The sequence below is a fragment of the Polyodon spathula genome, chromosome 1, assembly GCF_017654505.1.
Source record: "Polyodon spathula isolate WHYD16114869_AA chromosome 1, ASM1765450v1, whole genome shotgun sequence".
In the NCBI taxonomy this organism is placed as follows: Eukaryota; Metazoa; Chordata; class Actinopteri; order Acipenseriformes; family Polyodontidae; genus Polyodon; species Polyodon spathula.
Genome location: NC_054534.1, coordinates 81,075,479 through 81,219,657, shown reverse-complemented (window position 1 = coordinate 81,219,657; position 144,179 = coordinate 81,075,479). Strand labels below are relative to the sequence as shown.

Sequence of the window (144,179 nt, the reverse complement as noted above, 5' to 3'; positions counted from 1 at the left end):
GTGTTTCTTCAGATTAGATAATGGTAAAGTGTCTTTTAAAGTACCTAGGTAATGGCAATATAGTATATAGGTACCAAACCTAACTAAAATATTTGAATCAAATGTTTTAATATAACTATGGCAAATAGAGCTGAATGCTCCAGTGTATTTGTATAATCAATGCAGCTCTGCTATGCACTATTGCATTTGTACACCAGTCAGCCTATGTTGTTAACCAAATACATGCCTCACTTTTTTGCATAACTGGATGCATATGCTTTCAAATACTATATGCCAACCATGGTATTAGTGTATTCTAATTTTTAAACAAAAGTTGAGTATATATTTTCTTAGATAAAGAATGTTATTTTTTCTCAGAAGCATATTATATTTGATGTTCATAGCAGAATTAATTATAGACCAGAAACAATTGGTTTTGACTTATTTTGGAAACAATGCGGCACAGGTCAGCTTCCTTATTACACAGCTGTGAACACACACATACATTTTTGTTAATACGAATTTCAAGAGACCAGCAATTTTATTTAGTAATTTGTAAAGTATTATGAATGTAAAAGTACTGCACAATTTATTGAATACAGTTACATTAACTTTTAAAAAGTATAATTTGCAAGTGAACTGCACTTGAAACCTACACATTCCATTCTGATTATGGGCATTTTTAAACCACAAAAGCAAGGTGTCTTCAACATCTGGTATTGAGCAAATTGGAAATGCAGCCACAGCTTGCTGTTCAAAGACCTGTATTATTGTACCCAAGTTTTTCAGGGTGGTTGACAGTGTTTGTGGGAATATTGAATTCTGCATGTTTTTTGCGCTTCATGGAAATGACACATCAATTGCCCCCAAACCACACCCAAGCTAAATGTACACTTTATGGGGGCATTTTCATCATATTTACAGGGTAATAAGCCTGATTTTCATCATATTTACAGGGTAATATAAGCCTGCACGCTATGTGTTGGTGACACTGACCTTTGAGCTACATGGCTGCCATTTTGAGGACTATATATTTCTGGTATTGACCAGTAAAAAATAACCTGTTCACAAACATAACTTCTGGGCATCAATGATACATGTTTAACAAATTAGATTCATGATGTACCTTCCTCACCCTGTTCTTCTGGTCAACTAATACATTTGTTTTATGAAGGGTGCTTTTTGGTAAACTAATCTACTCATTATTAGAACAGTTATTGTAATGGTAGCAAGTTTATACAATTGGAGCGAATTAAAGTTATTAGGTATACAAATCTTCAACTAAATTACCTCATTAATGCTATGGATCATTGTTATCTGCACTGGTGGCAAGAGATGTGTTGAAGGAGGCACAGTTTGTGCAGTTGAGCAGACAGGCATAAGTATAGCAAGGAAACAAAAAACCGAAAACATTGCAGTTCATATTGGGCTTTTAGATGTACGTGTTTTGACTCTGAAAAAGAACAAAGGCCTATGACAACCTAAAACTGAATAAACTCCAGTGACACTTGCATACAAACACCCAAAAATATGTAGAGAAGCCAGTGGAGTTTTCTGTGGAGTAAAATGTTCAACATCTTAGATCAATGTTTCTTGTTCTACATAACCCTATTGCTGATGTTACGGAACCACATCATGAGCAGCGGTGTAGTCCTAAATCTGGAAGTACAGGAATGCTGGGGAGCGCGGTGATCATGCCGGTGCGGTGTCAAATGAAATCTGGTCACCCCAAGGAACAGGCTCGTGGTTGTTGAGCCAGTTGTTAAGCAAAGGACACATTGAAGTTCCTTGCATATTCAAATGAGGCGGGGCATTATTGGGTTTCATTTAATTACTCTGACAATGATTCTTATGAAAGGACGTTCCTAATATAGGATAATTGAAATGTTTTACCGGTTTTATATCTCTGAAATTCTCCAATGACTATCCTGGAAATCGCTAAATTTGTAGCTAGTTGCTTTTGACAAGAAATCTCATCAAGTCAGCCCTTAAAGTCACTAGATTTGGCAAGAAATTTGCTAAATGACAACACTGCTTGAAGGCATAGAAAAAAGATTTGATTTAACAACGGCTTATTATTGCCTTGACACAACAAGGATAAGAGATCACGTCAGTGGTGCCCAGGCACTCAAATTAGAGCAGTTGTGTGCCATTTAAGTATTTTCATAACACGTTGGTAAAGATTTAATTAATTGAAGTTAATTCTGAAGTCAAGGATCTGCCTATAGAAAACAGTACCGGAGGATTTGCTGTGCATGATTATATGATCACTAACCTACATGTTAGATACCAGTTTTATAGTAGTTAAGGAACACAATATGGTAATGTACAAATGTACAATGAAAATACGATGTGTTTGAAGCAACCTGCGTATCCTGTATCAATTCTTATTTAACTCTAAGCTCATGCATGGTGGTAGAATCCATTGATCATAAATATTGTCATTGTAGAGCTGACAATAGATGTCACTACCATTGTAACAAGAGTAATGATTGTATATAGTTTTGTGACGATGTAAAAAAAAAAAAAAAAAAAGGTAATCTGGTGTACATTAATTTGTTTGTACATTGATATAAAAACATTTTTAAAAAAGAGTGAATAGGGAGGGTGGCAAAAATCCTTGCGTCAGCCCTGGTCAAAGGTTTTGTGGAGTGAAGAAACAAAAATCGAGCTGTTTGGTAACGCCGATTGTCAAACATTTGGAGAAAGTCTGGTGAGGCGTTGTCACAAAGATGGCCGGAGTGGGGGACGTCAGACCAGAAACAGGAACCAGGAAATAACCAGAGAGAGAGGTGGAGTTTGGTGGAGCTGAGCGAATGGTTTTGCCCAGCATTTAAATGAATGAACAGACAGTAAATAAAAGGTTTGTAACATAACAAAAACACAGGACACAGCACATTCGCCAAAACTAGAGACAAACAAAACTGGTGGTGGGGCGGGGGGGGAGTGATTCCAGGAGGCATTCACCCTCTGCTGGTGGAAAGGGACCCAGCAGGCTTTCACCCTCTGCTGGTGGACGGGAACCCAGCAGGCATTCACCCTCTGCTGGTGGACGGGAACCCAGCAGGCATTCACCCTCTGCTGGTGGACGGGGACCCAGCAGGCATTCACCCTCTGCTGGTGGACGGGGACCCAGCAGGCATTCACCCTCTGCTGGTGGACGGGGACCCAGCAGGCATTCACCCTCTGCTGGTGGACGGGGACCCAGCAGGCATTCACCCTCTGCTGGTGGACGGGGACCCAGCAGGCATTCACCCTCTGCTGGTGGACGGGGACCCAGCAGGCATTCACCCTCTGCTGGTGGACGGGGACCCAGCAGGCATTCACCCTCTGCTGGTGGACGGGGACCCAGCAGGCATTCACCCTCTGCTGGTGGACGGGGACCCAGCAGGCATTCACCCTCTGCTGGTGGACGGGGACCCAGCAGGCATTCACCCTCTGCTGGTGGACGAGGACCCAGCAGGCATTCACCCTCTGCTGGTGGACGGGGACCCAGCAGGCATTCACCCTCTGCTGGTGGACGGGGACCCAGCAGGCATTCACCCTCTGCTGGTGGACGGGGACCCAGCAGGCATTCACCCTCTGCTGGTGGAGGCAGAGGCAGCTCCTGCTGCTCTGCTCCGGGCGGTGGAGGTGGCGGAGGCAGAGGCAGCTCCTGCTGCTCTGCTCCTGCCGGTGGATGCGGTGGAGGCAGAAACAGCTCCTGCTGCTCTGCTCCTGCCAGTGGTGGAGGCATGTGGTCTCCTGCCAGTGAAGTGGCAGAGGCTGAGGCAGCTCCTGCTGCTCTGCTCCTGCCGATGGAGGTGGCGCAGGCGTGTAGTCTCCTGGCAGTGGAGGTGGGAGTGGCGTGTAGTCTCCTGGCGAAAGAGGTAGGAGCGACATGTAGTCTACCCTTATTGCAGGGACTGGTGCAGCTCTCCCTCACTTGTAGGGGTCACAAAGACGGTCAGAGTGGGGGACGTCAGACCAGAAACGGGAAATATACAGAGAGAGGTGGAGTTTGGTGGAGCTGAGTGAATGGTTTCGCCCAGCATTTAATGAATGATCAGACAGTAAATAAAAGGTTTGTAACAAAACAAAAATACAGGACACGGCACATTCGCCAAAACAAAAGAGACAAACAAAACTGACTATACAGACAAAATACGGTGAGCTTCTATTTTTCTTAATACGATTACAATTATTTCCATCTCCAATCCCATTCTCCACTCACGGAACACACAACCCCGAGTGGGTGAAAACATGCAGCTTTTATGCAGCTGTACCAAGACTTGATTGCTAATCAATCATTCAATTGGAGTCGTGGTACAACTGCTAGTGAATTTATAAAGTGCATGTGGCAGAGCAGAGCTTTGCATTTTATAAATTGGCAGTTATGAGGTTAAACTCCCCTACTTGCCTAGGTTTATTGTGTTCAGGTGGCTGGGGTTGATTGGAGTAATTAACAATCAATCAGCACTCAGCTACCTGACATAAAAGGAGGCCTCAGCTTCCCATTAGAGAGCAGGGAGCTGAGGAAGCAAGCTGGTGTTTGTGCTTGTTTTTTTTGTGTTTTTTTTGATCCAGTGAAGGCATCGCCCAGCCTGGAAACCTTTTTTTTTGTAAGTTTTGCTTTGTGTTTAAATATCTTTGTTTTCGCCATTGTGCACTTTTATTTTGTGTTTTTGTAATAAAAGTATTATTTTTTTGAACTGCAGTCTGTCTCTGGGCCTCTATCCACTCGCCAGCCTGTCACAGAGCAATTCCCCGTGCTCACATATTACGTTTTACTTGCACGTGAAGTGCTGTGCAATCCTCGTGACAAAATACAAATATACATTTTAAACACTCGTGTTACACAGACCCGTTTATATCTCATGTACCAATGACTATACACCAACATTAACACACAACACAAAATACACACAGGGGCGGACACTTTGCCACAGGCGTACAAAGAAAAGAACACCATACCTTCTGTGAAGCATGGCGTGGTAATATCCTTCTATGGGACTGTTTTTCCTCTAATAACACAGGAAAGTTAGTTCCAATACATGGCAAAATGGATTCCGTAGCACACCAAAAGATATTGGTCAATCATTTGAAACCCTCCTTTACAAAACTTGGTTTAAAGTGTAACTGGATGTTGCTACAAAATAACACTCCAAAGCACACATCAAAATCTGCTTCAAAATGATAAAGAAGAGTAAAATCAAGGTTCTGGAATGGCCTAGTCAAAGTCCCGATCTAAACCGATTAAGAATCTGTGGTATGAGTTGAAGAAAGCTGTGCACAAGAGAAGCCCTTGGAGTTTGAATGAACTTCAACAATTTTGTGTTGAAGAATGGTCAAAGAACACTAAAGAACCATGTCAAAAGCTCACTGACAAATATCCTAATCATTTAAAAGAGGTTATTATTACTAAAGGTGCCTCAACTAGCTTGTCAGGGTATGAATTTTTGCAAAAAATTGCTGAAATAAATAATTGTAGCTGAAATTTCTTGTAACTTTGTTTCCTCAGTCATAAAAGCAAAAATTGCTATAAAACAAGTATCTGAGAAGTTTCTAGAAATTATAACATTTCCATTGGGATATGTAAACTTCTGACTACAACTGTATAAACTATGTATACTTTGCTCAGTGATGCTCGTGTAGACAAGGTTGGTCGCACAATCAAAAATATTTTAGACTTGACCGTTAATTATATGCATCAGATTTCTCTTACATTGTTTTAAAAACACTTTATTAAAACAAAACATGAAACAAACAACACGTTTCGACAGAGTGTGTTTTCATCAGGTGTTCAATTCCGGTGTTCAATTCTCTGGATTTAGACTTTAAAGTCTATGGAACCACATGGACTTAATGGAATATTGGATCTCAATCTATATCTTTAAATATTGGATAATTCATTTGTATGAGAACTTGAATTTTAAGTTGTCCAGGGTTGAAAATCATGTTCCAATCTTTAGTATTGAATAACTGTTTCAGTTAACTATGTAATCTGATCTGTAATGTATAGTAGAATATATGGTTGTATTTTAGAGTGTTTTAATATATTTGTGTTTGAGTTTAACTATAGTATAATTACACTATGTATGGATTAAGAATTGATTTTAACCATTTTCAGTTAATGAATGCTATAGGTGAAAATTGTCATCTACAACTCTAAACATATATGGCCATTCTTCAATTAATCATTAACTACTGTGTTGATTGGTGTCCTTTTATATATGATGAGTGTGTTTTCTAATTGACAGTCACTGCACACGATGGAGACATACTGTCAAAACGTTATGTTTGTTTCATGTTTTGTTTTAATAAATAAAGTTTTTAAAACACAAAAGTTTTTAAATGTAAGAATCTGATGCATATCATTAATTATTAGTGGTCTAACAGAAGAGATTTGAGTGCGCGACCAACCTTGTCTCTATGGGTGTTATCAAGCAAAGTATGGTTTATAGGTTATTGCTGTTAACTATTTTTTAACTCTGCAGAGACATTAATATATAAAGTGCCTTTTTGGAATAATGCCTATAAACAACGTCACCCCTACTTTTTATATTTTTACATGTCCGTCCACAATACAGAATTACAAGGACAAAGAATAGTGTTCTCCTCCTAATTACATTACATTATAGCTGCAGTTTTAAGCAGAACAGGAACTGAAATTACAAAAAAAAAAACACTTCTAAACCAACACAGCACCCAAGCTATGGCTGTCACGGTACCTTCTCTGTCTTTCACAGTTCCGGCTGGGCAACTCTCCCCTCTTCTGCACATTCCTACACACACTATCCAGACAAATATTCCCTGGTCTCCTTTTATAGGGTATGGCCAGGGGTTAATTGACAAGCAATCAACCAATTACCCGCTGGCCACATTCCACACTTTTCTAGTTAGGCCTTGGATTCCAACCCCCAGCCCTGTCATATCTAGTAAAAACTTACACATCAACAAACTATTAATTTACAAATAAACAACAGACACAGAACAAACACACTATTCAAGCAACAGCCTATATAATAAACTTTTTCTTTCACTATTCCCCTAACATAATTGGAGGGGGGGATGGTATAAAACAAATACAGTTAATATTAATTTCAAAGATTGTATAAAATATAAAATGAAAAGAATGAACACGGTACAGTAAAATAAACATTACATGGGCTGTTTATACATCCAAATAAATATGTTTCTAAAGTTTTGACTATCAAAAAGATAATTACTTGCATGTATCAGATGTTTTTGTTGTCTTGAAATATAAATAAAAACATTTTGCTTGGCAAAAAAATAAAAAATAAAACACACACCTCTGTGCTGCTGATTTGGCTATGTGGGTCTGTAAGAGACTCGCATTCTGATCAAAACCACCATCTTCAAAGCAAACAGTGCGTCAATCAAGCTATGTAAGTAAATAGACACATGTCTGTCAGATTTGTAAAGGGCTTGATTGTCTCTATACAAAGCGTTGGTGCGGTTTAATGACAGATTGTCGTAGTTTCACAGCTAAGAAGAGCCAGATAGCTTGGAATCAAACATGGCCGATGGCAGTGTAAGCATGGGTATAGTAACTTAGAGAATACATTATACAGACTTCTGAATGCTGAGTTTATTAAACAGTAGCAAGGCAGACATGGAGTAAGTAAAACAAAAACACTGCACAGGTATGAACGGCTACTAACTGTTAATGGGCTGTCTGCATTAACAACTCTCGCTTTCCAGAAGTCAGTGAACCCCGATACCTCCTCCTCAAAGGGTTAGATTAGCATGTATGTAACAGACCTACTTAAAAAGCCAAGTGGCTTTCAGAATTTCAACACAATTATAATCAAGTTCAATCAACAGATCAATTATTGCACAGTCCCAGACTAAATTAGCAAACAGGCTTCAATACATTAAACCACCACAAAAAACAATAAACATAAGCCAATATGAATTACAAATAAATACAATCACACACAAACAGTTATAAAGGCATTATAAAGAATTCGGTGCAATTAGTAGTGTGTATGTATTATAACTCTAAAATCAGTCAATCCAGATTAATTAGAGAGAGAGAGAGAGAGAGAGAGAGAGAGAGAGAGAGAGAGAGAGAGAGAGAGAGAGAGAGAGAGAGAGAGAGACTGACCGACTTAACTTCAGCTACTGCAGTGTCTGTAAAAAGCTACAGGTTTGAATGAACAAAGCACACACCCAATTAAAATTACAGTGCAATCGTTTAGATGATTAAGTCCATCACATGTATGTCATTCTGTGCCCCTTGTGGATATTAATTCTACATACATTTAAAGGTACAAAATACAATACATAATATATATCCCAAATAATAAAGTACTATAATAATAATAATAATAATAATAATAATAATAATAATAATAATAATAATAATAATAATAATAATAGATGTGGGTGTCCTGCCTCTGCGGTGATAACATACACCCAGTAAGCATAATATATGTGTCTTGCACATGGAGTTAGTGATGAGAAATATGTATTCCCAAGTTATTATAGGTGGAATTTGCTGCCTGATCTGATTGAGCTCAGTCGATTGAATAGGACGTTATCAAGCAAAAAACATCCCATAGGAATGGGCAGTAGGTACCTACTACCTTAATAGGCCTGGATCAAGCGCTTTAATGGATGTTGAATGTAGTAGCCGCTAGAGGGCGCTAGAAAGTGGTGTTGAAATAATAGCAGAATAATTTAAGTAATTAGGTAATTAGGTTTAGGGCTTGAGATTAGGTTTAAGGGAAGAGATTAGGTTAGTTGCTGACATTAGGTTTAGGTGTATGGAGTATATTTAGGGTTAGTAGTCTAGTGGGTACCTACTGGCCCATTCATATTGGCTGATTTTTGCTTGATAACATCCCATTCAATCGACTGATCTCAATTAGATCGGCTGAATTTGCACACACACACACAAACACACACACACACACACACACGCACACGCATACACACAAACGCACACACACACACACACACACACACACACACACACACACACACACACACACACACACACACACACACACACACACACACACACACACACACACACACACACATATAGTAGCAATCTTAGTTAACGCAGGCAGGCGCATCACACAGGGCGAGGCAATCCACACACAGGTGGAGGGCAGGCGCGAACCCGGTGGGAAGCAAAACCCCGGGAACTCCTCGCCCTGTGTGATGCACTTGCCTACATTAACTGAGATTGCTACATTGGGTACCCCAGCACACACTTGTTGGACTGTAGCCTGGTGAGCAAGTCCGGGGCAGACTTGAGGCTGGCAGGGGAGAGTGTAACGTGCACTGGGGGAGGCAGCATCAGGGCTGGTAAGTGACATAATCACACACAGACATAAGGCTGATATACGCCCCTGCAATGGAGCCGCCTCTTTTGTACAGCAGTATCACCGCTATGCTTTAGTGTGAGAGGTCCCAAGTTTGCGCCCACCCTTTGCCTGTGTGTGGATTGTCTCGCTCTATGTGATGTGCCTGTTGACCTAGTTTGCTACAATGTGTGTATATATATATATATATATATATATATATATATATATATATATATATATATATATATATATATATATATATATATAACCACTTTAATAGAGGGGGAGTGTAATTTTTAGCCTACTTAAAATAAAAACTGAGGACTAATTGAACGTAGTCTATAATGATACCTGGGGAGAGGACATTGTGCTGGGGTACATGCTATAGCGAATTTTGTCTGAAAGATAGTAAACTCAAATGTTTAACGTGTTATTCTGCATTGCCTTAGTTATAGTTATTCTGAGAAGGCATCACATTTCCAGAGGGAGCATGTGTCCCGCTGTTCTGGAGTTGAAGCTGTACTGTTGCCCCGAGGGTTGAAAAAGTGACAAACATTTGGCAATATTTTTTTGCACTCTTGAGGTCATTTATTCAACTCAAAAGGAATAATTTAAACTCATTTAAAATATGTGATGCTGTGGCTGGTCCACCCTTTTGTTTATTGTTGAGAGAGTCAGCGGGCACAAGACCGTTTTTGGGTTACAGCACAAATTACTTTTGCTCATGTGACCCTACATTAGCTAACTGGGATTCATATGTTTCAATGTATAATATGTCATATATTATGCATTGTAATAAAAATTCTTAGTTTTAATATCCATAAAATAATGATTTTAATATATTATAAGGGGTGGGTGGGTAGTTATTAAGGGAATACATTTTAGTTCTATTTATTATGTTAACAATAGTTTTGGTATTTGGTATCTGGTATATTTATAATATAGTAAAAACATGTTAATTATGGGATTTTGGTTCATATGAACTGATGTAGTAATCTTATTGTATGTATTGGTTGTACACTATATATTTTGGTTTTTTATGAGTCCATGCACAACCGATGTAAATTAGCTTATAAGTCTGGGTACAATACATCTTAAAAATGTTAAAAAGTGCACATGGTCCCTGACAAATAAAGAAGATGATTTCTAAAGTATGCTGTAATAAACTAGTGCTAAGGCCACCACCACTATTTTTAAAAGGGTGTTTTCTGATATGCTACCGATCAATGCAGTACAGTACAGACATGTCTTTAACAACACGAGAAGACAGTAATGCTAATAATAAGAATACTACTACTACTACTACTACTACTAATAAATAATAATAATAATAATAATAATAATAATAATAATAATAATAATAATAATAAGTAGGTATTAAACAGATATATTCACATATCCTTAGAATTAATTCAGGATTTGTCACCTCTTTTTAACAAAAAATGATATAATTAGTCTAGATGTCAGGCACATTAAAACGGTTGTGTTCTACCTTAAGTAACTTCGAATTCGTGTTCACAGTATCTGAAGGGCGGGATGCCTTTCTGTTCAAAATAATTCATTTTCTAATTTCAATAGCCTAACTATTTGTTTGATATGTGTTTGAATTGCTAGTACAATGAAAAGTAGTAGCAAATTATTATTATTATTATTATTATTATTATTATTATTATTATTATTATTATTATGCTCTTCAAATAAAAAAAAACAAAAAGCTTTTAATATCGCACATTGTAAAGAGGGTTTTGAGCCTAAGAAAATATTCAGTGTATTCATTTTGCAAATCTGAATAGTGGCCCAGTCAAAATATATTTTGTTAAGTTATTCCATATGCAGAGGTAAATAGGACAACTTCAACAAAGGAAAACTAAATACAATGACTCTACATTTTAAACTAGGCCTACTCCTTTCGTTTGTTTTACTCCTTCCAGAAAATTCGATTTTGCCTTCAAAATAGAGCTCAGTGAGTGTTCGATGTTAAAAATACACATTTGGTATTTGATATCATAACAGTTTATAATGGTTAGCTTTAATAGCAGAATCTTTAAAAAGGAATAGCAAATCAAATACATTAATTACCAGTAATACAGAAGAGTTTAATAGGGGTATAATTATATTCACATTGTAATTTGATAGGACAGGACAATTATTTTTTAAAAGCATTTGATTTGAATTATAGTTTTTGTTAATAATTAAGTACAGCCTAAACCCTGTATTTCAAGATCATATGTATATATGCATATGACCCTTTTTGATAAATCATTGATAATTAATAGCTATTTAACTAATTGTATCAAATGTTGTATCAGATGGATGATAGTGGCATTCATTTAGGATATACAAACACACACACACACACACACACACACACATATATATATATAGTCCCTTTCATGAGATTTACGGTATTTACTTGCACTTTAAATTTTGTAATTTGCACTACAAGCAATCCAACCTGTTAAAAAACAAACAAAAATCATACGTATAAACTTCAGTTTTCAGAAGTTAAGTAGTGACGTCAAAAGGTGATAATGAAAAGATTTCACGCATTCTAAATACAGTTGAGTTCGAGGGACATAATCCCTGATATATGCACTTGGAATATTTGTAATCGCATCACAAAAACAAATAAAACACGATCACTCCATCAGCTATTCACAAAATGTCGTGTAAAGTAAATTTCAACCTCTTTAATAAGATGTCAATTGAGGAATAGCTAAATCAAAACAAGCCGAAAAATGCGAGCACCTGTGAAATGTGTACAGTCGCTGTAAGCAGTACAGAGAGAAGTAGCCTACTGTCGGACAAACCGAACCGCTTTCTTCATCAAGCTCTTCCGAAGGTCACTCTGCTTCTGCTGTGGCTAGGCAACTTTCCCGGAAGCATTTTTAACAACTGCTCGATATCAGTCAAATAAAAGAATACAGTTTTAAAAACGCTGTTTTGTACACATTTTATGAGAAGATCGTTGTTATGGAAGACTATATGCTTAATTTTGCTATAACACTGAAGTATATAAGAAAGAAGACCAGATATTATACGACCCAATACGAAAGAAGGACCAGATATTATACGGTATATAATATATATATATATAGAATATATATATATATATATATATATATATATATATATATATATATACACCTATAAATAACCTTTCTATAAAATACCTCCAATGTTTTGATTCAAACACAGGCTATCCAGTGAGTAAAGATATGCACACCCGTCGACCGTTTGGGCACTGGCGATATATATATTATATATATATAGATATATATATATATATCATATATATATATATATATATATCTTATATATAATACCAATTGCCGTGACTTTTTCACATGTCAAAACAGTGCGTTAAACGCATTGCGAAAATCTTATACTATCCTTACGATGGAAAAAAGACTAACAAAAATATTCCTTGTCTTATCCGATACTAGAAGTCTTACCATTACCTTATTAGTATTATTATTATTATTATATATATTATAATAATAATAATAATAATAATAATAATAATAATAATGTTCTCGAAAATATTTGAATGCCCTTGAGTGTATTGAATATACTTAAAGGTATCTGTCGCTTTAAAATTTGCGATAGTGTGGGAGTGTGGGAGTGACCTTTCTAGCAACAGGTAAAGAAGACCTCAGGTTTCTCCACGCCTCACTATTACAAAAATATCTGTATTTCAATGGGCTGAATATAAAGATACAACTGGTACAGTGCACACATCCACTTCCACTGGTCCTCGGCTCCTGCACAGACTGCTTTGCATGCACGAAATTGTCTTCAGAGAATAACAGCGAGCAAGAGTATTTCCCTTCGGAATATTTGTTTCTACTTGCTGCGCGGATTGCTAAAAGCCGACTTGTTAGGTAACTCAATGCCTTATTTCACCTAACTATATATGCACTGTGACATAACCTATATTTAACGACAGAAAGAATGACGCTGTCGTATTGTATGAACTGTTGAAGATTGACACTGTTATTTATATTAATGTTTATATAAGGTTGTGTTGACTTTGATAGTTCTCGATACAGTCGCATTTTCAGTATACACTAAGACACTGAACCCCATATGCTTGTGTGCACCTTGTGTTTGGAGTCAATCATCGCTGACACATGACTGCAGAAAGGCAACATTCTTTTTCCAAGGCACCTTCCGTGGGATCCAGACATCACCAGACCATTGCTAATAGCAATATGCCTATTGTAAAAGTGGAGAGAGACGCCTTGACCGATGTCTCCATTACCACGCCACACACTGACACCGAAGATCTTCCAAGGGGCCGGAGAAGAAAAAGACCATTCCAGAGGGGCAAACCCCCATACAGCTACATTGCCCTCATTTCCATGGCGATTGCCAACTCCCATGAAAGGAAATTAACTCTGGGCGGCATCTACAGGTTTATCATGGAAAAGTTTCCCTTTTACAGGGATAACTCCAAAAAGTGGCAGAATTCAATTCGACACAACCTCACTCTAAACGACTGCTTCATTAAGATACCCCGGGAACCCGGGCGCCCTGGGAAGGGCAACTACTGGGCCCTAGACCCCAATGCTGAAGATATGTTCGACAGCGGCAGCTTCCTGAGACGAAGGAAGAGGTTTAAACGATGTGACCTTAGTACATATTCAGCCTATGTACAGGAATCGCCTGTCTTTGCGCCCATGCAAATGTCCAGATCCGGCTATGCCAATTCAATGTACCCGAACGTGACTGTGAACCCCTCTTACAGCCAACAGATTGCACCTCACTCATCGGTTTACTACCCTACGTCTTCCCCTAGCTTTAGCTCCAGCCAGGCTAGAGTGTTTAGCATCAATACCATCATAGGACATCACGGTGGTCTAACCTCTGGGGCAGACTTAATCCAACAACCCAACAGGAGCTTCAGTCCCGACCTGGCATCAGCTGGCAGCTCGTGTAACCTTGGAGGGGCTGGCTACCAAGCCCAGTCTTGTGGGGGGTCCGTGCTTTCTAGGTCCAACCCAATGTCTTACTCATACTCTGTGCCAAATGGGCACCTGTCTATGAACCAAAGTTCATACTCCCAGGGGAACAGTCAGATTTATGGAACATCTGCCCGTCTGGGAATTCCCAATTCTCCTTCAATGACAAATGACACTATGGACATCTATGGAAGGATGTCCCCTGGTCAGTACACAACGTTAACACAATATAATAGTAGCAGCCAAATCCCGAGTACGAATGCGTATCTTAGACATGCAACGTACTCCGGCAATATGGAAAGGTTTGTGTCCGCAATTTAACACGTCTTTTTGGACTATTTAATTACTTACTATTTGGAGAGCTTGTTTTGTTTTGTCCGGTTTTTTTCCAGATGACTTGGTTACGGTTGCTACAAAAATTGATTAACTTACTTAAAATGCCTTTACATTACATTTTGAATTGAGCTCTTTAATAGTTAGTTATACAGTATGTTTCAGAATTAATTCATATAGGTTTCCTTCATGCGTTCTATGGAGCACAATCATAACAAAAGCTAATCATTAGTAAGGGTTTCAAATAATTCATATTTGGAAATCTCCTCACCATATAACTATTGAGGACCTAGTGGTTATATTTGGAACCTTTTTAAAAATGTCTCTTTGGCCTGAAACAAAATAAGTATATACTCTTGCAGTTTGTATTGTTAACTAGTGGAAATATATCAAGTATATTAAAAACCATATCGACAACACTGGAATTATATAAAGTGTATTGAAACTTCATTATTTCCATTAAAAAAAGAAAAAAGTCATTTGGGTGTAATTTTGAGTGCAGTTTGTTCTTAAGTAGATATCTTTCAATGTTGTTATATAATGTTTATTGACATGTAAATACTGTAGTAAAAATAGAATAAAATGTTTTTTTTTTTCTTATTATTTTGATTATATTGATATGTTGACTCAATGCTTGTATTACACCCCCCCCCCCCCCCCAAAAAAAAAAATTGTGTACAACTTTATTTTCCCCTTTCTTTCCCGTTTTGATAATTAGTATCACATGTTACAGTAAGTTTTGTGCAACAGGTCTAACTGGTTTAGGTGTTCTAATAAACAAAACTGTTAAACCTCACCACTCTCTGGGAACTGGTTTTATTCATTCTTCAGATTATGCAATTTTGTTGTCAGTTCATTTTCAGATCTATCGATAATCTGACAATTTAATCTTAAATCCACCCACACATTCCATGTAAATAATGCATGGATTCAAAAGAACAATAAGACCTAGAAAAAATAAATCCATTGTGTGGTAATTGCATAGTCTTTTAAATATATAAAAAAACACTATTAAACAAAATCTTATATTTTCAATAGTGCGTTCAATAATTATAAATAATTAAACGACATTTTAATTTAGTAAGGTTTTTAGCTTGTTTTTTTTTTTTTTTTTTTTTTTTACTTGAACCAATAGAGAGGAATTAAAACAAAGAAGAAAAAGGTATTAAAATCAAACTGGCGCCTAATTTGGATTTCCATTCCACAGCAAGCAATTGCTATGTAAACAAAAGGCTTGCAAGCAACATATATTTATTTATATTAAACTTTACATGTTCTTTACATTTGGTATCTACTGAAACTTAAAACAATGGGACCAAAGCAATCAAGTCTTGGACAGTGGCTTTGAAATGTATAATTTGGTTATAATGCAGATCTATTAAAATGCTTTAATTACGTTTGCTTCAAAGCATAAACTATTGGCATTTTTTTTTTTCAGATAGGGAATTCAAAATGTCGCTTATAAACTAAAGATGTAAAAAAAAAAAAAAAAAAACAATTACACAGCCGGGTAAAAACAATTGTATCATAATGTAATTTTAACTTAAAGTGCTAGGTTTTATCTGTGTTTTTAGCGCATGTAGGCCTATAGGCTACTAGCCAACATATATGGTGCTAAATCGTTCTAATCAGTCGAATAGCCTGACTTTTAAACTTTATTTCAGATAAATTGTTTTATTCTGAATTTGAAACAATCAAAACTATTTAGCATATAAAGCATTACCTTAAAAAGTTAGCCTGAACTAATATATATATATATATATATATATATATATATATATATATATATATATATATATATATATATATATATATATATATATAAGATTCATATTATACTAGAGTCGTACTAAATACTAAGCAATAGCACATATTACACTTTTTTTAAGAGGTTAATGCTCTTGTGTATTGCAGGATTCCACAAATTGAAAAATATCGCATCAATAATATTCCATTAGCACTGATAACGAGTCACGTTTAATGGCCACGGAATACCCGCTCACAGAGACTCCTCGACAAGACTATTTGTCAAAGATCTTAACGACAACCCGGATAATAAAGCCTGTGCAAATATCAAGTGGTCTTAATTGTAATCACTCATTGGAATCCGGCTTTTTTTTTTTTTTTAAGACGCAGCTCTTTAAAAGTTATTTCATGCTCTGTGCGAGGCTTTTGTCTCCTTTTCTTCCCCATCTTTGTCACTTCATTCACCTGAAGTACGTCTGGAGCCATAGCATTTCATAACGTCTGCTACAACAGGGCTATCATGCAAACAACCGCTGCATGTCTACTTAGGGAAAAGCTGCCGCTATATCTGCTCTAATAAAGCAACCAAAAGTACTCGGCTTCGGAATCCGACATTTACTCTTAAAAACATTTGCCATTTGCAGCGTTATTTGCGTTATTAAATCACATAACCAAAATAGGGTACTCCCATAATGTAATGCCTTGTCAACTTTAATGTATTGTATTGTTTTGTATTTGGTATTATACTGTTATTGTTATAGTATGCAAAAAAAAAAACTGACATAATTTTGAAACCAAAGATTTAAACTTGGTTTGTTTTAATTGTCGGGAATAGAAGCACAAACAATGTTAACACAATAAACAATACTTATTTTGATTCAGACCTTTAATTCTTAAATATTAAACCTTCTAAACGAGTAATCATGTTCATTTGCCAAGAGGCAAACTGTGTTATTTTTATTCTTGAGAAAACTTCATTTTGAGCCTGTGCTTACAGACAGAAATTACAACAGTGTGATTTGCGATTATTGAATATAAACACGGATACGGATAGAGAACGGTGACTATTCTTACTAATAATACCCTATACTTACAAACTGATTCTACAAGCTTTTGCAGATAACGATAATACCAGATATCTACCAAGATTAGAGAAAAGCCATCACAGACAATGAGATGAAAACCAAACATCACTAATGTCGATAGTTCGAACACCGCACTTTAAGTTGATTTTACGGGGTTTCTTTTTTTTAACACTAACATTTTAAAGTAGTTTTCATCCATGCGTTTTTGTGAACTTTCCAATATGCATTTTGAGTTGGCTACAATGCTCGGATTCTTTATTTATTTTACCTTTTTTTGTACACTTTAAAAACAAATGTTTATGAATGAAATATGAATCTTGAGGGAATATTTTAAACACACTTTAGTTTTTATTTGAATTTTTTATACTGTAGCCTAGAAGTACAACGAAACAAGCATTGTCACAATACACACTGTAGTGAGTACTAAAATGGGTTCATAATTTGCTGCTGAAGGTTTAATTAGTAAACGCTTGATGTATAGGCGTAGAGGGAAGGAACAGACAACCTCTTTATATTTATTCCTGTGAAGCAGGAATGATACATCATTAAATTATGTATGATACATGCTTTTATTAATCAGAATTATTTTTTTGTAATGGACTTTCAGTTCAAAATATCCTATACTTTAATTCAAAATTGAGTCTAAAAAGTTATCCAATCATTATATTTCACTGTAAATGTTTAATAATTAAACATAAACAAAAGTGTTAAACACATTTTTATATTTTTGAATATATTTCTAGTTTTACATTATAATTTTTACGTTGTGAATCTATGCATATTCTCAAACAGTTCAATCGGTTGCACAAGATGTATGTTTAATTCTTAAACCTTTAGTTTTACAGTATTGTTGTACTGCACATGGTAATCAAGTCAATTATCAACAATACAGGAGAATCGTAGCCTATAAAGTACCATTTGTTTTCCTTACAGTAAAATATGTTTAGTCTATTTAAAGTAGGCTTACCTATTTATGGATTCCCTAATGATACTTATTGGAAAAAGCTGGCCATGACCTCTTCACCTAATAGTTTTGACTGTGACATTCTAATACAACACAGCTCAAAGCGTATTCTAAGATCATCTCTCTATACTGACCATGTTTTATATTGCATGCCTTGAGTTTCCTTAATTGCGTCTTTTTAAATGTTGTTTCACGTTAAATATTCTTTCAATATATGATGAAATATATCTTATGTAGTGAATAAGATATATTTGATAATATATTGTACTATGTACCGTCCATCACAAGACTGGTTGCATACGTTGTATGGCAATCCAAATGGTCATTTAGAGATATCTCGAAATACATTTCAATATATCTTAAATATAATTGCAGATATCTCAAACTGACTCGATTTCAAGATATCTCGAATTGAATTTGAGATATCTCAAATTGATTTCCTATCTGTCCAGGTTGAGATTTCTGCCTGTCCAGTTTGAAATGAGTTTGACATATCTTGAAATCGAGTTAGTTTGAGATATCTGCAGTTCAATTTAAGATGTCTTGAAATGAATTTCGCGATATCTCTAAATGACCATTTGGCTTGGCATATACGTTGCACCTCCCTGGTGTAACAGAATCTCAATATATACACCATGCAGTTTCGTCTTGACGCATTAGTTTCATCGTGCATGGCTGCCAACAGTGCCCCTATTACCATTATTGAAAGTGGTGTGGAAGGTTATGGTATGTAGGCTATTTCTATTTTCTGTCCAACCCCTCAATTAAAAAAAAAAAAAAAAAAAAAAAACGTTTTATTGTGGCCATTGTAGGTTTGTAGTCAATGTACAAAACGGAAAGTAATTATAAGTTAAACCTGTAAGTATTTTATAAAGGAGAAGAATCATATATTTCGTGTGAAAGCTCCGGGGGTATAATAAAGAACCATTTATATCCCTAGAAACCTATGATTCAATCATTTTTAATGTATTTCTTTTTATTAAGTAGGAGTGCATCTTGCAAAGAGCCCTCAGCCTCAGGAAACCTTTCAATTTATTATTCATTAATCAAATAACAGCATATTAAATGCACATCTTTCAAATGACGTTCATGCCATGCACTCTATCAATGTCGAAAAATCCAGTCAAGACAAGAAAGCAACAAAACCTGTGAATAGAAAAAAGCTTCGATGCAGTTTTAAACAGGCTATGATAGACACTTAATTAATCCTACAGCCACAAACTCTGGAATATAAAAAGAACATAATGTACTTAATGGTACTTCCACACCAGTAGAGGCTCCTTAGAGGAGGCAAAATAAATATATCATATAAGTATCTATCTTAATATTTATTTATTTTTCACTACCATATAAACATTACCATTTAATACTATATGAAACAAAACTAAATACTCAACAGTTCTTGTTCAATTGTATATTAGTGAAGATTTTTGTACATAAAGGTCGTCATGATTTCATATATTTTTACTTTCATAGGTGTCATTGTCCATCAAATCAGCAATATGGACGGTCACTCTTGAAATCAGGACTTAAAGGATGTGTTGCAGTAAGAATACCTCTGTTATGAAAGGGGAACACAATTAAAAGGCTATGGAACAACGGTTAACAATGCTTTGGACTGTTGATGGATGGACAACAACACCTTAAGGATATTATCTTCAAGTCTTTGTTAGACAGCTTTTTATGTGTTCCAGTGGGTTTGTCAATTACAGATGATGTTTCTTTGTACTTGTTGATTATGCTTCGGATACTACACCTTCAAAATCAAGTGAGTAAATTGCTGATGCTCATAATGCATCACAGTAGGAAAATGCACAAGAGTGGCATGTAGCTTCCTTGTCTAAATTTTTGATCTCTGATAAATTGTAGTTCCTAGTTTAATTAAAAAATAAAGGAATAATTTATTAGGTAGAAAGAAAGAAATTATTTTTAAAAATGCACAGAGCAATACATATATTTATAAATAAATACTTTTAAATAAATAAATGTAGAAATTAATGTTTATATTATAAATGTATAAATAAATTAATAAATAGCGAGCCAGAAAAATATGTCGTATAAATTGATTTGGCTGATGCTTTTATCCAGAGCAACTGACATTTGTCTACCTGTATAAAAAGCATGTTTAAAAATAAATAAATAAATACAAGCTATACAATAAGACATTAGTGCTTCTTCACTTGCAGCATATGTGAAGTAGTGGTTTAAGCATGTGCTCTTAACTGGAAAGCTATGAGTTCAACCCCAGGTGGGGGACACACTGCTGCTTTAACTTGATTGGTCCAGTAAAAAACCCAACTGAATAAATAAGTAATTGTATGTAAAAAAAAAAAAAAAAATGTCACAATTGTAAATTAGCCTGGATAAGGGTGTCTGCTAAGAAATAAAATAATAATTTTAAGGCTTGGTTGGTAGTTGGATGGGAGACTGCCTAACTTGCCTGGCAATACCAGGTACTTTAAACTTTTCTTTGGAGTTTTACTCAGTGGTGTAGTCGAGGATATATGCAGGTAAACGGTGTTTACCCACTTCTCATATAAGGGAAACAGAGTTTACTCACTTCTACTCTCCTGTAATGTGCAAATCCTGTGTGAAAGACATATTTTAACTGCGAACGTCTGTGTTGTGTTCAGAGAATATGAGCGGAGCAAAGCGGTGACAATTCCGCTCACCGCACATAATCAATGTTGCCAACGTAGCGATTTTGTCGCTAAATCTAGTGACTTTTGTACTGAAGCTCTGAAGGAACAAAACAACACTCATACCAGACCAGCAATGGAATTACAGCGTGATCCCTTTATTGAAATACTAATGCTGGTACTGTATCTCAAACAATATTGCAAACATGAAAACAGTTCAATCTTTTAAAGTTATTCCACTAACCTAATTACATTATCAAACCATGACTCCTTAATATTTCCTTCTGCTGTGTTTTTGAAGTAGCTCAATTCCGTGGGAAAACTGCAGACCTGGCAACTCTGCTGCTGATCCACAGTGAGGCAACCAGACCTATAGTGCCGGAGGACAACACAGATCTGGCGGCTCCACTGTAGAATCACAGGCGCCCTATCAACCACAGGGGTCGTTGGTGCACAGTGAACCGTTGATTCTCCTGCTGACCTAAGCCCTCCCTACCCGGGCGGCGCTCAGCCAATTGTGCGCCGGCCCCTAGGAACCCCGGTCATGGTCAGCTGTGACATACAGTAGCCTGGATTCGAACCTGAGATCTTCAGGCTATAGGGCGCATCCGGCACTCCACGTGGAGCCCAGTATTTTTTTAAAGCCATAGACAAGTTGAACAGGCTCTGTGCACAAGATGGCGTCAGTGGGGTTCTGGTTTAACTTAGACTGGCATACTTACTTCCTGTTTAATACTTGCTGATGGTGATCATAGTTCGTTTTTGGTATACTCGTGTTTGTTGAAGACTATTTTGTTATTATTCTATTATATATTTTTTTATTCATACAATAAGTACCACAGGTACAAAACTGAAATCTGTGAAATATCAGAAACGAGATGGAAGCACCTCAGAGCATTGCTGTGTCGCTTTTAGTTCAACGTCGTCGCGACACAACTCGAGTGTAAGCTCTCACTCTTTTCCTGTAAATGAAGAACTTAAAAAGAAGTGGCTCAACAGTATCCGCCAAGCGCAATTTACAGCACTATATATTCAGTAACAAAAACGATGTTAAAATAACATTAAATTTGCAGTTCAAAATCACAAGTCGGGAAATGGGACGTTAAGGCATGCAACCTTAACTCACCCCTATAATGCCTATACACCACATCAGATATGATGTCATACATGATATCAGTAATGACTTCATTAATGACGAATCACATGACAAATGCTCCACCATGACTGCCCAGAAGGACATTACCTGGGTGTGTTTGTTGGTCTGCAGAATATTGTGCCGTCTGCTGTTCTTAGGAACTCACATGGCAATAACAAGACAAAACAATAAAGTTTGGTCCTCATTCTCCATGGCACTGTTCTAGAAAAAAGTATCCTTTTACTGTGCAAGTACATATTGAAATGCATTTTTGAATCCAATGGTCTTTGATAAATGTGGCAATGCCATATTGTAGTTCAGTATTTGCATAATGACAAGTGCACCTAGTTTTGCATTGGAAGTAAGCAGTATTTATGCAACACCTATATCACGTCTATAGACAATAGTTGAAAGAGTGGCCCGCGTGACAGTGAGAGCAATGAAAGTGTCTTGTTCTGTCTATGATTGTGTCTATGTTGGCAGAGTGATTTTCATACGAAGCATGATAGCTACAGTCCAGCACAGACAAATTATTTTTCTAGTGTAATGTTCTTCTGGGCAGTCTTGGTAGAGCACTTGTCCTGTGATTAGATATGCCAATATTCATGTCATTGCTAATGTCATTACTGATGTAATGTATGACATCACATCTGATGTGACGTATAGGCAAATAGGGGTGAGTTAAGGTTGCATGCCTTAAGGTCCCATTTCCCAACTTTTGTGATTTTGAACTGCAACCATAACATTATTTTAACAAAGTTTTTGTTACTGACTCTCTCTCTCTCTCTCTCTCTCTCTCTCTCTCTCTCTCTCTCTCTCTCTCTCTCTCTCTCTCTATATCTATATATATATATATATATATATATATATTACCTGAATTTACTACAGTATCAATATACAATAAGTATCTATACATGTGGAAGGAAATATGTTGTACAGCAACTGATGATGTGAAGACCACACAAAAAAAGGCAACCAGCCTGGTATAATGCAGGTGAAACCGGACTGTTCTAAGAGATCTATGTAAAACACTGCAACCCAACACATTTTTTTGTTTTGGACATAAAATGTGAGATCAGCTATGAAATGTGTCAACTGACTTATTACAGTCTTTATATAAAAAAAAAAAATGTCCCTATGCACATGACTTTATTAAACACTACAGCAGCACTATGAGACCAGCTTTGTTTTGTATGCAACATTTTGTCACTGCAAAAACATGCTAGTTATCATCTATTAGTGAAACATATATAATACTTCATACAGCATACCACGTATACAGTATCCTGAACATGAGACATAATAGTATAAATATTACAACTGAGTGCAAATGTTAAACTTATTTAAGCATTTGAACACAAAGGCGCGCTATTAGAATATGGACCCGTTAAAAAATAAAACGTTTTTTGTCTGATTTTATGAAGAACTAATTTGTGTTGCTAAGCGTTTAACTCAGTCTGAGTAAATCGGTTTTCTCAGAAAACATGAGTGGTCTTGTTCGGGTTCTTTCGGTTTATTCCAAGTGGACCCTGTAGTCTACTTCCAGTTGAGGAGTAAATAGCAACTCGTTACAGTACCGTATTTAATTTAAATATTTTATTGACATGCAGCTGTTCGTACTGTTTTGTGAAAGGTGTGTCTTCGGTAACTTAAAAATAAATAAATAAATAAATAAATAAATAAATAAAGTCTGAATGCATATTTGTGCAGCCAGCTCAATTTCGATATGTTAGGCTGTATAACCATGCTGTTTGTTGCGTTCATAAAGTTTATTCCACGTATTGTCAGGCGACTTGTTGCTGGTGATCGCTCAAATAAGTCTGCATCCATATGTTTTATTTTTACAACTTGTGAATGATACAATAGCGTAGCCTTGTTTGCTATATTACACTATGTAACACAATTTTTGTTCCTGGGTAGTAAGTGTTATTTCCTAATTGCTTATGCCTCAAAAGTATAGAAAATGGCTATTATTCCCCACAGACTTTGCTTTTGTGACCAGGACAGTGATATTTCAAAATAACACTATTTCCAATGGGAAAACGGGCAAATGTGTGTCTTTTCGTTCACATAAAGTCAGAAAAAAACAACATATGAATCCAAATTAACATGTATTTATACTAAAGTAATAAAAAATGACTACAAAAGATTTAGAAGTGAGTAGTTTTTCGAGATTTACGATTATACTGTAAATACAGAAAAACTGTAAATAAGATATTTGATAATTATCAAATATCTTATTTACAGTTTTTCTGTATTTACAGTATAATCGTAAATCTCGAAAAACTACTCACTGCTCACAAAAGCAAAGTTTGTGGGGAATAATAGCCATGTTCTATACTTTTGAGGCATAAGCAATTAGGAAATAACATTTACTACCCAGGAACAAAAAAAACTTTTTTTTTTTTTTTTTTTTTTGTTACACAGTGTAATCATAAGTACAGATAAATACGTTGGTCCTGACTACAGTATTTGCCATAAACGATACTGTCTGTACAGTACAGTGTTTCAAATGGTTAGAAATAAACAAAAATGACTTATTTGCAAGTTCTTCTGGCTTTTGTGGTTGTCTGGGTGTTTTCGATTTTTTTTTAAGGCTAATGTTATGTAAATAATCGTTTTGGGCCTATTGGAAATGTTTCGTTATTATATAATATTGCTGCTCAGGCGCTTAGTCGGTCAGCCTAAGTGTACATGTAGGTTTAAAATACATGCACATTCTATCACTGACAGTTTTTCTTATTTATTTACTTACTCTGTACTGTACAATATAACGCTTTGTTACGCTTGTGATGTGAAAATCTTGAAATGTTAGCTACGATCAGCCATTCGGTGTGCATTCTGGGAGCAGTAGTTCAAACTGGATAACCCCTTCTAATAAAAAACTAAAAAAAAAAAAAAAAAAAAAAAATTCTAACGATAAACGCTCTCCCGGAACCAAATTTACACGAAAAAACACTTTTTATATGAAAGCGCTGTAGCTCAAAAACTGTTAGAAAGAATAACACAAAACTTGTAGAAATAAATCACCCTACTTATCAGACTTGAATCCAAAACGGCAGGCAGATTGACTGAACTTAACCCCACGTTTGGAGCTACACAATACAGGGGCTTTTAATGGAAAGAACATTGCAGCCATAACAAAGGGCTTTTGTCCGAAACGCAATGAAATATATTTTCCAGTCGTTTAAACTTTTTATGTACATCCAAAAACACCTTTTAATTTTTTCGTCCTTTCTTAGTTGAAATGCTGATATGCTTGCATTCTTTATTATTATTATTATTATTATTATTATTTATTATTATTATTATTATTATTATTATTATTATTATTAGCAGTAGTAGTAGTAGTAGTATTTTTCATTGCTACCTTAATGTATTGGTCACCACTGGTTTAAAGACAGATACTCCCAGTTGACCAAAAGGGGATTACTTTATTGTACTCTTGTTCACAAAATGGATCTCAATACTTCTTGTATTGGCCACCACTGCATTAAAGTGTCGGTGTTCAGAAACTGTGTGTGACCTAATTCCAATAGTTAATACAAGTATGTAAATCGTATTGCCTCATTGTCTATTGTGAAACATGTAAGGTGCCTCTATTCATCAAAGTGTTGGCGTTCAGATTATTTTTAGAAATGTTTTCCAAAACTTTTTGCTTACATTTTTTCTTAACTGGCGAATTTTAAAGTTTTATTTTCATTCCAACAGCCTTTTCTGTCAGATTTTCCACCTGTTTTATGCATAAATTAAGGATGTTTACAACCCAATTTGAATGAAGGTTGTCCGAGTTGGTGATGCTATTTCAGTAACATGGCATGAAAGGGCAGGCTACATGTAGCACACAGATCTAGAAGGGCGAGGGTGAAAGCTGCACCAAGACAACACGATAGGTTACGGATGTAACCACGGTTGCCTGAAAGAGAAGATGACCACCAAATCATATTTTGGGGATATGCCTGTTTGTCAGGTATTTAATGAGCATTTTATAGCAAAGCTGCCGACAGACCCCTCCGTGGAGTAACGTCCCCGGTCCCGCTTCCCGAGGTAATAAATATTCACTGAACTGATACTTCAGTCTCATTCGCTTGAACCTGCGAATGTGAGTGATGTGACTTCGCAAAGTTGGCGGTCATCTTCTCTTTCAGGGACCCGGGTTACATTGTCTTTAAGATAAAATCAATAACAAACGTGCAGCCCCTCTCTAACACACACACAGTAATCTTGTCATTTTGCACATAAACTCCTTCCAAGGCTGTTAAGACCATTGCTAAGGAAATAGAAACACCTTTCTAGCCTGTAGCACCGTTCTGTGATCATAACATCACAAGCAGTAGGGAGCCTGGGAATCAAAATGTGTAGACGGGAAGCAAAGACAGATTTCTGATCACTGAGGAAAGTGGAAATGACACCAAAAAAAAAAAAAGCCAACAACAACATGGAGAGTACACTAAAAGTACCTGCGATGGTGAAGTTAGCTTTATACAGTCGACCGAGAGAGAAACAAACAGGCTACATACATCCTGCCAGCACTGCAAAGCGACAATATAAATAAACTGCATTCAACCGGTAACTGCCACTAATTTATACCAGTATGTTTTTAGTTTTTTTCCAACGGCTAAAATTAGAACCTGAATTAATTCAAAACTCTGTCACAATGCAACAGCGGTATTTTTCCAAAATGAGTAGGTAGTCGATATTCGTTATTAAAAAAAAAGGGGGTGGGGGGCAAATTAAACAACACGGAAAAAGCACCGAATGAGTTCAGTTTCAGGTTTTGTTAGCACACAAATAAAGGTAATGAATGCATTTAAAATGTTTCTAATAAGTAAAAATTTGCCTAGTGAAAGCTTGAAAAGCAAATACTTTGGGAAGTATTTAGTGCTGACTATTCTCTTTATTTAATGTATGTATGTATGGTTGTGTGTATTTTGTCTATTTATTTCTGGACACCATAGCTCTTAAGTTGCTCTGTAGCTATTTTTAAATTTCCCTTTAAATCCAATTCTGAATAAAACATTGTTTACAGCACACATCTGTTAACCTAATGAAACTAATAAAAACCACAAACACTTGGAAGTTTACCTAAACTAATATTAAGTAGTCCAAGGTCAGTGCTAATCAGGGTCTGTGAAACTAGAAGTTTATATTTAAAGTCTTAAAATGTTTAACTAAGGGTTAAGTTTTTCTTTTCTTTCTTTCCGGTCACACCTTATACTTTAACTAAAAGTTTTATGTATGTATATTAAAGTATAAGACGTGACCAGAAAGAAAGTTTAATATATATATATATATATATATATATATATATATATATATATATATATATATATATATATATATAGGTACTTTTTTTTCAGTACAGTATTATGTTTTTTTATGCTATTAGGACTCCAGCAGACACCTTTTTATTATATGTTATGCTTTTGTGAAACAGTATCTGTTACTTAAAAATGTCTAGTTAGCATTTAATGGAAAAGGACATTCCATAGCTCAGCTTACACTAAATAAGAGGAGAGATATGTAGTACAGATTCTGTGTTATCGGTGAATTTCTTTATTTTTCTATTTGTCTCCTATGTGTTAAAACCTTGAAGTAATATCACAACATGAAATTAAATGCCACCAAATTTCCTTTCATTTGGTTAACGTACCTGAAACAAAACTATAAAGGGGAGTGTCAGAGTTGAGTAGTGAGAAAAAATTGGACACCGGTATGTTTTTTATTTTGTGATATCATTCATTACTAAACACCCAACCCAATTGAGCACAGTGAAAGGGGACTTTATACAGTGGCAAAATGTGCTTATAAATAGATCAAGGAATCAAATTCACTAAAGTGGAAAGACAAAAACAAACAGAAACCGTGGACTTTTAATGGTGAACATAAGTGGGGCAAGTACGACCACGTTATTGTTCACCCTAATTTTGTATTTAACATATTTTGTTTGTATGTATATATTGCTAAACTCCTGTAAAACTAACCTGATTAAATCAAGATATCTTGAAATTAAGTGTTTAATTTGTGTCGGGGCTGGAACCTCTGTGCTTGCAGCCGTATTCCCAGTACCTGTAGTTAAAAATCTAATAAATGCTTTATTTTTAAATTCTCAACACAGTTGTATCAAGTCTGCGAGTTCTTGCGTGAACTAAAGAGACATAATGCGCTGCCACGTTTGTAAACTACTTTAAATTACTTTACAATTTCAGCTTGAGTGCCTTTAAGTAAGATGACACTGGCTGCAACTCTATTGTCATTTTTTTATACATAAATAAGCTTGCTTGATTTGAAAAACGTCATGAACGCTACAAACAACAACTTATACTACTTGGTTTGATTAAATGAGTAGTACACAACAAAACATGAAAGCTGACCGTTAATTTCAACAAAGAACAACAACAACTTTGTAATGAATAAACAATATTGTAGCCTTCTTCAATAGGAGCATTAGCCTGCTATATTATATTAAACCAAAACAATAACTAATAATAACAATCTGGTTCAATGAATATAATTTAATTAATTAACGTACTAAGATAACAACTACCTAGCCTAAGTTTAATTAATCGTTTTTGTAATCTACCAGCGGCTTCTGTTGCATACACGTCGCTGATAATAATGCAGACTGTCGGTCAAACCAATGTTTGTGTTGGGATGCTTTTTTTCATTTTTTTTAAATCAGTCATCCTTCTGGAGCCCTCTGAATGTCTTCTAATTTGTTTGTTTTTAAACCATTTTAATACAAAACCATAACAAAGCATGTATACAGGCTTTTTTTTTTTTTTTAATATATTATTTGTTCTGTGGTTGCCTATATTTTTTCTGCACGTACTACTTCTTTGGATATGATGTAGAATACGTGAATGTAAACATCTAACACTAGTACGTACAGTACTCTTTCAAATAAAAGTGTTACGATTTTGAATGTATGGTTCTTAAGGACGGTATTATTGTCATTGCTTGCACCCCGACACCACTTTCTTTACAAGTTAAGCACTGGTCAAAACTGGTCTTTACTCCCCAATGACTCGACTCGACTGGAGTCCCAATTTTGGCGACTTGTTACAACTCTGGTGATAGGTAATAGAAAGGCTGTCTTCATAGAGAGATATTTCAGCTCTATGGAATGTATAGGCTCAAACGGGGCCTTAGTGAGAGCCTCCAATACCACGTCTGGACTTCATTCGGGTAGGGTGTCCTTAATAGAAGGACGTAACCGCCGAGCACCCACCTGGCTCTTTAACTTGGAAATGCCCTTCACCTGATCCGCATTTTTCACCTGCTTACTACCCCAGGAGGGTGATCTAGCGCAGTTGCGAGTCAGACGGTCTGGAGCCTGCACGCAGGGTATACTCGAAGTTATGCTGAGGTTGAAAACCTGGGACCCAGAAGTCAAAGACGGTTCTTCCAGGCTGGCCCCAAAGGTCTCGCCTGTGAACTGTGCCATTCTATTTTGCAGGGTGCTTTCCTTAGAACCAGCGCAGATAGCGCAGAATGTCCTATCTGCCAGCACAGTAGAGGCACATGACTTGTTTGTCCTGTGGGGGCAGGCTCCTCTTGCAGGATGTGCACAGGTGAAAGCCCGACATTGAGGCTGGCAAATGCCGAAGCGTCGAGGCATCGAAGCTCTGGAGCATTGACAGAGTCAAAGCACCGAGGCGTCGAGGCTATAAAGCATTGAGGCACTGAAAACCTTCAGGGATTTGAGTGCGCTGATGCAAAAAGTGATTTAGCATAGAGGGAGTCGATTCACCTAGGCGTCAAGACCCTGGGGCACCAAGGGTGTCGAAGCACTGAGGCTCTGGGGCACTGGGGGTCAAGGGTACTGAAAAGCACCGAAGCCATCACTGCAGGGATCTCTGAAGTGCCTCAGCCGTCGAGTCCTTAAGGCATCGAGGATGTCAAACTACCGAGGTACCAAGGCTATGGAGCACCAGGGAACCAAGGGTATCGAGGATACCGAAGCACAAAGCTTAAAAGCCTCAAAAGCATCGAATCGTCCAGTCCTCTAGGCACTGAGGGTGTCGAAGCACCAAGGTACTAAGGCTATTGGGCGCTGGAGCACCGAGCACACCTAGGGCGCTGAAGCGGAGGACTTGAAAGCCCTGACGGCGTCAAAGTGCCAAGTCCTTGAGGCACCGAGGGTGTTGAAGCACCAAGGTACTGAGGCTTTGGGGCGCTGGAGCACCGAGGGTACCGATGCGCAGGGCTTGAAAGCCTCAAATGCATCGAAGCGCCAAGGAGTGGAGTCCCCGAGGCACCAAGGGAGTCAAAGCATCAAAGGCACAGAGGTTATGGAACATCAGGGCACAAAGCCACAATATCGGGGAGCACTTGAACACCGAGGGTGTTGAGACACAGAGGCGTTCAGGCTCTAATGCACAGAGGGCACCGAAGCATTGAGGCACGAGGCTCAGAGGGTACCGCGGACGTCGAGGCCTAGACACTGGGGCGCTGTAGCACCAAGCACTGAGGGCTGAAGCACCAACGCACTGAGCTGTGTGTCTTTGTCTGGGCTGCTTGCAGTCACACAACCAGGAACACCGTGCAGCTTGCAACGATGTGGAGTGTAGCCTTCAGAAAGTTAGTCTGCTCTGTGTGCAGTCACACAACTGGCGCAGCACAAAGGTTACAGTGGAGTGGAGCAATCCTCAGATGGTCCTGTCTGTATCTGATGCACAGCTTACAGACATGGAGAAAAAAGACAGAAAGACGGTGTATAGATATTATCGGACCTACACACCACTTTAACAGCGGCACAAAGCAGAGCTGGGTATTGCTGTAAGATCATGTTCTCCCTTCTCTTCATTTTTACTTTCAAACAGTTGCAAAAAGCAGAGGAAAAGATAGAAAACACCTGCAGAAAGCTGCAAGGTTAGTAAAAGCAGACTATAATCGCAATGTGATGTAGGCTCTCTAAAAAAGTGTGTAGGCACTATAATCATTATGTGTATATATAGATAGATATATATATATATATATATATATACATAAATATAGTATATGTATATATTGTTATGTAATTATGTATTAATGCCACACAAGTAGGTAGGCGGTATTTTTCCTTTGTGACATATATATATATATATATATATATATATATATATATATATATATATATATATATATACATATATACATACATATACATATATAGGTGGTCATCATCGAATTAAAAGGAAACTGCACAGACGAAGCACAAAAGCGATGCAAAACATCTTGAAAAATCTCTAGTCTGCACAATAAAAATACTAATTATTATTATTAGTTTTCATATTTTTTTATTGTGTGGTTAGTCTGTAAGACGTTTATCGTTTATTTAGTGCCATGCTGGGGAAGGGTTGTCTTTGTCATTGAGCATTTTTATTAATTAAAAAAATATGAAAACGATTATTCTTTTAATATGTATAGTTTTAAAGCCGTTTTGCATTGCTTAGTGACCTGTCCGTGCACTTTTGTTTTGGTCCGGCTTACCCAGATTGAAAAATGAACTAGCAGTGTGTTGAATTGAGGCTGTTCACTTTGTTATTTAATAAAGAGAAAACAATGACAAATGTATCACATGCAATTTTCTTATATCAATTACAATGTGTCATTATTAACCTGGGTTATGTATTGCACTAATATTTTGACAATTTGCTGTTTAAGCTGCATCCCCACTTGACTCAAGTGAATAATTTAGAAGTCAGATTGCTTCTTCTGATCCATGACATATGGTGTCTTAAAGTTGTGCAGACGTGTCTTACATATTACCTGTATTATTCATGAAGGTCATCTTCAAATCTCAGGTTAGTTATGCTGTTTTGTCTCATAGAACCAATGTTAAAGCCAGGTTTCATAGCCAAAATTGCCCTGCTACAGAAAAGTTGGTGAGCATCATATTGAAAAATGGAGATATCTGTTAAAGTTGGTTTATCTATTTTCACTTAATTTCTTTGTTTCAAATTGTAAAAGTGCAAATTCATGGATATCTCAATCCACTTAAAAAAAAAAAAAAAGTGTCACTGAAGTGCCCCCAAGTGGAGTAGGATTTATAGTACAGCTTAGGACCACAAAACAACAGTCTATCAAGTCTGTTTGTCAGAATTATCTGTAGTCATCACCAGGAATGCTTCTTTTACACAATTAAACACAAAAAAGCTGTAATGAAAATAGTTTTTTTTTTTTTTTTCTGTGAGTAAAATAAAATGGCAAATTTGAGTTTCCCCAGTCACAAAAAAAAAAACCCACATGTTTAAATAATAAATAACACCTGGTGTATTTATAGATACAAGTAAATGTTTGAGTTCAATGGGAGATTTTTTTGTAGGCCTACACCAGAAGCAGTTATAGTGAACATGTTTATGTAATTGTAAAGCTAATTTACTGGTGTACATACCAAAGAATAAATAAAAAGGCTTTTCCCCCACTTTCTTACAACAGGCAGCTGCAGATTTTACCTATCAAGAATGCTAATTGTATAACAAATTAAACATTTGTGTGAGAGACATCCCATTTATACAACTGTATGTGCTACACGTGGTAGGTGTTTTTTCTTTTTTATCCAGTGTCTGCTGTTCCAGGAAAAATTTGGTTTCGAACTGTAATTTATTAAAATGTATTTAATGATAGCTCAGAAATTACACAGTTATTTTACCTGGCTGAAATAAATGTATAGGAAAAGCTGAAGAAATGTGTCTGTATTATCCATTGAACCAAAAAGCTATGTTGATTGTAGACTTCAAATTAATTTTTTTCTATAAAAGGTCATATATTATCAACTATCTATAATCCATTTTCCCAAAATGTCACTATTCAAGAAAGATATGGTTTATCACGTTCTCGAATGCAGCATTCATTAAGCCAGGACTCTACAATTAACAGGTAAAGTGTGCTGCTTTACCAGATAGCGGTACAGCTACAGCTGAGCAGTGTAGTGTAGGCATTGTATGGAAATTCCTTCATGTTGGCAGTATCCCGTCTAACGTCCCGCTTTTGTATTTTTGACATTGTCCGTTTTTCAGGTAACGCAAAAAAGGTACAATGGTTGGAATGGGCCAAAATGAAATAATCAGATATGAGTCACACTCTTTCAACCGTCACTGAAGTCAAAATTTTTGTATGTCGGATATGCGAGTGCTGACTGTGTATGCAAGGAACAATGTATTTTCCATACACCCTGCCAATAACTACATATTAATTATTACTTTCAAAACCCCAAACTAATAGCTAAAAGGAAAGTGTAGTCAGGTATGCAGTTTTTTATTATTATTATTATTTAAAACATTAGTTAGAATTGCTTCAAACAACTTAAGATTTTGCTTTTTAATTTAAAATGTGCAAAAAATCCACATTTTTGTCTGTGTGTATTGCCAAATAGTAAGTTATATCTGCCAAAGCCTAAGTCAAGCCATTTTTTTTTAAATCAAAAGTTATTTTGTAAAGGTAACAAACAGCTACTCCTCACAGTAAAATATCTATGACCATCACACATGTCTTTCTGAGAGTTTCTGTGTATACTGCATGTTATGCACAGCTACCAGAGCACTCAGTTGTCGCTGCTTTTATTCTGAGGACCTCAGCAAACCCTTCCCCAAACCAGCAGGTAATGTGGGCTGTATCCAGAGTGAAGTAGAAGAGCTGGTCCTGACAACGGGTCCTGCGGTACACCGAGCGGGGGTCGGCTGACAGCACACCTTTGATAGCAGCCTTGGCTTCATCTGCAGACTTGAGGTACCGGAAATTCGGCTTTCCTAATTCTGTGGGGCCACAGGAGAAACAGAAAAGATGTTACAAATCAAAAGGTTTAATCTTATAAAAACAGTAAATACATTTGAAACACCACATGGTATCCTGGGATTGCGCTGAACCTCGAGCTGTGCCAAACAATTGATTTTCACAGAATATTCGACTGGAATTTTTAATCAAAGGTTATTGAAAATATTTGATGTTTTTTCTTTTGCAGTACATTCCATCTCATTGTCACACAGAAAAAAATGAAAAAGCTATAATGGGATCAATTGTAAGTTTAAAACACATACATTGACATCTTTACTTTAGGCAAGGGAACACCCTTGTAGTGAAACATATTTTTTCCCATTGTAAATGCTCCTGCTAAAAGAACACCTTCTTGGTACCAATACTGATTCACTCACTATGGATACAGTACTGTTTTGTAAAAAAGTGTTATCGCAAGAGTGTCTTGAAGGACACCGATTGGTTTATTAAATCTTTCCAGAATCGCCGTCATATTATTGAATTGTTTTGTATTCCGATTTCCACGAGTGCACCTCACTGCTACAAAATGGCATGTAAACAAACGGAAAAATGTGCCACTGTCTCTCTTGCTTGCATTCAGTTCACTTCATCATGTTAATGCACGTGAGTCATGACAAGTAATACATAGGTATTTATTTATTCATATTATGTCTGGTGGCTAACTCTGTCTTAGAGAACACTTTGTTTGCTTTCCGAGGGATGTTCTCTTAGCCAAAGACTACTGTATTTTGTTTTTATCTTTACACATACTGTTTTTCTTATGTTCTTATCTCAGAAGCTTCTGCTAATTGTCATTAAATTGTCCCAAGTCTGACCAACATATTTTCTACTGCACCTGCTTGATACAGGGGTTCAAAGGCATTCAAATCCCTCTCGGCATGTGGAGTGAACCGGACTTCCAGACTGGTCACTGGAGATGATCTTATCCAGGATGCGATGGTAGTTTTGGAAGCTTCATCATACACAACGTGTTCATTAAATTTATTAGGCTCATCCTTGCAAGGATCTGCAGTAGCGCAGTATGATTGGATGGCTGCGTTTTCCACAGTAGCCTCGCTGAAAGCATCACTCTGATTTACATAGCTTTTAACTTCTGCTAAAGCAGAAAGCATTTTTTGTTCATTTTTGGTCTGATAAATAGCATCCACTTCTGAGTCACATGATGCATTTTTATCCGATAAAACTGTGATCTGAGATTCAAAGTTGGTGTTAGTCAAAAACTTCTCTTCCTCTGTATGGCCAACAGTAATTTTTGGAATTGCCAAATTACCACTAAGGACATCTCTCTTCATTGTATTTTTTTTCTCACTATCATTAACCACTGCCATTGGTTCAGCTTGGTCCTGGTTTGCACTTTCCACTGTATCAAGCGGATTTCTTCTGCCTTTTGGTGAATCATAGTCAGGAATGTAGGGTTTAATATCCAGGACTGGAGTTCCTTGTATCATATCAATTCCAGACAGATAAACCGTGTCTCCTTTAAAAAATAAAATGTTTCAAATTATTTGTTTATGAAATCATATCAATGTAATTTTAGTTTTTTCACTGTATAATAATTAGTTTTTTAGTATAATAATTTTAGAATATGCAAATATTTAAAATACTATACTGTATATAAATGGCTGCATTCTAGTACTTTTGATAAGAAACCAGCAGGTACTTTTAATCTATAGTGTCTTTAAAATATCAGCATATTCCACATTGATGTGTAAACTGCATGCCAAGAACCAAAACAGATGAAAAGTTCACACTGACAATAATGAAAGGTAAGCTGGATTTTAAAACCTTGGTTATCGCTCCTTTAACTGATTTTTATAGAGTGCTTTTTCAAAGTATATATTTTTTTATAAATTAAAACTATTAAAAACTACTACTAAAAAAAAAAAATTACCTTTAATTATTTCCAATTTTGCAAGAGTAAGTCCAATTGCATTGGGACGATGGGGAGTTCTGGTAGAGAAGACCCCAGTTTTTACTCCATTGAGTCTTGGTGGTTTCACCTTCGCCTTATAGCTCAGATGTCCATTTTTATGGAAGACAAATATAATCCTATACAAAGAGAAAACAAAATGATACAGAACCTAATGCACTTTAGCATGTCAGTTCATTATAAAATGACTATGGTATTGCAGCAAACAGTGGCGTAGCGATATACTGTTTTGATTACCGAGACTGCAGGAAACGCATCAAAATTGAGACATAAGTTGTAGCATTATTTTTGTTCACTACTATAAATCAAAACTGTTTTTAAGGAAATTCAAAACTTTCAGCATTATGTAACCCCAATCATCATTTATAATGATCAGGCAATAAAGAACCGGTTATTACCTTGAAAATGACTGCAATTCATGGAATTTACTGTGAAATTATTAAAAACAAGGTATTAAATAAAAATAATGTGTCTTAGGTCTTCCATTATCATCCCTGGTATTCAGTGTATGTGCTGCACTTTTATTGTTTGTACTTGCTGCATGAACCAAAACTGTTAAGAAAATATAAGAACAAAGCATATACTACAGGTATATTTTTGAAAATAACAACGTATGAGTGGGCCATACTTACCACACATGTGAATACTGGTCTAAGCCCATTAATGAATGCTCTGGATTGTTAAAAATTGACTTGTTTATCTTCAGTATTGCACGGGACAGACTGCAAATTGTGGGTTGCCTTGGGGTCCCATTTTTAGAAGAGAAGCAGGACTCTATATAACCGATTGGCGTTGTCTGAATAACTCCTAAAACAGAAAAAGGTGTTACTTAACCAAACAACTTAACAATGAATACAGTAAATGAAATAAACACGTAGTACACATAGTATACGGTTTTGAACACCTTTTTCTAAAGCTTGATTTGTCACTGTACAATCAGTCCGCAACGAGTCTGTCTTTGCATCCTTCAGACGTCCATCCTCTTTCATGCTTGCCACAACAGATTGGAGGGCAGCTAAACTTTTCCTTTGCTCACGAACTGCAGAATCTGCATGTTGCCTGGAAATACATCATTAAAAAAGTTCAAACAGTTGTCTTAATTGCCCCTGAAGGTGCAACAAGCCCTGCTCTACAATGCTGGCATGCAATTCTCACCCAAGTTTTGCTGTGTAATGAAATAAAATAGCTACAGTCCCCTAAACAATCACGTTCCATTTTATATTAAAATAATTCCAAATACTTATTACCATTGTACCTTGCCTTGTTGGCTGTCCAGTTCGTTTACAGTGAAGCAAAAAAACAAAATAAAAAATGGCGTTTGTTATACTGGCATCATTACCAACTGTACCAGCGCTGAGATTTTTTTTTTTTTTTTTTTTTTTAACATGGCGTTATGTAAATCTTTTTAAATAGGATATGATGCAGCACTGGCACAGAACTTGTACAAATCAAACCGTCCACATTCAGTATTAGGTTAAAAGCCAAATGAATTGACGCACACGTAGAATAGGCATGACGTAACTAAATGCAAAGCCAGACTGCCACGTTTTATTCAAATTGCCATTCATTTTACTGGTATGTATGTTGTTTGTTTTACATCTAATGTAAATATCGTATTCGCCTTGTAATATTGGTAACTAACTAAACTTACAAACCTTAGGTTCTTGATTTCTTTTCTCATTACTGCAATTTGCTGTTGTAGTTTTTGCACTCGCTGATCACAGCCGCTCGAAGTTGAAAAATTCACATGAGACGTTTCCATTTCCAGATTTGAAGTTACCTGCTCACTTTATAAACCAGTAAACATACACAGACTAAACACCTTGGTCGCAAACACCCTGTTCGATGAATGAAGCCAGCAAAAGAGAAACAAAACTCGTTTCAAGACAGGTTGGCCAACCATCAACTTACCCCGATACTTTTTACTCATTGTATTTAATTTATAAATATAGTTGTTTAGATATTAGGGGCACTGTTTTTATTTATTTATTTAAAATTATATTTTATTAAGATATATATAAAAAAGCAACAACCACTAACAATTAATATGACCAGAAAACAAATAACGGGTATTACGAGATCAAAATTAGTTCGTAATAGTGATACGGTGTCCATTTTAGGACATCCTCAGACAATCAGTCCTTCCCGTGTCAGAAATCAGCCTCCTGCAGTCAGTCGTCGGACATCAGGCATCAGTCCTCCTTGAGTCAGTCGTCAGCCATCATATCAATCTTCCTCGAGTTATATTTTTTTATGTTTTATTTTTTTTCGGGAGAGTGAGGGGTTGGACAGAGTCGTCTGAATCACCCAATCAAACAAGAGCAAACAAACTTCCATTGGATGGCATAGATGTCAATGTAGCTGCTGATTGGTGCACGCGTTTTTACCTTTCTTTAGCATTTAATATGTATATTTAAGCGTTTAAAAATATATATATTTTAAAGTTACAATGTAGAGTTTCATTATTTGAATTAGTTTGGATTTGAAGTGTAAGGAAAATCTTCTCAGCATATGGCATTAGATATAACTTTTTTTACTTGCTTTTTTTTAAACAGTTTTTTTTTTTTTTTTTTTTTTCTTTTTTTTAATTGATGCCTGAGGATGCCCTAAAATGGACACTGTACAGACATGTACACCCAGTTCAAGCAAGCTTGTAACTAGTTACACTAATTTTAATTATTACTGGGGGGAAAAAAGTTACAGTTAAAACAAATAGTTATTTCTGAAGAAAAGTGTGAAATATTCTTTTAAGATCCAGCTATCGAATCTACTAATCCCTTATTTTTTTGTTTTGTTTTGTTCATTTTTATAATTCATAATTATAAACAATCCCCATTCATGAATTCTCATAAAATGTCCCAGTGTTCCTGGCTGGTCCCAGCAGGTCAACGCCAACTGTGAGGGTTCCTGGGGCTTGCTTTCTACTACCATAGCTTTGTTGCCTACTTCGTCACCATGACTGCACCCCTCCACCGGTTGCTGCAGAAGAAGGAGCCATTCGAATGGACTGTCAAAGTGCGTTTGTGTGCAGCCGGTCCCTGAGTAACTCAACGGGAGCTGCTTGCAGTGGTGACGGCAGTATGCCACTTACACTACTACCTCTACGGGTTGCCCTTTACATTCCCCACTGACCACGCCGCATTCCAGTGGTTGATGGCTTTCTGGAAACTAGAGTGGCAGGTGGCGTGCTGGACCAAACAACTGTAACCATGCACTGATGCACTGTCACACTGCCCCAGCACTGAGGAGGACTGCCACAAGTGGGAGGTCAAGGAGTAGGAGCGGAGGAGAGATTGGGTGAGGACAGGGGAACAGCACCAGTCAATGCGGGAAAGCGAGCTGTCCATGGTCATCGCGGCAGAGTGGAGGTGGAAGCAAGACTGAGATCCTGACCTACAACCGCCGCTGCACTGGCTGGAAGCACACCAGTGGCCACCCTGGGAGGAGATCACCCTGCAGTCAACAGCAGCAAAGGGGCTGTGGTCACAGTGGAGCAGCTTAGCCATCTGAGATGGCCTCCTGCAGCACTGGTGGCACGGCACCCCAGGTTCAGGACACTTTGAAATTGCCAAAATCTTACTGCGGCTCCAACAAGCGATTTACTGAGGGTGCTGTTGCCGGGATGTGGAAACTGTTGCTACTGCTGCGATGAGTGAGTGGCAAGGAAAGGATCCCTCGGATCACTAAATGATTTTTAGTGACTGCCCTTAGTCGTGTTCTGCAATCTCTTTACTAGCTACACTGGGGGTTAGAAGTTTACTTTATTTCACCTCACACCTCACACATATTGTGATCAGAAAGCCAAATGCTGTTGACAGTCAGTCTATGTGCCCTCTTCTAATAATAGAGGAGATTTTAATGTCTAGAATAACAACCAGTGTATTTGTTATATGTTATATAGAGATGAACAACACTCTCCCTGATTCATTATACATTTTAAAACAGGTACAGTACATATGTATAAAGCAAAGGTGCCCTAAACAACGATTCAATGAATTGTCAGGTATAGTCTGTAGCTTACAGTACCTTAATTGGAGATAAAAGTTGATTTCTGTTTCACTTTGAAGGCAGCGCTTGAAGTACAGGAATTAAGGCTGGCTGAATTCACAGATGCCCTAGGTGCATTGAACATGAATGAGCTATTTTTTGAAGGAAAGCTTTTAGTTTAATTGCATCCGATATTGACATTCAGCTTCTCAGAGGGTGGAGTGATTGGATTGTTAAAGCACAGTTCCCTTTTCTCTTCTCTTTTTTCTGTTTTTTTTTTTTTTAAGAAGTGTTTTTGACTTAAATTGGTGTGCAGCTCTCCCAACAGCAGGTGGAAACCATATGATCCCCAGCACAAAAATACAAATAAATATGTGACACATATAAGTATAAAGTGTAAATAGGGTTTTCTAAATTTGTAGTTTTTTAAAATGGAATACTGTACAATCTCTTAGTGTCATTTGATGTCTTGTGACATGAAGGCCAATAGGAATTTGGAAGAAAAGAGAACAAGGGTCCAGTTATCGCAGCTCCTCAGGAAATTATCTCGTGCACACTGTTATCATCTGTGCCTATGTCATGCTGTAAAAAGGGGGTCAGCTCTGACTCTGATGCTGAAAACAGGTCCTGAAAGGTGTCTGACAATCAGGATAGGGTAGGATGGTAAGTAACAATTTTGTATGGCCGTTGTACCTGGGGAAACAAACTGAAATAATATTTAAAATACTACCAACAAGACCGAATCTGACCGCCTCTACCCACACTGTAGCATTCTAATAATCGGATGTCTTCTATCTACCTCTCCACCTATTTGCTGAACCACTGTGCATCCATTTTCTATGGTGGTTATCTGCATATCCTTTGCATGTTCTAACTCCATTTGAGTAATGTATTCATCCGATGTAAATGTGTTGCATCAGAGACCATATAGTTAACACACAAACGTTATACACTTACTATTGACTATCCCGGAAGTCACAGTTTGTCAACTCTTGTTTTGTGTCATTAAAACATGGTTGATCTCTGCTGTTTCTGACAGCTGAAGCTCTCTGTATCTCTACACTGAGTTTGTACAAGACTTGCAGCAGGGATCTGAAAGGAGACCTCAGGCTTTCCAGCCCTACATACTGTATCTCATAAGTGCAATGGGTTCCAATAAGAACGCTCACATAGCCTCTGGGTTCTGTTGTGTTCCACTGGATGATTTTAAAATGCAGCTTTCTGATTTGTTAAGGGATTGCTCAAAGTCCATGTCCCTTTACAGCAGAAACAAGGTCAGATTAGGATTGCACAGGCCATTGTGACTGCACCCAGTTGGGATGTTTCCAGCATATTAAAATCCAATGTCATTTCAACGTTAATACTTGCTTTAATTGGGTTAATGAACACTGTTTTTACTGATTAGACTCTCATTTGTCAGTGTCACCAGTGTATAGGGTTTAGTAAATAATATGATGTTATTATTGAACAATGGAGAATTGGTTGTTAAGGTGTAACATACATTAATCATTAAATCTCTTGCTTTAAAAACAAACAAAAAAAAATCATGTTTGCAACATTCAGATCTAGTATAGCTATCAAATACATCAGTTGCTGACATGAAACAACTAACCAATTACATGTTGGTTTTAAAATATTCTTTGGAAAGTACAATTTAACTGCACCAACCTCTGTTAAAGGTCTTTTTGTTCTATGCTTGGGCTTTATACTATAATTTGGAATATGCAAAGTTTGCCTGATAGTCCTGATACATAATCACTTCCTGTACTGTCATTCAATTTCACTCCCAAGCTACAATCAGCACACTGGCCCTACTTCACAGGAAGTGATTTGATACCAGGAAGAAACCGTTCGATCTACATCAATATACTTGCAATATGATTAAAGTAAAAAAACAAAAGGTCATCTACACAAGACCTGTGGTGGTAGACCTTTGGTTAGCACACTTATTTATTTTATAAACTGCAATGCTATTCCTATTCAACATCATGCTGTGTGCCTGGCATGCATATTTATATTGTAAAAGTTGCAAGCTGATTTTCTAAAAACTGTCATGTAACACCTTATAACCTGCCTGTGGCCCTATCAACTCAGGTTGTCCATATTCACAAGAAGGAGAAAAAATTGAATAAATAAAATACATCACAAATAAAATGCACAATCATATATATATATATAATATATATATATATATATATATATATATATATATATATATAAGCTCAGTAATACCTCATGCTCAGTACTGCCAACAAATGGTCTGTAGTTATTTCCAAAGAAGTATGCAAAGATAGTGAGCTCTCACATAACTTTATAAACTTAATCTATTCTGACACATATTGCAGTTAAAGGTCTCTAGTCATGTTATTATTCTTCTAATAAATAGATGTTCAAGCAAGAAAGGTCATAACTTGCAATTAGAATATTGGGCAAAGGATGAAAATGACACAATTCTCATGCCGTGCAGTGACATTTTAATATAGACAGTGAGGAGTCATTGTGACACTAATTTTATGCTACAGTTGTGCCAGATATAGTGAAGATGGGTATCTGTATGTACATATGCCACAGAGTTTTGCATTTATCTAGAGAAACACTTGCCCAAAGGTGAAGCAACAGAGACTGAAGTCCCAGGGATGGAACAAAGAGTGACAATGCTGTAATGATAAGACATGTCTTGTTATCCACGCTGGGCATGCTGGGATGGAAAATAAGTTGTAATTGTATTATAACATTATTGTTAAAGGTGGTGTTGCTAAGGTTTTAAAATACATTTCCATCCCCCTGCCATTTTCACTGCTCCTCTTATCATTGAATGCTACCCTGCCCATCACATCTCAGAATCTACAGTATGCTAAAAGCCTAACCTTTGGGTGCTATAGCATTTCCTGACTTTTGCGGATTCAGGCTGCATCATTGAAGTTAATTTATTTGTAATTTTATTTGTATTTATTTATTAGTAAGAAATTCCCTGATTTTTGTGGCTTCAAGCTTTCATACAAGCTCAATATTTTTTCACCACATTTTTTGTAATGAATACTGTACCATTTGTGTAGTTCACATCTATATTGAAAATGGAACCTTTTCAGTATTTGCAGCTGATAACATTTCATAATTTGTAATATCCAGTGTAGATAGTTTGGGGCTGATGTAAGGATACGTACAAAGTGATTTGAAGCTGCAAAACACCTATATTGTGGCCAAAATCTGTGTTTTGTATGCGCAAACTGTATTTGGCGACCACTAAAAATGTGGCATCTGTAAAGTAAAGTTTTCATCTGGTGTTGTACACACGCTATCAAATTAATTGTAGAAGCAAGTAATTAAGAGCTGTATAAAACCACACACCTTCAGAGGCACTATAGCACTTATCGAATAGTAGTCTTTTATATAATAACTTGTCAACATTGTGTTATACAAAACCATCTGTTTATTCCAACCCTAGGAGAATTGTTTAGAAAACTCTCCACATTTTTTTTTAACTTCTATTTTTGTAGACGGTTGCAGGTATTAGTGTCGCTATGCTTTTCATTTCTCTTGTTGCATTTATAATTTCTACATGAAAAGGATGTAAATTGGCCATTTCAACAACAACAAACCACAGAGAATGAACCATTCTGACTTTTGGTTTTCATTGCAGACTAATAAAGAATGCAAGCTAAAATAAAGGGGAGAGAATGGTTATTATATCACAACAAAGGTTTTGGAATTATTTTGTTTAAATAAACACTACGTTTAGGGTGTTTGTAACTTCTAGTGTTAAGGCTTCTGTGTTTCTAGTTTTGCTATATTAAGTGTTTTTTTTTTCTTCAGTAGGTTGTAATAGGTTTTATCTAAGCACGCTCATGTTTCACGTGTTTAAAATAAGCTACAACAGGGTAATTAAGATCACCACTGTGAAATATCAAGATGTTGATGATTAAAGATTTCGCTGGCATACATAAATAAACCCAGTGCATGCACGCACAGAGGGTCCTCATAATCGTGAGTCCATCAACTTATAGTCAAATGCAACATGAAATATATATGGGAGGCTAAAAGTGTATAATAAAAGATGAAGACTGGTGCAAAATCAAATCAGTTTTGATGTTCATCAAGTAGGTCCCCAATATTTTGAATTAGCAACATAAAAATGATAATGGCAGCATTATTGTTATAACTGTATTCAGAGATGAAAGAATATAGGCTAAGTGGGTATCAGCTATAGCCATGAACTTAACAAGATATCTTTGAAAAAAAAAAAAGTTTATAGAAGTGCTTGTCCTTATCACACAGCAAACAGAGTTTAGCCCTACAGTGGAGGAACCCTGTCAAGAATCTGAATAAGCAGTGGCTGTGAAAAGTTGATTTCTTCTGTCTTTTTAACATAAGCCAGACCCCATGTTCTCATACTGTGACTTACCAATGGCTAAAAATGCATTTTTTTAAATCCAAAATTCAAATCCTGTCAAATCCTGTCTCATTCTTCAGTCAGGGGCTCAAATGTAACTTTTTTTATCCCTTTTTTTGTTCTTGATTTATTTAACAGAAACTTGTTAATCAAATCCTAGTCAACGATTTCCCTCCCGACCTGTGAGGATGCGGTATAACAGGAACAGTGTGCCTCGTACTGGATATTTCGGCAGTTAATTCCAGGATCAGTCAGAAGCTAAAAATCTAGGAAGGGGGCGGAGTCACAGTGCCAGAAGTTATCGCCCTAGTACAGTAAGCAATGTGTCAGTCATGGATTTGAGGAGACGTAACTGAACTATCTATCGGAGGCAGCATGACTAAATGTATGAAGGAATGAAGCAAAAAATAACCAAGTTTATTAAGTGATCACGTCTGTATTTGCGTGTCTTGTTCAGTGTCTTATTATTTCGGGAATAACTGTAGAGCCAGTTATTTATCAGCCAATAAAAAGCTGTTTAACCTAATCTCAAGAATGCAAAGAGTAGTTGACTTTCTTTTCTGTGACAGAGTCCTCCCTGCATTTTAGTTGTGCTGTTTTGTTTCCTTCTGCTTCTCTCCAATGTATTTGTTGCTCAGGCTCCAGTGCTGCTTCTCTTCCTTCAGTGTCCAAAATGGCCACAGTTATGTTCCCAGTGTGTTCCCCCTGCATTCTCTCTTTCTGTTATTTTGGTTCCAGTTATATAGGGCAACTCATCAAGTAGTGCTGATGACTTGCACTGATGACAATTAAGATCCCAATCACTTGTGACTGTACCCGTGATAAAATAATTGAAAGGTTAAAAACACACACATAAAACTCCTTATTGGGGTCACCCTTTGAGTATAAAAATTAATAAAACATACAGTGTAAAAAATACAATAGTGCAACTAAAACACTATACAATAAAACCAAGTGAATAAAACAATTGAAACTTTGGCCATTTGAAACACCTGCATACGTATTAATTATTGGTTTCCACTCAGTTTCAATATGATGAGTGCATGATCTCCTATGTAGCTGTGTTTAACATTACACACAGACTGGCTATGCAGACTGTTGTCTTAAGATAAAGAAAAACGTGGTAAGCATCCAGCTGGCAATATCAGCATGTGTAGATGGCAGTCTTTCAGGATGTAGCCTCTCCGTGACTAGGGTACACCACTATTTGCTCTTCAAAACATGTAGACTTTAGAGTCTAAAATTTGTATTTCCAGTCTGCAATTTAATTCAAGGAGAAGGGGCATCTTTGTTTATTTTGTTCAATATTAATATTAATAAAAGTATTTTACTCAATACTGAAAAAATACATTTTTACTGGGTTGTTAATACATTTTGGAAATACACTCAGAAATACATAGAAAACAGTTTGACTTTTCATGTAAAAAAACAAAAACAAAAACAAAAAAAAAACTTTAGTGTATGTTATCATATGTTTCTGCATATATAGTTTTTTTTTTTCACTTGGAAATGCATCTCAATTTAATTTCCATTTTTAAAAAGTTTTTTTATATTTAAAAAGGTTGGTGTGAGCTTTAAGCTATTTTAATAAATACTGAAACTAGAAAAAATGCTGACACTCAAAAGGGAATGCAAATAACATCTAGTCTGAAACGCTTTCCACTAAGTCTGATGCATAATATATAGTCACCATAGCAACTTCCTCCCTGTGGAAAATAATGGTTGTCGGCTGTACCCTAAGAACCCATGCCATGCTGAGAGGCAGATGCCAGCAAAGAAGCGAATAGGATTGGAATGATCTGGAGCTACTGTAGATTATACACTGTACACTTGTGTAGATATAAAGTCAATGTTGTAACAGAAGTCTCAGTCTGTTCAACCAAGACAAAATGAGCAGAGCATTTTCTGAAATGTTAGCATGATGTAGTAATACAGTCAGTGGCAGCTGATGGCCAAAATTTTTGGGTGCTCACACCTCAGATGCAGGTGAGAGTATGGGGTCCAACGGGCCAACTTCGACGGTAGAAGCACTGTCCAATAGATCTGTTTCTTGCTGGAAGTGATACAAAAAGTTTGCTCTGCGATGTCTTATTGTGGCAAATTTTTCGATGACTTTATTATTAAAGAACACTGTTAACTGGTCGCTCTGAGTACAGTAGTGCATTTAACTGTACTGTAAATACAGTTGGTATTTACAATGTATGCATTTCATGGGTGAAGACCAGATACATGCTGCATTAAAATACAGCCTGTTTGCAAACTGTAAGGTCAATATCCTAGCTTCTGAAAATATACACATGTATGTCTGAGTTTAAATGCAGCAGGAGCTCATGCATGATATAACCCTATACCCGAACTCCCAAATGACCTTTTGTTCAGTGGAGTGGTGCCTAGTCTAATTGCTGGAAGTAGGACGAGCCAACTGAGAATTTTAATGTAGGCCACGTTAACAATGTAGCCTGCTTTATGAGGTGAAAATTAGGTTTCCTAGTTCTGACATCTGAGATAAAATAACAATAATAATAATAATAATAATAATAATAATAATAATAATAATAATAATAATAATAATAATAATTTAAAAAAATGTTTGTTTCAGAACGTTTTCTTTACTTTTATTTTAAATGTACTATTTTCAATTAAACATTCACTTGAAAACAAGGGTGCTTTGTAGCCTATTAAAAAGAAAATAATTTGTAGAAATCATGTTTTCTATATTTACATAATATACACCATTATATTGCAAAGAACATGTATTTAAAATGTTTTAAAAGTAACCACAACACATTAAATATTTGTTTTCAGAGAATATTATGTATTTATTTAAAATTGTAATAAAATTAAATCGTTATACTGTAATTCTTAAGAAAAAAAATTAACAAGTAGAAAAGTTAGATCCATAAAGAACGATCAACATAGGTAGTCCAAACATTGGCTTGGTATAGGCTATTTTATTAACAATATAAGGAGATCATTTTAATTCTCGTCTGAGACCCCCTTCCCCCCATTACAGACGCCGCAATGAAAGCTGTCAGCTGTACTCCACACACACACAGCACAGGGGGGTTATGTTTGGAGGAATAGAGCAGCGTCCACAGCCAGCTGCCGATACTTCAAGTTCTGTGAGCCTGACTGCAAGAGTGCAAGGCTGACGGTGACAACGTTTTCTTCTATTTCTAATTGTATTGGATGAATGGAATCATTTCACAAATACTATTTGAAACGTAAGTGTGTCTGTGTCATTTATAATTCAGAGGGAGCGTGTTTTGTGGTTTAGCCGGGCAGAGAAGAGACGGCTTGGACTAATAGGATGGAGTATAATGGTGAGGATTCCTGCTTGAATCAGCTGTGATTTGCATACGAAAATGCTGGTGAAATGGTTTATATGTTTTGAGTGTAACATTGCTCCATTGCCGGTTATAAGTGCAGTAACGATACGACACGGTGCAGTAATAATTTGCAAGACGAGATGTGCACACAAACCTCAGCTTATCAGATTATCCTGTTTTACTTAATTGGAAAAAAAAGGGGAGGGGTGATGGACAGTGGACGATTGATTGTATTGTTAATATTATTCTAATTTTGGGGTTTGTATGCATTTTTACTAGTTAACTTATGATACAATTAAAACGTAACAATTAACGTGGTACTAACGTGAGAACATGATGCTAACCTAGAATCATTGCATGTGTATGTTGTTTGGGAGACTGCGCTTGCTACGGTATTAATGCACACAAATCATAACTCGGCGTTTACCTGTATTGCCTGCATTATTGCCCTCAAATGATTTTAGCACAGAAAACAAGGAAACGCCCATCTGAGCAGCCATGTGACTTTTGAAGTTACAGCTGCATAGATACACTACACTTGTGTTACTGTCTTAAAGTTGGTGCACCTCTGTGTTCTTTGATTTTCCTAGTTAAGTTCCATCTTTATCATAGTACAAACCATGTGGGACTGATGTAACATGTCCCATAGATCATGCCACTGGGGATGCTTTGTTTTTGTTCACATGTATAGTTACACAGTTGTGTTCGATTCAACATGGTGCTTTACGCCAACCCACAATGATTTGACAACCCAACTGTTGTGTGTGTTTTTATAAGCTGGTTCTCACAACACTGTCATGTGAAAATAACAAAATTTCTTCATAATCCATCAAATTTCAATCCCACAACATTGCATTCATGTCAACTTTCATTGTGATGAAAGTTATTTGCATGACCGCTCTGTGCTGTGACATTTTGGCCTTTTCATTCTGTTATATGAGGCTGTCTTTTGCTTGAAAGGGGCTGTCAGATTTTACGTTGTAATTGTTACTCTGCTAGGCTTTTAGCTGCAGTTCTCTCACATGCAATATTAGAGCTGTCAAAGGCATTTAGGAAAAGTAGGGTGAAATCGTGATAGCAACACTTAAATATCTTGGGGACACTTTGGCTGCTCTAAAAGGGCAGATTATGCCTATCTGGGTCGAATGCTTATGTATTTGATTCATATTTTTCTGTAGTGTCTTGGCTTGTTGTCAAAAGGATTTATACACTGGAAGCAAGTCAGTTCTGATGAATTCCACAGAAATGATTTCACCCACTTTACTGTGTTGGCTTAAGTTTGCCAAAGCTTTAAACGTGGGATGCTAGCCATATCCAATTTTAGCATCTACCTGCTTAGTAATTTCTCTAAGCCTAGCAAGACAGATTCCTTTTAATATTTATGCCTCTGACAACTGAAAAAATAATACAGCTCTTAAGTTGAGTGTATGACAACAATAGCAAGACTCCACCCTCATCTTGTGCCTCAATATATTCACTTTATATACCTGCTTGTATCATTACTGTAATATATGGGAATGACCTGACCTTGAGTCAAGTACTATAATCAGGAAACAATTGGCTTAAATATAATATCTTTATAGATAAGTGAAGTGGTAGCAATATAAAGATTAACTACAGTAAGGTCTTTGAGTGATTAGGGGACAGGCTGAAACATTGACTATTATTTATATTCTTATTATATATAAAATAGATGCTGCTCTCATCCTACAGTTTCAGCACTTGCTTCATTGTAGGGGATACCAGTGTTTAAGAGTCATATTGCTGATCTCTCTGAATTTGTACCTGTGAGATAATTTACTTTCATGATTTTAATAGAAAGAGAAAGGTTAATGCCGATAGTGGGTTATATTTTGACCTTGTAGATCATGTGCTTGACAATCTTGTGATTCCAAATGGCCTAATCGGACTGCTTTATTATTTGATAATAAGCCTGCTTATAATGAACATTGTTTTAATGTTTTAAACAAAGGATACAAGTTACACGATTTTATACATTCATACAATTTTGTATAAGCAAACCTATTTCTTTTAGGTTTTTTTTTCTTTTCATTTCTTTTCTGGCATCTTTTTTAACCCACCTATAGCATTTTGCAATGCAAAAGAATGATAAACAAAACAAAACAATCAAATGCCTCCCATTGAGAAACTATGAATATATTTTGTTCTGGGACAAGCAAACTTATTTCCTTGAAAATAAAGCAGAAAATATGCTCTTTGTGCATTGCACATTTATATACTATGTAGTGATCGAATCCTTGCTGTAGCAGTTAGATCCTTGTAAAAACCTGTTTGGTTTGCTTCAGACAAATCCTATTTTCTGCACTGCTGCCTGTAGCATTCATTAAATATGGTTGCTGTCTACTAGACATATTCTCCTGTATAGTTCTTCGTAGTGTCTTATGGAGAGCCTAATTTGTTTTGTTTTTTTTCATTTGTCCAATTATCCTCTTATCAATAACTGTTTACATCACTACGCAATTAGCACATGATTCCTCTTTAATGGTCTTTGGTGTTGGAAATGGATTGTTGTAAATTCTGTGACTGAAATGGTCATATTGATTATGTTTGATATGTTTTTAGAATTGGCCACATTCTGGTAGATTGAATGAAGCAGCCTGTGCAGTATTCTCTTCTGGCTTGGATGGTGGTTGTGGGAAATGTTACATTTGTGCTGTCTGGGATCAATAGTTAATGGTATTGCATGACAAGAGATGCTGATTCTACAGTTGACTCAGGATAGCTGATAATTAGTGGAATTAAAGAACTGGCCTGTTTTACTCAAGTCTGGCCCCAAACACTGATCATTTTTACAACTGACAGTGATGCTCTGTAAACAATGACGTGCAGATCATCTGTTATGCTGTCACGGTGCCAAATACTTTGCTTGCTGCTGTAGCAAGCCAATTGTGCAGATAGGTTGCATTGTTTAGTTGAAAGCACTGTAGTAACCTTTTAATTCTGCAGCAATAGCTACATATAGCATTGGTTCTACACTGATACAGAAGAGCTAGTTGCTTTATTAAGCCAAAAAGTATAAATATTTAGTTTTATTAATTTTAGTTGTAGTTTAGTTTCATTGGTATGGATGTTTTTTTTTTTTTTTTTTTTAATAACATTTAGAAAAAAAAAAAAAGATGTAAACGGTTGTGGACTGCAGCCCTAAAATATAAAAAAAACGTTCTCTTATTTGAGTGAAAGGATTTGGCTGAATTTCCATCACTGTTGCGATCATTAAAATAGGCCCCACTGTGTTTGAAATTGTTCATCTCTTCAAAGGATTTATTCTCCAATTTGGGTTGGTGGTTAAAGTCTCTTCAGGAGACAAGTTTCAAGAGATAACAAGTTTGCTTCTATTCAGTAAAAGTCTTAGGGATCTAATTAATATCAGAATTGGACAAAGTCGTTGATTTGCTTGTCATCAGAAGATGGATGAAGTAGGTCCTGGTTATCTCAAAGTCTTGTTTGATAATTTATGATTTATCTCAAACGTCCTTGTCCCCAACATTATGATTTGTAGAAAAAACGTTTTATTTATCTATTTATTTATTTATTTATTTTTATTGTGCACTTGTAGCTGGACTTGCATACTTAAAAGGCAAATAAAATAAACAGGCTGTGTATAGCAATAGTAAGAACAGCTTTTGTATTTGAGGATTGAATCATCGCAAGTGGATTGTATGCTTTAAAAGTGTCACTTTATTATTTAAATGCCTAAACAACTTTCCCTAGCACTTGCACATATGCATGGCTGTAAGCACTGTCACAGACACCCCGCTGACATGTTACAATATGTTTGTTTTTGTTTAAAGTAGTCACACAAACATTGTGTATAATACTGTACTTAAAGTATGATTGAATGTCAGTTATCAATGAGACAAACTGAACTTTCTAACCTTGAGTTTTCCCAGTCGTGTTCTGCAGTGTGTCTGTCATCAAGACCTAAATACAATTATGTGTTTCATTTGGACTTGGGTGAAAACTGCTTTAAATCAAATTCTAGGCACAGTATAGTATGGCATAGTGAAATCCATTTTCCTTTTTAAACCTCAGGAAAGAACTGATTTTTAGGCCCCAACTAAGTTCCGAACGAAAAAGCAAACCCTCCTGTGGTGGAGTGTCTATATATATATATATATAACCTATATATATATATATATATATATATATATATATATATATATATATATATATATATATATATATATAATTATTATATATTATATTATATATTATTATTATTATTATTATTATTATTATTATTATTATATATATATTGTGTTTTGGGCGGACAGACGAAAGCTGTCCGTCATTGTTTGCTGTTTCAGACCGTCGAAAAAGCCGCTCTCAAAGTGTGGATGGGGTTGAATCCCCATCCCTGTAAAGCTAGTGGTGGAGTGTGGCTGGAGCCTTAATAAGGTAATGGTTAATTAAGGCTCCAGAGATATAAAAGACCCATTCCAAGTTCATTAGAGGAGAGGGTTCAGAGTGGAGAACAAGTGAGGAGTTGGGAGTTAAAACTAAAATCGTGTTGGTTAGAACCAGCACGATAGGTGTTTAGTTAATATTATTGTTTAATTGTTTGGCCAACCTGCCTTTTTGTTTTGTGTCTTTTGTGTTTGTTTAAATATTTGTTTTATTATTTAATAAATATAGGAGTCTGTGTTTCTGGTCTGATGTCATCCCTGCAGCCCATCCTCTTCACATCTCCACTGAGTTACATCCACATCACAGTTCTTTCTTTCTTTAATTTTTCCACCAGCACAGCACCAGACTTATCTCCTGTGTTCCTACAATACATTCTTGCTTTAATCAATATTATAATTACATTCATTAAAATAAGCAGATTTAGAGTGTCAAGTTCCAGGATATTGTCCAAGAGGCTAGTCCATTATTGGCTGCATGCTGTCTCAGAAATCTGCAATGTTCAATTAATACAACACAATAGTGCAAAATCACAGGGAATTACTATTCACTCTTCTTTTTTTCTGTTTTGTAATGTTGACAGCTGATGACTAACAATTATTACATTTCAACTTGTAGCAGATTTCAAGCAATGAATAACAAAGCTAAAAGCAGCTGTGCTAAAACTGATGTTTTTGGCATTTTATGAATTTTATATTGGCATTAAATAATTGCACACAGTTTATCATAATGTAATTTTTGATATTGGGTAGTTTTAAAAACTATTAGGATAGACGTGCCATAATTCAAGTTCACTCCTGGGGAAGGTAAGACTGCAATGTTGTATTTTTAGTTTTGGCATACTGTAAGATGACAGGTTTGTATGCTGGGGATGCACATCGTGGTTGGTGCAGGTCACGTGATATTGAGAACTGTATTTTTATAGCAGTAGCAGGAAGCATATAGTTTGTTACATGCTTGTTCAGATATAGTTTATTTTGTAAATCTTGACAAACTACGTATTTTCCATTTCTGCCGTAATCTGTGTTGGTTAGTTCCTGCATTGTGCAAATATGACACATTGTCTTTTGCCGCAATGTGTGTTGCTCCATAACAGACACAGAGACTCTCTGAACTTGGTGAACCTATTTAAAATTAATTAGAAACACACACATACAGAGAGCATAATAATATTGAAGAGAAAAAGGTAAGAAATGATTCTGTGTTGTCCGAGTGATTAGAATCCTGTATATAACACTACGTGCTACAACAAAATCAAGTTAAAAATTAGGTTATTGAATCTTGCAGGGGTGGATAGGTTGTTTCAAGCTACACTGGGTGATAAAAGTATATGTCCACGGATTGATTTTTTTATGCTAAATACTAGGGAACAGTTTCCTACTAGCAATGTTTGTTTCTTATTTCCAGCAGTCTTGCCTCAAAGATGGGGTGTCTATGCAAGCCATTGATGTCAGAATCCCAAATGGCAGCAGTCCAACCCTTCAATATTTTGTGCAATAAATATTTAAAAAATATTTTCAGAATAAGGTAAAATGGCACCAAAATAAACTATGATAAAATCTGATAATTCAAGCATAACAGCTGCATGTATGTCTGGAGTTGTAAGAAACGGTTTGTTGTCAGGGCTGCCATGCAGAGCAGGTTAATTATTTCTAGGTGATTAAAGGTCATATTTGCTGACTGCTGTCTGTGTGAGGCTAGCTTCTGGAAATTTGCACAGTTGCTGCTGCAAATGTTTAATTACATGGTTAGTCTTAAGGCACTTTGAACTGCACTACTTAAGTAATACAGTACAGCAAGAAAAAATCTACAGGAAATCAAGAATTGTAACATCCCTTTCTCAAGGAGGATGTTGGTAAATAAGTATAACAAATATTTCTGTTGTTGGAGCACATATTGTTTACATCATTATTGTAACAGGGCGCGTAGGGTTCTCAGCAGTGAAAGAAATGAAGACACTGCAACAGGATCGTTCTGTTAATGGTAATGAATTTGTTTTTATTTTCTAGACATTCTTTTAACACTCACGTTCTCTTTCTGTGCTCTGGTCATAGTGGCTTTTTATAGCCCTCACTCACTTTTAATTGGACCCTTTTTGCAGTTACAGATATGAATAATCAACAACCAATAAGAACACAGCGCACAGAGTGGGTTAATCAGAGAGAGAGAGAGAGAGAGAGAGAGAGAGAGAGAGAGAGAGAGAGAGAGAGAGACTGACAGACTGACTGACTTAACTTCATCTACTGCAGTGTCTTTAAAAAGCTACAGGTTTGAATGAACACAGCACACACCTAATTATAATTACAGTGCAATCGTTTAGGTGATTAAGCCCATCATATGTTTGTTATTCTGTGCCCCTTGTACATACATCCTTTAAAGGTACAAAATTAAAGAAATAATATATATTGCAAACAATAAAGTGCCATAATAATAATAATAATAATAATAATAATAATAATAATAATAATAATAATGAAGAAGAAGAATAAACATTAGGTTTACCCGATTATAACACAGGACACACCATTAATGCAGGCAAATCAAAACATCGTTGTCTAGACCCCCATAATCTTCAGGCTTAACTGCCCCGCCGTTACATTATCATCTTGAGATGCAATTCGACATGCATTTAATTGATTATTGGGAAAAGCTGCAACAGAACTAATCAGAGTTGATAACTTCAGATTGTTCCCAAGTAGTGAGTGACATTAGATATTAGTCTTTAGAATTCTAGAACAATAGTAAGAACAGTTTAGTACCTTTTGATGATAGAAACATAGCACTGGGGTTGCATCCCTCATGTCATTTGTCATGATTTTATTAAAATCTAGTGCTGAAGACAACAAATATGGAGGTTGGCAAGGCCCATGGGAGATTGATTATTTATTTATTTATTTATTTATTTGGCAGATGCCTTTATTCAAGCCGACTTACAGGTGTTACAGGGCAGTAAAGGGTTACAATGCAACCTTATTATTTAAATACAGTGTAGTTTACAGTAAGTGCAAATAATACTACTAAAATACAATATGAACTAGGATGCAACAAGTTTTTCTACAGTGACGATCCAGTAATGTGGTGTAGGAGCAGCAGAGCACGAAATCTACAAGTGCAGTCTAAACAGATGGGTCTTGAGGAGGCGGTGGCCGAAGACCGCGAGAGACCGAGCAGTCCTGAACTTCTCTGCTAGCTGATTCCACCACAGATGGGCTAGGGAAGAGAAGGAGAGGGCGAGGGAGGATGGAGAGTTGAGTGAAGGCTTAACCAGTTAGCCTGTAGAGAAGGAGCTGAGGGGGTGTAGGGAGGGGGGCAGTGTGGCGGTAGGCAAGAACAGGGGTCTTGAATTGAATGCAAGCAAAGATAGGTAACCAGTGGTGTGCAAAGCAGAAGGGTAGCATTAGAGTGGTGAGGTTGGGAGAATACCAGACAAGCAGTAGAATGTTGAATGAGCTGAAGAGGTGTATAGCCGAAGCTATAGCAGTATCAACTATAAAAGCAGCTGCTTTACCAGGAAATCTTGGAAATAACTTATTTTTTATTCATAAGGGCTGCCAGAAGCAATTAGCAATTAGGCACTCAACTGGAAATGAAAAACAAAATGCAGCAGCAGACTAACTTTCTATACCCATAAGCAAAATGGTTTAGACATCAGTGCATTCAATTCTATAAAGAGTACACATGATACAGTAATTTAGGAAGTACATCTAGTATTGGAAATAACAGAACCATACCTCTGACAATATAGGTTACCTGTTGATTGTAGTATCAAATTATTATCAAAACAACATTTTTGCTAAATTTGTATCTAACAGCCTACACATCTCCTGCCCTCGTTCCAAAGGAATGCATTTGCTTTAACCCCAAACCACAGCAATCAAGCTCATTATGAAACCTAAAAGTCATGGTATTTAGTAACCATAGGACTTCACCATTCCCTGTCTTTGTATTTGTTGTCTTTTGAATCAAAGATAATTAAGTTAGGTAGCGATATATTACTGTAACAATGTTGACTGTGCTCTCTGTAAAGTAAAAAATGTGTCTGTACAAATGTAACTCCATTGAGCCCATGGTCCCAAGAATAATAGGGTCCTAGAAAGATGACTGCTATATACCAAGACATGGGCAGGAATGCATTCCATCTTTTATATTTAGAAACACCAAAGAATGCAGAAGAAAAGCTCATTTCAGAATTGACTTAGTGTGTATAAAATCTTGACCAGCTATATAACCATTTGCTTACAGAGCAATAGAGTACTTTATTGGATCATGGAGTTATACTCCTGATAAATGGAGTTATACCCGGAACAATGCAGCACTTTGCTGTATATAAGTAATTAAACACCCTTAGCTATGGGACAATTCACTACAATAGTTGAATAGTTTACTTTACAGTAGTGTTTAGAAAATAAGGAGATGCAGCAGTCAGCGCTTCAGGTGAGGTTTGGGGTCATTGAGTAATTTATTCTCCAATGTAGACACTATGTGAGTAAATTGTATTTTGAGTGGTTTAAATACAACATTACCTTGAAGTCATGAGTACTTTCAATAAGTATTTTAATGGTAACGTATGGGAAATGCATTAACTACAGCCTTACATTTTAACTGTAATGTTACTTTGAACTAGTCTACAAAAACAACACAAACAATACGACTGTGAAGCAACTACACACAGAATATATATACACACACACCCATCCCTTGTTATATCAGCCCTCGCTATCATGCAGATTTTGATATATCGCGGTCCTGGAGTTGGCTCCCCATTTTTACTGTCTAACTGCGTATGTCTTAGCTGCAATATACATAGGCACTTAGAATGACTGTTTGTTTTATTTTGTACTGCACATCACAAACAACAATATACAAAACAATTAAAAACAAAGCATTAGTATCATACTGTTATCATATACACACGTATTGCCCAATAACACAAAGCAAATTAAATATCTACTTGCTGAAGCGGTTTTTATTTTAGCCAATGAGGTGTTCACGTGTGGCAGCAATGCACTAGCAAAAGCCACAAGGCAGTGACGTCAGCTCCCTAGCAATAAGTCTGCTATGTTGTTGTTGGGAATGAATTATGTCAATGCAGCGGGTTTGTGCATTTGAGAAAGGAGAGGAAGACTCATGAAATTAATTGGAGACTGAAGTTGATGAGAAGCAATTACCCCCCGCTGTACAAATTAAAATGATGTGCTGCTTTTTATACGAAAAATTAGAAAAAACAGGTTGCGCAGAGGAGGTATACTGGACCCTGACACTCACAATAAAACGAGGGAGTGGTTGTACAGTATTTGTTATTAGCCTATTTGTTTTTCTATCGGTCTCTCGCTATATCACAGCCCTCGCTATATAGCGGATTTATTTTGGGCCCTGACACCCGCGATATATTGAGTGGATATATATACCAATGGCCAAGGCAAACCACGGTAGGAAATATGTAAAACACAGGATTTGCAGTGAAACGCCGTAGCTTATGGTTGGTTGGTTGGCAAAACAAAAATAAACAAACAAAAACCTACTCCAACAAGGAGTGCTAACTATCCACAAGTCCCTGTCTAGGCCAGGACAGCTAAGCGGTTTCCCTGTACAGAAAACAATTGGTAAATTTACACACAGCACAACTATTCCACACAGTAACAGTTCTTCGTGAACTCACAGTAATATTTCATAAACAACATCTGTCTCCTCTACAACCATCTTCCTGGTAGTCTCCCCCTTGACCTGGATTCGAGGCTGGCTTTATACAGCTAGGACCCTGACCTAACAAGATGCACCTGTGTCCTGTTGCAAAATTAACTTCAGCCATTTTGACTATGGCCTTCTGGGAAACTTAGTTTTTTAGGCGGCAGCCAAATTACCCCACTATACACAGTACCCAGTATACAGACAGTTATTTATTGTGAAAAATTGTGATTGATTTAATTCTGTTACTTATGTATGCATTGTTACATACTTTACCATATGTCCCACAAACCACGCTGTCACTATATATCTATATATATATATACACACACACGCACACACACACACACACACACACACACAGTGCCTATAGAAAGGCTACACCCCCTTTCAAAATATCCACCTTTTCTGCCTTATAGCCTGGAATTAAAATGCATTAAAATAGTTTTTTTTCCATTTATCTACTATCCTACCTCACAACTTCCAAGTGGAATATATATATATATATATATATATATATATATATATATATATATATATATATATATATATATATATATATATATATATATATATATTTTTATTTTTAATATATAATTTTTTTCTCAATAAAAACTTTTTTCCCCTTAACAGTGTGGAGTATGGTGTGTAGATAAGTGGGAAAAAAAATCCTCATTTAAATGCATGAAACTCTGAGGCACTGACACAACAAAATGTGAAAAAAATTCTATAGGCACTATATATATATATATATATATATATATATATATATATATATATATATATATATATATATACACACACACACACACACACACACACACACACACACACATATATATGTGTATATATATATATATATATATATATATATTATTTCCAATGCTGCAGATTGAATATACTTATTAATTGCACTGCATGCACATAATATACAGTCGCATACAAAAGTATTTTGGGAAAAAACAAAAACAAAACAGCATTCAGAACTGGGCAGACACATGGCAAATTACATTTAATATAGAAAAGTGTAAGGTACTGTGGCAAAGTGCCCCGCCCCTGGGCTATTTATTTGTGTTGTATGTTACGTGTTGTGTGTTAATGTTGGTGTATAGTCATTGGTACACGGGATATAAATGGGTCTGTGTAACATGCGTGTTTAAAATGTATATTTGTATTTAGGCATGAGGATTGCACTGCACTTCACATGCAGGTAAAATGTAATAATATGTGAGTACAGGGAATTGCACTTTTATTAATTTGCATGCAGTTGTACTGATACTCCAATTGAATGATTGATTAGCAATCAAGTCTCGGTACAGCTGCATAAAAGCAGCATGTTTTCACTCACTCTGGGTTGTGTGTTCAGTGAGTGGAGAACGGGTGTGGAGAAGAAGAAAGTAAAACCTGAAGTAAATAATTGATTTAAACTCACCGTGTTTGTCTGTTCATCGACTCGTTTGTCTGTATGTTTAGTGTTAGTACATTTTGTTTGTCTGTTCGTTTTGGCTACTGTGCCATTTGATTTTACAAAGTGTTTTTCGTTTGTTCAACCTTTTATTTTCTGTTTATTGATTAAACTGAGCAACAGCGCAATTCACATTTCACCTGGCAGTACTGAGTATTTCTTCCGGGTCTGACGTCACCATACACGCCATCCTGTTACAGGTACTAAAAAATTAAAAATACCAAATGCACAATATTAAATACCATATGGGAGATACTGAAATTGAAGAAGGAACTTATAAAAGAGATCTAGGGGTTTATGTTGACTCAGAAATGTCTTCATCTAGGCAATGTGGGGAAGCTATAAAAAAGGCCAACAAAATGCTTGGATATATAGTGAAAAGTGTTGAATTTTAAATCAAGGAAAGTAATGTTAAAATTATACAATGCATTAGTAAGGCCTCATCTAGAATATTGTGTTCTGTTCTAGTCACCTTGCCACAAAAAGGATATTGCTGCTCTAGAAAGAGTGCAAAGAAGAGCGTCCAGAATTATTCCGGGTTTAAAAGGCATGTCCTATGCAGACAGGCTAACAAAATTGAGTTTATTCAGTCTTGGAACAAAGAAGACTATGTGGCGATATGATTCAAGCAGTCAAAATTCTAAAAGGTAGTGACAATGTCAACCCAGGGGACTTTTTCGACCTGAAAAAATAAAATAAAACAAGGACCAGGGGTCACAAATGGAGATTAGATAAAGAGGCATTCAGAAGAGAACATAGGAGGCACTTTTTTACACAGAGAATTGTGGGAGTCTGAAGCTGACACCCTGAGATCCTTCAAGAAGCTGCTTGATAAGATTCTGGGATCAATAAGCTACTAACAACCAAATGAGCAAGATGGCCTCCTCTAGTTTGTAAATGTTCTTATGTTTGGAGGGAGAGAGGAGAAGTTGTTTAAGAAAAGTGAAGCATGTCCAGTGTTAAACATAGTGGAGGTTGTGTGATGGTATGGACTTGTTTTTCTTCCTCAGTCACTGGCGATCTTTGTATTGTAGAGGGATCAATGAATGCTGCAAAATATCACAACATTGTGCACTCTAATTTGTTACCCAGTGCTAGAAGGCTTATTGGACGGAAGTTTGTATTCCAGCAGGGTAATGACTACAAAGGAATTTCTGAAAAAACAAGATTACAGTTATGGATTAGCCTTCTCATTCCCCAGACTTGAATCCCATTGAGATGTTGTGGATTGACTTGAAGGCTGATGTTGCAAAAAGGCAACCAAAGTCGATTGCAGAACTCAAAGCTGTATATGTTGAAGAACTGGCAAAAATATCTGTGGAAAGATGCCAGGAACTGGTTTCAAAATACAAAAAAAGAAACAATAATATTGTGTTCCTTATTGATCGCCTTGCTCTAGCAATATAAAGCATCCTGACTCACTCCAAACACAGAATATTGCTTTTATTATATACTTTTACTTTCCAGAAATTTGGTTGACAGATCGGTAAATTGGTAGGCTAGGTTGAGGGAAACTAAAGCCGTTTTCACACTGGCACACTGGGTTCTGGCTCCCCAGGTCACAATCCTACGTATTGTGAAACCACGTACCTGGATCTTACCCAGGTTGACTCAGGTCACAGCAACCCACCTCAGGATGTGGGTCGACACACTTTGACCCGGGTCAAGCGAGACAAGATGCATGACGGTCGTTTATAATTTCAGAATTTGACGGTTGTTCATATTTTCCACAACAAACATTTCTGTGTAGCCATATTTGTGTTCTTTGAGTCAGATTGCAACAGGGATGAAGAAACATCAAGCTTTGAAGCAAAATTGCTATGCTTATGGTGTTCATTATGCATTCAATTTAAATACAATGTGTAATTCCTACATTTTCAATGTGTAAAACACCCAAGCTTATCTTGAGCGCTTGCAGGAGTTCTTGGACATTTCTTGTTACCATTTCCTTTTTATTGAACATTTATTCACAAAGAAAACTGGAATGTTATTATTATTATTATTATTATTATTATTATTATTATTATTATTATTATTATTATTATTATTTGTGAGGTCTCTAGGCTCCCCCAATTGTAATTTAGAACACTATCCTGTGTAAAGCACTACGTTTTTCTAAACCTACTTCTAAACAACTAGAGAGTGTATGTGTGGCAATTGTGGACAAAGAACATTTGTTCTGTGTAAAACAAAAACAAAAAGAAAACAAACACAAATCTATTCTTCTGTTGAAATATATAAAAACAAAATCCTCAAGTGTCTGAATGAAAGAATTTATTATCCATTTATATACGAGGCTTTGTAAGTTGTTGACTGGAGCTGTCGGAGCTGCAGCATCAGGGACCAGGAGACAATACCAGGAATATAAACTACCTTGTACCAGCGGGATCATTCCAAAACAGGATGGGATTGGGGTGCCATCTGTCCCCTGAATATTTTAATAAAATATTCTCAGGTACATATCTTAGTTTGCTTAAAATTATAGATCTCCAGGAACACTTTCTTTCTAAAAGTTTTTCAAACACAGTCTGTCTAACAAACAGCGATCTCTTTCTTTCTGTACCGCCGCAGTGTGCTGACTCCTTCCATCTCTGTCTTTTTGTTCAACGAAGAATCTCTCTTAACAGAAAATAGCTATTTTTCTGTATTTTGTCATGGCTTGTAACATATTGTAAACATATTATTCAATTTCCCTGCGTTTATACTTAAACAGTCTAATAACTTTGTTTGTCCGATTGGCAGTTGTTACGTGCTAGATTAATTTCTAAAGAAACAGAGCCTTTCTGTCTATGCCCATATATGGTCATTCTAGTTTTTCTTTTTCCTTTCTCTGAGTCTGCAACTGCTGAGACGAAGATACCCTGCGTAGGTTCCCTGAAAACAATATAATCCTGATCAAACTTCTCCATTGTTGCTTTGTATATTTGTGCTGTCGTTCTAGTTCAAAGGTTGGCCACTATTTTTACTGAAACACTAACACAATATAAGCAACACATATGTTTTCTTACATTTCACTTTCAAACAACCTACTTCCTGACGTAATTTCACTACTTGCTATCTAAATTCCATTGTACTATCTGCAGCTGCCTTTCTCTCTGCTAACTGTGCTGACATAACTTGTGTTAGCCTTGTTAGTGACCAAGCATTTAAAAATGCCAATCATGTATGTTTGTTGATAACGAAAAGATACAGAAAATGAGTTCACTATCCACACATTACTAGCGCTGACCTGGAGAAGCTAATACAAAAATAAAATTGTGGCATATTTAAATGCTTTTAACACTGTCATTGCAGTTGCTTTTAACACTGTCATTGCAGTTTGTCAGCACTGTTTACGGATGGATTGAAATCAGCATGGAGGCTAACATAACAAACCTGAGTATTCGTGACCAGCTGAATTACACACTGAAGCATAGAATTATCGGAGCAGACCGTTAAGTCAATTACCATTTCATTGTGTTTCATCAAATCAATAAAAACACCAGCTGCCCAATCATTTTTGTTTTGGTTGATTTCATTAAGTTGTTGACGTGTTAAATCTGTGTGTCTCTTGCTTTTTTTCCCCAATTGAGGTTTTTCTTCTTGCGGGTTTTATATGTTGTGTATTGATCATTTATTAATTGAATTGTGCTTTGGCAAAAATTAACTCTGCTGTGGAGTGTACTGTTTTGTGTGGTAATAAATAAATAAATAAATCCTCAACAGCTAGTCAGGGTGCACCATTCAGACATTCCGTTTTTTAAATAAAGATTATAGCTGGACATTCGTAGCTCCGACTGTGCTAGCGCGGCACCTCATGGATGTATTGTAATTTCACAGATTATTAATTCATATAAATCAATTTGTTCTGTAATTATCCATTTAAAAAAAAAAGGCAAGAGAACCGTTCTTTAATTTTAAAATAACGTTGCTCACAGAAATTGGCCGACCCATCGCATTGAAACAAAGAACGGTAAGTCTACGGTTATTAGTATTATAGTGATTTTTTAATGTCACCAATACTGTTATTGTGTGGTCCACGAACAAAAAAGTTTGAGAGAAATACATTTCCTATGGCTTGCTATACTCCCAGACTTATCTGGAGACACTGCTGCTGTGCGCTACTCAGCATTTTTAGGCTCTGCCTTTTCCTCTTCTGAAGGCTGTGAGCGGAGCCGGCAGGTTAATCAAACCTCGGAGCAGAACTGACGAGCGATTGGCCGCTGTCATCCCTTGACAACAGAGTTCCTGCCCACTCCCAGGGCTTGTGCTGACACTTACAGTCTGTTTGTGTTTTTGTAACACAACACTTAACCCACACGCTTGGTGGTTATAATGGGGCTGATTGTCTGAAAAGCTGAGCAGAGTCAGTATTCTGCATCGGTACCTGATTCACAAGAATGGGAGAAATGGAGCGCAAGTAAGTCATTTATATATTTTATTAGAAAATACATGCACACTGGCAAGTCCTTGTAAAATAAGCATCCATGTATCGTGTGGGATGTGTCTTCCTGACTTAGGCAAAGGGAAGATAAACTGGAGTCTCTGTTACAGTAAATGCTTTTTCTCTGTGAAGTACAATAATGAGAGAATGATGTTTAAGTGAACTAGTTTAATATTGAGGGCTTCTTATTCATGTGGTTACTGTTTGCTTTAATTGCAACCATGAATTAATCACGTGGACCATATGTCGGGCATCGTCTGTAAAGGGGGGAAAAAGCCAAAGAAATGTTGCTTCAGTTTGAATATCCTCAAATTCTGTGGAATAAGTAGCATGGGGGTTCTAATTTATTGTAGATTTTGCAAGTAACACCTCACCACCCACGTCAGACAGGTTGTATATGCTTAAGTTCTGCTGACAATTAAGTCTGGAAAATGCTTCAGGTTTACTCGGGCAGGCATTTCATACTCATTTTGTTATATTTCTACCCTCCATTACCAGACATGTGAGGGATTAGATACTATAACTCCTTTTGCTTGTGCTATTGTAAATCATTTGTAGGAACAGATTTTAGCAATACAGGTTTCATTAAATTGCTCTTTACTAACAATAAAGTTACTTACAAATGATATGTTGTGTATTTATATTTGTTTCTATAAAATGAAATAAAGATGTTTTAAATTATAAATACATTAATTCTGGGGTAGTGAACAGGTACAATGCCCCCAAATATTTTATTTATTATTTTTTATTTGCAATCCAAGTTGCTGTAAGCCATAAGCAAACAGACACATTCTAAAGAATGTTAAATAAAAACGTTTCGGTAGTAAATACATTTTGCCTTGTTTGCTTTGCGAGTTTCTAATTAGTGCTCTAAAAATTAGACACTTTGGTTCAAAGACATCTTGAGCTTCAATCATGTCATTTTCATGTATTTTGTGTGGAAGAAAAGCAGCAATTGTTACAGCGTCCATGGAAGTGAATTTCAGAATAAAAGTACAGGTTTTCAATTGTGTGATTTAAGCCTTTGCATCTAATATAAAGAGTACTGTGATGAGAAAAGACTATAAAACATGAATAACCCGAGAGTAGTGGCACTTTTGTAATTTCATTAAAACAAATGATCTGCTGTTATGTACCAAAATATAAATGCAGCATCCCTCTTAATCTTTTGGTAGACATAGTTTTTTGGTATAGCAACCAAAACAAGAAAGCACCCTCAAAGGAAAGTTACATCGCATCCTTAACTCAATGTAGTGCAAATGTATTGAAAATGCCAGACTGTACTATCTCTGTAGCAGAGTTCATTACATATTGAGGATATATGGGAGCATTATCATGAACATTCATCCAGAGAATTGTTATTTGCCTACTTTATAAAGTCTGATCACACAGATGCCTGAAACAATTGTCCAGGAGAATAAATCTGTCCACACAATAGCAGGGAACCACTTGGCTTATGATAGACTGATGCTGAAATACCATATTTGAACAATGGTGAATTTGGTGTATGTAATAATATTTCATTAACCAATGGAACAAACTAGATATGGAACGTTGTTATTACTTGATTGGTTGGTAAAAGATGGTACGTAGGGATGCGGTCCTTACAGATACATGCTGTAGAAGATTAAGAGCCAGCAGGTACAGTGTTTGCACTGTTTATCTCTTAAATGTGGCATATTATGCAAAGGGAAGAATGAGGTGAAGTTCTGTGACTGGATTACAAATCAGAAGTTTGTCTTCTATGTGAGTGTTTGCAGACTGATTAATACACGTGAATGTGCTGCTTGAGCATACTGTGCGGCTTTTGTTTATGTACTGTATATATTCATTTATATTTATGTATGTATTTATATGTACATGCATGCATGTCAAAAACTGGATATTAGCTCAGTCAGTAGCATAACATATATACTGCTGTGAGGCGAGAGTGTATTAAATGGAATGTCCAGACAGTAATTTATGTGTACAGAAATAAAATAATTTATTTTTATTTTCTATACACAACAAAAAGGATTAAATAACAAACGAAAAAACAAAATGGTGTGAGGGAAGGAGTGCAGGGGTGAAATCCAAAACAAACTGATGACTCGTCTTTAATTTGTCTTCGTGGTGACCATAAACAAAAAAAAAGACAAAAGAAATGTTAGTATTTCAAAAAAATCCCGCTGCACAAAACCAGTCTCTCCCTTCACCCGTGACTCCTCCTACTTTTTCTTTCGGACCAACCCCGAACACAGTAGTACGTTCCCTTTAGTATGTAATGTCCCGCCTCTGTAGTCAGTGGAACACCAATCCCCAACTGACACGTGTCCTTATCCTTCACTTGACTCCAGTGGCTGGAATTTACATACTCGTACTTCCGCCCCTCACCAAGGTGCCGCCCCTCAAAAGATGACTTTTGCCATGGTCACGAGATCTTGGTAAGGGAAGTCCCGAGTTGGTTTGATGCCACCTACTGTCGGGAGGCTGAATCACAGACCGAAACCCCTTTGACTCATCACATATCCCACCCCTCAGAGTGGAGCCGAAGGAACACTCGGAAACCTCTAACCCTTCCCTTTTACCTCCCTCCCGGGAAAAAAAATCAGCATTTTGATGTAACTTACCCGCACGATACCTTATTTGAAAGGCGAAGGGTTGGAGCGCCAGGTACCACCGCGTAATCCTAGCGTTTGAATCCTTCATCGTGTCTAACCACTTTAAAGAAGCGTGATCTGTGATGAGTACAAAGGGTCGTCCCAGAAGATAGTATTTTAAAGATTCCACTGCCCATTTCACTGCCAGGCATTCTTTCTCCACTACCGAATACCTCTGTTCTCTGGGCAGTAACTTCCGACTGATGTATAGTATCGGGTGTTCTATACCATCTCTCTCCTGGGACAGAACCGCCCCCAGACCAGTCTGCGATGCATCTGTCTGCAGGACGAACTCTCGGCTGAAATCCGGGCTTATTAATGCTGGGGCCTGACTCAAATTAGTTTTAATAGATTCCAAGGCTGTCTGACACTCTGCACTCCACTTAACTTTATTTGGAGCGTTCTTTTTAGTGAGATCAGTGAGAGGGGCGGCTATAGTGGAAAAGTGTGGAATAAAGCGGCGGTAATAACCAGCCAACCCTAACAGTGATCTCACCTGGGTTTTCGTGGTAGGTACCGGTGAATCCAACAAAGCCTGGACTTTTGAAACCAACGGTTTCACTCTACCCTTACCCATTATGAAACCTAAATATTTAGTTTCTTCTTTTCCAATAGCGCACTTTGCCATGTTCGCTGTGAGCCCCGCCCTCCTCAGAGACTGTAAGACGGCTTCTAATCTAGTCAAATGTTCTCTCCAGGAAGAACTATAAATGACTACATCATCGATATACGCAGCTGCATACTCTCGATGAGGTTGTAAAACCCTGTCCATTAGTCTCTGAAAAGTAGCAGGCGCTCCATGAAGTCCGAACGGCATAGTACAAAATTGAAAAAGACCCTCTGGGGTTGAAAATGCCGTTTTCTCACGAGAGGCTTTCGTTAATGGAATTTGCCAATATCCTTTCGTCAGATCCAGAGTTGAAATAAACCGAGCTTGCCCCAGTTTGTCTAAGAGTTCATCTACTCGAGGCATGGGATATGCATCAAACTTGGAGATAGCATTCACCCTCCTAAAATCGATACATAATCGTAGTGACCCATCTGGCTTGTCTATTGGTACTATTGGGCTACACCACTCACTTCGGGAAGGTTCAATTACCCCAAGTTTCAACATACACTCCACCTCCCTTCGAACAGAATCTCTCCGACTCTCTGGAATGCGATACGGTCTCTGTCTAACTCTTAGACCTGGCGGAGTGATAATAGCATGTTCGATCAAATGCGTTCTTCCAGGCACGTTAGAAAACACATCACTGAACATTTTAATTAGATTGCTTACCTCTTCACGCTGATCAGGAGTTAATTGTTCCCCCATCGGGACCTCAATTGCTGACTCTGACTCAATTGAGGGTCCAAAATCCTCTCCCTCCTGTACAGGAGATATAAAATGGACTTCCCGTTCTTTCCACGGTTTCAGGAGATTAACATGATAAATTTGACTTTCTTTCCGACGCCCAGGCTGTCGGATCTCATAATTGACTTTACCAATTGCTCGAATAACCTGAAAGGGACCCTGCCATTTAGCAAACAACTTAGATTCCGATGAGGGCAACAATAACAACACTTTATCTCCAGGTCGAAAGTTCCGAATTCTTGCATTTTTATTGTAGCTTTGTTGCTGCTTCTGCTGTGCCGCTTTGAGATTGTCATGTGCCAATCGACCGACTAATTCTAAGCGATCGCGTAACTGCAACACGTATTTTACTACATTTTTAGACTCCTTTGACTGTTCTTCCCAGCCTTCTCTTATGAGATCCAAGATACCCCGCGGCTGCCGACCGTACAAGAGCTCAAACGGGGAAAACCCCGTTGAGGATTGTGGTACCTCGCGAACTGCAAAGAGCAAGTAGGGAAGCAGTTTAGCCCAATTGCGTTTTTCTTGATCTACAAAGCGGCGCAACATATTTTTCAAAGTCTGATTAAATCGTTCAACAAGCCCATCCGTTTGTGGATGAAAAACTGAGGTTCTAATTGAACGAATTTTCAATAATTTATATAGTTGCTGAATACAGTCTGACATAAAATTAGTGCCCTGATCAGTGAGAATTTCTTTCGGGATTCCCACCCTAGAGAATATTTTTACCAATTCATTCGCTACAGCTATTGCATTCATAGAGCGTAAGGGAACAGCTTCTGGATATCTCGTTGCGTAGTCCACTACTACTAAAATATACCGATATCCTGACTCTGTTCCCTCCAGAGGGCCTACTAAATCTACACCAATCCTTTCAAACGGAACCCCAATAATTGGAAGTGGAACCAGAGGTGCGGGGCGAACTGACTTAGGGGCAGCTAATTGACATTCAGGACACTCCGATACATACTTCCGCACCAGACCATAAACCCCAGGCCAAAAAAACCGGGCCAGAATTCGTTCCTGAGTCTTTTCAGTTCCCAAATGACCTGAAAATGGAATGTCATGCGCCAATCTCATGATTTCTGACTGAAAAGGCCTAGGAACCAATAACTGTTTTACGAGCTGTCCCGTCCCGGGAGCCCGGGTTATTCTATATAATAAGTGCCCAGATACAGAAAAATGCGGAAATACCACCGGTTGTCCTTCCTGCATATCCTTCCCCTCGATATATCTAACCCGTTTCCAAGCATACTGTAACGTGGGATCATTTTGTTGTTCATATCCCAAGTCAATATCTCGGTCCCAATGGCTAGGTACACAGAGAGGAGTGTCTTTTATTACATGACCTTCCACCTCAGTAACCTCGCAGCCCCGGTTACACTGAATACCTACTCCCTTTCCTTGCCGTTTCAACGATTGGTTTACTTTTGTGTCAGACCCCTCCCCTTGTCGTCTCAGAGTTCCCTCATATTTTTCCACCCGACGCTCTCTTTTTGTTTTTCTTGGGCGGATTTTAGGGTTAAACAGGTCGGATTGCAACGGAAAAATCTCGCCAATTGTTTTCTCCTGTTGCTTTAATTGTCCCCTGGTAGAAACTAAGACCATTTCCCGACCTAAAATACGATCAAAAAACGGCCAGTCTCTTCCCAGGAGAACAGGGTATGGTAAACATTGCGCTACAGCCACTTTAACGCAAGCTGAATAATCACCTACAATAAGTCTAACTTTAGTGGTGGGATAAACCCGAGTTTCTCCATGAATACAGGAGATAGCCACTTTACCCTGTGGCTCCCAGGCTACCCCATCCAAGAGAGCTTGCCGAATCAATGTTTGTGCACACCCAGAGTCCGCAAATGCGTAAGTACTCTTTCCCCCGACCTGTACTCTTAACTGATAAGGGCCCTCCCGACATTCCCCAGTGTTCCTACCTGTTACTGCTGACCAGGATCTTGTCGCCAGGTCCACCTTTATTACTGGACAATTCCTGGCAATGTGTCCAGGCTCATTACATTGGTAGCACACTTGGTTAGGAGGCATCAACGGAGTTAATCTGTCCTGCGAGTCCGCGACCGGCAGGTTAGGGGGATTCTCTCTCGCCCAGGATGGGGCTAACCTCGACCTCCATGGTCTGAAGGTCCGGTTACCCCCTCTGGGCTTCATTGGTTGGTTGGTCCGAGTTAGTTTAGGGGCAGGAGTGGGGTCTGACCCGGCACCTTCGTTTGCGTCTTCGTAGGCCTCCGCCAGGAGGAGGGCATCCTCGAGAGTGGTAGGTCTATTCCTCTTAATCCACTCTCGATTCCCTGGCGGTAGTATAGACGCAAACTGTTCTATAACTATTTTCTGCACCAGTTCTTGGGGTGTATGTTCTTCTGGCCGCAGCCACCGGGTGCACTGATCTAAAAGATATTGTCCCGCAACCCGGGGCCGCATCCCCTTGGACAGCTGGTATTCCCGAAAACGGCGCCGGTATGTTTCCTCCGTGATCCCGAGGCGTGAGAGAATGGCTTCTTTAACTTTAACATAGTCCCCTGCATTCGTGGCCGTCAGGGCTCGATACGCTGCCTGAGCTTCCCCTGTCAGGCAGGGTGCCAATTTCATGGCCCAGTGTTCCCTAGGCCACTCTGCAGCCTCTGCCACTCTCTCAAACGTAATCAAGAAAGCCTCGGGATCATCTTCCGAGGTCATCTTCTGAAGATTAGGCTGAGCTGCAAACATCCGGGCAACCGCTCTCTCTGATGTTGATATTGATAGTTTTTCTACCAGCTGTCCCAAGAACTGGGCGAGCTGTTCCAGGTGCCGTGTCTCTCTCTCCTCTCGCTTCTCCTCCTGCTCCCTAAACATTGTCAAAACTGTAGCTGGATCCATTTTCACTTCTGACACCACGTGTGAGGCGAGAGTGTATTAAATGGAATGTCCAGACAGTAATTTATGTGTACAGAAATAAAATAATTTATTTTTATTTTCTATACACCACAAAAAGGATTAAATAACAAACGAAAAAAACAAAATGGTGTGAGGGAAGGAGTGCAGGGGTGAAATCCAAAACAAACTGATGACACGTCTTTAATTTGTCTTCGTCGTGACCATAAACAAAAAAAAGACAAAAGAAATGTTAGTATTTCAAAAAAAACCCGCTGCACAAAACCAGTCTCTCCCTTCACCCGTGACTCCTCCTACTTTTTCTTTCGGACCAACCCCGAACACAGTAGTACGTTCCCTTTAGTATGTAATGTCCCGCCTCTGTAGTCAGTGGAACACCAATCCCCAACTGACACGTGTCCTTATCCTTCACTTGACTCCAGTGGCTGGAATTTACATACTCGTACTTCCGCCCCTCACCAAGGTGCCGCCCCTCAAAAGATGACTTTTGCCATGGTCACGAGATCTTGGTAAGGGAAGTCCCGAGTTGGTTTGATGCCACCTACTGTCGGGAGGCTGAATCACAGACCGAAACCCCTTTGACTCATCACAACTGCTAACAAGGTACTGCTAGGTGTTTACTTCTTGGCGTTATGCTGCCTCTTTTAAATGAAACTACAAATGAATTACTTGTGTGTATTAATTTAATTGTGCTTCATTCATTCCACAGAGTTCGCAAAACATAATACAATTACTCCCTGGAATAAAAAAAGAGGCATACATCTATTTGGGCTCACAGGGATTTGTCTGTGGAGGGTAGAATAATAGTTGCCATCTTCAATGTACACAGAGAACAATGCATTTCTGTAACTGCATGTAGGAGACTTGTTCTCTAGCATGGATGGATGTATTCTAATTGTTATAATTATGATGTGAAATACAATCTGTTTATATTGTGAGCTTCAGTTTGAAAAAGTACCATACTGTACTGTAAGTAAACCTGTATACCACTATATTATAACTTTGCACCTGGCACTAGTTCAGGTTTGGAAACAATTCCGTTTGTTTCATTCCAATGCCATTTCCATTTTCAATTCCTGTTTAAAATCAATTTCCAATTCCTTTGAAGCGATTGGAATTTATTTTTTTTTAGAGACGTAATTGTTGATTGTTCAACTGCTTTTCATTTGAAGCCAATTTATTTGACCAACAGTGACTTCAATGTAAGTAATTTGTTGCCACTGTGAAAAGCTCATTTTAACAGAATACTGCTCATTGCAAGTTGGATCAATGATGTGTTGGAAAGGATTAAAAGGGAATAATAAGAATTGGGAATGTATTTTATAAAGTAATTGGAAATAGAGTTGGGATTGAAAAACAGGAATGGACTCCAACACAGAATCTATCGCCTACTAGGGTAAGATACAGTTTTAGATTTCCATGATTGGATGCTTTCCCTTTATACTAATATCGTTCAGCAAAAGAAGTGCATACACTCTGACCATACAGTCTTTTTATTACACAAGACAAAATAGAACTAAAATCAAACATATTGTCAGTATTTAATTCTGAGGCTGGTAAAACAAAACAAAACAAAACAAAAACAAAACAAAACATGGCAAGAAAAAGCGGATGTACATTTGATTTTAAAGCAATTGGACCGTTCCATTAAATTATATTTGTTACGTATGCAATATCAAACTACTGACTAGCACAATACTTTAAGCTGGGCAGACCCATCAGCACATATGTTTTGGGCTTCCCATTAATCTACGATTTGATGACTTTAGTGAAGCAAATGGTCCGGCCAACAGTTTTGCTTGGTTTCAGAATCGTCTTTACCTCTGTTAAGAGAATTTTGACCTACCATACTGAAAAGCCTATTTTAGTTAAAGCACCCTATACTATAATATTGTAATATATAGTTAAATAAGAATAATTAAGTAGTATAGCTAATTTTGATGCGACGTTGTTTCCATATAATACAAATACATTTTAGATGGCTGCATCATACCAATATCAGGATCTCCGATACAGGTATACTGTATTATATAGTCATAATAGGCTTTTAGTTTAGCTAGGTTTCACATTTCTATTAACACTGGTGTTTTAAGTTTCCATCCTAACTCATCCAATCGCTAATGTGCTAATGTGTGTGATGGTGCTGTAGGTGTCGACAAAAATGATAATCCTGTGATGGGTTTGTAAATGTAGTGTGGCCTGCTCAGAATCTGTCGTCAAGAGATCCGGTATGTGGTTTCTGTTGTTGGAGACTTACAATTGTAGATTGACGGCCGTTACAAAAATGTAAAATAAAAACTGAACAACTTGACAAGGACTCATGCCACTGAATTTCCTGGTGGCTCCCCCAAATGTTGCGATTTCAGTATTAAATCAAAGTAAACCTCAGTATGGATCATGATGTGTAGGCAACATATACCTGACACACAGTGTTCAGATTAAAGACATTTTAAACAAATAAAATGTGAGTGAAATTCTCAGTCTTCTCATAAGCAGTCATTATCACATACTTTTTTCAAAAATAAAGCATGACAGTGTGTGTGATATACTTAAGTGTCTTACTGTTCTTATAACATGGGTTAACCAACTACTGCCTCAAGGTCGGACATGTCTCACCTCACCACTTTGGTTGGGTAGGCCACAGCCGGGAGCTCCACTCCGACCTTCCTGCATACCTGTTAGAGGGAGGAGTTCCATGCTCTGATTCAACACGCAGCTGCTGCCACTGATGTTTCTGGGCCTGTGGAACCGGAAGGAAAGGGGAATTGCTTCCTTTAACAATGAAAGCACCCTACACAGCATGCTGTTCCTCTCTGTGAGGACTTTTTGGCGTTGGTTCGCACTTCCTGGAACCACCCGGCATCTGCTCCCTCTGGCTCCAGAACAGCGGAGTCCCTGCTGCACACGGCCAGAGTCCAAGTAGCTGGCCTGGGCACGTTCCCTCCCATCGGGGACACTGTTTTGGTCTTTACCAGGGGGTTAAAGACCCTACCTGCCCTTCCATGCCATACAGGAGAAATGACTGAAGCATATGCTTCAGCAGTGTTGAAAGCATATGCTTGAGCGGCGAACGCCATGTCCATCTTGGATCTCTACCAGTCGCAGTTAGCGGCAAAACTGCGGGAGCGGTAATGGAGACAGATGTGGGGGAGCTTCAGGCAGTGACGGGAGTGATAACTGACCCGGTGGGGGGGGCTAGGTCAGTCATCATGGAGTTCTCTGGCGGCCATGACACGACCAATGGCAAGGCTGCACCTAGGACTCCTGGGTGCTCACGAGAATGAGACACGGTTACGCTCTGCATTTTCACTTGGGCCCACCGCCCTTCAAGGGTATGCTCCCTACCACCGTCGGACCAGTGTGCGCGATTCTTCTCCAACAGGAGATTGCCACTCTTCAACAAAAGAACGCCGTGCTCTTGGTAGATCTAAGCGATGCCCTAAGCAGGATCTGCTGCAGGTACTTCCTGGTACCCAAGAGGGATGGCGGTTTCCGAACTATTCTGGACCTCAGGGTCCTCAACATGTTCTTCAAGCAACGGAAGTTCAACATGTTGACCACACAGCGTATCCTCCAGTCTGTCCAGCCGGGCAACTGGTTCACATCGATAGACCTGCAAGACGCCTACTTCCATGTCCCGATCCGTCCCGCACACAGATAATATATACGCTTTGCCTGTCAAGGCAGCGCGTATGAATTCTGCGTTCTGCTCTTTGGCCTCTCGCTGGTGCACCGCACATTTTCCAAGTGCATGGATGCAGCACTGGCTCCGCTCAGGCTGAAACTTATTCGAATCTTGAACTACCTGGACGATTGGTTAGTTTGCGCGCATTCCAAAGCACGCGCCGAGGCACACACCAGACAGGTCATAGATCATGTGACAAAGTCAGGCCTCTCCATACATCAACAGAAGAGCAACTTCGTACCGTCTCAGTCCACAGTGTTCCTGAGGATCAAATTGAACTCTGTGCTTGCCTCACTGTCAGAAGACAGGATTCGGTCATTGGAAATCACGCTCTCCCAATTCAGAGAGGATGCTCTTCTACCGGTCAGAACATATCAAAGGTTGTTGGGGCTGAATGCAACCATCTCGAGAATCCTTCCTCTAGGGCTTCTGAGAATGCACCCGCTTCAAGCTTGGGTGGTGCGAGTTTTCAGACAATGCCGGAAGATGCTGGAGTGGTGGCTCCGCCTCGGAAATCTGCGCCTGGGATCTCCCCTTGGCTGCACCAACAGAAGGGAAGTCGTCACTACGGATGCCTCCAGCTTGGGCTAGAGTGATCTGGAATGGAAGGGGAATACGAGGTAAGTGGAATGGACCTTGGCAGCAAGTGCATATAAATGCCTAAGATCTAGAGCTAGTAGCCCTAGCGCTCTCTCATTTTCATCTGAGACTGGAGACTGCACCCTCAGGTTGTGAAACAAATTTGGGAGAGGTTTTGTACAGTACAAGTCAACCTCTTCACCACAGCTGAGTCCACTCATTGCGCCCTGTGGTTCTCTATGGAGAGGGAAGGTGGTCCCCTGGGAGTAGACGTGCTAGCTCACCCCTGGCCACAGGATCTCTTGTATGCGTTCTTTCAGCTACAGCTACTGCCCCTGACACTAGAGAGGATCAGGGTGGAGAAAGCCCAGGTTTTGCTGGTCGTACCCAGATGGTCGAGGCACCCCTGGTTTGCTCTCCTCGCTAACATGTTGTGGGGCCAACCGTGGCAGCTCCTGCTCCGCAGGACCTCCTGAGCCACGCGGGGTGGTTATTGTGGCACCCGAACCCGGCCCAGCTCCAACTCTGGATTTGGCTGTTGAACGGAGCCGTCTATCCAGATGAGGTCTGCCAGGTGCAGTGGTAGAGACACTACAGTCTGCTAGGGCGCCTAGCACCAGAGCTCAGTATTCTTATAAATGGAAGGTATTCCAAAACAGGTGCATTTCTGGGGGTCACAACCCTGTAACTTGCCCGATTAAGACAATACTAACCTTCTTACAACGCCTGTTTGATGCGGGAAAATTCTGAAGGTCTACTTGGCAGCGCTATCGTTGTGCCACGATAAAATTGACTCGTTGTTGCTGGGACACGCTTCCTTTCAGTGCAATATCTTAAAGGGGCCCAGAGACTCTGCCCTCCAATGAAAAGCATGGTCCCTAAGTGGGATCTGGAGCTGATGCTGGGTCCCCCATTTGAGCCCAAAGCCTCAGCAGAGCTGCGCTCTGTTTCCCTTAAAGTGGCATTTTATTAGCCATTACGTCTGCCAAATGAGTTAGTGAACTTCATGCGCTGTCCATTGATGACACCTGTGTGGCTTTCACTGGTAGTGACTCACGGGTAACATTAAGAACTAACCCAGCCTTTTTACCAAAGGTGATCTCTTCATTCCACATTAACCAACCAGTGGTTTTGGAAGCTTTCAGACCTCCCCCGCATGAGTCAGAGGAGGATCACAGACTGCACACGCTTTTCCCGGTCCGGGCTCTGCACTGTTACCTGGAGAGGACAGCGTCCTGGAGACAGTCTAACCAGCTGTTTGTCTGCTACGGGTCCCGCTCTAGAGGTCAAGCCCTTTCGAAGCAACGTCTAGCACACTGGGTATTGGATGCCAGAAGCTTGGCGTATGAACAGACAGACTCCCCCATGGCGGGGGACATTACGGCCCATTCCACCAGTGGCCAAGTGACTTCGTGGGCTCTCTTCCATGGTGCCTCCTTGGATGAGCTTTGCAATGCTGCTGCATGGACAGGTAGTCAGACATTTGTGCATTTTTACCACCTTGATGTTGCAAACCAAGCGAGGCCCTCCCTGGGCTCTAGGGTGCTGCAGACGGCATGCCCTTAGGCGTCATGAGGGCTCTGGGAGGCTATCGCTGTGGGGCTGTACTATCGGTAATCTGGAGCCACGAGTGCTTTGGTACAGCTTCCCATTCGGTAATGGTTATCATTCCACTTGAAAGGGAACATTAGGTTATTACTACAACCCTGGTTCCCTGAAAAGAATGACAACCATTACCCTTCGAGGTCATGTCTCCAGCTGACCTTTGATTTTGAAAATGGCGATATGCTACTGTGAGGACATCCCTCTTCAGCAGGAGGTGGGAGGGACTTCCCCCTCACAGCAGGGCCCTGATAGGGCAGCTTTTTTATATGTGCTCAGTGATTGACTGGTCAGAGAGGCTCTTTCCATTCGGTAATGGTTGTCATTCTTTTCAGGGAACCAGGGTTATGGTAATAACCTAACATTATAAACAGTTGTACTGCCATGTGGGTCAATTTGACTTGTGCATTACAATACATGTCTCTTTTTTAATGTAATGCAAGGTATTCTGTTTTTTTAAATGCAGCAAACAAGACACGCCTTTCTTTGTTTGTAGACTGACTACAAGACAGAGATTGCTATGATTGTGGATTTGTGCAATTGCACCAAGATGCCAACTAAGTGAAAGCCTATGCTTTATTTCTCAGTGTACCTGGGAGACATCAGTCCTTCGGGGGGGGGGGGGGGGGGGGGGGGGGGGGGGGGGGGGGGGGGGGGGGGGGGGGGTGCTTTCCAAGAGACTGAATTATATAGAGTCATACTGAAGGACACCCTTCTTTATGTCACGTACAGTTTCATTACTGCCACAAGAAAATAGAAAGCAAAACTAATTAGAGATGGCAAGAAATAGGCCAAAATTGGTAGCTAATCCTCACAGGAAGTGACTTTCAGTTTGATGTTGACGTGGGATGAGTCAGGAGGTATTTTACTGTGTCCAGCAGACTTTGACAATGAAGTGCTGATTTCTTGAGACTGATGAAGCTTGCTGTTTCATCACTTTTCTTGACTCCCGGTCCTTTTGAATGCTGGTACTGCTCAGAAGTATTGATTACACAACAAACTAGTCCAGAAGCTGAGTAACAGGAGAGGGTGGGCTGGGGTACAGATTGTTCATTTACAATAGTCCATGGATGGAAATAATAGTCGAGTCAATTCAATTTTGCTATAAACTTAATCAGGATCTAATTCTTGATATACTTTCAGAAGTCTCAGAGGATAATATTGCTTCCATAGACTTATGTACAGAAGCATCCAGACTTTTTTCTCAGCTTCTTTGTTCTTGGAAAGTTCATAGTCCTATTCTTGGTATTTTAAAGCCAGCCAATGCTGTTTTTCAGTCACAATCTGACAATTGATGCTGGTGAGGTGATAAATCAGTAGATGCATTAAAAAATCTCAGTCAAGACTTCTGGAATGAGCACTGTAGTGTATTTTAATTATTTATTTCAATTCAATTATTTACATAAAAAGAAAATTAATGAATTAATAAATAAATAAATAAATACAAAAGGGGGAGCTGGGTCTCAGACTATTGCAAGAAAATTCAACCAAGAATAATAAAAGGAATTAAGGAGAGGGAACTGTAAGTTGTAAGGTGTCAAAATATGAGAGAAAGGGCTGCCATGCAGTATAGAATTTTGTGCTAGATCCATTGTTAATCTAAGTTTTCAAGTTTGAGAAATTGCATGATGTCTCTAACCCAATCAACATGAGAGGGTGGGGCAGCTTGCTTCCAATTCATCAAAATAAGATGGCGAGCCAGAGGAGATGCAAAGGCCAGTGTGCTGGATTGGTATTTGGACAAAAGTAGACCATCCGGTGCAACTCCAGATATCGCTATAAATGGTATAGGGTCAGTGAGCAAATTAAAAATTTGGGAGAAGTTCTCAAAAACAAAATTCCAAAATGTGGTTAGCCTAGGACAGGTGCAAGACATATGGATCAATGAGGCTTGAGCCTGCTTACATCTATCACATGTAGGATCAATATTAGGATAGATGTTTGCCAATTTAGTTTTGGACATATGGATGCATGAGAACTGTAGTGTAGCTTTAGGTGTGCATACTACTAAGAGACGAGAACCATGAGAAAGCAGCTAGCTGATTCTGTTGTGTTTTCAACACTAGGAAATTCAGACTCTGCAAGTACTGCTAAATCTGACTGCAGTCTGACATTAAAGAGACCTTGTAGCAGGGGGAGACATGTGCTGACTCTTCTGGTGCATTCATAGTGCTGTAGGAAGAGGGCAGCAGCCTTACAATGTCCGCCTGTCGGTCATGGCAGTGAGACGGAGAGGTGGGAGAGAGGGTGTGTGGCTTTCCCTCTCTCTGAGTGACTGAGAGGCGGGCCTTAGGGGATTGCTGGCCCTATAAAGACTGCGCTCTGTGTTCCCTCGAGCTGCCCCTTCTAAGAGGAAACGGGCCAGCTGGTGGAAGCTGGGCTACCGGACCGAGCACGTCCAGGGAAACAAAAACAAACGAAATGCATAAAAAAAAAAAAAAAAAAAAAACCATTGGAAAAAGAAAGACTGTAGAAATCGGGGAATCCTTCAGTAGACCCCAAAACGTGTATAGGTGGAGGGAACACCATAGCGTAGGATGGAGACCCGGGCCGTGCAGATAGCGATGGTTGGGGTGACGCTGCCGAGTGCAGCACCTTTATTTTGTAGTTTTATTACTATATTTTATTTTCCCTTTTTCTTTCGTGTTTTGTTTTCATTATTATTTCTAGCACTTGCATGTGTACTGGACCCTATATCAGAATTGGTAAATCCGTGGTCCTGTTTACTGTTGGCAGTATTCAGGGCACGGACAACAGTGCCCTCTGTGGGTTGGAAGCTAAAGTTCTGCCTTTGTGTCAGTGAATTGCCCACAACCCTTCCACAGACCTGTGTTAAACATTCTAGATAGAGCAGTGGCAGAGATGGAACAAAGATTTTCTCAGAAGAATCTGGATTTAATGAAGTCCTTGTCTTGCCTTGTACCCCAATCTAGTACATGCTGGAGCCTCTTCAAATTAAAGCTGTTGACAAAAATGACATGGCCAATGAAATTGTTGTAGCTAAATCTGTGTTCCTTAAAAATCTCAACAAAGGTGCAGGCTGTGCTGCTGTCTGTAAACTTCTGGATGGATATGCAGATGCATTTCCTTTGCTGCATAAGGAATTGCCTATAAGCCTATATTACTACTGCAACGAAAAATTACTAAGCTTAAAAGTATGTGTCTAAATGGTGGCCCCTGTAACGGGTCTACTGGCCCCCCCTATCCTAAAGGAGGGGCCTGATAGTATAGCAGTGATCTGTACTAATATGATTTAAAAGCAAATTAGCAGCCAATTTGTCTTGATGAAAATTATTGAGAAAAAATACGACGGGTTCTCTTAATAGTGTTTGCAAACTTTTTACTTCTAGTAAGATTGAATTAGAGCAAGTAGCAGTTTATAAGTATTTAGGTATTTGGCTGGACAGTGCTTTGTCTTTTAAAACCCATAGTGATAAAGTTCTATCAAAAGTAAAATCTAGAATTGGTTTCCTCTTTCTCAATAAATCATGTTTTACATGTTCTGCTAGGTATACTCTAGTCCAGATATCTGTTCTTCCAGTACTGGATTATGGTGATGTTGTCTACAAAATGGCCTTGAAAGCTGCTTTGGGGAAGCTTGATGCTTTATACCATTCTGCAATAAGATCTTTAACCGGTGCTTCTTATCTTACTTATAACTGCAATCTTTATATTATGGTTGAATGGCCTTCATTGCACACTAGGCGATTGGATCATTAGCTTAGTTTAGTTTATAGAACCCTGATTGGGAAAACCCCACTATATTTCTGCTTCGGTTTACAATTTAGGACCAGATTCATTTATTAGATTGGTTCTTCCCAGAGTGTCCACTGTTTTTTTGGGCGTAATTCATTTCAGATTGCAGCTGCTATTGACTGGAATGAATTTCAAATCAAATTAAAACTACAGAGTTTTGCTTTTTGGAGGTTGTTTTTAATCAGAATCTGAATTCACTATTGTCTGATGCTTGTGGGTACTTGTTAATGTGTTATTTATTTATTTTTATGTGTTGTATTTGTGCTTTGTGCTGCTGTAATGTTTGCCTCTGATCAGATTGTCGTCGTAAATGCAAATTTGTTCTCAATCTTCTTATCTGGTAAAATAAAGGTTAAATGAAAATAAAATCTCTCATCAGCAGCTGGTTTCACTTTAATCATCCTAATCATACTGTATGTTTTGCATTACTAAGCTCCTTGATAACCATGGTCTCTAGATAATTAAGATCTGCCTGTCAAAAGACTGCAAACATGCCAGCTCGTGAATCTCACGTTTATAAACCAGCTATTGCCTTCAGGGCTTCATTTGGTTTTAATGCAGTACGGTACCCGATTACAATAAATCATCCACCAGCAGCAGGTCCTGCTACCTGAAGGCTAACTCTGTGAGTGTGTTGTAAATAAATATGTGCTACTATTTGGGTACAATGGACTGGAATCTCCACTTTTCCTTGTTATGTTGAAAATGGCTATTTATTTGTGACAGTTTTTAGGACATGCAGGTAATATGGGGCACATGCAATTCAAAAACGTCAGTTTGCCACGTTACAGGTGAGAATACAGATGGGTGTAGTAGCGCCGTCTAAACTTTTATTTCTATATTTTTGCATGGCCTGTGCATTCAGGTTAGTGATGCCAGTTGAAGATCTTATGGAATATGATGGTGTGTAAGTGGAGTGCAGGACTGCAGCGATTGGCTTTTCTTTCACAGTGGAGTCAGAGGACTGCCAATCGGTTGCCTGTGCTGTGTGTTTTAGTCATAAGGCAGCCTTATCTGAAGGGCAGCCTGTTATTTAAAATTGGCAGCAGTCTGTGGTGGGCGTGCACAGTGAGCAATCAAGGAACAGAGACTGGCAGGACAGATCATATTGCTTTACGATTTTCCAAAGTTGACTGCCCTAGAAAAACAGCGGACTTAATTTCTCTGGAAAATACCATAGAACGGAAACTAGCTAACATACTGTCGGGGTTTGGCATAAAATGAAGCCTGGTTTGAGGACAGGAGTTGAAAAGGAAAGTTCTTTCTTACATTTTAGAGGAAAGCATAACTGGTAAGTAAGAAAATACTGTTGGTCACACAGTTACAAACTGTGGCAGTGTGTTAGGTTTTTGCTTCTTTTTTTGATGGTGTAATTTTAGTGTTAAATAAAATATGTAAAAGTTAACTTACTAAAATGAATGCAGCAATGTATTCAGGAATACCTTTCAAATTGTGCTGTAGTGTTGAGTGTACACACAGAATAAGACACACAGGATTTAGTTAAATTAGTGCAATTTTAACTTCTTGTTGTTTACCCTCTATAGATATGCCAGATTTTGAGGTATGTTGTAGTTTATGATTAGCAGTAGGTTCTAGGAGACCCTTTGTTTGAATTTAAGGTTGATGCGATGTTCAGCTGTAAAACTTGGTACACACAAGACAAGCTGAAGCTAAACACTGTGGTTGCTCTTGGTTGGACTTTTGTTTGGTTGGCTCGGTAAGAGGAAATAAATACGTTTACACTGGAGACTTGCCTTCTTTCCTTGCAAGATGTCTCTCTTGCCCATTTTGGTTTTGTGTGATTCTGGTTTCCATGGCAGATGAAAGCATCCCTCACTACTACAGGAAGTTCTCTACCTTGAAACTTGGACATTTTGTCTATTGTTTTTGCTGTGTAAAGTCCAATCATTGTTTATTGCCTCTTCATCTTTCAAAGTAACCACCCAGCCATGTGAAAATCATAAAAAGCGACAAAGAGGTCAGTTAAGAAGAAAAAATAATAATAAAGCTGTCAGTATCTTAACCAGCATACTGCCAAATGATTTGAGAGGTTGATTTGTGTCTGATGTCATTTAGCAAACTTGGTGATGATCTTTTTCATGCTGTGTGTGTGTGTGTGTGTGTGTGTGTGTGTGTGTGTGTGTGTGTGTGTGTGTGTGTGTGTGTGTGTGTGTGTGTGTGTGTGTGTGTGTGTGTGTGTGTGTGTGTGTTTTTTACTGGTTTTATTTATTTGTTTTGTTTCCTAAGTAAGTTAATACTGTATTAAAAGCCCTGCATGATTTATCAGGGACGGATCCAGTTAACAAATGGTAAGCGTTAAGCATTAACCATTATCTTTTTGAAGACCTGAAGCTTAATAAATCTCAACCTAAATAGTTTTCTGATTTTCCTACTGCATCAAGCTAAACTATATTTGCACTGCATAGTGTAGCGTGCACGGGGGTAGGGGTCAGGGCTGGTAGGTGACGCAATTGAAAATACATAAGCCCAATATACGGTCCTGAGAGGGAGCTAGCGCTTTTGTACAGCAGTATCGGTGCTGTGCTTCAGAACGGGAGTTCCCGGGTTCGAGTCCCATTTTCGCCTGTGAGAAACCCCAGCCTGCGGGAACTGCGGTTCGCCACAATACTAACCCTGAGCTAGGAGGACTGATCAGTCAAGTTGACAAGACAAAGGAAATTCGAGTGAACTATCAATCACGAGCTGTGGGCAAGGCCAAAGATTGGCCAGAGGCGACCTGACCAGTGTTTAGACACGTTGTGTGACGTTGGACACCACCCATGAGTTCAACAATAGTCAGAATGGGTCTGGGTTAAATTAAAAATACTGGGACAAACACGATTTTGTTCGGTTCAGAACATGGGACAAGAGTTTGGAAAATGGGACAGAGATGGTTCTGAAATGTGGTTCTGAAAGTGTCTGAGATCTGTTCTAAAATCTGCTCTGAAGTGGGAATAGAATCAGATATGACAAGGGCTAAAATAATGTAGCTGTAAAGGGGTCTCTGTTCGGTAAACTCTAACCAGGAAATGATTGCAAGGACCCATGACGAGCCCTGTTGCAGATTGCTTGGAACCAACTCGCACAGAAAGGAACTGAAGAGAAACCAACAGCCATTCCATTTCTGAGACCTGCATTCCATACCATAATTCTAACCAAGATTGTTTACTTTAAATAACTGTTTAAGTGCACTTGCGCTAAGATAATTCAGGTGGCTTGTAATCAGAGGGGTACATAATTAAGAGGACTTGTGTTGTTTCAGCGAAATATTCTGTACACCCAAGACCCACGTGGTTGCGGTGGAATAACCCAGACAGATTCTTTAAACTGTGAGTACGTCTGATCAATGGAACCCGTTGCAGTTGGAAAGCTTCCGACAAGCCAAAGATAATGTTGCAGGACTGTTGGAGATCAGGATCTACCTCCCTTTGAAAATTAACTATTGTTTATTGTGAGCTGACGCAGTACAATGCGTAATTCAAGCAAAGTACAGTCTTCTTTCGTTGGAACTTCAAACTGAGAGAGATGGGAGAAGCTGCAGTGTTCACCACCAAAGAAGATTGACTTCTTTGTTGAAAATTAGTAGGTATTCAACATATCAAATATTAAACATTTTATGACTCGAGGAATTAACTGTAGCTAATGCTATCAAGTTAGTGGATACATTGTTCTAGGAATAGAATATAACTTCCTGTTTTAGAGTGTGCAAGAAATGTGTTTTGTTTGTTGAAATGTGTAACTCAATGCATAGAATTTGATCATTGCCCCATTTCTGAGTTAATTTAAATATAGAATCAATTGAGATTGATAACATATTGTTTAGTTTGGTAGATCACGTCTAAAATAAATTAACACTGTAAAACTAATTTGATAAATGAGTTATTGCAATGTTGGATTCCGTTCCATTTTGTGAGGATAGAAAGGTAGATTAATATATGACATTTAAGTAAGGCTGTTGCCTTCCCAACTAAGTAACTATAGCCTACAGCACATTCAGCCTTGAAAGATTATTCATTGTCAAGAATAAGCCTTTTTTAAATGTTTGATTAACATTCCCCAAAACATGCCTTGATAATTATATATAATAATGATAGCATGGACATGTGATGTCTCATGTCCTTGATCAATATAGCAAAAGGAGCACGAATGCAGAGCCCTGAGTGTGTAGTATAATTTATTCAGTGTGGGTAGCAGACAAAGGATTTCCCCTTCCTAATACACATGTGGCCACTCTCCAATTAGAACTCAATTACCTAACTGGGGAATGGCCACACCTGTGGTTGCTGGCAGGGACAGATTTAACTCCATCCCTGCCAACCTTGCATTCCCCCACCCACATACAATTTACAGCAGCAGGGCTTCTGCCCTGCCACGTACATCCCTGCTTGTGCAATGCACACATGGCCGCAATCATCCATCTTAAAACACCAACTGCCTATACCCCTTGTCCAGCTTTCTACCTCCGGATTCTTGTTTGTGGGCGGGTTGGTCAGAGTTATGGTAGAGGTGGTCCTCTCGCCACCTCCTTTGGCCATGGTGGTCCTGGGCCTGCTAGGGGTGCCCGTTTTAACCCCTCTTGTGACCCCTGAGCTTTTGTAAGGGGGTGCCTGTTTAATCCGTGTGGGGACCACTGGGTTGCTGTGAGGAGGTGCCCCTTTAACCCCCTTTGTACTCCCAAAGCCCGAGTGACTTTTCCCTGCTTGGGGCTTTTTCTATAGGTGGCCCCAATGATGGCATCAGTTCTGGGCCCTCCGGCGGTGCCGGCTGCGCTGGGCCCTCCAGTGGTCGTGAAGCTGGCAGCTGCGTGTGGTCCTCTGGCAGTGGCGTTGCTGTCAGCGGTGTGGGGCACTCCGGCAGTGGTGATGCAAACAGTGTCAATGCAGTTTGTGGCACTGGGCACTCCGGTTGTGGCGGATGTGTTGGGCACTCTGGCAGTTGCGATGCTGGCAGCTGCGATGCTGGGCTGTTCTCTGAGCCCTTTGGACGTGGATGTGCGGCTGGCTTTCACCGTGCCCCCCTCAGCAGCAGGTGTCGTGGCTACTGAGGTTGGTCCAGCAGTTGCCCTGCTGACTCTGGAGCTGTTGGAAGCTCCTCTCCTTCTGGCTCTGGAAACAGCAGTTGCTCCTCCTCCTTTTGCATTGGAAATGGCAGAAGCTCCTCTGCTTATTAGCTTTTATCTTGCACTGTGTATAAGGCAATGTGAGGCGAGAGTGTATTAAATGGAATGTCCAGACAGTAATTTATGTGTACAGAAATAAAATAATTTATTTTTATTTTCTATACACAACAAAAGGATTAAATAACAAACGAAAAACAAAATGGTGTGAGGGAAGGAGTGCAGGGGTGGAATCCAAAACAAACTGTGATGACTCGTCTTTAATTTGTCTTCGTGGTGACCATACATAAACAAAAAAAAGACAAAAGAAATGTTAGTGTTTCAAAAATCCCGCTGCACAAAACCAGACTCTCCCTCCACCCGTTACTCCTCCTACTTTACTTTCGGACCAACCCCGAACACAGTAGTACGTTCCCTTTAGTATGTAATGTCCCGCCTCTGTAGTCAGTGGAACACCAATCCCCAACCGACACGTGTCCTTCTCCTTCACTTGACTCCAGTGGCTGGAAGTTACATACTCGTACTTCCGCCCCTCACCAAGGTGCCGCCCCTCAAAAGATGACTTTTGCCATGGTCACGAGATCTTGGTAAGGGAAGTCCCGAGTTGGTTTGATGCCATCTACTGTCGGGAGGCTGAATCACAGACCGAAAACCCTTTGACTCATCACAGGCAAATATAAGTTAACATTTGACTTTCAGCTGTTCCGCTCTGCATTTCTGTGTGCATTTAATTTGCATTTTTTTTTTTAAATATAGATGTAGTTTAAGAAGTGAAATATAGGCATGTAAATGAAAGGCTGAACAGGGCTGCAGCGCCAGACATCAGACTGAGGGAGTCACCTGAACGCAGGGCCAAGGATATACATGGCTAGCCATATAGGTCAGTCCTGTTCAAACTAGGAAACTAAAACTGAAAACAGGAATCAGAATCCAAAGACAAGGAGGCACAGTTTGGGAGGCATTAATTACTGTAGTTGGCAGGAGTCAAGAGAAACCCAATATAAAAACCCACCTGCATGATTATTTTTTGTGTTGTGTGTCTGTCTATGTACAGTTTATGGGGCACAGCTCTGGTGTCTAGCTCAGCCAAATCCAGAGAACATTACAAGGTTTACAATAAGCCTCAACATTTAACTTAACAACATCTGGACGAAGCTTTTTTATTTGGGTGAAGAGTTTTTTTTTTTTTTAAATGTATTCATTTTATTACATCATTTTTATATTCAGACGAGTTTCAAATATTTTTGAGGCATATTGAATAGCTGTCACATGGATTTCAATGTCAGTTACATTCTATACTGCTATGTAACTATTACCTTTATTTGGTTCAAGAATATTTGAGCGATGCAATGTTAGTTATTTCCAGAACAAGGTTAAAAGTATTCTTTGTTGTTTCCAAAATACAGGGTGCAAGCTGGCACACAGCTGTGGGTAACATTCTGCCAATCAGTATGACCTGCATGGGTCAATACAAACTTAAAATGTACACAGTGATGTAAACACGCTTACAATATGCTGTAATTGACCAATATGTTACTTTTAGAACTTGATTGCTGCTGGTATTTTATTAGTGACATACGCTACAGGTTGTTTAAATGCTTCCTTGACAGATGGCTGATTCAGGACGGGGACAATGAAGGGTGCAGCCTGGACCATGGTTGTATGCATTTCTATGCTTTCCCTGTGGAGACAAGCTGATCAAAGTTTACACAATTTTTATGTCAATTTCATTGTCATTATTTGGTTGAACTTGCCCTTAATACTTGTATGTCTGCTGTATTAACATAAAAATCCCAGACAGCAGAGGGGTTTTGAGACATTTCTTTCAATACAGCTTACATTATCACTTTGCTGTCGAGATGACAAATGGAGAAATTAAAGTTCTTTCTCTGGGTAACACGAGCTGGAGGGGGAAAGGGTGGACGGTGCTCAGTTTTCAAAATGAAAATTATTAGTGTCAGCATATATTTTGTATGTTTCAAACATGTTCTACCATAGCGTCTCTCTTACATTGTCTTGTACACTAGGCAATCAGTACATATTTTACTGAAGCACTACAATTGCTGTAGATACTGCCCCAGTGCTTTGGCATACTATACCCTGCTTCATACACCATTGCAGATTTGGTAGTGGATTTTAATACAACAACTTTTAAGTAATATGCATTATACAAATCAAAAGATCAAATTTTGCATGTGAGTGACATTTAATTTGTGATTTATTTACAGTATTTATACATTGTCAGATGGTTTCTGTTAACATAGAAAAAAACATACAGTGCGTGAATGCTGCTTGACGAACCTTTGAAGGTTTAGAACTACCTTTTGAATAACTGGCTAGCGAACAAACCTTCGAACCTTCAAACACAGCCCTAATTAGGTCAGATTCTTTTTTTTTTTTTCTTGCTGTACACAATCCACTGCAATCCAGTACAAATTCAGCAGCAGGAACTAAATGTGAATATAGAGTATAGCATTTTCTTTATGGTACTCTGAATTGTGCTTTATTATTCAATTGTGAACTTGTCATAAAATATATTAAGACTTGAGATTTAAGATCAAACTTATCAAGTTTAATGATGGCTTCAAGCATCCCTTTGTGTACAAAAGCTAGACTGGGTAACTTGAAGACATTCTCTTCTATTTAAAATTGGAGGCTCTCCCTGTGAATGAACCACTTAGGAAACTGATAATCATTGGTCTAATTATTTTGAGTTTACCAGATCTGCTGTAGGAACAAGCAAGCCAACAAGAAGTATGATCTAAAATTATATCTAATATTATTAATATTTGGGCTTAAGGAAATTAAATACCTGTGTTAATACATGAATAATTATACCTACTATTCATTGAAATGTACAGCTTCTAAGCAAAATACATTTAAAGCTAACACATCATCTGCAATTTCTGGAAGCCTTGACCCCAGGAAATGTGAACATCCCCATATTGCTGTTGGACTGTCGAATTGGATTTCCCCTGCAGCATATGTGCGTATACTGTTCTGTATGGAAGAAGGCCTTCCTCTTGCAGCAACACAGCATGATGCTGGATGTCATGCTCCTGCTTCTAATCTTGTTACATAGCACTCTACTGGCTGAATCAGTGACTCAGGGAGGCTGGCACCAGCTGATTTGTTGATTTTATGACAAAGCAGCAAATCTCATTGGAGCTTGCTGCTGCATCCCTATCCCAGCATCCCTTGCACATGTTGCTGCAGTCTCCCAGCACAGGCTGACAGAGAATATGAGAGAGCTGAAATAAAGATAGATTTTGCTTGAAATTCTGATTTGGGGTGGGGGTTCCCTGCTTGCTAGTTTTATTATTTTATTTCCGTCTTTTTTTTTCTTTCTTAGATTTATACCTAGTACTGTATGTGCTGATATCCTTTGAGGGTTGGTGTAAATCAGTGTAATATTTCTTCCATACCTGGAGAGGAGCATCACTACATGTAACAAGATATGCCTTTGATCGGAGGATGGATTGGCTATGGTAGGGCTCTATGCAGTGCAATGCATGACGCTGCACTTTTCTTCTTTTCCTGCTGGAATTGCCTGAGATTTAGTGTCAGGCTGGAATTCTGAAGAGCTGCTGACAGTGCATACTGAGTTGTTTTCTTGTTTATGTTTTAGCCCCTGAATACCTACATTATTCAAGGTAGCTACATGCTCTATATATTTACTAATTTGTGACTACTGTACTGCTATTGGCCTGAGACTATTTTGTGATCCTTTTCACTGTTGCTTCTTCTCATTGTGTACATTGGTAATGGAATGGATTCTGTATAAAAACAATACATTGGTAATGCTCACGTAGAATGTAAAAACACTTTTGTAACAGGAGTGATGCAATGCCTACTTTCATCAGATGTTAATAAGTGATATCAGCCTGTTCAATTGTCAAGCACGGTTGTAATTTAACCCCCCTGTTTAGTTGTGCTGTCTGACCAATTGTTCCTGTGAGGTATCTAACAAGTAAGGGCTTTCTTTTGTCCTTGGCCTACTGAACATACAAAAGCTGAATTACCATAGATGGTTTTATAAGCATGGAAAGCTTCTCATTTTAAGCCCATTTTAGTTCACCATCCCACTTTTGATAAGGGCCTGAGCTTTATAGTCTCAGACATATTGTCTGACCTTTTAGGACATTTCTCTCTGCTTGATCAGCCTGAGCTGGCCTGCTTTCCCTTTTTTTCCATGAACCTTGCACTCGGTTTGCTATATATAAAAAGAGTTCATTCACTTGTTTGGAGGGCCCCCCCCCCCCCCCCGGCCCCCCAGGCCCCTTTTACTGAAAGTCGTTCAGCAATGACTTGAATTAAAAGGAATAGGGTTTAATTTATAGGTAATTGTAGGCATATTTACAGCCTTTTGAATTCCAGCCAGGACTGGTATTCTGAAGGTAGTGACCTTCAAAGGAAACAGAAAAATAGGCGACCATATAGAGCATTGACGTCATGGCAGGACTTTAGACAAAATCTAGTTTGGTTTTGCAGTTGAATCACATTTTATCTCCATGGATTTTAACCAATTTACTTATCCTGCAGTTTAAGATTATACTGCACAACAAATATTTATAGGACAATACAAAAGTTTCCCAGGGTTTTGTATAAACATCACAGGGTTGCAAATGTAGGTCACCTGTTGCTATAGCTGTCAGACATCTTGTTGTTTTATATGGTAGGGTGCTGTAAATTTCTGGTACCATATCTGAGAGACATGAGTAAAATATGCAGTTCTGGTCTTGTACAGCCCTTATAACAGTTTACCATGATACTATTTTTGCATGGAATTTTTGTACCTTTTTAACATGTTTTCCACATGGTTTGCCATGTTTTCACTATGCTTTCCATTACACTTTGCTGTGTTTTTACTATGGAACATTTTTACAAGGGATAAAAGGAGGATTTTTTTTTCTCGTTATTTCTATTTATTATTTTCAATAATTATCCATGTTAATTTGATTATTTTTAGTATTTCTTTATCTTTAATCACCCTCGTCATGACTCTTTACAGTTCATTCACCCTGTTTCTATTTTAAAGGTACAGTTGAAACTCTAAAATGCTTTCACAATATGCAGGTTGGTAGAATATCCCAGAGACAGCATATATTGTGAAGCTTCATGTCAAAGCGTTGAGAGACGTTGATGTTAAGAGGGCTCTCTCTTTGTAAGTCAGAGAGAGTGCCCTTTATACTGTAGAACTGTTAATAAATAGTTTGGTCATTGTTTTTGTTTGGCCTATATTGCCAATCCACTTTCACCTGCATTTGGAGTCAAAATATGATTTTATGACTTGTGCTAAGCAACATTTATCAGAATTGGATAATTATCTGCGTGTGTGTGTGTGTGTGGTGGTGGGAGGGGGGGATGTAAGGTTGGCAGGGATGCGGTTAAATCTATCGCTGCCAGCAATCACAGGTGTGGCCGTTCGCCAACTAGGTAATTGATGCTAAGTGGGGAGTGGCCACATGTATAAAAGGAGCCAGAAATCCTTCGTTGGTGAGAGGAGTTTGGGGTTGAGTGTTGAGAATATTTGACTTCTTTAGATGACCATAAAACATTATAGTAAATAAATATGGTGCAGAGAATAATAAAGCACACCACACTAAAGAAAAGTGAGACCAGGACAGGGCCACTTTTGCGAATTATCGGTATCATAAACTTTGAGACTGATGGATCAGCCCTGTGGTGTGTCAGAGTGATATTGACTAATCTTCTGTTTAGAAGCCCTTTTTTAGATGAAGGGTCTCCTGGTTTCATGCATTACCTGGGATACCTCACCATGCAGATTTGCAGTAGCGATTAGGTTGAGTTGTGTAGTGATGAATCGCCCAGAGACTCCTTTCTGTATACATTAGGTTTTCTCATTTTAAAAGGCACTCACCAAATACACAAAGCTGACAGCAGCCAAGGGTTAAAGAGCTTTCTTGCATGTTGTTGAAACACTTATTTGTTTAAAGGTTGTTTAATTTCAACGATACATAATTGTTTATAACATTTGGTAACATTCGACTAAGTAATTTCAGTTTGTGGCAAGTTCACTTCAGAAGGAAACGCTGACAATTGTTTTCTTAAGTGTTCAAATTTCAACCAGTAATAGTAATGCACTAAAATGTTTGGTATAACTGTATATAGTTATGAAAACTTTTGGCATATGAAAGAAATTCCCAGTTTTGTCAACAAACAGTTGTAAAAATATTGTATAAATATTTACATAAGTTCAAAATTAATTTATATTAATAATAATAATATAATAATAATAATAATAATAATAATAATAATAATAATAAATAATAATAAATGACAGAGCTAAAAGATTCCAATCAAATGAAGGGTAGCCAGAACACTTAAAGACTGTAAAGGTTAATGTATTAAAATCAAGTATCATGAAAATGGAAACTGGTGGCAGTAAGAACCCCTGTGTATTATACTGTCAGAGTAAAGCAAGCAGTGAAGCTGTCAGGACTGCGTGGGACGGTTTTATCTGGAATGCATGTATTTAATTATTTTCATTTCTTTCTTCTGTGTGATGGTGCTGCCGACCCTTGTATGGTGTGTTTTGTACAATATGTTTTGTAAAATCAGTCTGTTGTGGGTTTTTTTTTTTTTGTCTGGTGTGCAGGGTGAAAGTAAACGTGACCCATATGTCAGCGTTTTAGGATGGCCAGTGAAGGCTCCAGCATCCCCAGTCCTGTGGTGCGTCAGATTGACAAACAGTTCCTGATTTGCAGTATATGCCTGGATCGCTACAAGAACCCTAAAGTACTCCCCTGTCTACACACCTTCTGTGAGAGGTAAGGGACCGCGGTTCTTGTTTTGAGGACTTCTTGTTTAATCTGCAATGGAAATAACCTACTCATGACCATGTGTTAAAGAAACCCAAAAAACATACTCATTGCTTTATTCAGAAGAATAATGTGCTTCTGTGATTGTCCTTTGCCTTGGATAGGGGACTTTTGTGGATTTATGTTGCAAAAAAGGCACTTACTATTTCATGTTTTGAAACAGAAAAACTGGATGCCCACCCCCCCCCCCCCCCCCCCCCCCATCCCCGTCCCCCCCCTGTCCCCCCCCCCCCCCCCCTCTCCCAATAGAGTTCTCAATCTTTCAAATTTACAATCGGACCTCGTTTATACAGTTATACGATGATTACCGACCTTCATCCTGTCGTCACTAAACATAATATTGTTTCTAGAAAAAGTTGAATCTGGTTTTTTGTCTCTAGGGATAAGATCCTATTTTTTCCAGAACTTGTGCTTCTATATCTTTAGTGTGGAAAGGGAAAAGGTGAGTGCATGTTTGTTATTTTTTGTTTTTCAAAAGGACTTTAAATGCTGCGAAATGCTTGTCATTTTTGTTGAGGAGCCTGTTTTGTCATATACCAAAGATGAAAACTGCAGACAAGAAGGCAAAGACAAGATTATTATTATTATTATTATTATTGTTATTATTAAACTGCTCAGGAAGGCATCTGACAAATGTGAAATAAGAAGCTAAACTGCGACACAAGATGGTTGAGAGTTAAGTGCTGTGGTTTTTTTGTTTTGCTCGCTTGTTCGATTCTCGCTTGTTGTATGAAGCAGCTGGCAGCCTTTTTGTGGGGAAGAATAAAAGTGAAAGAAAATAAAACAGCCTGTGCACCTGAATTCTCTGTGCTTTTGTTCAGGTGAGATTTTTAACGTTCAGAATGCAAGGTAGATATATAAACAGCATTCTCTCTGATCATCGAAATTAATTCTGTTAATCTTATTGTGCATGTTTGAGACTACAGTAGGAGATAGAAAGGCTTTTTGATATTGAAGTAAAATGGACTAAATTTAAATGATAAAAAACAGATCATTATTGCATAGTTGGTTTGTTTCTTGTTCATTCATTGTTGTGCACATTGGTGGTTATGCTGATCGAAGTAGTTTTTTGCAACAAGGACATTCTTCATTATCTGCTGAAAAATATCACCCCCAGTCGTGTCCTGACCATTCATGATCCATCTATTCAAATAAAACCCAGAATTACAGAAAGAAGAAACCAGACAGTTTAGAGAAAACTGTTTTGCATGGGGCTATATCCATCAATAATACAGCCGCATAATAAAGATATTGCTGTGTAACTGCGTAAATAGGAGTATGCTGGCTTGTATAGAAGACTATTTTAGGATACAGTGGAAGAGAAAAAAAAAATTAAAACCTGTAAAAAAAAAAAAAAAATTATTTACAATGCTACTATCACAATTGACCATGCCGGTATATAGTAAAGCAGAGAGTTATAACCATCTTACCCTCCACGTCTTGAAATTGAAATTATCTCAACTGTGGGGGAAGCTTGTACTTGGCTTATGGGCTTATATATGAAACCAAATGATTAACTACATTTTCTCCAAAATAGCCTGTTTTAAACTCATGTCTTACCTCCCCCAGGATTCATGTCAGATATATTTTATTTATTTTATTTTATTTATTTATTTATTTATTTTCATTTGGCATGCAAAGTTGGTAATAACGCAGGAAGGCACCATCTTGTTTTCCAGTAAGATCCGGTTTCTGCCTGATCTTACAGCTGAAATCATTGAATGATTTAAACAATTTCTCCTCTTGTTGTTGCAGGTGCTTACAAAACTACATTCCTGTCCATAGTCTGACCTTGTCGTGTCCAGTGTGCCGCCAGACGTCCATCCTGCCAGAGAAGGGGGTTTCCGCTCTGCAGAACAACTTCTTCATCACCAACCTGATGGACGTGCTGCAGAGGTCGCCGGACAGCAGCAGCGAGGACTCCACCATATTGGAGACTGTTACCGCTGTGGCCACTGGCAAGCCACTCTCCTGCCCCAACCATGGAGGGAATGTAAGACTGCTTCAGAAAACCCCTCTGTCCTGTTGCACGTAAAGTTGCTTGGGGTTTGAATTTGTTTGGAAACCTAATAGTTGTTTCACCAGTGCCTGAATGACTAAGTTCCACATCTCATTTCCCACTGCTCCCAACTACTGTTGTGTCTAAATCTTGACCATCCCGAATTATTTTTTTAATATCCTGTAATACAGAGATATCAAACATCTTGTACTTTATGTAAACTAAAATATGAATTGGAATATGCACTTTCTTTTATTCTCTTAATATTTGGTACAGAGCAGTATTCTATGCTTTTTCTCAATTAAGTTCCAGTGTGGCCCAGCAAACATTTAACTGTTTCTGCCACATTGTTCTAAGCTCTGGCCAGATCAATGATACAGTTCGACAGATTATTTATTTGATTGGGATTTAAGCATGCAGCACCACCAGGAGTCAAAACCTCAAAGCTACTCTTTGTAGAAGGCATCATGATATTTTAGGACTTGCATGTTTTTTGGGGATTTGTTCATTCTAAGAATGCAAGAAATCTCTCTTTGCTTGTTTAGAAGCTAGCTTCTGTGTCTTCCGCTGCTTGTTCAGCTCATCTTCTCTTTTCCAGCAGCAGCTGGGCTAAGCAGTTTAACTTGGTCTCCACAGTGACATTTTTATTTTTATAAAGAAGCGGGATTTATTGTTCCAACCAGCCTATTAATTTTAGTTTTATATCTTGGCTACGTCAACCCTGGTCTAAATCAAACCCAGAATATCCCATTCCAAAGTCATTGTATAGGTAAAAAACCACTATGCTGTGTGAAAGAAATGTGAGTTTTTTGTGCTGAAAGAAATGTGAGCTTTTGTGCTGTATAATTCACTGCCCTTATTTTTCCAAGTAAAATGAAGGCAGGAAGTGCAAGACAGTCTAAAAGCATGACTTGCAAGCAGGTGTTTCTTTATCCTAGTGTAGGACCAGATATTGTGTGTTTGAAAATGAAAACATGTGTTTGCTGTAGCATTTGCTTCTTTTAAAACTGTATATTTGAGACTTTTGTAATGAATGGATGTTCCTGGAGGTGAATATTTGTGGAACTATTTAGTAGATGAAGGGAATGGACACAAAAAGACATGTTCAAATTATCTATTGTGCTGTATTGTACTTTATTCAACAGTTGGAAACTTGAAGACTTTTTTTTCGAATGGCCCATGCACGCAAATAGCTTTTGAGCCTGTTCCTTTTGAAAACATCAGTAATGTGTGCAACAGAGCGCCTATGTCTAGCTCAGCCCATCAATTTTTGTCCATTCCCAGTTTGATCAATCTAATTAAAAAAAAAAAAAAAAGGGTCAGCAATCCTAATGATTTTCTATGGAACCTTGTGATTTAGGTGATGGAATTTTACTGCCCCTCGTGTGAGACAGCGATGTGCCAGGAATGTACAACGGGCGAGCATGCCGAGCATCCCACAGTCCCTCTCAAAGATGTCGTTGAGCAGCACAAGGCTTCTTTACAGGATCAGCTAGATGCTGTCAAGAACAGGTATATCGGCTAAATCCACCCAACAGGACATCACTTCCATTGCTTTGACAGTACAGCTCATGTAATCCTCAAAGCCAGCCTGCATTCTCCTATTCATGTCTTCCTTTTTAACCATTTGGCTTGAAAGATAAAAGGGAGCTGGCATCACTTTAGTCCGTACAATGCAGAACTTCATTGAAGGCACACACACACACACACACACACACACACACAAAATAGAAAGTTTTTTTTTTCATTGCACAGTAACTGGCAGTCACTTTTCCTTTTTGTTTTAATGCCAGGGCATGTGAATATAATGCCCCTGAAAGGTGGCAGCAGACTATGGCACTGGCTTCAGGGCATGCCAAGCTTCCCCTCTGAGCTTTACAGACTCCTCAGATCTGCTATTCTCTTTAGCAGACTAAAAATGGTGCCAAATTCTGGTAGTTCCGTGATGTGGTGTGGACTAATGTCCACAGGGGAAAGGCATAAGAGACTAGTGATATCTCAGTATACCCTCCTCTAGACTGTCAGATCCCATTATTTCGGTTCCCATTTTTTTTTTTTTTTTCTATTCTGTTCTGTTGTCAGTGTGACTTGGTTAACATGCTCTGTATTGTCACAAGTTGTTTGTCTTAACTGTCTTCAGATTTGTTATCCCATTTCAAAACCAGTTCAAAATATCCCCCGTCCCCCCTGGTGCTCCTCTCTACACAGGCTGCCTGAAATAGACTCTGCACTTCAGTTCCTGTCCGAAATCCTGCAGCAGCTCACCAGCCAGAAGTCCAGCATTGAGGAAGACATTCACTCCACCTTTGACGAGCTCCAAAAGACCTTGAACGTGCGGAAGAGCGTTCTGCTTATGGAACTCGAAGTGACGTACGGCCTCAAACAAAAAGTACGGGTGTTGTTTAAAAGCTATTTATTAAGTGTTCCTTACTGAGATTCCTCATTCCCTTTAAAGAGAGGGGCCCAGTGTACAGTTTGTGGTTTTAACCCTAACCCTAACCCTAACCCACACCTTGCTTTTGTGGTTGCCACATTGTTGAAGGGATAAAAACTGGATGTTTGTGAGCAGGTTTTGGATTCAATGTGGTAAGTAATGGGCCTTCTGAATCTTTGTATACTTTGTAAATTGTGCCATTATGTGTATTCACTTTAGACATTATAAAAAAAAAAAAAAATGCAAGTTTGGGTTTATTAATGAATCATGGGGCAAATTAGCACCAGTTATGGATCGCTTCTTTATACATCTGATCCTTTCATGGAAACCTTTTTGTAGATGTCACATTTTTATGCAGCTGATTCTGGGTTTTGACTATTTCACTACATATTTCATTAGCTGACTTGGTGTTGAATCTATAACCTGTAGTCTTTGTCTACAAATATCCATTTGGTAAAATCAGATAACGTAACACTGAGGAACTTTGTATATAGAACATATAGGCTGAATTTCATAGTTTCTTTTATGAATGTTTCACCTAGATTGTTTTTCCCTAAACTTGTAATGAAGAATAAATGTAACTATCTTTTTAATCTGTTGGATTGTTGACCGATGGGTCCCAGGTTCTCCAGGCACAGCTGGACACTCTTCTCCAGGGTCAAGAGGGCATCAAGAGCAGCTGTAACTTCACGGAGCAGGCTCTGCATCATGGCACCGAGACAGAGGTGCTACTGGTAAAGAAGCAGATGAGTGAGCGGCTGAGCGAGCTGGCCAGCCAGGATTACCCTCTGCAGCCTGAGGAGAATGATCAGCTGGACTTCCTCATTGAGACTGAGGGCCTCAAGAAGTCCATCCACAACTTGGGCACCGTCATCACCACCAATGCCGTGGCCTATGAGACGGTGGCCACGGGCGAGGGGCTGCGGCAGTGTGTGGTGGGCCATCCCACCTCCGTCACCATCACCACCAAGGACAAGGATGGGGAGCTGTGCAAGACCGGAAATGCCAGCCTTGCTGCAGAGATCTTCACCCCCGATGGGAGCATTGCGGATGGGGAGATCTTGGACAACAAAAACGGCACTTATGAGTTCCTGTACACTGTACAAAAGGAGGGAGGCTTCATGCTCTCGCTGAGACTCTACGACCAGCACATTAAGGGCAGCCCCTTCAAACTAAAGGTGACCAAGTCCACCGACGTGTCGCCCACCACAGATGGGGTTAAGAAGCGAGTCAAGTCCCCTGGCAGCGGACACGTGAAGCAGAAGGCTGTGAAAAGGCCGGCTAGCATGTTCAGCACAGGGAAGCGGAAAGAGAACCCCATTGAGGATGATTTGATTTTCAGAGTTGGTAAGCAGGAACAATTGTTTTTGCACCGTTCTTTTGTTTCCATTGTAATCTTGTTCTCTGGTCTGTTTTCTTTCTTAATCTTAAAGTTTGGGTAAAATGTTACTATTCTTCTGATAAAATGAGATATAAGATGTTTTTATCAGAAGTGTGGTGTCATCTTGTGTCTTTGTAAATAATGAACTGAGAAGACAAAGTTTCTATCAGTGGTTTGTGACCAATATTTTTTAAACAGAAGAATTATACAATTTAAATCTGCTGCATCCCACGATCCTTTTAATTTTAGTTTTGTTCCTGGGTATCTGTTGACTACATTTTACCACAGTTTAGCCTTCTGTGCAGTTGGTTAACAATGTTTTCAGCTGGATGTACACAAGATTCCCTCTTTAACACAGACATGTATACAGTACCCATAGTTTCTGGAGTTCATGAATATCATTTGCCAGCTTAGGGAACCAAAACTGAAAAAGCAGGGGGAAAATGTCATCTCCTTCTTCTGGGTCATCAATCAATACATTCATTTTAAATTGATACTTTTTGGGGACATTTTAATATACTATTTGTAACTGACGTGTTTTAGTGTTCAATGCATTATTATTATGTTTAATTATTTTGTGCTATTTTCTGCTTTGTAAATTGATGTATTATTCCTCTGAAATTAATTATTGAACAAAATAATTCCATCCTTATAAAAATAACCAAAACAGAATTACTTTGACTTTGTAAATTTGTGAGTAAAAAAAATAATGTATAGAACTGTAGGTACTGTTCTGTGTTTTTGTAAACTTTACTTAGCAATTTCATTGAGTATGTTATAGAGAAAGTGGTGCTAAAATGTGTTTCTTCATGTCCCAGGTACCAAGGGAAGAAACAAAGGGGAATTCACAAACCTTCAAGGCGTGGCAGCCTCCTCCCTTGGAAAGATTTTGATTGCAGACAGTAACAATCAGTGTGTACAGGTAGGAAATATTCAATTTCACCCTTTTCATTTCAATTTCATTATCTTTTGGAAAGTCTCAGAGACTGTAGAGCCGCATGTCTCGTCCATGTGAATCTGCGCCTATTGCAGTCCACTTTCACTCCTTCCTGAAGACTGATCTGTTTTGCTTGACTGAAATGGTAGGACAGGTGAATGTGACAGAGCTAAATATTTCCTATGAAAGGGATATGATTCGCAAGCTCAACTGTAACAAAATCAAATGCTCTATATTATTGGGCAGTACCTTCAAAATTAAGAAATCCAATTCTGAATAGTAGAAATTATACTAAAGCTAATTAGGGGGATAGACGTTGTTATTACACCTTAATTCATATAATGGTAAAGAAACTTCCCACAGAAAGGTCCACACTTTATTCTAACGTGTTGTTTAATTAGAAAGAAATGTTGGACTTCTCGGTACAATACATACAAGTTAATAAACGATTGGATAAAGGGTGATGCTTGGAAGTGGGCATGTTTGTAGCTCCAAGTCTGCAAAATTATACTTACACGCTAAAAGTGACAAAAAACGCAGTACCTTGATGATGTTTTAGTCAATGGTCAAAAGCCAAAATTCAGCTGTGCTCTTAATATGGTGAAACGGGGTGAACAGTAGATTTGAAATCACCAGCCACAAAAGAAAACTAACTTATTGGAATATGTTTCACAGATATTTTCAAACGATGGGCAGTTTAAAAGCCGGTTTGGTGTCCGTGGCCGGTCTCCAGGTCAGCTGCAGCGCCCTACAGGGGTGGCCCTCCACCCCGACGGGGACATCATCATCGCAGATTATGACAACAAATGGGTCAGCATTTTCTCATCCGATGGGAAATTCAAAGTAAGTCATGGAAGATTTATGGACACGGAATGAATTTGCGCGTGTTTCAGATAACCTGATATAACTTGAATAGCCTGAATAGTACCTTGAGCGGGCAGAAAAATCAGATTTGACCTTTCACAATGATTACCTGTCTAGCGCAGACTGACTGAAACGACAGTACTTGGACTGCAAGGAACAGACTGACCTCACATTACATCATAATTAAAAGTGTTTGTTCCTAGTAAAGGTAAACCAGAAAATGTATACTTTTTTCATACAAAGGCATTTTTAAACTTTTACATTTTTATATAATTGTAGAGAGTAAAATTAAGCAATAGATTTCATAAGAACATAAGAACATAAGAAAGTTTACAAACGAGAGGAGGCCATTCGGCCCATCTTGCTCATTTGGTTGTTAGTAGCTTATTGATCCCAAAATCTCATCAAGCAGCTTCTTGAAGGATCCCAGGGTGTCAGCTTCAACAACATTACTGGGGAGTTGATTCCAGACCCTCACAATTCTCTGTGTAAAAAAGTGTCTCCTATTTTCTGTTCTGAATGCCCCTTTGTCTAATCTCCATTTGTGACCCCTGGTCCTTGTTTCTTTTTTCAGGCTGAAAAAGTCTCTTGGGTCGACACTGTCAATACCTTAGAATTTTGAATGCTTGAATTAGGTCGCCACGTAGTCTTCTTTGTTCAAGACTGAACAGATTCAATTCTTTTAGCCTGTCTGCATATGACATGCCTTTTAAGCCCAGAATAATTCTGGTCGCTCTTCTTTGCACTCTTTCTAGAGCAGCAATATCTTTTTTATAGCGAGGTGACCAGAACTGAACACAATATTCAAGATGAGGTCTTACTAGTGCATTGTACAGTTTTAACATTACTTCCCTTGATTTAAATTCAACACTTTTCACAATGTATCCGAGCATCTTGTTAGCCTTTTTTATAGCTTCCCCACATTGTCTAGATGAAGACATTTCTGAATCAACAAAAACTCCCTAGGTCTTTTTCATAGATTCCTTCTCCAATTTCAATATCTCCCATATGATATTTATAATGTACATTTTTATTTCCTGCGTGCAGTACCTTACACTTTTCTCTATTAAATGTCATTTGCCATGTGTCTGCCCAGTTCTGAATCTTGTCTAGATCATTTTGAATGACCTTTGCTGCTGCAACAGTGTTTGCCACTCCTCCTACTTTTGTGTCGTCTGCAAATTTAACAAGTTTGCTTACTATACCAGAATCTAAATCATTAATGTAGATTAGGAATAGCAGAGGACCTAATACTGATCCCTGTGGTACACCACTGGTTACCACACTCCATTCTGAGGTTTTTCCTCTAATCAGTACTTTCTGTTTTCTACATGTTAACCACTCCCTAATCCATGTACATGTGTTTCCTTGAATCCCAACTGCGTTCAGTTTGAGAATTCATCTTTTGTGCGGGACTTTGTCAAAAGCTTTTTGGAAATCTAAATAAACCATGTCATATGCTTTGCAATTATCCATTATCGATGTTGCATCCTCAGAAAAATCAAGCAAGTTAGTTAGACACGATCTCCCTTTCCTAAAACCATGTTGACTGTCTCCCAGTACCCTGTTACCATATAGGTAATTTTCCATTTTGGATCTTATTATAGTTTCCATAAGTTTGCATATAATAGAAGTCAGGCTTACTGGTCTGTAGTTACCTGGTTCAGTTTTGTTTCCCTTTTTGTGGATCGGTATTACGTTTGCAATTTTCCAGTCTGTTGGTACCACCCCTGTGTCAAGAGACTGCTGCATGATCTTGGTTAGCGGTTTGTAAATTACTTCTTTCATTTCTTTGAGTACTACTGGGATGATCTCATCCAGCCCAGGGGATTTGTTTATTTTAAGAGCTCCTAGTCCCTTTAACACTTCTGCCTCAGTTATGCTAAAGTTATTTAAAACTGGACAGGAACTGGATGACATGTGGGGCATGTTGTCAGTATCTTCCTTTGTAAAAACTTGTGAAAAGTAATCATTTAACATATTTGCTATTTTTTTTTCTTCATCTACGATTTTGCCATTTGTATCTCTTAAACATTTAATCTCCTCTTTGAATGTTCTCTTGCTGTTGTAATATTGGAAAAACATTTTGGAATTGGTTTTAGCTCCCTTAGCAATGTTTATTTCTATTTCTCTCTTGGCCTTTCTAACTTCCTTTTTGACTTGCGTTTGCAGTTCTGTGTACTCTTTCTGCATACTTTCTTTTTGGTCCTTTTTTAATGCTCTGTAAAGTGCCTTTTTTCGCTGAATATTTTTTTTAATTGATCTATTAAACCATTTTGGCAATTTAGTTTTACATTTAGATTTGTCTACTTTAGGGATATAATTGTTTTGTGCCTCTAGTACTACATTTTTGAAGAACAACCATCCTTCTTCTGTGGGTGTTTTCTCTATTTTACTCCAATCTACTTCTGTTAGTCTCTGTTTCATACCTTCATAGTTTGCTTTTCTAAAATTGTAAACCTTAGCTTTAGTCATTTCTTTTGGGGATTTAAAAAACACTTCAAATGAGACCATGTTGTGGTCTGAGTTTGCCAGTGGTTCTCTGACCTCTGTTTTAGTTATTCTATCTTCGTTATTTGAAAAGACTAAATCAAGGCATGCCTCCCCTCTAGTGGGTGCCTTCACAAATTGTGTTAGGAAGCAGTCATTTGTCATTTCCACCATTTCTATTTCATCCTTCGCGCTACCCACCGGGTTTTCCCATTTTATTTGGGGGAAGTTGAAATCCCCCATTAGTATGGCTTCTCCTTTGCTACACACATTTCTAATGTCATTGTATAACAGATTATTGTGCTCACCGTCTGAATCTGGCGGTCTATAGCATGCTCCTATTATTATGCCTTTTGAATTTTTGTCCGTTATTCTGACCCATATTGATTCGGTTTTATTTTCTTTGTCCAGGTTTAACACCTGGGCTTCAAGACTGTTTCTTATGTATAGCGCTACCCCTCCTCCTCTTCTGTCCTGCCTGTCTTTCCTATACAGTGTATACCCACAAATATTATATTCGTCCCCATCACTCTCAGACAACCACGTTTCTGTAACACCTATCACATCATAGTTACCTGTTAGTGCAGTAGCTTCAAGTTCTAGAATTTTGTTTCTGATACTTCTAGCATTTAGATAAATACATTTAATGGTTGTCTTACCTGAGTTGTTGTTCTTGTTTTGATGCGGTCTCCCTTCTGTTTTTTTTGTTGATTTCTCCCCCCTTCCTTTCTAGTTTAAATGCTTCCGAACCTGCTCGAGGATCTTTTCTCCGAGTAGACTAGTTCCCTTGTTATTTAAATGCAGTCCATCCCGTCTATACAGATAGTCCTCGTTGTAGAATGTGGTCCAATGATCAAGATAGGTGAAGCCTTCCCGTGTGCACCACGTCTTCAGCCATGCGTTTTGATTAATTATTTCCAGCTGTCCATATGGTCCTTTGCAAGGTGCGGGTAGTATACCAGAAAATACCACAGTTTTGGTTTTCTCTTTTAATTTCCTTCCTAGCTCTCTGAATTTGTTTTGCAGGGATTTTGGTCTGTCTCTTCCAATGTTGTTTGTACCAATGTGGACGACTACTACCGGGTCGTCTCCTGTTCGTTCCAGGAGCCTGTCCACGTTCTCAGTGATGTGCTTGACCGAGGCTCCCGGAAGGCAGCACACTGTTGTAGTAAGGGGGTCCAAACTGCGAATTGAACTTGCTGTGTTTCTCAATATGGAGTCCCCAACAATCATGACCTCCCTTCTTTTTGCTGTCTGGTCACCACTGTCAATAGGGTCCTGGATGTTGTTCCTTTCATTCTCTTGTTGTTGGTTCTGCTCATCAAAATTCTGAAGTGACTCAAATCTGTTGGTTGTTTTGATTTCTGGTGGTTGTGTTTGACGAAGTTTCTTTTTTTCCCTGCTTCTGACTACCTGAACCCAGCTGTTCTGACCTTCTATCTCCCTGGTGGCTTTCAGTCTGTTAGGGGTGATGCAGACTTCCATGAATTGTGGGTGTGCCAGTTCCTCAAGATCCTGTTGCTGTCTCACTTCTTCCAGCTCCATTTCTAGCATACTTACTAGTTTATGCAAATCCTGGATCGCGCGGCACTTTACGCACACTTGGTTTAACTCCGCTGGGTTTTCTCGGATTTCCCACATCAAGCAGGTGTCACAGATTACTGGCTTGAAGACCATGTTGAGGTTTTTTTTTTTTTTTTTGAAGTTTAGTTTCTTCTGCAGCCGTCAACCTGCTTTCAAACTGCTTCTAAACTGCTCTGTACTTTTCCACGCCTGTACTTCTCCCACTCACTGTCGCTGGGAAGACTGCCTCGTTTAACTGCGTTGTTCTGCTGTGCTGTTGGCTCCTCCCCTCGCCCGTGTCTCAAAACAGCGCTGAATTTGAATCAGCTGCTCCGAGTTTCAGTTTGTTTGTTATCAGAAAAACACACGCGGCTGTTTGACTTTGAGCTGCTGCTGTGTTTCCCCAATGTCCTCTGTTTTCTGATTAAAGCAATTCAAGATGCAATTTCTCCTTTCTGCTTCGAAACTGCTCTGTACTTTTCCACGCCTGTACTTCTCCCACTCGTTGTCGCTTCCACTCGCTGTCGCTGTGTATAATGTGTATATAATATAAATTACTTAATTTGACCAATTAAGCCTTTGTCTAGGCCTTAAGCAATTACATCAGTTATTAGTGATGGACGGACAGACCGACAGATGGATGAGCAGGGTGAGAACATAAGCAGGATACCAGCAGTTTTGTGGTGCTGTGCTCAAAAATTAATTTCTGTAATGTAACACCTCTTGTATAAGTTGCTTAGGAAACACAACATTTTAAAAGTTTTCTGCTTTTATTGATTGACAGAGATGTAATTAGGTTTGGAACAAAAACCTAATGGATTTTGATGATTCCAATTACAGAAGTTCAATACACTGACTAGATTTTTTTTAGTTTTTGCTCATAACAGCCTAAGGATCAGGATAGTGTTGACTTAGAATGTTACAAATGAATGCAAGCAACAAAAAGGAAAATATCAGCCATCACAAGCTTTGCCACAATGCTATGCAGCATCAGACTACTTGGGCTTGCAAAACATGCAGTGGAACTAGCTCACAAGTAATTTCGTAAATCTTACCTTGCATGCACTTTCATTCACTATATAGGTCTCAAATGTATAGTTTTGAAGAAACACATATTATAGCAAACATGCATCTTGTTAGTGATGAGGGGAAGAAATAGGAGATCCAAATGGTGGTTTATGTACAATCCTTTTCTTTATTATTTTATTTACACAGTCATCGTTGGTGCTCTGGGCTTGCAGTCTTAGACAACAAAGTGCACACCAATATTTACAGTCCAGGGTGTTCATGCTTCATGGTGCTGTACTCCTTCAGTAGTGCTGTGACAGTGCAGGTGCTCGTGCTCCGTGGTGCTGTACTCCTTCAGTAGTGCTGTGACAGAGCAGGTGCTCTGCTCCGTGGTGCTGTACTCCCTCAGTAGTGCTGTGACAGAGCAGGTGCTCTGCTCCGTGGTGCTGTACTCCTTCAGTAGTACTGTGACAGAGCAGGTGCTCGTGCTCCGTGGTGCTGTACTCCTTCAGTAGTGCTGTGACAGTGCAGGTGCTCGTGCTCCATGGTGCTGTACTCCTTCAGTAGTGCTGTGACAGTGCAGGTGCTCGTGCTCCGTGGTGCTGTACTCCTTCAGTAGTGCTGTGACAGAGCAGGTGCTCTGCTCCGTGGTGCTGTACTCCCTCAGTAGTGCTGTGACAGAGCAGGTGCTCGTGCTCCGTGGTGCTGTACTCCTTCAGTAGTACTGTGACAGAGCAGGTGCTCGTGCTCCGTGGTGCTGTACTCCTTCAGTAGTGCTGTGACAGTGCAGGTGCTCGTGCTCCGTGGTGCTGTACTCCTTCAGTAGTGCTGTGACAGTGCAGGTGCTCTGCTCCGTGGTGCTGTTCTCCTTCAGTAGTGCTGTGACAGTGCAGGTGCTCGTGCTCCGTGGTGCTGTACTCCTTCAGTAGTGCTGTGACAGAGCATGTGTTTGTGCTCCATGGTGCTGTACTCCTTCAGTAGTGCTGTGACAGTGCAGGTGCTCGTTCTCCTTGGTGCTGTACTCCTTCAGTAGTGCTGTGACAGTGCAGGTGCTCTGTCTCCTTGGTGCTGTACTCCTTCAGTAGTGCTGTGACAGAGCAGGTGCTCTGCTCCGTGGTGCTGTACTCCTTCAGTAGTGCTGTGACAGTGCAGGTGCTCGTGCTCCGTGGTGCTGTACTCCTTCAGTAGTGCTGTGACAGAGCAGGTGCTCTGCTCCATGGTGCTGTACTCCTTCAGTAGTGCTGTGACAGAGCATGTGTTTGTGCTCCATGGTGCTGTACTCCTTCAGTAGTGCTGTGACAGTGCAGGTGCTCGTGCTCCGTGGTGCTGTACTCCTTCAGTAGTGCTGTGACAGTGCAGGTGCTCTGCTCCGTGGTGCTGTACTCCTTCAGTAGTGCTGTGACAGTGCAGGTGCTCGTGCTCCGTGGTGCTGTACTCCTTCAGTAGTGCTGTGACAGTGCAGGTGCTCGTGCTCCGTGGTGCTGTACTCCTTCAGTAGTGCTGTGACAGAGCAGGTGCTTGTGCTCTGTGGTGCTGTACTCCTTCAGTAGTGCTGTGACAGAGCAGGTGCTTGGTTGGTTATGCTGGCTTGTCAGCGACAGCTCCTGTTCTCTCCATCTGTACAGCAAAACATAAACAAAGGCACAGTTCTTCGCCACGTTAGCGTTTCAGCGTAAGGGGCTGTACCCGCATAGCTGCGTCCCTTTTGTACTGCTAAACTCCTCGCACAACACAGCTGATCACAATACAGTCGGTCAGCAGTATTACAGCGACGCCCTTCTCCTAAGATGGCCGACTTCTGGTTCCGTCTTACTTAGTGCCCTTACTGGTTGGGAGGTAGATTTGCAGCTCAGATTCCTTCTGTCCCGTTCACACAAGACATCAGAAATGCATCTAGTGTAGTAACAGAAATCATATTTTAAAATGAAAATGTCTGTGTTTCTTTTAAAACTGCACATTTCAGACCCACATAGCGAATTGATGTGCCGGGTGAGGAAATGTATGGACTTATTAGCTGCAACCACTTTAAATTAAATTACACCATCAGGGATCTGACCCCAATTACTTGAAGCAAAATAGCAGAGCAATATCCAGTTGTAAGGATTGAACTAGTTACCTTGTGCACTAAAAACAAGATCCATGCTGCCAGAACGAAGAAACATAACTTGGTTACCACTGATTTAAAAATCGCTATAAACTTTGCCTATCCCATTGATTTCCCATACACTTGCAAAAAAAAAAAAAAAAAAGAAAACAAGCAAACATAGGACAAGATGAAAATTGTATTTAGTTAATTTTCATTTATCTAACTATGTATCGTCTCAACTTTTTTTTGCTAACAGACTAAAATCGGTTCAGGGAAACTTATGGGGCCCAAAGGTGTGTCGGTGGACCGGAACGGTCACATCATTGTGGTGGACAACAAGGCCTGCTGCGTGTTCATCTTCCAGCCCAATGGGAAGATGGTGACAAAGTTTGGTAACCGTGGAAACGGAGACAAGCAGTTTGCAGGTACACTTGATGGTAATACGTAAACCCCCTTTCTTGCCTCTTATGCTCACCAGATGCATGGAAGTCTGAGCATGGTCAGGGCATTGCATCACATGCACGTCTCCCCTTTCATTATCCCAACACCAGAGCCGCTTGTGTGCATGTCACTCCTTAAGTGATTGTCTAATTTATTGTAAAATAAATATTAATAACCCTAGACCAGGGTGCACACATCTGGTCCTTGAGGTTTGGAGTCCTTCAGGTTTTACAGGCATCATTAAGTAATTGATTTAAGACCTGGAGGTTAAATTGGTTTAATTAAACCAATGTAAAGACCAGAAGGGCACAAGACCTTGAGGACTGTAATTTTGCACCCGTGCCGTAGACAATGTATTTATTTATTTTGTCTTTTTAACATTTTTAACCAATGAAACTAGACTGCACAGTATGGTGGAATTACAATATATGGGTCAAACCAGCTCTTTATAATATGTAGGTCATTTCAGAAGTGGACCAGATTCTTGGGAGGTATTTCCTCTATTTGTGGTTGAAGAAAAAAGGGTTGGTGAGAATGTGTCTTAAGTTTGCACAAACTCCATTTTGATGACCTTTGACCTAATATTCTCCTTGTGAGAATGATTTGGATAATTTGGTGTCTCTTTCAAGCCATTCCAGTCCAGGATTTAAGCCGTCGAAAACCTTGTTCCAGCCAGTTGTTTAATTGAACCTACATGTTTAAGGACCTGGGCCTAAATGAAATGGTTAAAAGGCCGCAATAATTTTTATTTAATCCAGGTTGAAATAAGGACCTGGATTGGAATTAATTGATAGAGCCCCGAGTGATTATGCCCCCAGAACATGTCTTCATTGGTGGAGTTTCCATGCGTGTTTTTTTTATTTTTTTAGCTCAAGACATTTGCTCAAGAAAAATGTCTCATGTACAATGCTTTTTTGGGTTCGCTCAGTTTATTTTACTTGAGTAAACCAGATGTTTCATCCGACATGCAAATGAAAGGGAAAGGTGGGGGTTGAAATGTAAGTTATCTATGTGTAAAGTACTCGATTACTAGTGGAATTTTGTGAATTTTGTAAAAATGCGCAGAGAACTGGTACACGAGTGAGTCTGAGCTGCTGTAGTAAAGCAAAATACCTCATGTCTGGTTGGTTAATAATGTGTTTTACTGCGCTTGACCAAATTGTTTTTCAAATGTCATGTGGGTTGGCATGTCGTTAGTATTGAATCTGGTTTCAGCTAATTTATCTGACGACTCATTTATTAAAAATGAACTGAGAGGTATAAAATGAAACTGACCAACACAGGTATTGCAGATCACCGTGGCTGAAAACAGGCAGAGATGTAGAATTGTAAAGCTTTGTGCCACACATCTTCCACATATGCTCCCAAGGCTGTCTGGATTGGGAACAGTGGATGTTTTCCTTTTGTTTCGGGAGCTTGAACCTCCAAACATGCTCTACCAGCAAATCATTATGCCTTGTTATCTAATGCCAATGGCTAGAAAAAGGACAGTTTGGACACAGACTCGTCTGTCTTGCTGGTGGGAAGAGGTTGTGCTGCATCACTCTTTCACAGTTCTGTAGTGGATAGAGTCCTATTGCGTCACCAGGGCAACACTCAGCATTATAGTGGAACTGGTAAAGGAAGATATGCAGCCAAAAAGGAATTACGTATGGCCTCCTATGCCAGTGGGGAAAAAAAGAGTGGCGATTGCTCTGTATAGGCTGACATCCTCAGCTGAGTACAGGGTTAGGGTTACCCAGCTGAGTACAGGGTAGTTGGCAATGTGTTTGGGGTGCATAAAACCACAGTTCATCACTGTATTTACAAGTTTGTCAACTCCCTTGTTCAGAGGCACTGCAACACATACATAGCTATGCCAGATGTAACTGAAGCAAAAAGCATTGTTCTGCGCGACTATCCTGCTTCTCCCGAATGACACCTCCTTGCTTTTTCCTGCAGGTAGGACTGTTTCAATTTTTTTAATTTGTCCCTAGCTTGTGGGACTGTACATTGTATTCCTTTTTCTGAGAAGGCATCAACCACTTTTTGGTACACATGCTTGTTACGCTGTTTTGGGCGATCTAGCTGGCTCAACACATCCACATCCAAGTCACTAACTATACTGGTGCCCGGGTTTCCTCCCCGCGCCAGCAATTCTGAGTGGAGGGCAGCAAGGGAAGCAAGGGAATTCAGTTACAGACATGTAGTAAGCAGCTCACTTGCTCTTCGTGTTTAACGTTAGCGTCGTTTTTACAGCAAGAGTATTCTCAAACAGTTGCTTTAATACTATAACAAGTGTACACCGCATATCATGGTAAGTGGTTTTATACAGAACTATAAACCCACAAGAGGTGTACAACATGACAGGCCAGACTGAGCAAAAAACTATAATGAGAAAAGCCACCCGCATTATCATTAAGGTAAATTACACCACTGCTAACCATAAACTCGCCCTTCAGACACTACTTTCTGCCATCTTGGAATCCACAGTAACAACTGACCTGCTCCCTTGCAATATTTATAGCGATGTGAAGGTTAAACACGCTCATTAGCATTTACATGTGAAATGCGGGTTTCCATGCGAAACTGGGAGTGGATTTTCCCGTGTGTAAATGTCGAAACACAAGTCTTTCTTTTGGCCGTTTATTTCGGCCACAAACCTGATTTACACAAGTAATTCTCCAAAACATGTACGTGCATCGCCATTTCACGTGTAAATTGCCACGCATGGAAACCCCATGATTGTAAAGCAACATTTTAAGGCTTTCCAACAAATGGCTTGACGCAAGTCATTGACGTAAGGTTTCAAGCAAACCTTGGTCCACTTGATCTGCATGATAGAAGACACAAGCCAAATAAAATGCCTTATATTTCTGTGGAACTAGAAGCTCCAGATATTCATAAGACTTTGCACTGATGAATACGACTAGTTTCAAGGTGTACTTGATAACCTTTTAGAGACAACCCTTCCACGCACAAACATACTGGTTTGAGACAATTATAGTCACATTCTCTAGCTAGCCAGAGATCATTTCTATTACAGTAACAAAGATGTATACTTTCTGTCCAATTTACATTTTCTTTTCTATGCTGTAGGTCCTCACTTTGCTGCAGTGAACAACAATAATGAAATCATTGTTACTGATTTCCATAACCATTCTGTCAAGGTAAGGAGGAAGAATTATCTACAGCACAGTTATTTTATGTATCTCTGTCTCTCAATATCGGTTAACTTTAAACTGTTTCTGCCCTTATGTCAAAAAATATAAAAGCCCTGTAAATGCTTGTTTTAAATCCAATATATTTATTGAGAGTTCTTATGATTTTAGCACTGCCATTCTTTTTAATTTGTTGTCTGAATCACTTTAATACATGTTTTAAAGTAAAATATCAAATATGTCTTCATATAGAGAAAGAGGCATCAGTTCAAGGTGCCGGCTCATTTTATCTGCATTCCAAAAGTTGAAATACCAGAATTGGGGCACATGTTCAAACAAAGTACACTGACAATGCATGCCTCAATACAGTCTTCTTATGCTTACCCTGCTTATCATTTATTTATTTATCTTTTTATCTTGTGTAGGTTTTCAATCAGGAGGGAGAATTCGTATTGAAATTCGGGTCAAATGGGGAAGGAAACGGCCAGTTTAATGCCCCTACAGGAGTGGCTGTGGATGCCAATGGCAATATTATCGTGGCAGACTGGGGAAACAGTCGAATACAGGTGGGCAAGTTTGCTTTTTGGAAAATACATTCAAATCATTTGAACAGGATATATTTTTGAATTGCTATTGAGTTTATCACAACACAACGTGTGGTTTCCTCCTGGCAGTCATTTTGGTTAATATAGTTACTTGGAAGTGATGCCAGGTGAAAAACTCTCCCTGGCCAAATAGTGTGTCCAGGCAGTATTGTGTATATGCTTGCCAAATGCAGACCACTGTTAAATCTTACCAAATTAGTATTTTTAAACATGTTGGTTTATCACTGTTTTTTTTTTTTTTTTTTTTACCTGCATCCTTTACTACAATAATTGTATTCAAAATAATGTATGGTTTCATAGTCATGTGACACACTCTCTCTCTCTCTCTCTCTCTCTCTCTCTCTCTCTCTCTCTCTCTCTCTCTCTCTCTCTCTCTCTCTCTCTCTCTCTCTCTCTCTCTATCTCTATATATATATATATATATATATATATATATATATATATAATATATATATATAATATATATATAGGGCTTTAAACTTTTTTTTTTTCTAAATGATTCTCAACTATATTCCTTCCATCCAAACAGGTGTTTGATGGCAGTGGATCATTCCTCTCCTACATTAATACATCAGCTGATCCTCTATATGGTCCCCAAGGTCTGGCCCTCACCTCCGATGGCCATGTTGTGGTAGCAGATTCTGGGAACCACTGCTTTAAAGTGTATCGTTACTTACAATGACAGCAGTCTGCACACCCTCCCCTGCCTCCATTTCCCTCCAGACCATCTGGATGCATCTGCAGTACCAAACTAGTCTGCCATCCACTGGGGTTGGAAGAGAGTCACTTTCAGCTGTTCTTTGTTGTGGATTTCCCTTTGCCCTTCTCCATTAACGTCATGAGAACTAGAGAATTCCGTTGCCTATGATTTTCAGTGTCCATCCACGTACAGCCTGCTTTGAGCATCAAGTGCTTTAGTGAAACATGAGGACACAGTGCCAAGTTTAAAGTAAATAAATAAATAAATCTTAAACTTGAATATGAATACTATGTTGTAGTCTACTACTACTACTGCTACTTGTATAGTTTAAGAGCATAATCTATTGCGGTAGCTGGAATCTTGAGCTTTCGGAATGCCTGTATGCTTATGCGATGCTGTAGTTTTTACTAAGTTTCTCTTTTGCAAAAAAAAAAAAAAAAAAAAAAAAAGGCGTGAATGCTGAATGTTACTCTGTTGTTATTGTTTGATTGATTAACACTCATTAGCTGCAGAACTGAAAATAACATCAATAAAACAGCATATTATAAGGTAATGCAGTTAGGTGGTAAGTGTTAATCGGGACTTGGAAACTGAGAAAGTGTGTGGCGTCTTAATTAAAAGAGAGGGAAATAAAATGGGCAAGGTGGTATCTTTGGCTGTCTCTTAACTCAGTCAGTAGCTCTAAGAAAAAAAAAGGGTTGTACTTCAAACATTTCAAATTGTTGTTTATGTATACAAAGCCTGGCAGTTAAGCACAGTTTATGTTTCTGTCCACGATTTACATACACATTTTAACATTTAACTCGGCCTTCAATTTCAGTGAAGCAAAAACGGCTATCATTGTAAGCTTCTGTAATTATCATGAAACAAAGTGTTTGCAGAACCTGAAGTGACTAGCCAACACTTAATTTGATTTATACATATTATTAATTTATTGTTAATAGTAATTAATTAAATATTTCTGTAAAATTATTGAGACTTGAACAATATCATGTTTTGTATTTTCCAAAGGCTTCTTGTGTCTCCAAACATGATGAGTTTTGTTAGAGTACATCTACAGTATGTGTGGAATAAACAGTACTGCATATTTTACACAAGGTTGTCTTCATTTATAAATAAAACACTGATACCAACTGATAACCCATTCAGTGCTCTGTTCAGTTAAATTGTTTTGAAATAATATCAATAAGCAATTATGGCTTTCATTTTCTCCCATATGTGAAAATAATGTCTAAATTGACACTGCTTATACCTCCTTTTGCAAAGATTACTGCAAGTATAATGAACAATATCGATTTAATACAATTGGGTTTACTTCGATGCAGATACAGTCAATGCTATAATGTGAATTCTTTTTTTAATTTATATTTATTTGTCAGTTTTTTGTTTGAATTGCCAAATTGGAAAACTAAGTGCCCACAGGAAGCTATTTATGTTTAAAAAAAAAAAAAGTGTATTGTTAAAAAAAAAATTTAAAAAAATGGTAATGTTCTTTTTGGATTTTTTTTATTTTTATTGATGAAATGTGTGCTGGAAATTTTGGAACAAGGTTTTGTACATGGGCTCTAAAAAAGGAATTAAAAGTAATGAAGAAGTGATTATGTTGATCATGATGACGAACGTTTAGCACAAAGTAATGTGTGTAAGCATCACAGCCTTAAATAAGTGTATGCTTTTGTATAACCCTGCAGTTAAGATCACCTTTCACAATATCAGTATATTGCCCGTTTTAAATGCTTGCATTGGGTGTGCAAAATGTTTGAATTTTTATTTATTTTCAAACATTCCATGTTGCAATTTAGTTAAAACCTGTTTGTGTACAGCACAGAAATAAAGCATCGCACTCATTGAAAATCAACATCGTCTTGTTATTACTCCTTATGAAGTGCATCAAATGCACAGAACAGAAGTTTTCAGCTTTTCTTTTTACTGTTGTGGATGATCTTTGCATTCATCCTCATTCTCTTATGGCAGTTACTCTATTTATTTATTTATTTTTTGGTAATTGTGCGTCAAGGTGCTTTCACCTGCTCTTCAGTTCTTGTGCCTACCTTGGCTGTTTTGAATGTAGTGATCTAGTAAACTGCATATAGTGACCTGCCACTTCTGGCAATAAACTACTGTGCACAAGGTGGTGCTGGTGCTTAAAAATATAAAGCCACTTTAGATGACCTGCATATGTCTATGACAGGCAACTAGAAATGAAGAACAGCTCCTGAAATTATAGATAAAGCACCTTAACACAGACTTACCTGTATCAAAGATAGAAGCAAAAGTATTTGCATAATTGCATTAAGAACCACTAAGAACAACAAATATTAAGGGACAATAGAACAAGAAAAAAGTTGCAGTACTCTTCCACAGACAAGTTATTTTTTTATAGTAAAATATGTTTTGCAATGTACAATAATTAAAGTGTTATCTGACAGTTTCACAGCCAAAGTTACAAAACTGGATCATATAAAGACTATTCAGTTGATCTAAACAGTAGTGGGTCTAAATAACAGTGTTGCTCAATCATTAACATATGACCCTTTTGGTATTTTATATTGTTATAGACAAAAATACACCAAAGAGACTCATGCACTGTTTGGTTTTAGTAATACAAAAGTAGTTACAATATTTAGATCGGCTGCTGTTTTGATCTATTTTGAATAATTTCCGCTCTCTCCAAGTTACAAATTAAATGCCATCCAACTTGCATTTCCTTAAACTGGAAGAGACACATTTCTCATTACAAATTTCTACAAAGAATGGTGACACTATCTTATGTGGGCATGCTCTTTTTTTTTTTTCTTCTATACTTTCCTGTATTGACTTTGGATGTGGCACTGATTTTGTTGTGTATTTTTCACTGTGCTAACTGCAAAAATACAACCCTGCTATACATACTTGCATGCCATACAGAAATAAATATATAGGGATATACCCAAGACCAGAACCGGTTGACTAGTCTGCACCGATGAGGACCTCTTCCTAGACTGCATTTGCAGTTTGTAGTTCTTTTTACTTTTCCTAGATCTATTAGGTGTCTGCAGTCTTAATAAACAAGTTATAAAACGAAAGGGAGCCAGCCTGCATGCCAACAGCAGTGCAGAAAAAGGATCTCAACTTAGCAACTCCAAGCTCCTAGGCAAGGGACCAGTTCTCCTTAATTGTGTCGTGTGTACTTTGGACCTTTAACAAGCGTGGAGGATATTCTGATTTCTGAATACCTGTTTCTGCAGCAAGCTCCTGGCAATGCTATGCGAAAAGTAGGGTTTACTTCAGTGATGACAGCTCCTTTGTAAATGTGTTACTTATCAGTTGTGAAGCAGTTCTTTGTTTCAGTGTGTTATCAGTGTCCCATTTACCACTCCACAGAGACTTTAAACATGTATTGATCCTTATACTGTTCAGCTTTGTGCATTGCTGAATTTTATGCTGAATAACACAATGTAACACAATTTTTGTTCCTGGGTAGTAAGTGTTATTTCCTAATTGCTTATGCCTCAGAAGTATAGAAAATGGCTATTATTCCCCACAAACTTTGTTTTTGTGACCGGGACAGTGATATTTTGAAATTTACCTATTTCCAATGAGAAAACAGGCGAATTTGTGTCTTTTCGTTCACATAAAGTCAGAAAAAAACAACATATGAATCCAAATAAACATGCATTTATACTAAAGTAATACAAAAATGACTACAAAAGATTTAGAAGTGAGTAGTTTTTCGGGATTTACGATTATACTGTAAATCACTTTCACGAATCAGCCCCCAAATGTAGTCTCCCATCATGTTCTCGTTATACTGTCCTTGGTAGCGGCGTTCAAAGTCCAGTATATCCTGGTGGAAGCGCTCGCCTTGCTCCTCTGAGTACGCTCCCATGTTCTCCTTGAATTTATCAAGATGAGCATCAAGGACATGGACTTTGAGGGACATCCTACAGCCCATTGTGCCGTAGTTCTTCACCAGAGTCTCAACCAGCTTCACATAGTTTTCGACCTTGTGATTGCCCAGGAAGCCCCGAACCACCGCGACAAAGCTGTTCCAAGCCGCTTTCTCCTTACTAGTGAGCTTCTTGGGGAATTCATTGAACTCCAGGATCTACTTTATCTGTGGTCCGACGAAGACACCGGCTTTGACCTTTGCCTCAGACAGCTTAGGGAAGAAGTCTTGAAGGTACTTGAAGGCTGCCGACTCCTTATCTAGAGCTCTGACAAATTGTTTCATAAGGCCCAATTTGATGTGCAGTGGTGGCATCAGCACCTTCCGGGGGTCCACCAGTGGCTCCCACTTGACGTTGTTCCTCCCCACAGAGAACTCGGTCCGCTGTGGCCAGTCCCGCCTGTGGTAGTGCGCCTTGGTGTCCCTGCTGTCCCAAAGGCAAAGATAGCAGGGAAACTTGGTAAAACCGCCTTGGAGACCCATCAGGAATGCCACCATTGCAGCCTCTTGATGCCATCTCAGAAAAATGCAGATATGTATCCACTTAGGCAGCTGGAACTAAACTGAACTAGTGGGCTTAAGGCCCTTGTATTTATACTACTATTTATATTACTGCAAAGTTCTAGAAAGTTCTAGAAGTTACTCCAAGTTTACTCAGCACTGAATCTATCCGGAATGTTCTGGAAAATAGGTACATTTCAAAATATCACTGTCCTGGTCACAAAAGTAAAGTTTGTGGGGACTAATAGCCATTTTCTATACTTTTGAGGCATAAGCAATTAGGAAATAACACTTACTACCCAGGAACCAAAAAAAAAGAAATATTTGTTACATGGTGTAATTGATGGATTAAATACATTTCCATGAAGTTCATTATGGGTGCTGGTTGCAAGCTTGGTTCTGCTCAATACACTTCAAAGAGATTTCGGCTTTTTATGAAGTAGAAATAAATGTACTATATATTTACTTAGGAATCTAATGTGATTTTATTTTATTGCAGGTGGTGGCTCAATGTTGTATCTTTACTTTGTGGGTTGAATAAATTAGGTTAAAACTAATCTATTTAAAAATGTGGTTAATGGGGATTTATATTTGCACACACACAGAGGGTTCTGTTTATTTATTTATAAAAAAAATAAAACCTTCAATATGTAAGTCTTTAATCTCTAATTTATAGTGGCTGTAAGACATTATTAAGAGGATCTGGCACATTAACAAAAGCAAGATTTTGGAGTGGAATCAGGTTAAACACCAATTAAAATAAATACATTCCAAATATATTTAGGAATTGTTTTATTAATACCAATAGGCACTCGACCCCCAGTTGTCAAGGAAAGGTCACGCCAGCACGTGGCAACCTAACATAGACTGTCCTGTATTGTTCTGTGCTCTTTATCCACCAGAGGGCACTTGAGACGTATCTCTTCAAATGCCCAGACAACTAGCGCAGAATTAGCAAAACAAACCGTATGGTGCAAAGGAGTAAACAATAGCCTTTTAAGTGAAGACTGCACTTCAGTTTGATTAATCTTTCAATCTGTGAACTGACTGCACAAGAAGGCAATATTTGTTATAGCTTAAATACATACGCTACAAAAAGTACGAGACTTTGCTTTAATACTTTCTGTATGTGTGAAATATTGTGGGCCCAATCTTCGATCTTCGCGCAATCCCCTCGCTAAATTTGTGCCTCGCAAAAAAAAATAGTGCTTTGGCACAAAATGAAAGATATTCCAAAACGGCACAAAACAGTTGAGAGACATTGGAATATAACATTTTTTTTTCAAAACCGTCTGCGCATTCACTACCAATATAGCAACTGCACACAAAGCCAAGCGAGAATGCATACAGTTTTTTTGAATACGGACAGTATTGTATCACAAGTAAATACTATATAGGTTTCTTTAAAGGCCAGCTGATCTGACATAGCTGTATGTTTTTGAAGTAAATTAAAAAAAAAAATGCTTCGGATACTCTCTTTTTTTTCTGAATGATTTTTTTTTAAATATAAGTCGTGCCGTGACAGAGTCTAACTATGGTAGCACACTCTCTGATTTGTAAATGTAAGGAGGTCATTCCCCTGCAAAATAAACACAATACACAGAAATGTGTCATGTTATTCATTCTATTCACCCATTTGAACATCATGATTAAGCCCAGTTTGTAAGGTTTTGAGTGTCGCCGGAATGGATTTTTTTCATCATGCCATTTTTTTGTAAGAATCATAATTAATTCTAAATGTTAATTGTAGCCTAGTATGATTTCTCAATAAATGAACAGTCTCTGCACAATTAGCAACAACTACATTCAGCAAACTGGACAGCTGCATAAAAAGGGCCAGAAATTACAGTTAACAGAACTGTTTGTCCCGCCTCAGCTAACTTATGATTGGACTGCTGCAGAGAAAATACAGGTCTTTGATTGGTTGATCTTATCACCGGTCTGATTTTAGGTAAATGTTAACTGCAGCTGCCCACCCATCACCCGTAATGCACAACAACCTATGGAATAGCCAAATAAAGCAATTGGCCACAAGATGGGTGTATGACTTATTTATACAATTAATTTACAGATGTGTGGCAACACACAACAAAGATAACAGGCAGGACACCCCCTCCCCTCTTCATCCTTCTCTCAATTTACACTTCTATACTTTGATGGTACACGTTGGATGCCAATATTCCTGTGGAGCAGTGAAGAACACTTATAACTGTATATGTAAACACACTACCACTGTCCATCATATCAATACAGTGATAAAACACATAACTGATCCACCCATCCGGTGTGTGCGGATGGGGGGGTGGGGTGGGGTTCTGTACTATTGTATATTTGCACTATTGTACCCAACTCCAGAGTGGACTATTACTCTGACACTATTTGAGCCAGCGGTGCACAGTTATTGGTATCTATAACCATATAAGACACTGTTATTATAAATTCAGATTTGATTGCTCTATTTGATTGCGCTATGTGCATATTGAATGTCCACCTAGAAAACATTTGCATCTCATGTTTCTATTTACCGATGCATTACCATATGCTAATAGGACCGTATTAAAGGAACAGAAGGAAGGCAGTGTGCTGGACAGAGGTGAGTGCATGTTTCCACACTCGTCTGTTGGGCATGGGAATACGCTATAAACGTCACTATGATATGCACATGTTATATATGTTATATGGAAACAAAAAAAAGAGGCTTATTGCTTGTATGTTTTTGCTGCAAATTGACTATGGCTATATCATGCAGCATTGAGGTACAATACAAATACAAGCTTTAATACTCATCATTGTATATTATACGATTTGGTAGGCTGGACTTCTTTGGCTTTACGTAGGTTGAAGCACTGGTATATTCTGGTATATAAGGCTATTCAATGTAAATTATATGAATATACTTATTTAAATGAATACCTTATAGCTTCCCATAGTAACCATAGCCTCAGATCTCATTCTTTTTTGCATTTTAAAATCCCAAATGTGCGTACTGAGGCTGGTAAAGGATCCTTTGCTTATTATGCCCCATGGTCCTGGAATGAGTTCCAGTCCAAACTAAAGCTGCAGACCCAGATATCTTTATTGCAATTTAAGAGTAAACTGCATGATTTCGTGACTGAGAGTTGTAATTGTTTTAAATAGTTGACTACTTTTGTGTATTTTGATTATTGTTTTAAATGTGATTTGCCTGTGTCTTAATTGTATTTTATTGTGTATTGTTCTTGTTGTCCGATTGACTTGCTGCTACCTGCTTGGCTAGGTCTCACTCGTAAAAGAGGTTTTAATCTCAATGTGACTACAAGGATAATAAATTGTGTGTGTGTGTTGTATATATATATATATATATATATATATATATATATATTCTATACACACACACACACACACACACACACACACACACACACACACACACACACTCCATTTTTCCAGTTTTTATTGAAATTTACACAGTTTAATGTCTCAGTGTACTCTGAAATTAAAGCATAGAACAAATAAACAATTGGAGATAAAAAAGAAATCATGGAATCGTTTTGTTTAACAAAATTTAATCTAAATTTTTGACTCATCAAAGTAGCCACCTTTTGCAGATATAACAGCCGAACACACTCGTGGCATTCTTTCTACAATGGAAATCAAATATTGTTCGGAAAGTTCTTCCCAACACTGTTGCAGAAGTTCCCACAAATGTGTTGCACTTGTAGGTTGCTTTGCTTTCACCCTTCTGTCCAGTTCATCCCAAACCAGCTCGATGGGGTTTAAGTCTGGAGACTGTGCTGGCCATTCCATGATTTGAAGCCTACCGTCTTGTTCTTTTCTTCTAAGGTAGTTCTGACATAGCCTGGAGGTATGTTTTGGGTCATTATCTTGCTGTAGGATGAACCCCTGACCAACTAGACGTATACCAGAGGGTATTGCATGGTGCTGCAAAATGCTGTGGTAGCCGTTTTGGTTCAGGGTGCCACTCACTCTGTGCAAGTCGCCGACTCTGGATCCAGCAAAAGAGCCCCAGACCATCACATTTCCTCCTCCATGTTTGACAGTTGGTGTCACACACCGAGGAACCATCCTTTCGCCTACTCGACGGCGTACAAAAACCCTGCGTGATGAACCGAAGATTTCAAATTTTGATTCATCGGTCCATAAGACCTTCTTCCAGTCTTCAGTAGTCCACTGGCGGTGCTTCATGGCCCAGGCAAGCCTCTTTTTCTTATTTTGCCATCTTAGCAATGGCTTTCTTACTGCCACTCGACCTGTCAAACCTGCAGCTCGAAGTCTTCTCTTCACAGTTGAAACTGAGACTTGCTTACTTCGACCAGTGTTAAGCTGTGCTTGAAGCTGTTGTCCTGTGACTGATTCTGTTGTGGCTTTGGGTCTGCCAGACCTCTTCCTGTCAGAGTTTCCTCCAGTTTCCAAGTGCCTTTTGATGGTGTAGGAAACTGTACTCACTGACACCTTGGCTTTCTTTGCAATTTCTCTAAAGGAAAGACCTACAGTTTTAAGGGTTATAATGGTCTGTCTGTCTTCCTTTGTTAATTGCCTTTTTCTCGCCATTATGATAGCAATATATTACTTCCTACAGTACAATACTGTCCAAATAATGCTTAAGAGGGTGTAGTAACACAGTCTGTTCCAACACTGCTTTTATACAGACAGAGGGTTTTTAAGTAATCAACAAAAGTTGGGACACCTGTAGGAATTGTTAGCATCAACTTTCAAGGCTTAATTTACTTCCATTGCTGCAGAACAGCTGTAAGTTGTTAACCCATTACTTGTTCCCTGAAAAAGGCCTTTTTGTATAATTGTGAAATGTACACTATTTTTCAGTTTTTGGTAACCTAAACTTTTTTTGTAACCTCTGGCAGTTTACCGCTTACCTTTATACCATTTTAGGTTATTCACTGGACTTGAACTGCTTAATTTTCAATAAAAACTGGAAAAATGGGGGTGTTCTAAAACTTTTGACTTGTAGTGTAGTGTATATATATATATATATATATATATATATATATATATATATATATATATATATATATATATATATATATATATTATATATATATTATATGTATATAGGTTTTGACCAGATGATTTTTGAATTTAAACAACTATTATATAAAGGAAAAAAAAATTTTGATAGTCGGGCAACCAGGCTGTGGGTCATTCACAGTACAATATATTGCACACAGTTTTTGCAAAGGCTTTGTTGGGCAGACAAGTCATTGTCTTATCTATTATAGATTATAAAACGACTGTTCGTGTGTCTAGAAAAAAAAAAGGTTTTCTGAATAAGGTGTGTAGAAGGGCTAATAATCCGATAGTATCTTAATACTAAGTGGGTATTCGGTATCACGTTTTCGGAATACTGGTATCCAGAATACGAACGGATTAATTCAGAACACCCTGTTTACATGACATGGAATAGCTATTCAAATTTCCCACTATTCCGAATACAACTGAAATCTTGAAAGAACAGGACAACTGGAACAGGTACCCGGATAGCAATATGGGTGCATTCAATTGCACCTACCACACGCGGCAGGTGCATGACCTCATAAAACCCCTGCATTATCTCCTCACTGTTTGCTCTGGTACTCGGGAATTTAATATGCTCCTCAGCACGTCACAGCAACGCAGTTATGAACTGGTCGAGGTGGCAGGACACGGCTGACTGGGTGATCCCCATTGTATCAGCTGCTACCTTCTGGAACGTCCCGGTAGCCAGGATACACATACAGACAGACTCTACCAATTGCTCAGACAAGGCATGACTGTGCAGGTTTGTTCTGGCCAGGTCATCATGCAGCATGTGGCATAGATGAGTCGAGACGATACCTGGACATGATTTGCTCATTGGTGAGCTCCTCATATGTGTGCCGAGGCTGGTGCACCCTTTCAGCATATCTTCGCCTATGTCGGGGTTGCTGTTGCCGGGTGTGCCTTGCATCATTCACATCCATGTCGACGGACATGCTGCATGCTACCCACGTTTCTCATTGTTGCCTGTTTGTAGTCAGTGCTGGAATGGTAGTGTGCGCGGAGTTAACGCAGTCCTTTTACAATCCTTATTCTGCGCGTCACAAACCTGGTTTTGTGCTTGGCGCATACCTTTGAATATACCAGGTTCACGTATATTGTTGGCCACTCCCCTCATATTGCGCGATGCATACATTTTATTTCTGCACAGCGCAGAATGGATTGTGTTGCGCAAAAGGACATTTCAAATATGGCAACTTGGCACAATTTTACCCCTATGATGCGCAAACCTTTCGAATATCGGGCCATGTATTTATTTATACGGTGCACACTAAACTGGTAAACTGCATCATATCATGCTGGACCACAATTTGTCATTGCCAATATTCCCAAATACCATTCAAAACTAATACATTATAATTTGGTCTAATTTATTTTACACGTAAGCAGACTTTGTTGTCCATCCTCTTTATAATCCCCATCATTCAGTTATTTTGTAGCGTTTAATATAGTAATTCCCCTACAGTTTGTAAGGATGAAAATATTTAAATATTAAACTAGTACAAGTACTATACTTGTTTCATCTAAAACAATGAACATAAGAACATAAGAAAGTTTACAAACGAGAGGAGGCCATTCAGCCCATCTTGCTCGCTTGGTTGTCAGTAGCTTATTGATCCCAAAATCTCATCAAGCAGCTTCTTGAAGGATCCCAGGGTGTCAGCTTCAATAACATTACTGGGGAGTTGATTCCAGACCCTCATGATTCTCTGTGTAAAAAAGTGCCCCTTTGTCTAATCTCCATTTGTGACCCCTGGTCCTTGTTTCTTTTTTCAGGTCGAAAAAGTCCCTTGGGTCGACATTGTCAATACCTTTTAAAATTTTGAATGCTTGAATTAGGTCGCCGCATAGACTTCTTTGTTCAAGTCTGAACAGATTAAATTCTTTTAGCCTGTCTGCTTATGACATGCCTTTTAAACCCGGAATAATTCTGGTTGCTCTTCTTTGCACTCCTTCTAGAGCAGCAATATCTTTTTTATAGCGAGGTGACCAGAACTGATCACAATATTTAAGATGAGGTCCTCATCTCTATATATCTCCCACGAATGTTGTGTCACTGATTTCACCACACCATTTTCTCCAACTACTTTTTTTGGCCCTTTAAATATCCCTCTGTGCTATGGATGGCCTTATTTTTTGTATAATCCATCAAGTCTTCAAAACTCCTACTGTTGTTAATTTTAACCAAGGCCCTATTTCTAATTTTAACTGCCTCCTAACACTTCTGACTCTACCACGGCACCGGATTCCATCCCACACTCCTGTGTTTCTTAATTGGGATTGACTCATTTGCCTCATTAACAATTGCACACAGGCAGCCGTAAAATATGACACCTCCCCCAGCCACGCCACACCCCCGAACCATATTGGCTCACACACACAGGGGTACATTTACATACACACGATCCAACTGCTCAGACCCTCAGTCCCATGCAAATAGCTGACTGGAGGACCAAACACAAATTACAGTGCAGCTAACACAGAACCCTCTCTACATACAGCTGCACTGTGTGCGTGATACCCCAGGCAGCGCTTTTCTACTCTCAGACTCACACAGGGTGACACACACAAACGGCGGGGAAGACAGGACAGCACACACATACAGCAATTCACTAACACTCCCGCTCCCCTCGCTAGGGGGATGCCAGATATTATAGCTGGCTATAATATTTGGTATCGTCTGTCTTTTAAGGGTTATCATTAAATGTGAAAGTAATTCAGCTTATTTTGTATTTGGTGGTCTTGGTGGTTAGTTTGTTGTGTCAATGCAATTCCTTTTTGGGGGCGCCCCAACTACTTCTACTGTGGTATCAAATTGCTATAATACTTTGTGTACGCTAGCTTGCTAACTGACAGATGCAAAATTGGGAACCAATATTAACTACTGTATGCTAACTGGATGGGGGGAATGTGCGGTTCCAACTGAATCATCACTGGGGTCCCACAACTGGTTACATTTGTGTGAAACTACATAACAGCTCATAATAGTTGATATCTCTTAACTAGCACGGTAAGGGTAAAATGTTAAAACAATACAACTGCCTGTTAGTAATCTCTATTTATGAACACAAAACATATTGTAGCAAAATAGGTTATCGCAGACAGGCACATCACTCAGGGCGAGACAATCCACACACAGGCGAAGGGTGGCGCGAACCCAGAACCTCTCTCACTAAAGCAAAGCCAAGATACTGCTATACAAAAGAGCTGGCTCCATTGCAAGGAGCATATATCGGGCCTATGTCTCTGTGTGTGAATATGTCACCTACCAGCCCTGCTGCTGCCTACCCCCGTGCACGCTGCAATATTCTTGTACAGCACGATACCTAATGGTTCATAACTCGCAAATGATTTAGACATTGCTGAATTTACTTAATGGGGTGCAACACCACTATTTTGTGAGTTTGTATGTAGATTATAAACCATTATATTTTGCAAGCTAGGGTACACAATGTATTATAGCAATTTGATACCAAAATATAAGTAGCTGGGATTTCTCAAAAAGGAATTGCACTGACAAAAAAAAATAACCCTAAAACAACCAAATACAAAATAAGTTAAAGTACTTTCTCATTATATATATATATATATATATATATATTCATATGAGCTTAATATGCAGCCTACAGCACTCAGTATTCCCAGGTGGTCTCCCATCCAAGTACAAACCATGCCCAACATTGCTTTGCTTAAGCATTGCATGGTAAGTTTGATTTGAAGAGCTTTTTGCCATCAGAGACTTTGCCCAGGGGGTCACTACAAGGAAGTAGCTCTTCTTGACCCCCTCTCATTCAATGATAACCCTAGAAAGATACGGATGCCAAATATTAGGCTATAGCTGTATGTATATACGAAGAAGAAGAAGAAGAAGAAGAAGAAGAAGAAGAAAGAAGAAGAAGAAGAAGAAGAAGATTCAACTATAACAGGATTTAACTACAACAAATTACTTTACATCAAGATAGTTCAAGATAGATAATTCTCACCCCAGCCCAGGCTAATTCTCATCCTTTGTGAGTTCTGTCCTAGGCTAATCCTGACCCTGTCAGGCCAATTCCCACCCCCAGGACTGTGAATGTTTTTTGAGATTTTAACAAAGACAAGAGGATATGTGTCCTTGGTGTGATTGAATCTTTTTGTCACTTTATTAAATTAAGATGTATTATTTTTTATTATTTTAATTTAATTCACTTAGTATCCTTAATTTTAGTCATAGAGTGAGATTCACGTTTCTATGTGTGTGTGTCCGTGTGTGCGCGTGTGTGCGCGTGCGTGCGCGTGTCTGTGCGTGCGTGTGCGTGTGCGTGTGTGTGTGTGTGTGTGTGTGTGTGTGTGTGTGTGTGTGTGTGTGTGTGTGTGTGTGTGTGTGTGTGTGTGTGTGTGTGTGTGTGTGTGTGTGTGTGTGTGTGTGTGTGTGTGTGTGTGTGTCTGTGTGTGTGTGTGTCATTTGTTTTATTGATAATTACATTTAAATTGTTATATTGTAATAAGAGGTGTGGACAGCTATTTTTAAGTGATTATCTCCAAAAGAAACTGTTTTGACATCACCAATGCATGGCATCCTCTTCATTGGACGTCTACTGAAATTAAAACACCTGCCATCTAGTGGCATTTGATAGGTACTACAAAAAACATAAATGTGCCAGTACAATTGCAGAGGAAAGTTCAGCAGCAGCGAACACCTCAGGGATTTCTGTAAAATCCTTTTACACAAAAAGAGCAGAGCAGGTAATATATATATATATATATATATATATATATATATATATATATATATATATATATATATATATATATATATATATATATATAAAGGGAATAATATGGTATATGTTTTGTTCAAATACTCACTTTATTTTTTTCACAGTTTATGTTAAACCATATGTCCACTTAAGTGGGCGTCATGCAATATTAAGATTAATATTGCACATGAGGCCTATGTTGTTCTATAGGCCTGTGCCAAATATTTTTTGTAATATAAGAGCTATGTATTGCAGTGTTGTCCACAAATAGGCTGGAAGATGGAAAAGCAAAGATAATGATTTTGAAGGAGTGTTGTCTACATTTTTAGGAGAGCACAAAGTGAATGTTCAGGGAACAGAGCCCATACACTTCTTTATGCACTTGTTTTCTGATACCCTGCTTGAAGAAATCGTCCACAACACAAACTTGTATGCACTGCAGAAGGGAAAGGAATATCTGCCGGTACCGTCACTTTGCAGACAATTATTCGCAAGAGCCAGGAAACAAAGATAAACTCTTCAAAATTCAGCCAATGTTAGACAAACTGGTGGAATCCTTTAATAAAGCAATTGATCCTGAAGAGTTCCAGTCTGTTGATGAGCAAATGATTCCCTTCAAGGGCCACCTGTCCATCAAGCAGTACATTCCCTAGAAACCCAAGGCCTGGGGTTTGAAGGTGTGGGTGAGAGCAGGAACATCCAGGTACATGTATAGATTTGAGGTGTATCAGGGAGCAAGTGGAGACAGGGGTGAAGTTAGTACACTGGGCATGTGTGCTGATGTGGTTCTTCGCCTGTGTGATGACATACATGATGAGAAATAGCTGAAGGAAGAAGGAAGAAGTGCATCATCAGTTGTGACCAAAGATGAGAACATCACCATTACACAGTGGCTAGACAGTTCAGTGATACACGCAGCATCGTCCTGTGCAGGCAAACAGCGACAGGATTCTACCCAGAGGTGGAGCAAGAAAGAAAAGGAAATGATTCACATCCCTAGACCATTTGCTGTCAAGCTATATAACAAAAACATGGAGGGAGTGGATCTCATGGATCAGTGTGTATCGATGTACCCACACAGACGCAAAAACAGGAGATGGTACATTCGAGTATTCTTTCACTTTCTTGATGTGACTTGTGTAAATGCATGGCTACTGTATCAAATGTCCGGATTCTATGACAAGGATCTATTGTACTTCAGAGCATTCATAGCTCGAGCGCTGATCAATGCCGGATCTCTGGAGCAACGTCGAAGAGGAAGGCCAAGTGAGACACCCCCTCCTTTGAAGCGCAGGGCAGTGTCAAGGGCACCCCCTGAAATCAGGTTCAGTGTGGGGAATCACTGGCCAAAGCTAACTGATGCAAAAAATGCTAACAGGTGCCATGATGCAGCTTGTACACGGAAAACTAAGTACATCTGCATGCAGTGCCTTGAGCCATTGTGTCCTGAGTGCTTTGCCAACTTCCACATGCAGCGCTAAAATCAGACAAATTCATTTCACTAAAGAAGGAAGAATGGTAACTTGATGTGTATAACACTTTGAAGTAAAAAAAAAATTAAAAATTATTGCTTCAACAAGGAAGACATTTTTGTTACAAACACGGAGGACATTTTTGTTTCTGGGTGAATACATACATATTTGGGCATAAAAAAAAAATATTTTCAACTTTGGGGACATTTTTGTTTCTGGCAAAAAAAAAAAAAAATATGAGAAAGCATTCTAATACATACCAGTTAGAATGGTGCCAGCCATTTAGTTTTGCATTTTGTATTACTTATTTTGCTTCTGTTCTGGGGCAATGACTTGGTGTACCATAGCTCTGCACCCTGTCTAGATGGCCCACTTCAACCTTTCCCTGGAATGAATTGTCTGTCCATCCAGTCCGGGGAACGCTCTTTCCTTTACACAGCGTCCTCACAGATCAGGAGGGAGATCTATAACCAAGATTCGTTCTTTCGCCGACACACCTACTCAAAACACCTTAGTGTTATTTCAACTATATAGTTATTTATAACTATAAATGTGTGTGTGTGTGTGTGTGTCACAAAGACGGCTGGAGTGGGGGGCGTCACACCAGAAACAGGAACCAGGAAATAAACGACAGAGAGAGAGGTGGAGTTTGATGGAGCTGAGCAAATGGTTTCGCTCAGCATTTAATGAGTGAACAGACAATAAATAAAAGCTCTGTAACAAACAAAAACACATGACTCGGCACTTGTCGCCAACACAAAAAGACAAACACAGTGAGCTTCTATTAACTATTAACTATTCTTATTACCTCTGTCTCCAATCCTGTTCTCCACTCACTGAACACTCAACCCCCGAGTGAGTGAAAACATGCTGCTTTTATACAGCTGTACCGAGACTCGATTGCTAATCAATCATTCAATTGGAGTCGCGGTATAACTGCACGTGAATTAATAAAGTGCAATACCCCGTGCTCATATATTATTATGTTTTACTTGCACGTGAAGTGCTGTGCAATCCTCATGCCTAAATACAAATATACATTTTAAACACTCGTGTTACACAGACCCGTTTATATCTATATATACCAACATTAACACACAACATATAACAGAAAATACACACAGGGGAGGGCACTTTGCCACAGTGTGATTTTATTGTATTGCTTTTAAACCCGACACCTCCTTATGTCTGACAAACATGTCCGATTTAGCAAGGGGCTACAGTATAATTATTAAAAGCTTTTTGGGGGTGAAGGTTGGGGCCCCACTTTAGAATCTGATGGGATTATACTGCTTTTCATTTTTATATATATATAGCAGTATTAAAATAGGTAAAATGAATATGGAACAGAATGCATTGTACAGATGACGTTTACATTTAACAGAAACAATGTTATTTTGATTCTTGCACCCTTGCATGTATAGACGTTATCCTTCGGGCACCCTCTGCTGCAGCAAACCACAACTAAACTCCTACTATTTATATGAACAATGTCGTACAACTCTCGTAGACTAAGCTAGAGATCTTGCTAAAAGAGGCAACAAATATTTCAATTAGTATATTGCGACTCTTTTTATTAACATATTTTCTCTTAGTACATATGACAAAATGTATACTTTGCGAATTGTCGCAACGAAAATGCAAATTACGCTGAGACTGACCCATCTTAGTACATCTACCCCAAAATGTTCTAACTCCTTCTGTTTTTTCTCTCAAGAATATAGGTTATTGTGATATACTTTTTACCATACTTACCTTATGTGCCATGCTAATGAGACTGTGTATAGATATACAACTTTGGAAAACTGTTCTCTTGTAATGTAATACCCTCTCATTTGGAATATACAGCAGACTACAATTCCCACATAGGTCTATTTTTTACAGTAGTCTTAGTCATGGCTAATATAGTTTGGACTGAAATAGATTTTTTTCAAATAACTGGTACAAGGTTCTCAACTCAAGTGGCATAAAAGGTATGGGCGATGGCAGTTATAGAAGGTGTGGCCATTCAGAGATAAGTGACTCAGGGAGTAGAGTCATTTAATACCAGACATTAATCAAATCTTTTTCTTATACTTGTCCAAGAAGAAAGGTTGAGCTTGGAGGATAAACGGATTTGCATAATGGAGATATTCTTTGAGACAGTAACATTACCTGTTCCTCTTTTATCTGTTAGGAAAATGTATTTTCTTCAAAAACATAAGCTGTGGTTTGCAATACTGTAGTTATGTAGTCAAATAAGTAGTTTTATGTTTCTATCTTAATTACAAGAATGAAAATATAGGCTAGGTCTGCAGTGTCTGTACAGCTGTAACAGCAAATGTGGATAAGCCAAAGAGCCTTTAATTTAATAGCTTGGTTTGTGAACCTAAACATTCAAACTCTAAAATAAAAATAACTTAACCCTTGAGAGTATGTAGATGTGCTGCTATTCAAACAGAGTTGTTTATGAGAGTATTTGAAAATGTTGCTATTCATGACTGAAATTCCAACTCTCAGATAATCTGAAAAGTATTGTGGCTTGATTTTCCACGGTGGGCACATTGCCCATGTGCAGTACATGTATTATGGAAGAAGCAAGTTCCTGCAATTTGCCCATAGATGAAAATATAGGCCTTTATGTTTCTAATTGGTGGGTGTTATTATTAATGTTAAAAATGTGTGATCAATCAATCAATCAATTACAGCTATTTTCTTCATGTCTTTGAAAGGGAGTCTCTAAGTCAAATTGTTCAATTTAATTTTCTGAGGTTAAATTCCCAAAGTGTGAAGTGCAAATTAGAATATACATGTTATACAATTATTTTCACTCTCTGTCTTGAACATAACAAAAATATCAAATATTGAAGACAGTAAGGATTTGCATGTTAACTATGAGCCTCCCAATGCATTCATGGCAGCCTATGCTAGATTAAACTAACCTGTTTGTAGTTTTCCCTCATCTGCCATCATTAAAAAAACATATCCACTGCATAAAGACACACACACAACATGCTCCTCAAACGTAGCATTATGTCATCTTCAAATCCACATAAAGGAGTCATGCTGTTTCAGAAGCATTTGCTCCCCTGTTTTTAAACCACAAAACATCCTGTGGTTTCTTCATTTTATTTTTATCGACTGCCTAGGACTGAACCGAGTGTTCATGCAAAACATGAAAGCCAGCCCAAAGCCAATTTGTTGATTGCAGGCCCGAATGCTTACTTTAATACACAATTTTACCAGACCTCTTCATTTGCATTCCACTGTGTGCTTATTGTTTAACTACAAGATATCAAAATATCTAATATACCTCCAGTATAAAATCTCAGAACTCAGTGGAGCCCAATAAGTTATTATGCAGTGGATAGTGTTGCCATGTTGTAGGCCAGGAAAGTTTTCTTTTACTGAAATGTTTTTCTGGGGTGAGACTAGTAGCTGTCTTGCTGGGTTTTTTTAAGCAATTTCTAACTCCTTGGTTTTAGATCTGGTTCCAGTGATAATAATAATACAAAAATAAAGATGATTTGTCTTCATGTGTGTTGCTTCTATGGCCTGTAGTAGACCATCAAGTGATCTTTATTATCTCCTGTTTGGGATGCATGTATCCCTGGCAACCTGGAAATAATAGAGATGCTGGGATGTGGAAATGACACACATTTCAGTTCTTGGGAGGATTGGAATCTATTCATAATTTAATTTAACGTGTACTCAAACAACCAATAATGAGTTCTGTCACTGTTTAGGATCATAACATCTCCAGTGCTATTCTGGAAAATGATGTCTATAATAATGTCTATCTGTGACATTGGCTAAAGTAACAGATGACCATTGAAAATCAGTTAACATTTTAATATGATAAAAGCTGGCATGTTTTACTTGCAGTGGCTAGTGTCCCAAGGCTACCCATTGTGTCCAAGAATAATATTGCATTTTATTGCCTTTTTATGAGTGCCATTTTAGGAATTTTAATGCATTTTTATGAGTAAAACGTATATTAACAACTGAAAGATCTATACATAGGGTGACTAGAAAAACAGTTCAGAGTTTTGCTCTGCTTCCTCCCAGCCCCCATGTCTGTGAAGGAGGTCCTGCAGAGTCTATTTGATGAGAGTCTAGTGGATGACAGTAAAATAGATTCCGAGAGGGTTGGCACTTTCCCAAGCAAAGCTCTTCGAGCAAGGAAGCGTTATGATGAAAGAATTGGAAAAACAGATAAAGCAGCTTTTCTTAATAGTTATGTAGAATTTTTTCCCCATAAAGTACTTACATTTGTAAAACAGTTTGTGAAATTTACACAAAACGGCCATTTAATTATACTTTCAGCTTCAGTTTTGTTTTTGTTTTTTTCGGCAGCGCATTCTTGGTGTACGACCATGACAACAATAGCTATAGTTTTGTTTTGCAGATGCAGGGTAGGTTGGTGATCGAAGTAAAAACAATTGATATGTCATGGTTCTGTTAACACAAAATTGTAAAAAAACAAAACAAAACAAAAAACACTTTTCAACTGAGAGTTTGTTTATTTTTTTTAATCTATAGCATTAACAAATTAATAAAGTACAGTGTTGTCTGGAAATCTGTTTCAGAAGAAGAGAGTTTCCAAAAAGATAGGGTCACCAGGTAAATATATAATACTTTGTTATTGTAGAAGGAGGGAGAGAAATGCAAGAACAGTACTGCTTGTGTCTTCCTTTAGTGCTCCCTTGTTATACCACTATCTGACATAAAACAGTGAATTAGCATGGGGCCATTAAAAAGTAAAACAGCAGAGGATTAATCACGGTCCATTCCACTCCAGGATTAAAATAAAAATAATGTTACTTTAGAGCCTGCTTTGTGGCTTAATTGGTTCAATTATCCAATTTAGAACAGGGTATGAATAAAAGGGTCAGCATTGGTCACCCCTGTTGTAAAGTATAGTCCATATGCACAGTTTTCAGTCAACATGTCCTTGTGAATAATAATTGTGAAATAATGAGGGAAAGCTGTACCTGGCCTTCTACTAGGGTGAGGCAGAAGCCAATTCAGTGTCCTGTCTTTCTCCCTCAAGGCAGGTACATATGTAAACCAGTGATTTTTTCAACCCTGTGAGACAATCATATTAACATTGCTTTAAAAGGATTATAAAATAAACATAAAAATTAGATACATCATCTTAATCTGCAAATAACAACCATGAATCACTTGATACACCTCAAAAAGCAAAAGAAGACTGCTATTTTCTGACATTGTTTGCACTGTACATTAATATTATATCCATGAATGCCTGGCTACTGAATATTACCTCTCTTCCCACAACAGTTGTTAAAGAGATTATCTGTTGAGACCAGCGGCTTTGTCAAGAAAGAGGTTGTATTGTGTAATAATTAAACTAAAGCTAGGAATTAGAATGTGATACAAATGTGGGTGTTGTCTCATAATTTCAGAAGTATATTACAGATATGGACAAAAGTTTAGAATTAAAGAATATAAAATTATAGTCTATAGAATTAACACATTTTACTTCATAAAGTCCAATGAAACCTGCTGAATCATGTTAATTTAACAGATTGATTTACACATCGCATTGAAGTTTTTCATATACTTGACAAAAAACTGACCAAAAAAAAAAAAAAAAAAGTGACATTTTAAAATCTACCATGAAATACTGTACTACGATTAAGGCTTCTGGTAGACTTTTGCGATATCATTTTGTAGTTTCATTGATCACATGACGTCAACTAAAATATCCAAATTATGTTCATATAGTTTTTGTTTTTGTTTATTTTAAAATTTTTTGCCTCAGTCCTAAAATTCAGGGTGATTGCAATACATTGGGCCACAGCTGTATATAGAACAGTGCTGAGATGTATAATACATTTTTTTTTGTCTATAAAATTGGATGTTAATGCAGGAACCCAAAAAAATCACTGTAACTGTATATTGCAAGTATTGAAGGGTTTTTCCAATATTGACTGAATCATTTAGGGAGGGGTAATAATTCCCTGGTTGTAAATAATAGACAACCTAAAAGTGAAAAAATAAACTCATCATACATTTGAACCTGTTGCTAACAATGATTCCCATGCGCCTTCCTGTAAAAATAAATACACAAATAACACATAGACATTAAACATTCGGGCAAAACACAACAGACTTAAAAAAAAAGTAAGCAGTCAGTATTCTGTGTGACAAGTCAGTATTCATTAAATACATTAGAACATGCACATAAAATAACTCTTGATGTAGGTGCTCAAGAGAAATTGCTTATCTGACCTTTTAATTGTTCTCATTCTGCAGAGGGAGGGAAGCCAGAGGAAAACATTCTTGCAGCAGGGTATTGAACAGACAAAAGTGGGTTGGCAAGACACAGTAGGTCAAGTCAATATCCAATTTAAAAAAAAAAAAAAAAAAAAAAAAAAAAACTTGGTGGATCTATTTACTTTAGAAATTGCTGTTCACGTGTTGCTACAACTGTTGAAATAACACACCTGTAATTTTTCTTTTCGTTGTTAACATCGTGACAACATTTTACACTTAGAACTTTAAAGTCTGTTTCAAAGCTCTTTTCAAAATGTCCACTCTAGTGCACTGATAGTGTAAGGAATATTGCCCACATTGTCAAGCAGGTAACAACGATCCATGCTGCGGTGTGGAACAGAAAAGCCAGAACACCTGTTGTTATTTTTTTTTTTTTTTTAATTGCTCTTCCTGCAGTGATTTAGAGGACAGATCTCAAACCCCAGAGTACTAGAGGGTCTATTTTGAAAATAGTTTTGACACAGAATTTAAAGTGTAAAAGGTTGTCAGGATGTTAACAATGAAAATAAAAATTACAGGTGTGTTATTTAATTAAACAGTTGTAGCAACACGTGGGGATGTATAGCGTTATATTTTTCTGAATCCCATTACTTACTCTTTAAGTAGCCTGAAGCAAATGAGAATGTTTTACAACATGTTCAAGAAACTTGCTCTGGGTGGTAACTCAGCTGATTTGCATGGTTCTTTTGGAGATGAATGGTGCATTTTCATAGTTGCAGTTGTTCTTTATGCTTTTCTGATGTTTTTTTCTGTTTTGTTTTTGAGATTCTTTCTCTTCTTCACTACATTATTGGTCAACCTTAACACACATTCCAGATATTGCAACATCCTTTTTAATATAATCATTTAACCCCTACTAAATTAAATAATTCTTATTAAATATTAATGAAATATAAATGACTGAAACCCTGAAAAGGACAACTTTACCCCTGTAGCTGACTGGCAGGACCTATCTGTAAACATATTGTTTGTTTGGTCTTTTTTTCAGGTTTTGTGTCTGTTTTAAGAAGTTCCATATTTTTGTACTGTGTGTTATTGATTATGCTGTCTCCTCTTACCAAAGGCCTCAGTGAACAATATTGCTGTTAAACCAGTTAATAAACTCCTCAAATAATTTGCTACAACATAGGCTGCCTATTATAGTTTCTCTAATACAGTCACTAAGGTAAGTAAATAAAGACACAAATAAAACAATTCCAGATCCTAGTGATCTTTTATTTGTTTGGTGTTTTTTTTTTCATTTCCTTGCAAATTAATTCAATCTTGGCTTATTTGATGCTTAGTTAATTATAACCAGAACATGAACTTTAATGTGTTATACTGTATATGATATCATGACTGGCTTTAGCATGATGTTAAAAGAAACGCCTATTCAACAGAAAAGTATTCAGCTGCTACAAAAGTGTTCAAGAGTAAAACCCACCCCCATCCAAGCTATTGCTGATCTAAACACTTGGGCCTATAGCAATACAGATTTTTATGAACTTACTGTATTAGGCCCACAGTGAAGTTGAGAACCACTTTGAAGCTATATTTTAAAGAGCAAGTAATGTAAAATTTCACTTTTATCTTTTTTTTTTACATTCCCCTTACTATTTTAGTATTTTATGATGTTTGCAATCATTCTTCGTGGTTCTGGGTTCTGGTGCCTGTCACAGGAATGGCTTGAGTGGCGTCTGTGGTGACGTCACGGACCAGGAAGAAGTGTAACAACAAAAATGGGTGTTGAAACTGTGTTTCAGTGTTTTATTTAATTTAAAACAATCAAAACAAACAGTTGACTAAAAACACAGAAAAGAAAGGGCGCATTGTCCAAGCAAAAACAAACAAAGACTAATATGGTTTCTCTGTAATGAGTACCTTTTTTCTCCGTTCGGTAGCATTCGCTCAGTCTCTCCTCTTTCTGCCCGTTGCAGCCAAAACTGCAGGTTTTTATAATGGTTACAAAGGGATTATCTAGCTATTAATTTTCTTGTTAACCCCTCGGTCACATTCTGCACGGGTTAACTAAGGATGCATGACTGGCAGCTAATTATATGATGTAGCTGCTCAGTCACGCATTCCTGCAAGGTAGCAAAAACAAAAACAAAAATAACAAATAATGGCACGGCTTTTCGTCCACCATATACACATAAATAAATAATAACAGCATCCATATACATAGGGGGCGGGCACTTTGCCACATGCCCCAATATTTTTTTTTCTCAAAATCTGCCTTAACTTGGCTTTAATCTTGCTTAAACTACCCCAGAGATCTGAAGTACCTGCACTAAACAGCTGTTCTCATTCCATTCAAATCTTATGACAATATGACTTTTCAACTCCATAGTGTCTCAACATTGGAATGCTTTAACCATTACTAGTGATCTATCCTTATTTTCACAGTGATTGGCCTTTGCACATTACATGTGAAAGTAAATGCACGCTCAAATATAATGTACACCTAAACCTAGCAAGATTTCATAATTGTAACATCACAAGCAACCCTGAAACCATTTTTTTTCTTGCACCTATTGAATGGCAGGCTTATGCTGCAGTATTGTATGGTCCTTCAATTGAACCAACTTAATTTCTTTGGTGGTTCCCCACTGATGCTGGAAATGATCATGAAGCATGAAAACCCATTGATATGAAAAATAGTGAATTATGGCCAACTCAGATATTTTGAATGGAAGTGATACCTAATAAAATAACCCTATGTGATTAGAAAGAAATGTATAAACATGATAGACATCAGTTCAAAAACGTTACTTTTGGTAGAAGTCTCTCTCTAAAAAGGGGAAAAGACAGGCACATACCAAACTTAGAGTGTGGATGTCAGAAGTGTAGAACAGAACTGTCACAAGCAGAACCAAAAACATGCCCAGCCTGCACACAAATGGTAAAACATTGCAAAAGTATGTTTGAATGCAATGATGTACAAGGTGTATCATTCTGTCTTTTGATTGTTGAATCAGACAATGTAAAGAGAATTGAATGTATGGGATGTGATGTGGTTCACCCAGTTAAGTGGGCTCATATGGGAAAATCAGAATGCAACGATGGCAGTCCAACTAGCCGGGTTCAAGCTTTTTGCAGGTATTAGGTGTTTAAAACTGTTACTCACACCTGTGATGCTGAGATGGATTTTTGGACTGGTGGTTGTCGTTACAGATCCACTTAGAGCAGTACCGGACAAAGAATTTCAATCCTGTCGGAAGCAATCTGATATCTGGGATGCAAACTGGACACTGTGATTAAAGGTAATTGTAAAGGGCAATAATATTATACTATTGTAAAACTCTGTACTGTGTTAAACAAGCAGAAATATTATTGCATACAATATGTGTTAGATAAAAATAAATAAATAGATAAATGAAGATTCGGTAAAACAAAAAATCTATGACCTAATTCAATAACTGTGAGAGTGCCTATTGGAATATACTCACAGGAGTTCCTTATCAGCAAGAAGCAGCCTAACCTAAACAGAGGTCCCTTTCTTAAAAAGTCTTATCTAAGAAAGTATCAGGAGCAACCTGGTACTGGAGAGATGTTTTGACAAGCAAAGCAGGGCTAATTGGCACAACAGGTGCTTTAAATCAGGAACACCTAGTTGTTATAAACTGTATTTTAACAAAGCAATGGAACTCAATGGTACTGGAAGTATATGTTAAAAGCTTTTGGAAATTACCTTGTAAATCCTGGGTTTAAAAAAAAATAGATAAAAGCTTGGTACTGTATATTAATCATTTTAGGAGTAGCCTGACATTGGAGAGTATATTAATTTTAAAGATAAGGGTGGTCTAAAAACACAGATGTGTTTAGTTAAGCCTTCTAATGCACAAAGCGGGAAAAAAGTCCTATAAATATTGGGGCAAAACTGCAGTTTATTCATGTTGAGTTTGGTCACACAGACCCAGCTGATCCGCCCCTGAAGATCTTTCATGTGAAGCTGACTGCTGGTGTTGTATTAGTTTGGTAAGCATACTTTTTGCATTTTTATCTCACCTATATTGAAGCAGAGAGGTTTAGAGAGGTTGTTATATTGTCTGCTTTAGGCTAGCTTTGGGTGCTCTTGGCTAGTACATATTGTAACCATATTGCTTTATAGTATTGATGCTGTTAGTTTGTGCAGTCACCGGACTGCCTGGATTGTCAGTGAGCTAAGATTCGACGTCGATCTGTGATCACTCGATCCATTTAAGTGTTAATAAACCAAAGGAGTATATATATATATATATATATATATATATATATATATATATATATATAATATATATATATACTCCTTTGGTTTATTATAATTTATTAAATTTAAATGGATCGACTAGTGTCTAGATCACAGATTAATAAACCAAAGGAGTATATATCCTATATATATATATATATATATCTATCATATATATATTCTATATATATATATATATACACACACACACATACATATACACACACACTCTCTGATTCGTTAAACTATAAATAAACTGAGTTATTCTTGATTGACTGTTGTCTGGGTATGTTAAAATCTGTAAGCCAGTATACAAACTATCCACTTAGGAGTTTAAACCATCTATTTGTCCTCCTGACCCTCCCCTGATTCTATTGCAGAATAAAAGAAAAATGCAAGAACTTGACTGGAACTAAGTTGTGTGGTCTTTTAGTTATCAGATGTCTCCATTTTATAACATCCTTCACGCTGAATACAAGACTTGTAATGCAGCACTGTGCAGGTATTGAGTTAAAAAAAGAATGTACTTGCAGCACATCAAGACAAACTGGTCCTGCCAGTCAGCTGTAGTGAAACATGAATTCTAAGCAGCTGAAGTTATACTGCACATTCCAGGGTTTCCAAAACTTTTACTCAACATTAATGATTTAATTTAAGATCTTACATTCTGCCATTGTTGCTTTAAAAGATAACTGTCTAAAACCAGGGGTGTCATTTGATTCTTGATTCATGGACTGAAATACTTAACGTATTTTTTGGGAGATTGCAAGCCAGATAGCCATATCCTTGTTTATGTGTATGATATTAAACATGTCCATATGTGTCACTACAAGCTCTTCTTAAAAATGCAGTTTGCCCCGTCTTGTATGCTTTACCCTTTGAAGGTACTTTTAAAACTGTCCTGGGGGCCTAATGTGGCCACGGGATTTTGTGCTGGACACCCCTGGTCTAGACATTTCAACTTAATTCTTTGTTGAAGTTGGGAATAACATTAAACATAAGGAAACAATGTACCATAGGTTATGATATCACTATTGTGGCAGTTTCTAGTGACTGCCAATTCTTGGTGCTTATAGGGCCAGATTAACCTATATGCTAATTATGCTATAACGTAGGCCCCAAGCTGATTTGGGGCCCCCCATGCCTGCATTATATAATATTCAGAATAAAAATACATATGTTTATATATTTTAAATCTTTTTTTTATTGCTACCGCTCTCCTGTTCTAATGTGCATTACATGATACGTCATGTGTTGTGGTTGCCATGGTAACAGCTGACAAGCCATTTCGCAAATCAGAGCTTCAGATTGTCTAGCTGTGGGTGGGGCATAGAGCGAGAGCTCAGTGTCAAGTGATTGTTCTGAAGACAGATTTGAAATTAATGTGGTAAATTAAAAACACACTGGTCAGGAACAGGAAGCTATATCTTTGATTAAGATCTGTCTGCTGTGTGTGCAGCAATATATTAGGTTAGAGACATGAAAGGAGGAAGCGCCAACAGCTGCGGGATGAGGCACACAACTTGAGTCTAGGCAAAATCTTTCTTTGGGCATGTACCAGTGAGGACTGAAAACTCACTTCCATCAGATTTGTAACCGTCTCCGTCTTCGGACATAGAGGTATCTAGTACTTTACCTGATACACAGCAAACTTCTGCTGCTTCTGGTCATGTGCACAGTCCATCACAGACAGACACTGAGGAGACTTCTCGGTCTGATTTTGCACGTGAAACATTAAATACTTCATCTGAAGATGATTTGTGGGGCAAATTATCGAAAACTGACATTGAATACTGGATTTCAAAGGGCCCTGCTTCTTGTCAAAATCGGGAAGGACCTTTGAATGCCCCAAGCGGGGGTACGCAAATCAAGTTTGATACTTCTCCAAGATTTTATTTTGCGGGACTAAGGCGAATGGTGAACAGTACTCTCAGTAACTGGCAACATTTATTGTTTTTGCTGCCAACTACTGTCCATTAAGCACTCTTCCCAGTTCACCACCAATGGACTCAGTGAATGGTGTAACACAAGTAAATGTATTAACTGGCATGAGAACAGTAATGAGCACCAGGCAGCAATGCTGGCCTGGCTACAGAGGGCATTGGCTAGGGGTTCCATAGATGAGGAACTATAGAGACAGCAGGAAGGTGAAAATAACTACTGGCGATCATGCTTCTTTGAATTGTTGAGGTTATTAAATTTCTGTCAGAACGCTGATTGGCATTCAGAGGAGATAACAAGCTTATAGGTTCAGCCAACAATGGAAAAGCTCTTGGCACACTAGAACTAATAACAAGGTTTGACCCCTTTCTTGCAGAGCATATCTCACAGTGTGGCAACCATGGGCGAGTGAGTCTGAACTATCTATCATCTACAACTGTTATGAACTTATTCAACTAATGGCACCAAAATTCTGTCAGCTACGTGCAAAAAGGTTCTCACTGCTATTTTTCGATTATATTCGATTCAACCCCTGATGTGAGTCACACAGACCAGCTTACATTTGTTGTACGATTTGTCAACGCAAGTGGTTAGACTACAGAGTGCTTTCTGAAATTTCTAACTATTCATAGTCACACCGGTGAAGAGTTATAGGATTACGTGTTAGATACGATGAAAAAGCTGTGTCTCAACATTGAAGGCTGTAGAGGGCAAAGCTACGATAATGCAACCAACCTTCAGTCTCGTAAGTTATCATGTCACAGAAACCCTAGATGGGAAAAAACACACACACACACACACACATGTATATATATATATATATATATATATATATATATATATATATATATATATATATATATATATATACACACACAATGTCAAAACTGCTTCTGCCTATTCGTTTTTATGGGAGGGAAATTGCTTCATCTTGTCAGACTATTGCGCATTTGCATCTTCCATATGTCCCCATATAAAGACTACAGGATAGTTTTAGTATCCATATATGCATTATTATTATTATTATTATTATTATTAACAACAACCATTAGATTTAACTGTTTTCATTCACTAGCGATTTCTGTTGTACAGCAATAAACGTTTTAATAATTTAACTTCAATACCCTGGTTGTTGTGGAAGAGTAGGTATATAGGTGGCCCCCTAAATAAGGCTTAGCATAGGGCCCCCACTTCTTTTAGTCCGGCCCTGGGTGCTTGTGATTACAAGTGTAAGGTGCCTATAAATGTGTTCATTTTAGACAACAGATTTCAACTTGAAATGGCTTTTGTAAGTAGAAGCTATACTTCTGTAGAATATTAACAGCTTTTATGCAAAATAAAATGGTTAATTTAGGAAAATTACTTTTTCGTAGGTAAATTGGATTCAAACAGGAAGGCATCAGTGCATTATGTTCCGTACATTTAAAGAAGCCAACCTCATTTTGAAATATTGAAATACAGGATATTGTCTCTGGATTCTATATCCTGGGGCCGTTTTTTCAAAACTTTGGTGATAGGATTTCCGTGTTTGATCTGGATTATATTGTGCAATTGGGTTTTTTAATCACAATTAAATGTTTCAATTGGGTTTTTCAGAATTTAAAGAGGAGATCAGGATTACTTTGATCCAAAATACCAGGATTATCGTGGTCCTACTGCGGAGGTGGATTTAGCTTTTAAATGATCATAGAACATCGATATTTGGTTTGAATTGCCATAGAAAGCACACAATATATGTCCAAATAAAGTGTTAGATATAATATTTACATATTTATTTAAGTTTTGTATCCATGCAAGCAAACAGGAAAACACATATTTAGTGGTGTAGCTTTAAGAAAAAAAAAAGAAAAAAAAACACACATACGCTTTTTCATATGCCTCCTTAAAGCTCGTCTGAGATGTTGGACTCCCGACCGATGAGGAAAACCATGAAAATGTCAAAACACAGATTTTTTTCAAAAGTTTTATATTTATTCAATTTAGATTTAGGTATTTAATTTCTGCTAAGCAGGCATAAATAAAATAATAATTATCTGTATGCGTTATATGTGCACTAACATTAAAAGTGATTGACATTTAAATAATATAAAACAAAAAAATAAAGTTGTGTATTAATCATTATTAACAAAATATTAATTATTTTGTTAAATTAGGTTATATCATAAATAAGGCCTCAAAAAAAAAAAAGAACTATTAAGAACTAGCCTATTAAAAAAACTGGATTTAATCATGATTATTTGTTAGCTGGATAAATATAATATCAGCCTCAGCCTCAGCCTCAGCCTCAGCCCCAGCCTCAGCATTTCACCAACAAACTTTCTTCTTCCTTATATACATGTGCCCCCTCCCCAATTAGCATCAATTACCTAATTGGGGAATGGTCACACCTGTGATTGCTGTCAGGGACAGATTTAACCCCATCCCTGCCAACCTTACATTTCCCCCCCATACACAGCATTTACTCCCTGCCACAGGGAATTTCTGTAGAGTACCATACATAAAATAAAAATAAAAAAGTTCTAAAAGCTATAATAAATGTAGCAGCAGTACAGGCACTTGAAAAGAAGACACAATATCATGACTTGTACTGGCTTCCACTTAATGTAAAGAATCATTTTTCTTTTTAAGGTGTTGCATTCCTTTATTTAGATTCATGCATATTACCAAAATCTATGCTGCTGGCAAACAACGGGATAACATGTTTACTATTGCTTAACACTTAGCAATAGTGTTGGTGCAAAATAAAATAACTTGTTTTCTTAGTGTTTGACTGCTTGAAACTGAGGATCTCTGAAATCAGCCAGATGTTAGTCCTTAAGGGTCTTCTAGTTGTTTCTGGAGCCTTGTCAAACAAACTGCATGAGGCTGTTTTCAGCATTGTCATTTATTAATGTCCTGACATACTTTATTTAGATTTTGACAAAATAGCCATTCTTTGTAGTTAATTTCCCAGTTTCTGTTTTACAGGGCAAGCGAACAAAATGTCAAAGGATGCAGCCAACAAGTGGGTCAAACACTGATCTTTTCCTCAAAGGATCAGGCATATGGCAGTAGATCTAAGTATTGTCCTTTTAAATTATTAAAATTACACCCTCCCTAACTGACTGTTGTACACCAAAGAGACTCCCACGTGCTGTTAGATGTTTGATTTCATAACCTCGGCAGCCGAAGAAAGTAGTATTTGTATCCATCTCGGTTTAGTTCAGTAGTCCTGAACGTCTTCATGTTGTTGGCTTTGTGTGTTGTCTGCACTGTGTATCTGAAGGTCTGTCTGTTCGATCTGAACTGCCCCCCCCCCCCCCCCCCTCGCTCACCGATGACTGGTTTCCAGTGTCCATCACAAAGCCCTCACTTTGTGATAAGAGGTTTTTAGCAGTTGCTTCTACTCTCTAATAGGGAGTATTTGATAAAAGACAGTAGATTCTGCTATGAATGTACAGATGGATAATAAACAGATGCATTGGCAAGCACTATTTTGCTAAAGAGTGTGTAGGTGGGCTGCAGTCCGGCTGCCTTGAGTCAAATCAACCAGCAGGGGTCACTGTCTAAGAACTTAGCCATCACTCCACAGTAGACAGTAGATTTCTATTACATTTTTCACATTTTATTTCCAAAAAAATCTGCTTTGCATTTCTATGAAAATCTTGTAGTATATTTATATTATTTTAAATGAATACATCAGTGAAAAAAAAAAAAAAAACATATGAAAAGCTTAAAAAGGTACAGTAACTTTCTTGTTTTACTGGTATTTAATTTTTTAAAAATGGCAGGTTTGTAATTAATTCCAATGGAATGCCTATGGAATAACAGCTACACATATGTGATTGCAAAAATTGTGATTACTTTAGAATTTACAAACATCCAAACTGGTGCCTACTGTAGCAAAGCTTTTCTGCTCCATTATCGTTCAAAACATTTCATAACCTCCTTCAGGACTCTGGCACGTGTTTTTAATACAGTAGTGCACATTACATATTCAGAGGTAGGGGAGTTATAAATAAGGCAATTAAGGCAGCGCTCAGCCAATTGTGCGCTGCTCTCTGGGAGCTCTGTCCATGGTCAGCAATAGAACAGCCTGGACTCAAACTGGCAACCTCCAGGCTATAGGGCACATCCTGCACTCCAAGTGGATCACCTTTATTAGATGTGCCACTGGGGGCCCTGATTTGGAAGAGACTGAAATCCAGGTTTGTGTTTTGCACTCCCTACTACTTTTTATCCAAGGTTTTCATGCCCCAGAGAATTACAATGAACTCCACTTGACTTGCTTATCTCCAGACTTGTTTGGAAAATGTGATAAGCAGGTGGATGTATTTTCAAAGATTTTGAAATAGGAAATGGTGCTTGGCTAACCCTTTCTCTTTAACATAGCTGAAGAAAGTTTTTTTTTTAAAGCAAATGTTGTCAAGTAAGCT

At 38.2% G+C, this 144,179-nt stretch overlaps 3 protein-coding genes across 10 annotated transcripts; 2 read left to right on the top strand and 1 right to left on the bottom strand.

Annotated features, from left to right (window-relative positions):
- The first annotated feature begins 13,025 nt into the window (after positions 1-13,025).
- Positions 13,026-15,389, top strand: LOC121323097 (forkhead box protein E1-like). Its single transcript, XM_041263870.1, has one exon. The coding sequence runs from the start codon at positions 13,433-13,435 to the stop codon at positions 14,582-14,584; it is 1,152 nt and encodes a 383-aa protein (XP_041119804.1). The 5' UTR covers positions 13,026-13,432; the 3' UTR covers positions 14,585-15,389.
- Positions 15,390-32,376: 16,987 nt separating this feature from the next.
- On the bottom strand, positions 32,377-38,126 carry trmo (tRNA methyltransferase O). 4 transcript variants are annotated; one of them, XM_041263827.1, is made up of 6 exons: positions 37,508-38,126; positions 36,757-36,911; positions 36,485-36,659; positions 35,814-35,971; positions 34,758-35,399; positions 32,377-33,903 (listed from the first exon to the last, which is right to left on the bottom strand). In XM_041263827.1, exons 1-6 carry the CDS (start codon positions 37,612-37,614, stop codon positions 33,671-33,673), a joined length of 1,470 nt encoding a protein of 489 aa, XP_041119761.1. In that variant the 5' UTR covers positions 37,615-38,126; the 3' UTR covers positions 32,377-33,670. The 4 variants fall into 4 exon arrangements, with proteins under 4 accessions (XP_041119761.1, XP_041119790.1, XP_041119771.1 ...); XM_041263856.1 differs by having other exon boundaries at positions 35,193-35,399; positions 37,508-38,123; XM_041263837.1 differs by lacking the exon at positions 37,508-38,126 and adding an exon at positions 37,100-37,203.
- Positions 38,127-47,341: 9,215 nt separating this feature from the next.
- On the top strand, positions 47,342-113,514 carry LOC121323057 (tripartite motif-containing protein 2). Of its 5 annotated transcripts, none has more exons than XM_041263797.1 (12): positions 47,342-47,453; positions 91,790-91,961; positions 93,768-94,005; positions 95,372-95,523; positions 96,220-96,400; positions 97,069-97,792; positions 98,645-98,748; positions 99,439-99,606; positions 107,031-107,211; positions 110,294-110,364; positions 110,781-110,921; positions 111,490-113,514. In XM_041263797.1, exons 2-12 carry the CDS (start codon positions 91,828-91,830, stop codon positions 111,640-111,642), a joined length of 2,247 nt encoding a protein of 748 aa, XP_041119731.1. In that variant the 5' UTR covers positions 47,342-47,453; positions 91,790-91,827; the 3' UTR covers positions 111,643-113,514. The 5 variants fall into 5 exon arrangements, with proteins under 5 accessions (XP_041119731.1, XP_041119717.1, XP_041119749.1 ...); XM_041263783.1 differs by lacking the exon at positions 47,342-47,453 and adding an exon at positions 63,351-63,532; XM_041263815.1 differs by lacking the exon at positions 47,342-47,453 and adding an exon at positions 63,353-63,532 and having other exon boundaries at positions 107,031-107,199.
- The last annotated feature ends 30,665 nt before the right edge of the window (positions 113,515-144,179 follow it).

Coding starts and splice junctions, on each gene's coding strand:
- LOC121323097 (XM_041263870.1), top strand. CDS start 13,433: ATGACTGCAGAAAGGCAACATTCTTTTTCCAAGGCACCTTCCGTGGGA.
- trmo (XM_041263827.1), bottom strand. CDS start 37,614: ATGGAAACGTCTCATGTGAATTTTTCAACTTCGAGCGGCTGTGATCAG. Junction 36,912..37,507: donor AAAGAAATCAAGAACCTAAG/GTTTGTAAGTTT, acceptor ATGTATTTCCAG/GCAACATGCAGATTCTGCAG. Junction 33,904..34,757: donor TGAACCCCTGTATCAAGCAG/GTGCAGTAGAAA, acceptor GTGGCCCCACAG/AATTAGGAAAGCCGAATTTC.
- LOC121323057 (XM_041263797.1), top strand. CDS start 91,828: ATGGCCAGTGAAGGCTCCAGCATCCCCAGTCCTGTGGTGCGTCAGATT. Junction 97,793..98,644: donor TGATTTGATTTTCAGAGTTG/GTAAGCAGGAAC, acceptor TTCATGTCCCAG/GTACCAAGGGAAGAAACAAA. Junction 110,365..110,780: donor TCCATAACCATTCTGTCAAG/GTAAGGAGGAAG, acceptor TATCTTGTGTAG/GTTTTCAATCAGGAGGGAGA.